This window comes from Lissotriton vulgaris, chromosome 12 (genome assembly GCF_964263255.1).
Source record: "Lissotriton vulgaris chromosome 12, aLisVul1.2, whole genome shotgun sequence".
NCBI classification, from domain to species: Eukaryota; Metazoa; Chordata; class Amphibia; order Caudata; family Salamandridae; genus Lissotriton; species Lissotriton vulgaris.
Genome location: NC_141700.1, coordinates 50131878 through 50276056, shown reverse-complemented (window position 1 = coordinate 50276056; position 144179 = coordinate 50131878). Strand labels below are relative to the sequence as shown.

Genomic DNA, 144179 nt, shown 5'->3' with positions numbered 1-144179 from the left:
AAACCTTCATCGTCGTCGGGACCTGCTGGCGTGGCCGCGGACCGTTTGTAACCACCACCTTCATCGGGACCTGCTGGCTCCGCCGCGGACCGTCGCTACCTTCAACCATCCCGGGACCTGCTGGCTCCGCCGCGGCCCGATCATCTAGAACGCAGAGCTCGAGGATTGTGAGCTATTTCATCTACCACCATATCCACCAGATTGGTAACGAGACTGTCCCACTACCCCCTTACCCATCCAAGAGACTAGAATAGAGGGGACCCCTGAGTCCAGACCTCCTTGTACCATTTCACCGTACTTAAAGAATTGCTTATAAAGTAATGTTGAACCTTATCCTTGTGTGGTGTACATCTGTGGGGGGGAAGTTACTTGTCTGTACGATCGCTGGAGACGGCTCTCCCCGGAGACCTCTCCCCTTGTCCTCGGCCGACCCTCCCGGTCCGTCTAACATTGGTGGCCAGCGGCGCGATCCGAATCAACGCGTAATCGTACAGAGAGTAGCTCACCCCACGACAAAACCACAATGTCGTCCAAAGAAAGCGGATCCACCGAAAAATTCCAGATGGAGAAATTGGAAGAATACAGCCATCGTGAGTTGAAACAATTCTGCATTGAACTAGGTATCGCTACCACCGGTCTGAGTACTAAAGACGATTTCAAGCACGCCATTGAGTCATGGGCAGAAACCGGGGCCGTCAGACCCCCGGACCAAAATGTCGCAGCAGCAGAGAAGGACACCACGGCTCCCGAGGAGCGAAGAACGGGTCTCTCGCAAGATGAGATCCAAGAACGAGAAAGAAACCGACTACATGAACTAGAAATGGCCCGGCTCAAAATGGATGGCGATCTCAAATTAGCCGAACAAAAACTGAACCTGGAACATCTGCGGCTCCGAGAAGAACGGGAAGAGAAACAGAGACAAAGAGAGCTTGAAGAGAAGAGATTGGCGTATGAACACGAGCGCAAACTAGCTGAGATAGACTTACGCAAGCAGAACAAAGAATTAGGGGTGCCCGAGCAACCGCGCACCCCGGGGGCAACAGAAAAGAAGGTACACATCCCCAAGGATGTCGTTCGAGAATATTTCCGAGATGACGACATACAGCAATGGTTCAAGGCCTACGAGATCGCTATGACCTCCCACCGGATCGATCGAAACGACTGGGGAGCCGGTCTATGGGGGAGGTTCGTCAATGAGGGCCGCGATGCCCTGCTACAGCTCCCAGACCATCTGATGACCTCCTATGACCACATGGAAGCTACCCTCCTCACCCGCTATGGGCTCACACCCGAAATGTACCGCCAGAGGTTCCGAGACTGCACCCGGATCCCGGGTACAACTTGGGTGGAATACGTGAACTATTTCAGCAGAGCCTTTGAGGGTTGGATCAAGGGAAGCAACGTAACGACCTACGAGCAACTCTTCAATCTCATGGTATGGGAGCATCTATCAAACAACTGCTTCGTCGAGCTCAGGCAGCACCTCCTCGACAGTAAATTGACTGATCCACGGCAGCTCGCCGCCGAGGCTGACCGGTGGGAAATTACCCGAGTGGGCCGGAATGGGTCACATGAACAGAACCGGAACAACCCAGGTCAGCACCGTCCCCGAGGAGGAGGAGGGGGCCAGGGACGAGGAAGAGACAACGCCCCGGCCGCTCCCGCTACCAGCACCCCACCCCCGGCCAACCGGGGCAACACCCCGGCGCGGCCGGATGTAATGGCTGCCCTTTTCTGGCTCCTTTAAGGGGGGAGAATGATGGAAAGTGACTCCAGCCTATCACCCCCATAGCATAGGGATTAGGACTATAGACAGGACCCCTGCCTTCCATATATTAGAGCATTTTCGTGTCACTTTCCTTAATGTAGGGCCTATGAATTTAAGTTAGGGGATAGATATATAAGTATTAGGCATGATTCGCCCATTTGCTAACGTGTTAGGATATTTTCCATGGAGTTACGCATATTGTGGGCCCCGTAGGCCTTAAACGAGACAGACTCCATTTTGCTTTCTGCCTGGTAGCTCGAGAAGGCTTTCTAGGTGAAGTGTAATGTTTTAGTTTCAAGCTGTTGTTCGCTTGGAGAGAACCGGCTCAGGCTGGCCCTTATCGAAGGAATGTATTTTTCTCCACTCCGAAGACACAACTTCAGGCCGGCCGTCTGGGAACGTGTCCTTGGTACGGGGAGGTACAAGAATTTGGTGGGCGGCAGGTTACTGGCCGTAGCTTTCCATGAAGGAACGGGCTTTGATATTAGCGAAGGTGTTAGTCAGTTTGTCAGTTAGTCCGTAGGCGGCATCTAGCCGTTAGCATCTCTGCCATTACTTATTTCATGGCGGACAGTCGCCATCTTTGAAGTCCGAGAAAGATTTAAGACCGAAACTCTCTGAGAAAGACTGAAGGAGACTTAGCGCGGAGCGCACTGGCGCAGAGAGAGAGAGAGAGAGACGGTAGCTAATAACCAACGAGGTTCCGGTGGCCTGGAGGGAAGCAGACGAGGTTGAGCCTAGCGGTGCAGACGTGTACTTGTGACGGCTGGGGTGTGACTGCGAGGCGAGCCAGGACACAGAGACGAGAAGGGAACCTAGATGACTGCCGAGCCCAGACTTCATATTAATAAGGTGACCTCTGCCCTTTTCCCAATTAGCGCGCATTCTAATCTTTACCTTTTCTTTGCAGAAATTATGTTGCATAGTAATGTGATATGTGTTTATTGTTAATAAATACCCTAGTTCTTATAGAACTAACATGTGCCTTGTGTTCCTGTTCAATCTTGGTAAATGCATCTCCTAGTCGAGAGTTGTTTATATGAACGGATGTGAAATCCCGATCAGGTAAATAGTGATCGAACAAAGAGGGAGTGAGTGGACCTTTGATGCCAAGAATAGGAGGTACATCATATAATTTGGAAACCGTATTAAAAGTCATTATTATAGTTTTATCCCAAGTAGATAACTGAGACATTGTCCCGATGACTGTTCATAGGAATGTGGTCGTCGTTGATATGCGGCGTTAGTGAGAACGTTGGGGGGGATCACCAACGTGTATACCCACAAGATTGTGGCTTGCATAAGTGAGAGCGTCAGGGAGGACACTGGCATGGAGATCTACCGGATTGTGGATTGTTTGGAAAAGGGAGCATTGGGTTCTGCAGGCCCATGTGTAGACGCACCGGATTGTGTGTCATATCTGCCCTAGGGTAGACCGGTCTGGGTCGGGGTGACCGCGAGACCAACTGATGTGAATAAGATATTGTAGAAAATCTATGCATGTGTATTGCTATTCCCCATCCTTAGGTGCGACCTATATATATCTGTATATCTATCCATTGTGAATACGTTCTAAGGAGGGAAGGTGAGTACGTTTTGGCTGGGTCATAGGGGCCCCTGGGGGCTGATCCCATCTAAGCGGAAAATCCGGCCATTACATCTGGCGTCACGAACTGTTTACGAAGCCTGTGTGCACTGTGTTGTTTTAATCTTGTTGGTTTGTGCTCGGCTCGTACGTATAATATTTTGTTTATAATTCTGTATATATCTTTTTTGTGTCAATATGTTTGCGAAAAAATCACCGTCGGTTTTCAAGTTACCGATTCAGATTCCCGGCTGGGAGTCTACGCCTTACGAGGCTTTGGCCCGTGAGTGGGCTGATTCTACTGGTTTGAGTGAAAATTGGTCTTCATGCTTGGAGCAGGCGGAGCCTGCCGATGTGGTATCGTGCTTACAGAAAGCGCCGGTAGTGAAGGGTGATGAGCTTCCTATTTTAGGACGCAGAGGTTGGATTGTTCTTAATGCCTACAGAATACTGCATGAGAGGTTTGTTCAGCTACAAAAGCAGTTTAAGGACATGGAAGGACAGTGTGTTGAGTTGCAAAATGCGCATACTCTTTTGCGTTGTCAAAATAAATTGCTTGCCGACAAACTTGAAACATATCAGACCATTGCTGAAAGAGCTGCGGTCCGCATTGCACGATATAAGTATAAACATCGTCGTGGTCGTGTATCTACACGCAAAGTGCGTATGGTTGTAGCAAAAGCCGGAATGGATTGGAGCCCCGATGAGTGGGATGGTAATATCTGGGATTCACATACTTCTGACTCCTCGGCGGAGGAGGGTGACAAGCGCGAGTCTTCTCGCTCCGGACGTGATTGTAAATCTGCTTCATGTACTGATATAGGTCCTCACAGCGACCGTGCTCGTTCTTCCCGTTCGGATGACGTAGCTTGCCCTGATTGTTCTGCTAAATCTAAGATGCGGGCTTCCTTGGAAGCTCTTCCTGAGGTTTCTGCTCACCCTGTGTTTCGACGCAAATTACAACAAGCCCCTGGTAATCCGGCTGGTATAGCTTTAGACTGTATTGAAGATTTTACTCAGCAGGAGGTTAGTGACATTTTACAACGATTTCGACAACGGCCTGGTGAGGCCTTGCTTACCTGGATGGTGCGCCTTTATGAACTTGGCGCTGCCGGTATTATGCTCGATGCTGTTGATTGCTTACGGTTTTGCTCTTTGAGTTCTGATTCTACGATTCAAGATCATTTTCGAAACTATAATGGTGCTGGTCAAATTACTTTACTCCAGCTTGCGTCTGATGGCTGTAATCATAAATATCCAACTGAATCTGATTGGCCCACTGATGACAAACCGTGGTACACTTTGCGCGATGCGTCGCAACGTTTAAAGGAGGAAGTCATGAAAACGGCTATCTTTCTTAGTACTGCTGATAGATTGCTGGATGGTCTTTTAACATCTTCCGTGCGCAATCGCATTATCCGTTCTTCGCCTGTTGCTTATAAGCAGGTCATGATGACTTTGTTGATCAATCAGACTGGCAATCCTTTGTCTGCTGTGATTGAGTCTGTTCGTCAGCTTGGTGAGCTGGGTGAGTGGTTTAAACCTGAGAGACAATCTCGACCTGAGGGTCGTACTGGTGGGGACTATAAGTTCTCTAGACGTGACATGTTTCTTGCTCTCATTGCTGATGGTGTCAAAAGGGAGGACATTGACGGTGAGCCTAATAATCGCTTATGGGACATGTTTCGTAAGCGTGGTTTGGATCGAAAGGAGGGTGCCCGTCGTGTGCGAAAGAATGAGTATGACCGTGGTTCGGATGACAGTGGTGATGAGAGGCGACGTGTGAATTCTGACCGCCGTGATGATCGGCGTTATGAACGTGATGGATCCCCTCATCGTAATGGCGGGAGGGGGAGAGAGGATGATCGTGAGAGGGGGAGCGATGATCGTGTTTCCAACCGACAAAGAGAGGGAAGGAGTTATTCCCCTGACATGAGAAAAAGAGAGGATCGTAACAGACTTTCTGACCGTAATTCACAATTTTTTGAACATGACAATAATCCGTTTCGTACTGGAGACGGATATGAACAAGACATTTTGATACCAAAGAAAACTGAGAACATTTACCCTGATTTGTCTTGGTTGACGGAACGCAGGAAAAATGACTAGGAAATAGGTCAAGCTCCGGTACACAAGTGGGCTCACAGAGACAACAGACCCTATGTAGATATTGAGATTTTTTGGAAACATCGTAATATCCAAAGGGCCCGAGCATTAGTTGATACTGGGGCGGAGGCCACTTTAATTCATGGTAAATCAAAGAAATTTAATGGACAGTCTTTCACGATTACCGGTTTGGGTGGTAAAGAAACACCCGCAGTTCAAACTGCACTTGAAATTAAAATTGGTAGGATTCCTCGTAGAGAATACTCTGTGTTAGTTGTACCACTTTTGGAATATATAATTGGAATTGACATTTTAAAAGGAATGACTTTGCATTTGGATGATGGTTGTTATCAATTTGGAACTAGACAGTACATTTCGACCAGCCCCGTACGGGTTGGCCGTTTGCGAATGCCACCTATTAAAATTCCTTTGGCTACGAAGGTAATTTCTCAAAAGCAATATCGTATCCCAGGTGGTCATGAAGAAATTACTGCTACGATTCAGGATTTGGTTGACGCGGGAGTCATAACTCCGGTCACGTCTGCTTGGAATAATCCCGTTTGGCCCGTGTGCAAAAGTGACGATTCTTGGCGCATGACTGTTGATTATCGAGAATTGAATAAACATACACCTAAATTGACTGTTGCAGTACCAGACATTGTCACGCTAATTCAGAGAATTCAAAAGCATCCAGGTACGTGGTATGCTTCTATTGATATTGCTAATGCTTTCTTTTCAATTCCGATTGCCCCCGAATGTCAGGAACAGTTCAGTTTTACATGGAATGGACGTCAAATGACGTTCCGGAGTCTTCCTCAAGGCTATGTACACAGTCCGACGATCTGTCACCGGCTGGTGGCAGAGCACTTGTCTGAAGTGCCCATGAATCCACGAGTTCAGGTCTGTCATTATATTGACGACATTTTGATTCAAGGTGAAACGCAAGACCCGGTACAGTCCCATTTAGATCAGATCCTTGACTGTTTGTGAGCAAAAGGTTGGGAAATTAATCCTGACAAATTACAAACTCCATCCCAGAATGTGAAATTTTTAGGAATTAATTGGCATGAAGGTCACAGAGAAGTGATCCCACAGGTGAAGCGAAAAATACTTGATTTTGCAGTTCCTAGGAACAGGAAAGAGGCTCAATGTTTCATTGGCTTGTTTGGCTTTTGGCGTCAGCATATTCCCCATCTGAGTCAGATTCTGGCTCCATTATATCGAGTCACTCGTAAAAAGAATGCGTTTGAATGGGGTGAGTCTCAACAGAATGCTTTTAATTTGGCTAAAGAAGCTATTCAGTATGCCTTGGATTTGTGGCCTGTGAGTGATGGTGATGTGGATTTGAATGTGTCCGTGGAAGGTCTGTATGCCAATTGGAGCCTGTGGCAAAAGCAGGGCAGACAAAAAGTGCCATTGGGTTTTTGGACCAAAAAGTTACCTGAGGCTGGTGAGTGTTACTCACCCTTTGAGAAACAATTGCTTGCTTGTTATTGGGCTCTGGTGGATACCGAGCAACTGACCCTAGGCCATGCTGTGATTTTGAGGCCTGAAATTCCCATTATGCAGTGGGTTTTGAGTTCACCGAAGTCCCATCGAATTGGACATGCTCAGGAGGCGAGTGTGATTAAACGGAAATGGTACATTCAGGACAGGGCACGTGTGGGTCCGAAAGGTGTGGCGGTTTTACATGAGCGAGTGGCGCAGGCGCCCTCCAATGAGACTGAAAGCGATTGTTCGGTACCCGTGGTGCAGGAGTCTCCCGTTAAGTGGGGTAAATCATTTGATGATCTGTCCGTGGAGGATAGAAAACATGTGTGGTTTACGGATGGTTCAGCGAAGTTCATCGGTGACAAAAGACATTGGAAAGCTGTTTCGTATAACCCGATCACGCAGAAATTATTGAGTACGACTGGAGATGGTAAGAGTAGTCAGTATGCTGAACTCTATGCTGTTTACCAAGTTTTGAAACAGGAATTGCCTGCCACATGTCATATTTTCACTGATTCCTGGTCCACTGCGAATGGACTGGCGGTATGGTTACCAACATGGCATTCTCATAATTGGGAATTGCATTCGAAAGAATTGTGGGGAAAGGAATTATGGCAAGAAATTTGGGAGTTGCTCCCGCAGAGTACTGTAACAATCTTTCACGTGGATGCTCACACTCCAATTGACTCCCTTGATAAATTCTTCCATAACATTGCAGATGAAAAATCTAAAATTGCTGAGGCAGTGGTGGACATGCAAGATTCTGATTTGGCGGGATTGGCGAAGTGGGCCCACCAGAAAGCAAGACATTTTGGAGAGAAAGCCACTAGCAGGTGGGCTGCCGATAGAGGAATTCATATTCCTTTTTCTTTGATTAAAGATGTCATTTTACATTGTCCCATTTGTCAGCATTCTAGAAAAAAGGAGGTGCCTCAAATTGTTCGAGGCCACTTGCATCGAGGTAAATTACCCGCTCAAATTTGGCAGATTGACTATATCGGTCCGCTCCCTATGAGCAGAAATTGTCAATATATTTGTACAGTTGTTGACACTTACAGTGGCCTTTTGGTCGCTTTCCCTTGTAAGAACGCTACCCAAGTGAATACCATTAAAACCCTGGAGCTGCTTATTTTGTACTATGGTGTCCCATTCCAAATTCAATCAGATAACGCATCCCACTTTCGTGGAAGGTTGGTGCAGGAATTCTGTGCGGAAAATAATATTGATTGGGTGTTTCATATTCCGTATTACCCACAAGCTTCAGGACTGATTGAGAGAATGAATGGTTTGTTGAAAGAACAGTTGCGTAAATTGACTGATGACCGATACAAAAACTGGAAGGATGTGTTGTTTCAAGCTTTATTGATTCTGAATAATCGCCCTTTGTTACATGCTGAATCCCCTCTGATGCGTTTGTTTCCTCCAAATGTTGATGTAAAGCCTAATTCTTTATCAAACACTGTCATGTATTGGGAAATTACCCCCGGTGCTTTAGCTCCATGTAGAGCGACCCCAGGTTCCGCAGGCCTCGACCTGCATGCTTTAAATGATGCAAAATTACCAGGAAAAGATCGAATCATTGTTGAAACTGGCATTGGTGTCTGTATACCTGCCGGTAGTTTTGGATTAATTGCCCCTAGATCTGGCCTAGCCCTGAAAGGCATACAAGTGCTCGGAGGAGTAATTGACAGTGACTATCAGGGAGAGATTAAGGTTCTCCTGCTTAATAGCAGTGAGACTGATTTAATGATTAAAAAGTCTGACCGCGTTGCTCAATTACTGATTATGCCTGTCTTCAGTGGTGAGATCAAAAAAGGCTCTGCCCCAACGTTGCTAACTGTGCGAGGACAAAAAGGATTCGGATCATCTGATCTTCCTGGAGCTAAGATATGGGTGCAATCGCCTAAAAATCCTCCTGAACAGGCTGATATTATTGCGACCGGTCATGACAACACCGTTTTGGTGATGAAGCCAGGGAAAGATGGCTGGGAAGCTGTCCCAGCTGATAAATGTTATTTACGAGAATGATTAAGGCCTGTGTTTGTATTCTTTCAGATCATTCTCTGGACTGCTGCTGCAGGATGTGTCGGCGTTGGACTCCTTTTGGCCTGCTACGCCGGGAGAGGAGAGGATCCACCGACGCCGGTTGATGGGATAATCCGAGCTCCACGGTCTGCGTGGAGCTCTTCATCTAACTTTTGGATTACACTCGCAAAGCGGGTGACGAACTGTCCACATTTCTGTCTTACCCCAATGAAGTCTGTCACTGACATTTTAGCGATCTGTCTGGTTGCCGTCCCTGCATCTACTGAGACTTTGCGACATATTTTTAATATCTCGAATGCCCGACCAAATGTTATTCTGGGCGACTTCGCGGCCCACGAGTTCTGTCCATCATGTACTGCTCTTCCAGACCTCGATATCCCTATTAATTCCCGAATTACTACTTTTAATATTACCCCTGGAGACCTATGTTTTATAATGACGTGTGATCCTAAAGCTATCACCGAATGTATTAAGATGAAGCTACAGGCTGCGACTTCTTTTTCAGCTCATCAACGATTACTGTGTTTGAAGAGACTTCCGAATTCATGTCTTTCTGTGAAAAATAATATGACATGTCAACGTTTATTAGTTGCCCCTAGTTATTATCGCTCAATGTTATTGCCAGCTGGATGGCTCTTTTCGTGCGGAAAATCATCTTGGCCCTATATTCCTGCAAATAGTTCTGGTGGCCCATGTGCCATCACTAGATTGAGTTTATTAATGTTTTCCTCACATCCTAATTCACATTCCCGTATTGTACGTGATTCAATGTCATTGCATGAGGACTGTGATTCCTCTGTCCACCTTTATTCTAAATCAGAATGTTAGACGGACCGGGAGGGTCGGCCGAGATTACGGGGAGAGGTCTCCAGGGAGAGCCGTCTCCAACGACTGTACAGACAAGTAACTTCCCCCCCACAGACGGACACCACACAAGATTGAAGGTTAACGAGACTTTATATGCAATTCTTAGGTTACGTTGGTATGATACAAGGAGGTCTGGACTCAGGGGTCCCCTCGATTCTAGTCTTTGGTTGAGGAAAGGGGTAGCGGGACAGTCTTAGTTACCAGTGAGTACAAAATAGCTCTCAATCCTCGAGCTCGGCGTTCTAGATGATCGGGCCGTGGAGGAGCCAAGCAGGTCCCGAGATGGATGAAGGGAGGACGACGGTCCGCGGCGGAGCCTGCAGGTCCCGGTGAAAGATGACGGTTACAACGGTCCGCGGCCACGCCAGCAGATCCCGACGACGATGAAGGATGAAGGTTACGACGGCTGTGGCAGCGCCAACAGGCAGGACGATGGTGCACAAGACAGAGCTACGGCAGCGCCAGTAGTCCGTCCAGGATGAGTTCCTCTTTACGTCTCTCGACTCCAAGATACAACTGCCTTCCTGCTCTGGAGCTGCCCCAGTTATAGGGCTGGTGTGCTTTGATGTCCGGACCCTCGCACTTGGAGGTCGGGAGGTCCGGGATGAGGGAGTCCAGACACCCAGCAGGGGGGTGGAGCCAGCGCCCGGGGAGGCGATGGGCGAGCGGCACTTGGTGGGGGAGAGCCATCGACACCTCCTTCTCCCATTGACTTGCCAAGTAGCCCGCTCACCTCCTGGGTGGATGGTGGTGCCGGGATGTCTGAGGCCTGGCCAGGCCCAGGGTTGAGGTCGGCCGGGGGCCAGGCGGCCACGTGGTGAAGTGTCCAAGATGGCGGCCCGGGCTGGGCGCGTGGGCCGGCAGTGGATCGGACCCACGAGGTCGACATGCTCGAGGGCAGGGGTCCCTGAGGGGACGGAGGACGTGCAATGGTGGTGTGTGGTACTCGTGGGACCGGGCTCGGGCCTGGTTGAGCCGGGGGAGAGCGGCCCTTCATGTGGCCTGTCCAACATGCGTCCCCCCCAGCTGAAGGCGGGGAGAGTTACCCATCCTCTTGGGGACTCTCTTCGTCGAGGCGGAAAAATCGGGACAGGCCATCCGCGTTGGCGTGGTCTGACCCAGGCCGGTGTTCGACTGTGAAGTCCATACCTTGCAAGGAGATGGACCAGCGTAGCAACTTGGGGTTTTCCCCCCGCATATGCATCAGCCACTGCAGGGGTCGGTGGTCGGTCTGCACCCGAAAGTGGGTGCCGAAAAGGTAGGGCCGGAGCTTCTTGAGGGCCCATACCACAGCGAAGGCTTCCCTCTCTATGGTGCTCCAGCGTTGCTCCCGTGGTAGGAGTCTCCGGCTGATGAAGGCCACCGGTTGATCAAGGCCCTCGGTGTTCACTTGAGACAGGACCGCCCCAATGCCCTGGTCGGAGGCGTCCGTCTGGACGACGAACTCCCGGCTGTAGTCTGGGGCCTGGAGCACAGGAGCGGAACACATGGCGGCCTTCAACTGTTCGAATGCCGCTTGACACTCTGGGGTCCAGTTCACCTTCTTGGGCTGATTTTTTGACGTGAGTTCGGTGAGAGGCCCCACTATGGTACCATAGTCTTTCACGAACCTTCGGTAATAGCCCGTGAGGCCCAGGAAGGCTCGTACCTCGGTTTGGGTGATAGGGGGCTGCCAGTCCTGGATGGCGGCAATTTTCAGCTGTAGAGGGGCCACTAGGCCGCTTCCCACCTGGTGTCCGAGGTAGGTCACAGACCCTTGTCCAATTTGACACTTGCTGGCCTTGATCGTGAGGCCAGCTCGCTGAAGGGCTTGCAGCACTGCTCGGAGGTGGTGGAGGTGCTCGGTCCAATGGTGGCTGTACACAGCGATGTCGTCTAGGTAGGCGGCGCTGAACCCTTCGAGCCCCGCCAGGACCTGATTGACGAGCCGTTGGAAAGTCGCTGGGGCATTCTTCATGCCGAAGGGCATGACCGTAAAATGGTAGTGGCCATCGGGGGTGGAGAAGGCAGAACGTTCTTGTGCTCGGGGTGTGAGGCCGATCTGCCAATAACCTGCTGTCAGGTCGAAGATGCTAAGGTAGCGGGCAGCTCCCATTCGGTCGACCAGTTCATCTGCCCGGGGGATGGGATGTGCGTCCGTTCTGGTGACTTCATTCAGGCCCCGGTAGTCGACGCAGAACCGGAGTTCTGGTGCGGTTCCGGGGGCGGCTGCTTTGGGGACCAGTACGACCGGGCTGGCCCATGGACTGTCTGAGGGCTCGATGACCCCGAGCGTGAGCATCTTAGCCACTTCCGCCTGGATGCAGGCCCGTACCCGATCAGGTACGCGGTAGGCCCGGTGGCGGATAGGAGGGCTGTCTCCGGTGTCCACATCGTGCACACACCAGGAAGTGACACCTGGGGTGAGGGAGAACAGACTGGCGAACCGTGACAGGAGGGCTTGGCACTCTTGGCGTTGTTCTCTGGTGAGGGTCTCCGAGAGTCGGACCCCATCCACGGAGCCGTCTTGCTCCTGGGTCCGCAGGAGGTCAGGGAGAGGCTCGGAGTCGTCTTCAACCCCATTGTCTGTGGCCATCAGTAGGCTGAGTTCTGTTCGTGCAAAGTGGGGTTTTAGTCTGTTGGTGTGGAGGACTCGGAGGGGGTTCCGGGAGGACTCCATATCGATCAGATAGGTGGCAGGACCCTTGCGCTCGATCACCTTGAAGGGTCCCGTCCATTTGTCTTGGAGAGCGCATGGCTCCGTGGGGGACATTACCCATACCTGTTGCCCCGGCTCGAATTCAATGGATGAGGCGTTCTGGTCATACCATTTTTTCATGTCCTCTTGACTGGCCTCTAGGTTGGCTTTTGCTAGGTCTCTGAACCGCCGGGACTGGTTGCGGAGGGTGAGGAGGTACCGGAAGACATCTGGAGGGCTCTTGGCCGGAGGCATCTCCCAGCCTTCTTTGATCAGGCTGAGCGGCCCCCGCACTGGGTGCCCATAGAGCAGTTCGAATGGGCTGAAGCCTAGGGATTTCTGTGGGACCTCTCGGTAGGCGAAGAGGAGGCACGGCAGCAGCACATCCCACTGGCGACGGAGGGGCTCTTCCAATCCCCCAATCATTCCTTTCAGCGTGCGGTTGAACCGCTCAACAAGTCCGTTCCCTTGGGGGTGATAGGGGGTCGTGAATCGGTAGGTGACCCCACACTGTTGCCAGAGGGATTTCATGTATTTAGAGATAAAGTTCGTGCCTCTGTCGCTGACGACTTCTCGGGGGAACCCCACACGGGAGAAGATCCCCAACAGGGCCCGGCCGACCACTGGGGCTGTCACAGTCCTGAGAGGAACAGCCTCAGGGTAGCGGGTGGCGTGGTCCACTAGCACCAGAATGAAGCGATGGCCTTGTTTCGTACGCGGGTCTAGGGGTCCCACAATGTCTATTCCGACCCTCTCAAATGGGGTCGTGACTACTGAAAAAGGTTGCAAGGGGGCCTTTAGTTTGCGGCCGCTCTTCCCACTGGCTTGGCACGTGGGGCAAGATCGGCAATGCTGGTGCACATCGTTTCTCATTTTGGGCCAGAAGAAGTGGGTCACTAGGCGACTGTAGGTTTTATCTTGTCCCAGGTGCCCTGCCAGGGGGACATCGTGGGCCAGGTTTAGCAGGAAGTCTCTAAAGCGGAGGGGCACTACTAGTACTCGGTTGGCCCCCAGCTCGGCGATTCGTTGCTCGCTGTACAACAGATCATTGTCCCAGTAGACCCAATGAGTTCCGGAGGTATCCCCTGCGCTTTGGGCGAGCGCTTGTTGGCGGAGTCCCTCAAGGGAGGGACAGGTCTTCTGTTCCTGGCGAAATTGTTCTTGTGTGGGTCCCCCTTCTTGGGCCCACTGGTCAAGGTTAGCGAGGTCGGAAGGTTGAGCAGGTTCGAGGGGGGTGTCATGGTCGGGGGTCTCGGCTGGGGCGACCGGAGGCGGTGGCGCCGGCCATTCTGGTTCTTCCGGGTGATGGTTGGCACGGGCGGTCATGGACCGGGTGGTGACGCACGCCCAGTCCGGGACGCCCAACATCCCCAAGTGTTCTTTTCGCTCCACAGCTGCCCACGGGGAGCTCTCCAGGTCATTACCGAGGAGGCAGTCCACGGGGGCGTCGTCTCGGACCGTCACCCTCAACATGCCGGCGACCCCTCCCCACTCAAAAGGGACGCAGGCCATCCGACACAGACTTTCCGAGTTGTCGGCTGATCGCACAGGGCAGAGAATGTTCGGTAGATATTGTTCTGGGGTCACCAGGTGACAGCGGACGGCTGTCACACTGGCCCCGGTGTCCCGAAGGGCTTCGGCCCGTTGTCCATTGATGCTCACCCATTGGCTGTACTTCTGGGTGTTAGCGGGTAGGGGGACCCGCGGGACCATGTCTCTTCCCCCTAAGCACGCGAGAGTCATGGCGGCTGGCTCCCACTCTGGATACTCTTGCTCGTCTGTTTCTTGTTCCTCGGAGATCTGTTCTTCCCCTAGTGCCGCGGCGGCCACATGGCGGGGTTTTGGACTCTGATACTGCGGGCAGCTTGGGTCGTTTGCATAGTGGCCGACTCGTTGGCATCGGTGACACGTGACATTGGCTCTGTACCCCGGTCGCGCCGGGGTGCTGCCCCGGTTGGCCGGGGGGGTGGTGCTGGTAACGGGGGCGGCCGGAGTGTTGTCTCTTCCTCGTCCTTGGCCCCCTCCTCCTCCTCTGGGTCGGTGGTGCCCATTGTTGTTCCTGTTCTGCTCGTAGGACCCATTCCGGCCCACTCTGGTGATCTCCCACCGGTCAGCTTCGGCTGCGAGCTGCCGGGGATCGGTTAACTTGCTGTCGAGGAGGTGTTGGCGTAGTTCAATGAAGCAATTGTTGGACAGATGCTCCCATACCATCAGATTGAACAGCTGCTCGTAGGTCGTGATGTTGTTCCCTTTGATCCAGCCTTCGAAAGCTCGGCTAAAGTACGTTACATAGTCCACCCAAGTTGTACCCGGGATGCGTGTGCAGTCTCGGAACCTCTGACGGTACATCTCGGGCGTGAGGCCATAGCGGGTGAGGAGGGCCGCTTTCATATGGTCGTAGGAGGTCATCTGGTGGTCTGGGAGCTGTAACAGGGTATCGCGGCCCTCATTGAGGAATCTGCCCCATAGGCCGGCCCCCCAATCGTTTCTATCGATCCGGTGCGCAGTCATAGCGATTTCATAGGCCTTAAACCATTGCTGGATGTCGTCCTCTCGAAAATATTCTCGGACAACATCCTTGGGGATGTGTACTTTTTTCTCCGTGGTCCCTGGGGTGTGTGGTCTCTCGGGCACCCCTAACTCTTTATTCTGCTTGCGCAGGTTGATCTCGGCTAGGTTCCGTTCGTGCTCGTACGCTAGTTTCTTTTCCTCGAGCTCCCTTTGTCTCTGTTTCTCCTCTCTTTCTTCTCGGAGACGTAGGTGCTCTAAGTTTATTTTTTGTTCGGCCAACTTGAGTTCTACGTCCATCTTGAGTCGGGCCATTTCCAGCTCGTGTAGTCGGGTTTTTTCTCTTTCTTGGATCTCGTCTTGCGAGAGACCGGTTCTTTGCTCTTCCGGGGCCGTGTTGGTTTTTTTCGCGGTGCTTTGCTCAGGGGCTTCGGTATCCCCGGTCTCTGCCCAAGATTCTAGGGCATGCTTAAAATCGTCCTTGGTGCTTAGTCCGGTGGTAGCGATACCTAGTTCGATGCAGAACTGCTTTAGTTCACGATGGCTGTACTCCTCTAGTTTTTCCATTTGGAACTTTTCAGTTGATCCGCTCTCTTTAGTTGTCATTGTGGTTCGTTGTGGGGTGAGCTACTCTCTGTACGTTATGCGGTGATTCGGATCGCGCCGCTGGCCACCAATGTTAGACGGACCGGGAGGGTCGGCCGAGATTACGGGGAGAGGTCTCCAGGGAGAGCCGTCTCCAACGACTGTACAGACAAGTAACTTCCCCCCCACAGACGGACACCACACAAGATTGAAGGTTAACGAGACTTTATATGCAATTCTTAGGTTACGTTGGTATGATACAAGGAGGTCTGGACTCAGGGGTCCCCTCGATTCTAGTCTTTGGTTGAGGAAAGGGGTAGCGGGACAGTCTTAGTTACCAGTGAGTACAAAATAGCTCTCAATCCTCGAGCTCGGCGTTCTAGATGATCGGGCCGTGGAGGAGCCAAGCAGGTCCCGAGATGGATGAAGGGAGGACGACGGTCCGCGGCGGAGCCTGCAGGTCCCGGTGAAAGATGACGGTTACAACGGTCCGCGGCCACGCCAGCAGATCCCGACGACGATGAAGGATGAAGGTTACGACGGCTGTGGCAGCGCCAACAGGCAGGACGATGGTGCACAAGACAGAGCTACGGCAGCGCCAGTAGTCCGTCCAGGATGAGTTCCTCTTTACGTCTCTCGACTCCAAGATACAACTGCCTTCCTGCTCTGGAGCTGCCCCAGTTATAGGGCTGGTGTGCTTTGATGTCCGGACCCTCGCACTTGGAGGTCGGGAGGTCCGGGATGAGGGAGTCCAGACACCCAGCAGGGGGGTGGAGCCAGCGCCCGGGGAGGCGATGGGCGAGCGGCACTTGGTGGGGGAGAGCCATCGACACCTCCTTCTCCCATTGACTTGCCAAGTAGCCCGCTCACCTCCTGGGTGGATGGTGGTGCCGGGATGTCTGAGGCCTGGCCAGGCCCAGGGTTGAGGTCGGCCGGGGGCCAGGCGGCCACGTGGTGAAGTGTCCAAGATGGCGGCCCGGGCTGGGCGCGTGGGCCGGCAGTGGATCGGACCCACGAGGTCGACATGCTCGAGGGCAGGGGTCCCTGAGGGGACGGAGGACGTGCAATGGTGGTGTGTGGTACTCGTGGGACCGGGCTCGGGCCTGGTTGAGCCGGGGGAGAGCGGCCCTTCATGTGGCCTGTCCAACACAGAATATCTTGGTTTAGCTTTTTCTATCATTGGAGTGCCTGCATTGGCCGTTTATAATGCCAAAACGATCGGCAAGATGGCCTGCTGGATGGTTAAGTCCATCAACCAAACGTCTACTGTTTTATCTGACCTTTTATTAGACGCCCAAGGCGAACGTAGAGCTATTTTACAGAATCGTGCTGCTATTGATTATCTTTTGTTGAAACATGGACATGAATGTTCTGATTTTGAGGGCCTATGCTGTTTTAATTTGTCTGACCATTCTAAATCAATCCAATCCCATATTGATAAACTCCACGACTTGACTGCAGAAATTAGACAACACATAGATCAGGGTTTCTTTGACTGGCTCTTTAATTGGTTACCTGACTTGCATTCTTTACGACAGATTTTAGGGGGAGTTATTGTTGCTATTTGTGTTCTGATAGCTATTTGTTGCTTTATTCAGTGCATCCCTTCCCTGCTCCAATTTTTTAGACTTAGTAAGAGACATAGGTCAGTTAATTTTGTTTCCTATTATTCTTCTACTGATGTTAGTTCTATTTAGTTTGTGGTTAATAGACTGGAGTCAAGGGGTGTAATGTAATGGCTGCCCTTTTCTGGCTCCTTTAAGGGGGGAGAATGATGGAGAGTGACTCCAGCCTATCACCCCCATAGCATAGGGATTAGGACTATAGACAGGACCCCTGCCTTCCATATATTAGAGCATTTTCGTGTCACTTTCCTTAATGTCGGGCCTATGAATTTAAGTTAGGGGATAGATATATAAGTATTAGTCATGATTCGCCCATTTGCTAACGTGTTAGGATATTTTCCATGGAGTTACGCATATTGTGGGCCCCGTAGGCCTTAAACGAGACAGACTCCATTTTGCTTTCTGCCTGGTAGCTCGAGAAGGCTTTCTAGGTGAAGTGTAATGTTTTAGTTTCAAGCTGTTGTTCGCTTGGAGAGAACCGGCTCAGGCTGGCCCTTATCGAAGGAATGTATTTTTCTCCACTCCGAAGACACAACTTCAGGCCGGCCGGCTGGGAACGTGTCCTTGGTACGGGGAGGTACAAGAATTTGGTGGGCGGCAGGTTACTGGCCGTAGCTTTCCATGAAGGAACGGGCTTTGATATTAGCGAAGGTGTTAGTCAGTTTGTCAGTTAGTCCGTAGGCGGCATCTAGCCGTTAGCATCTCTGCCATTAATTATTTCATGGCGGACAGTCGCCATCTTTGAAGTCCGAGAAAGATTTAAGACCGAAACTCTCTGAAAAAGACTGAAGGAGACTTAGCGCGGCGCGCACTGGCGCTGAGAGAGAGAGAGACGGTAGCTAATAACCAACGAGGTTCCGGTGGCCTGGAGGGAAGCAGACGAGGTTGAGCCTAGCGGTGCAGACGTGTACTTGTGACGGCTGGGGTGTGACTGCGAGGCGAGCCAGGACACAGAGACGAGAAGGGAACCTAGATGACTGCCGAGCCCAGACTTCATATTAATAAGGTGACCTCTGCCCTTTTCCCAATTAGCGCGCATTCTAATCTTTACCTTTTCTTTGCAGAAATTATGTTGCATAGTAATGTGATATGTGTTTATTGTTAATAAATACCCTAGTTCTTATAGAACTAACATGTGCCTTGTGTTCCTGTTCAATCTTGGTAAATGCATCTCCTAGTCGAGAGTTGTTTATATGAACGGATGTGAAATCCCGATCAGGTAAATAGTGATCGAACAAAGAGGGAGTGAGTGGACCTTTGATGCCAAGAATAGGAGGTACATCATATAATTTGGAAACCGTATTAAAAGTCATTATTATAGTTTTATCCCAAGTAGATAACTGAGACATTGTCCCGATGACTGTTCATAGGAATGTGGTCGTCGTTGATATGCGGCGTTAGTGAGAACGTTGGGGGGGATCACCAACGTGTATACCCACAAGATTGTGGCTTGCATAAGTGAGAGCGTCAGGGAGGACACTGGCGTGGAGATCTACCGGATTGTGGATCGTTTGGAAAAGGGAGCATTGGGTTCTGCAGGCCCATGTGTAGACGCACCGGATTGTGTGTCATATCTGCCCTAGGGTAGACCGGTCTGGGTCGGGGTGACCGCGAGACCAACTGATGTGAATAAGATATTGTAGAAAATCTATGCATGTGTATTGCTATTCCCCATCCTTAGGTGCGACCTATATATATCTGTATATCTATCCATTGTGAATACGTTCTAAGGAGGGAAGGTGAGTACGTTTTGGCTGGGTCATAGGGGCCCCTGGGGGCTGATCCCATCTAAGCGGAAAATCCGGCCATTAGACCGGGATACAGAGCCAATGTCACGTGTCACCGATGCCACCGAGTCGGCCACTACGCAAACGACCCGAATTGTCCACAGAGCCAGACTCCGAGACCCCGCCAGATGGCTGCCGCCGCCCTGGGGGAAGAACAAATCTCCGAAGAACAAGAGGAGTACGAGCAAGAACACCAAGAGTGGGAACCAGTCGCCATGGTTCTAGCGTGCCTAGGGGGAAAAGACATGGTCCCGCGGGTCCCCCTGCCCGCCAACACCCGGAAGTACAGTCAGTGGGTGAACATTAATGGACGCCGGGCCGAAGCCCTACGTGACACCGGGGCCAGTGTAACGGCCGTCCGCTGTCACCTGGTGACCCCAGAACAGATCCTGCCGAACGTTCTCTGCCCTGTCCGTTCAGCCGACAATTCGGAGAGTCTATGTCGGATGGCCTGCGTCCCCTTCGAGTGGGGAGGAGTCTCCGGCATGTTGAAGGTGACGGTCCGAGATGATGCCCCCGTAGACTGTCTCCTGGGAAATAATCTTGAGAGTTCCCCGTGGGCCGCCGTAGAGAGAAGAGAGCACCTGGGGATGTTGGGCATCCCGGACTGGGCGTGCGTAACCACCCGGTCCATGGCTGCCCGTGCCATCCCCCGACCCGAAGAACCTGAATGGCCGGCACCTCCTCCCCCGGTCGCCCCAGTGGAAGACACCGACCGGGCCGTCCCTCCAGAGCAAACTCCCGAGGGGCTCGTTCAGCCTCAGGACCTTCCCGGCCTGGCTCAGTGGCGTCAGGAGGGGGGGGCCCACCCAGGAACAGTTTCGCCACAAGCAGAAGACCTGTCCCTCCCTCGAGGGACTCCGCCAACAAGCCCTCGCCCAGAGTGCAGGGGATACCTCCGGAACCCATTGGGTCTATTGGGACAATGACCTGTTGTACAGCGAACAGAGAATCGCAGAGTTAGGGGCCAGTCGAGTGCTAGTGGTGCCCCTCCGCTTCAGAGACTTCTTGCTAAACCTGGCCCACGATGTCCCCCTGGCTGGCCACCTGGGTCAGGACAAAACCTACAGTCGCCTGGTGACCCACTTTTTCTGGCGCAAGATGAGGAACGATGTACTGCAGCACTGCCGATCTTGCCCCACGTGCCAGGCCAGCGGGAAGAGCGGCCGCAAGCTCAAAGCACCTCTGCAACCTTTTCCAGTGGTCACCACCCCGTTCGAGAGGGTGGGGATAGACATTGTGGGGCCCCTGGACCCCCGTACAGCACAAGGACATCGGTTCATCCTGGTCCTGGTGGACCACGCCACCCGCTACCCCGAGGCTGTTCCCCTGCGGACTGTGACAGCCCCGGTAGTCGGCCGGGCCTTGATGGGGATCTTCTCCCGGGTGGGCTTCCCCCGAGAAGTCGTCAGCGACCGGGGCACACACTTTATTTCAAAATACATGAAGTCCCTCTGGCAACAGTGTGGGGTCACCTACCGATTCACGACCCCCTATCACCCTCAAGGAAATGGACTAGTTGAGCGGTTCAACCGCACGCTCAAAGGGATGATTGGGGGGTTGGAAGAGCCCCTCCGTCGCCAGTGGGATGTGCTACTGCCGTGCCTCCTCTTTGCCTACCGAGAAGTCCCCCAGAAGTCCCTCGGCTTCAGCCCGTTCGAACTCTTGTATGGACACCCTGTGCGAGGGCCGCTCAGCCTAGTCAAAGAAGGCTGGGAAATGCCCCCTCTAAAGAACCCTCCAGATGTTTTCAAGTACCTCCTAACCCTCCGCAACCAGACCAGACGGTTCAGAGAGATGGCAAAAGCAAACTTGGAGGCCAGTCAGGAAGACATGAAAAGGTGGTACGATCAAAATGCCTCCTCCATCGAATTTGAACCCGGCCAACAAGTGTGGGTAATGTCTCCCACCGAACCGTGCGCCCTGCAAGACAAGTGGACGGGGCCCTTCAAAGTCGTCGAGCGCAAGAGCCCTGTCACCTATCTCATCGATATGGAATCTTCACGGAACCCTCTCCGGGTCCTCCACGCCAATAGACTGAAACCCCACTTTGTGCGCTCAGAGCTCAGCCTCCTGATGGCAACAGACAATGGAGCCGAGGAGGACTCCGAACCCCTCCCTGACCTCCTACGGACTCGGGAGAAGGACGGCTCCGTGGACAGGGTCCGACTCTCGGAGGCCCTCACCCTGGAACAGCGCGAAGGCTGCCGAGACCTCCTGCTGCAGTTCGCCACCCTGTTCTCCCTCACCCCAGGGGTCACCCCCTGGTGCTTACACGACGTGGACACTGGAGACAGTCCCCCTATCCGCCATCGGGCCTACCGCGTACCAGATCGGGTACGGGCCTGCATCCAAGAGGAGGTGGCCAAGATGCTCACGCTCGGGGTCATCGAGCCCTCAGACAGCCCCTGGGCCAGCCCAGTGGTACTGGTCCCCAAAGCGGCCGCCCCCGGCACCACGCCTGAGCTCCGGTTCTGCGTCGACTACCGGGGCTTGAATGCGGTCACCAGAACAGACGCACACCCCATTCCCCGAGCAGATGAACTAGTCGACCGCATGGGAGCTGCCCGCTACCTCAGCATCTTCGACCTGACAGCGGGCTACTGGCAGATCGGTCTCACACCCCGGGCCCAAGAACGATCTGCCTTCTCCACCCCTGATCGCCACTACCACTTCAAGGTCATGCCATTCGGCATGAAGAATGCCCCAGCAACATTTCAGCGGCTAGTAAACCAGGTCCTGGCGGGACTCGAAGAATTCAGCGCCGCCTACCTGGACGATATCGCTGTGTACAGCCGCCACTGGTCCGACCACCTCCACCACCTCCGAGAGGTGCTACAGGCCCTCCAACGAGCTGGCCTCACGATCAAGGCCAGCAAATGCCAAATTGGCCAGGGGTCCGTGACCTATCTCGGGCACCAGGTGGGAAGCGGTCTGGTGGCCCCTCTGCAACTCAAGATCGCTGCCATCCAGTCTTGGCAGCCCCCCATCACCCAGACCAAGGTCCGCGCCTTCTTGGGACTCACAGGCTACTACAGGCGGGTCGTGAGGGACTATGGCAGCATTGTGGGGCCCCTCACGGAACTCACATCCAAAAACCAACCAAAAAAGGTCAACTGGACCCCAGACTGTCAAGCGGCCTTCGAGAAGCTGAAGGCCGCCATGTGCTCCGCCCCGGTGCTCCAGGCCCCCGACTACAGTCGGGAATTTATCGTCCAAACGGATGCCTCCGACCATGGCATTGGGGCAGTCCTTTCCCAGCTGAACCCCGAAGGACTTGACCAGCCAGTGGCTTTCATCAGCAGACGGCTCCTGGCCCGAGAACAACGCTGGAGCACCATCGAGAGGGAGGCCTTCGCCGTGGTGTGGGCCCTCAAAAAGCTCCGGCCTTATCTCTTCGGCACCCACTTCCGGGTACAGACCGATCATCGGCCCCTGCAGTGGCTAATGCAGATGCGGGGGAAAACCCGAAACTACTGCGTTGGTCCATCTCCCTGCAGGGGATGGACTTCACTGTGGAACATCGACCCGGGCAAGACCACGCCAACGCAGATGGCCTGTCACGCTTTTTCCGCCTCGACGAAGAGAGTCCCCAAGAGGATGGGTGACTCTCCCCGCCTTCAGCTGGGGGGGACGCATGTTGGACAGGCCACGTGTAAGGCTTGCCCCCTCCCCGCACGACCAGGCCCGAGCCCGGCTCTTCAGGTGTTACACGCAACAACCACCCGTTTCCCGTCTCATATGGGACCCCTGCCCCTGAACATCTCCACATCATGGGCCCGATTCCCTACCGGCCCTCTCGCCCGGTCTGGGCGCCATCTTGGACACAGCACCACGAGGCCGCGTGGCCTCCGATCGACCCTAACCCTGGGCCTGGCCAGGCCCCGACATCCCGGCACCACCATCCACCCAGGAGGTGAGCGGACTACTTGGCAGGTCAATGGGAGAAAGAGGTGTCGATGGCTCTCCCCCGCCAGGTGCCGATCGCCCCCAGCTCCCCCAGGCGCTGGCTCCACCCCCCTGCTGGGTTTCTGGACTCCCTCATCCCGGACCTCCCGACCTCCAAGTGCGAGGGTCCGGACATCAAAGGGCGCCAGACCTATAACTGGGGCAGCTCCAGAGCAGGAAGGCAGTTGTATCCTGGAGTCGAGAGACGCAGTGAAGAACTCATCCTTGACGGACTACTGGCGCTGCCGTAGCCCTGCCTTGCGAACTATCGACCTGCCTGCTGGCGCTGCCGCAACCTTCTGAAACCTTCATCGTCGTCGGGACCTGCTGGCGTGGCCGCGGACCGTTTGTAACCACCACCTTCATCGGGACCTGCTGGCTCCGCCGCGGACCGTCGCTACCTTCAACCATCCCGGGACCTGCTGGCTCCGCCGCGGCCCGATCATCTAGAACGCCGTGCTCGAGGATTGTGAGCTATTTCATCTACCACCATATCCACCAGATTGGTAACGAGACTGTCCCGCTACCCCCTTACCCAACCAAGAGACTAGAATAGAGGGGACCCCTGAGTCCAGACCTCCTTGTACCATTTCACCGTACTTAAAGAATTGCTTATAAAGTAACGTTGAACCTTATCCTTGTGTGGTGTACATCTGTGGGGGGGAAGTTACTTGTCTGTACGATCGCTGGAGACGGCTCTCCCCGGAGACCTCTCCCCTTGTCCTCGGCCGACCCTCCCAGTCCGTCTAACAGCCCCTAAATCTGGTCCGGCATTGCCGGCACCTACCTTCCTGCTCGGGACGCGCTGCTTTTTTTTATGTTTCCTCGTGTCGGGTCTCCTCTTTTGTTCCTTGCTGCCCTCGATGTTAGTGCCCAGGTCTGGAGGTGAGTGACCTTTCCCCCCCCCCCCTTCCTGCTCGATCCCCGCCTGGGGGTTTCTTCGGGCCTTGTGGCTCGCTGTCTGGAGCGCTGTTGTGTTGCTTGGGGGCTGTGTACCAGAGTTATTTATATTTTGTCTTTTCCTTTGTTTGCCGAGGGATTCCATTTCTTTCTGTGACCTTCCCCCCCCCCTTTTTTCCTGCTTGCTCCCCGCCCAGGGGGTTCCTTCGGGCTTGGAGGCCTGCTGCTTTGACCGCTGTGAGTGACTTGGGGATGGGGTACAAGAATTATTCGTTTTCTATGTTGCTTTGTCTGCCGAAGGAGTTTAATTCTGTCGTGGGATTTATTGTTTGTTCGGGCGTGGTAGGTTTTTCTCTTAGGATTAGCTTGCGGGGCGGTTATAGGGGTCACGCAGTTTCCGTTTTTTGATCCTGGATCTGCTTTAGTTTACAGTCTCATTGTGACGCATTTTCTCTATTGGGGGGGGCGGGTGTGTGGGGTGGAGCGTTAGCTTGTGTATTTACTAGGGGACAGTATAGGGCTCTAAGGTGTCCTATTTTCTCCCTTTTGCGGGGCGGGTCTCTATGGGGGGATTTTCGTAATGTTGCTTAGGCCTGCCTTTTGTATGTTACTGTGGGGGTTGGGGTTCTGGGCACCGGGTTGGGGGGCGGTAATTATCAGTAATGTTGTTTGTCTCTGTTATCTAAGTGATGTATCCCATCCGTTGGGAATTTTGTTGTTGTGGCTAGAGTGGTATGTTTTCCTATTGGTTATCGATGATGCGGGGCGTGGGTTGGCAGCTGGATGTGTGGGATAACGGGTCTCGATTGTGGGGCGGGTCTCTTAGGGGAATGTAGGAATGTTTCTTCATTTCCATTATGGTTGCTCTTTTAATCCTGTTTTCCACGGTAGTTCATCTGCCTTTATCTGTAATTCGGGGGGAGGGGGCGCTGGCGCTGCTTCGGTTGACTTTGTTGTGGTAACCCGAACTGCCGTTCAGTGTCATGCCAACGCTATCTTTTGCTAACGAACATTTCGGGCTCCGGTGTAGTGAGGGCTGCTGCGCTGCAATTCCTACAGAAAGTGGGGGGCATGTAGGCTTGCTGGCAAGGCCTGGCGGATTTTATTTTGCGGGGGGACTTTCATGTTTCACGACCGGCACCCGTTTCAGAGGGCGGTCACCTTTCCCCCTCCTCTACCCTATCGGGTATGGACAGTTGTGCCAGGTAGGCGCCTGCCTGTCCTTCCCGGGGACCCTGTGCATCTCAGGCTGCTAGGGAGGTCCGCATGGGGTGCCCCGGTCCTTCCTCAGCGGATAGTGGCCATCTTGTGGGGCCGCCATTGCTGGCCACGAGGGTCATTTGCCTGTGCGGCCATTTTTGGGGGTCTCGACCTGCTCGGACAAGGGGGAGGGGCGGTGGGAGCGGCCATTTTGGTCACCTCCACCTCTGGCCTTCCAACTGTTTTTCAATCTAGTGAAGTCACTGTACAAGATTGTGCCTATGCATGCTTCTGTGTGTCATCCTCATGTGCCTTATTGATGTCTTACAACAATACTTGCACTAGCATTCTAGGACCTTGACCTCACTGTGTATGTTGTTTAAAGAAGTTTCTAAGCAGCTGCCTGCGTCCATCTGAGAGTGGCTTGTATGAGATATATTGTCCCCCATAACATTTGTAATATGAGCAATTCAAGTCACCAAGGAGCATTGTGACCTTCTAGAGGAAAGAGTCCGAAAGCGGGTTACTTAAAAAGGTCTTGGAACTGCAGGTATCTTGCAATATCATTTTAATGTATAGTTGGGAATAAATATATTCTTTATAATGAACAGTTGCAGAATAACTCTCTCCAAAGCTGTATAGAACTCTGAGGGCCTGATGTACATTGCCAGACAAGGGGGGGGGGGGGGCTCTCTGTCAAGTCAAGTCAAGTCAGAGAATTTATATAGCGCACTACATACCCAGAGGGTCTCAAGGCGCTTAGGAAGGGGAGGAGGATTACTTGTCAAAAATCCACGTTTTAAGTTGCTTTCTGAATGCTAGGTGGTTCTGGGTAAGGCGAAGGTAAGTGGGGAGTGAGTTCCATGTTTTAGCAGCCAGGTATGAGAAGGATCTGCCTCCCATGGTGGTCTTGTTGATGCGAGGTACGGTGGCGAGGGCTTGGCTGGAAGAACGTAGTTGGCGGGAGGGGGTGTAGAAGGACAGTCGTGAGTTGAGGCATTCTGGTCCGATGTCGTAGAGTGCCTTGTGTGCGTGGGTCAGAAGTCGGAAAGTGATTCTCTTGTTGACGGGTAGCCAGTGGAGGTCTTTCAGGTGACCAGAGATGTGTTCGTTGCGCGGGATGTCTAATATGATCCTGGCTGAGGCGTTTTGGATTCGTTGGAGTTTCTTCTGGAGTTTAGCGGTAGTACCTGCGTAGAGGGTGTTTCCGTAGTCCAGTCGGCTCGTGACCAAAGCATGGGTGACCGTTTTCCTGGTTTCGGTGGGGATCCAGCTAAATGTTTTTTTGAGCATGCGAAGAATGTTGAAGCTGGATGAGGATATGGCGCTGACTTGTCTGTTCATCGAAAGTGAGGAATCCAGGATGACGCCTAGGTTCCGTGCGTGGTCTGTCGGGATGGGTGCTTTTCCAAGGGCTTCCGGCCACCAAGAGTCGTCCCATGCAGAGGGGGATGTACCTAGGATGAGGACTTCTGTTTTATCTGAGTTCAGTTTCAGACGGCTGTGTTTCATCCATTCAGCAACTTCTTTCATTCCTTCGTGTAGGTTAGTTTTGGCGGTGCTGGGGTCCTTGGTGAGAGAAAGGATTAGTTGAGTGTCATCCGCGTAAGAGATGATGTTGAGGTTGTGTTGGCGGGCGATGGTCGCGAGGGGGCTCATGTATACGTTGAAGAGGGTGGGGCTGAGTGAAGATCCTTGTGGTACGCCACAGATGACTTCAGAGGCCTCGGACTTGAATGGTGGAAGGCGGACTCTCTGGGTTCTTCTGGTGAGGAACGAGGTGATCCATTCAAGTGCTTTTCCTTGTATTCCGATGTTACTGAGACGTTGTAAAAGGGTGCTGTGGCAGACTGTGTCGAATGCTGCTGAGAGGTCGAGAAGGATGAGGGCGACTGTATCTCCATTGTCCATTAGAGTTCGAATGTCGTCTGTTGCTGCGATGAGGGCGGTCTCAGTGCTGTGTTTTGCTCGGAAGCCAGATTGTGAGGAGTCGAGGGATTTGTTGGCTTCGAGGAAAGCGGCGAGCTGGTTGTTGACAGCTTTCTCGATTACTTTGGCCAGGAATGGAAGGAGCGAAATGGGGCGGTAATTTTTGAGTTCGGTGGGGTCCGCTGTGGGTTTTTTCAGAAGGGCGGTGAGTTCAGCGTGTTTCCAGTCTTCCGGGAAGGTGGCGGAATTGAAGGAGCAGTTGATGACGTCTCGGAGGTGCGGTGCTATGACGGAGTCTGCTTTGTTGAAGATGTGGTGAGGACATGGGTCTGTGGGGGATCCTGAGTGGATGGAGTTCATCAGGCGGATGGTGTCCTCAGTGGAGATTGGCTTCCAGTCGTTAAGGGTGTTCGCGGGGGGGAGTGTTCAGCATATGGTTGGGATGGTTGGTCTCCGGGTTGGTTGTCGAAGCTGTTGTGGATGTCTGCAATCTTGTTGTGGAAGAATGAGGCTAGGGAGTCGCAGAGGGCTCGAGAGGGGGTGATGTCGTTGGAGTTGGCCGAGGGATTGGAAAATTCCTTGACGATGTTGAAAAGTTCCTTGCTGTTGTGGGCGTTGTTGTCAAGTCGATCCTTGAATGCTGTTTTCTTGGCCTTTCTGATTAGTTGGTGGTGAGTGCGGGTGGCGTTTTTGAAGGCGTCCTTGGTGCTGGTGGTTGGGTCTTTTTTCCAGGCCTTTTCAAGGGAGCGGCAGAGTTTCTTGGACTTCTTAAGATCATCGTTGAACCATGAGGCCTTCTTGTTGCCAGGTTTGCTTTGACGTTTTTTCAGTGGTGCTAAGGTGTCGGCGGTGTTGGATACCCATAGGGTGAAGTTGGCGGCGGCTAGGTTTGGGTCCGAGGAGTGGGCTGGGGTGTTTAGAAGGAGCGATGAGGAGATCTGGTCGATGGTGATTTTGTTCCAGTTTCTTTGCAGAGTTGGTTGGGGGTGGTTGTTGGGTTTTGGCTTGTTGTAGGTGAAGTGAACACAGCTGTGGTCGGTCCAAAGGAGAGCCGAGGTGTGGCTGAAGGAGACGTGGTTGCTGGAGGTGAAGATAGGGTCGAGAGTTTGACCTGCTATGTGGGTGGGGGAAGTGACCAGTTGTTTAAGTCCGAGGTTGGCGAGGTTGTCCAAGAGGGTGGTGGTGTTGCGGTCGTTGTCCTTTTCAAGGTGAAAGTTGAGGTCTCCCAGAAGGATGTAATCTTTGGAGGGGAGCGCGTGTGGAGTGATGAAGTCCGTGATGTCTTCACTGAATTTAGCGCTGGGTCCTGGTGGTCTGTAGAGGAGGGTGCCTCTGAGTGTGGTCTTGGGGTCGATGTGGATTTGGAAGTGAAGGTGTTCGGAGTTGGCGAGGTTGGCGTCAGAGCTGGTTGAGATGCGGATTGATTTCTTATGGACGATAGCGATTCCTCCTCCTGTGTGGCCGGTACGGTCTTTGCGAGTGACCTTATAATCTTCAGGGATGGCAATGGTGATGTCTGGGGCGGAGGAAGCGTTCATCCATGTTTCCGTTAGGAAGGCGATGTCTGGAGAGATGGTGTCTAGTAGATTCCATAGGTCAATGGCGTGTCTGTGGACCGAGCGGGTGTTGAGAAGGATGCATTGTAAGTGGGTGGGGTCGGGAATTTGTGGTGTGGTCGTAGCGGAGATGTTGTCGGTGCCGCTGAATTTGCAGGAGTAGCAGGAGAAAGGTCCATGGGTGTGTCCAGGAGCTGCTTGGACGCAGTTGGGGGCGCGACCGGGGTTGAGGGCTAGGAGGGTGGTGGCATCGTAGGTGATGCGGGAGGGCTGGGCAGCGCGAGGGGCAGGGGGTCTGGCGCTGGGCGCGGTCCAGGCGCGGACGAGCGTAGACGGGCTTACCTTTGGCGCACCTTCGGCGCGACTGGGGCGCGATCGCTGCGCGTGAATGCTGCGCGCGGAAGGAGCTGTCATATATGGATAGTGGAGGGGGAGGGGCGAGGGCGTCTCAGCTGGGAGGCGGGGCGGGTTAAAGGGAACGGAGCACAACAACAACAGAGTTAAAATGGAGGGGAGGGCAGAGCAGGACGCTGGGGGAGAACACAACAACAATGCGCAGATCTAAAACAGAGCAAGCCAAGCAATGAAAGCGCTATTTTTATCCTGGCGCTATAGAAGTAAAACTTTGTCCCAGATCACTTTTCAAAAGCCAAACCACGTTACCGCTTTGCAGCACTGAGGCAGGGGAGCGACCACTCGAGGCAGGAGGTGGGCGGGGGCTCTCTGTGTGTGGGGGGGGCTTTCAGTGTGTGGGGGAGGGGCTCTGTGTGTTGGGGAGGCTCTCAGTGTGTGGGGGGCTCGCAGTGTGTGGAGGGAGCTCGCAGTGTGTGTGGGGGGGCTCGTAGTGTGTGGGGGGCTCGCAGTGTGTGGGGGGGCTCTGTGTGGGAGTGTGTTGGGGGGCTCTCTGTAGGTGTTTGTGGGTGTCATTTGCGAAAGATAAAGCTAGTGGCATTGCAAATGACAATGCCATTTATTTATGTTAAAAAAAAACATATATAAAAATAATGTCAAGAGCATTGCCAATAGCTCAAACTTTAACAAAGGCAAAACCATTGCATTGTAAATGCTTGTTTTGTGCCCCATAAAGCAGTGCACGGCCACTGCCCACCGATTCAAACATTCAGAATCTCTGACGTCTATGACAAGTACCTTGGAAATGGGAGGACCAAATTGGACGTCTTTGACAACTAGCATGGAAACAGAAGGGGGACTATTCAGCCCGAGCGTTGACGTCAGCTAAAGTATTAAGCAACCTAATCATCGGAAGTGCTTCCAAACGTACAGCATGTGTGTGGCAAGTTCACGGCTGCCGATACATTAATTCAAGGGGCTCTGTTAAATGAAAAACTACAATTTACAAGGTGGCTCAGACAAGATATTTAGTCACAGCAAAAGCAAAATACCATCTAGTGCGTAAAAAATGAATACATCTGGTATATTATCTGAATAAGTATCTGGAACTGTGTTTTATTTTTATTTATAACGATATTCTTATTCAAAACTAAAGTATTGTATGTGCCCTCTTTGAGGCAGTGTCTTAAGACTGCTTTTCTGACATGACCGCTCTACTCGACGGCTGGAACGGCGCGGCGTTCGGAGGGTTGATCGTCTGCTAAATAACCTCATCTAAAGATGGCTAAAGCCTGCTGTCCTTTCAATACCACTATTTCTTCCTGAAATTGATTAGAAAAGGGAGCTATCGTACCGCATGGAAAAAGTAGCAATTGATGACATCAAAATGACGCATTTGCAAACTTGCATTATTTGGCTCTTTGCTTCAGTAGTATAATATGAAATACTGAGGTCTAGAATATCACTTGCAAATCACATTTATATTTTATAAAATACATATTTAAACGTGGTTTAAGTTAAGTTCTTTTTTATTACATATTGAATATTTTGTAGCTTTCTGTATGTTCTCTATGCACCCTACCAGCGGTCCTGCCTTCCAAGATGGCTGCCGCGTTAGAGCTTCCACTTTGACAGTCGGGGGGATGTCCTTCTTCGCTGTCCGCAGCGCAGCGGTGCAGGATCCGAAGTAGCGGGTATGGCTGCGGCTGAGTGATAACGGGCACAGGGTACAGACCGAGCGAGGCCCAGGCCCTGCCAACGCCCGGGCACCATGTCTGCCAGCGCCGTGTACGTGCTGGACCTGAAGGGGAAGGTAAGAGCCCCCCGTGGACAGGTGTAGGAGCACAGCTGCTGCACTAACTAGTCTGCCGGGGCCTGAGGGCAGGGTCCGCAGGGCTCATGTATATTTAGTGGGGTCTGTGGAAGATGGACAGACGAAAGGGAGGGCTGTGGAAAGGGGCCAGAGCTGTCTCTGGCCTGTATTGAAGGGATATGCTTCCTCTGGGGTCTCTGTGTGTCATGGCATTTCCATGTTTTGGGTGTGGGCGAGCTAAGGCTATAAAGGGTACACCACCTTGCTGACACTTTCAAAACGGATCTGTAAGCCCTCTTCCTTCGATGTTATGTTAGCTGAGACACCACACCTAATCTTGGCATAGACAACTAAACTGCCTTCATTTAACCAGCCCCTGCAACCTTTTTTTTGCTGTATAAACTTGTTTTACAAGTGATTTTTCTGTAATGATTTAGCGTTTTGTAATTCTCAACCTTATGTAACTGTTGTTGATATTTGGTAATTTTGAATCCTCTGTAGTTATCAATGTAACATCATATGTCTACTGTAAAACGTTCTATCTCATTTGGGTATGTATGTATGTATGTGTCTTGTAAAGCGCACTGCTGCCCTGAGGCGTCGTGGCGCTGTAGACCGCTGGGAACCCGTCCTGGCTATCCCTGTGAGATGGTCCCTACTGGGTATCTCCAAGGTGAAACCAGGCATCCCCGGCGAATGGGGGTGGCCGTTGTAGAGATGAGGCAAGCTAATGCCGAGAAGTGCCGAGTGTGATCCCTGGTTAGAGTAGGCACCGAGGCGAGACTTATCGAGTCCGCTGACCTTGGTCCACGACCCTGCCGTGTCGGGAATTGAACCCTGGTCCCAGGCCGTTCTCTGCTTCTGGGTCTGCCGCCTCTAACCAGTGAGCCACTCCACGTCAGCGCTATATAAAAAGGCAAAAATAAACATGTTTGAGGGTCAGCTTAAGATATGGCACGCCTGGTGGCCCTTGGGCATGTAAGCCGAATATTCACCCATTATGTGACAGGTTGCCTAGATGGTGAAGTGGGGAGGAGGCAACAAGAATGCCTGTGTTCATCATGCTATCAGATTCCTTTTTTTGTAAATCTGTTTTTATTGACTTTTAGAATACATGTACAGAAAGGCAACATACACTTAGTACTGTCAGTCATTGGGTCACACATCAACTGTGGGAACTTACTACTGGTACATGGGTTCGAACATTTCAAGTTTTCGTGGGGTGTCTAGTGCACCTGAACGCATGGAATCCAGTGTTTATCACAGTCCATGAATAATAAAGATTACAGTGTCATGGTATCACGGTCCCATCTATCCAGTGTGTAAGTCTTTCAGAGGGGTCAATATGGACTTCCGAACAGATAACGTGTGATGAAACAGTTTAAAAACAACAACCGCAACATAGACTAGTACCAGTGCAAGTATCTCCCCTCCCGCCACCCCTCCACCCCCTCCCATCATGTTACATCATGTCAGTTTGTCTGCCACTCTCCCATGACGGCGTCTTTGTTGAACGCCTCTATGCAGGTGTTTGGGTAAGCAGGTGTACATGGAACACCACGGTCGCACACGGACACGGTCCTCATCTCCTACTCTGTGCCTTCGTCCCTCCTCTCAGGCTGTCCCCCTGCACATACCTCTGCAGTTTGCTGGAGTGCTTGGAGAAGTCCCTCCCATTGAGTAGCTATGGGCTCCTTCCTCAGTCCCAGGGTCTCTTCCCACCGGATGGCTGTCCCCTCCGCCCTGGCCCATGCAGTGAGCGAGTGTCTCCATGCCCCTTTGTGGGGGGGGGGTCTTGCGCCTTCCACTTCCTGGTGAGGAGTCGCTTAGCGACCATCATGCCATCAGATTCATACTAGCCTGGCTGATATGGGGTGATATCCCGAAACCGGTCCCAGGATACTTGTTACTGGTCCAAGGAACACCTGCCCTCGCATTTAAGGCTGGACTGTTCCCATGTGGAGCAGGGTCAAGACTGATTTGCGCATGGCTGGGTCTAAACTGTAATGGTGTGGCGTGCAAAAAGACAATGGATTTAACCCATATCTGTGACTAGGGGTGAACGTTTGATTTTTTTCAGCATTCCGTCCATCATATGTACTTTTTGCCCGTGTCAAGTGTATTGGTATAAAAATATAACATTCTTGAATTACAGGGACATGCATGAGTATAATAGTTTTTTCCGACACCTCTGCAACTTTGTTCTCTGAACGCAAATAACAAGCACTATCATTACTAGGATTTGTTATCATATGACAAATTGTCAAGCCTTAGAAATGGGGCCACAGAACATTATAACTATTGCAATCTGTTCTACTGCTAAGAAAGGGTGAAGTATGAGGGATAAACTTTAGAAGCTCTTTTAAGGCATGATTAGCAAATTCCTTGGTTAGTGTCTTAATAGTGCCTAGATAACCCTTTTGTACATTACACACATGCATGTGTAACGGACCATGTGTTTGCCTAACCAGTTTCATCCTTGTTTCTGTTACATTGCAACACACTTAATACATTCTAAATATCCACATTCTCTTGAGTTGGGGCTGATGCCCACCGTGACTTAGAATTGGGCTATGTAGTAATAATAACCCATGGAAAATTAAGCTTTGAGATGGATAGGGAGGCCCGTATTTCAAAGAAAGGTGTTTCTCTGGCCATTGACTCCTGCCTAATGAGAAAAGTAAAATTTTATGTTACTTGGAATCTCCCTCATGGTGTACGCCGTTTCTGGTTTTTATTGAGGCAGGATCTTCTCTCTCTGAATAATTTACTGTCTAGATGGTAGGGTTCTTCAGATGTGTGTAATCTTTGTAATATTTGCTTCTGGTCCAGGGAAGGCATGGCTTGGCAGTTCTGGCTGGACTGTTCCCATGAGGCACAGGGTCAGACTGATTTGCATATGGCATGTCTGAACTGGGGTGGCAGAGTGGGCTAAAGAACGGTGATGGATTAAACCCAGATTTGTTGACTGGGTGTGAGTGTTTGATTGGTTTAGATGCTCCGTCCAACACCACCCCCTTTTGTACCGCTTTGTTCACCATAAGTTGGCAGGGTATGCTCAGACGTGAGTCCATTGCTCACTTTGCCACTGGATTCAAGCAAGCCGGGCTGAAGACTGCTGAAATGCCAGAAACCGGTCCTCCGAAGCTTGTTTCCGGTTCAGGGAAGGCATGGCTTGGCAGTTCGGGTTGGACTGTTTCCATGAGTCACAGGGTCAGACTGATTTGCAAATGGCCATGTCTGAACTGGGGCGGCAGAGTGGGCTAAAGAACGGTGATGGATTAAACCCAGATCTGTTGACTGGGTGTGAGTGTTTGATTGGTTCAGATGCTCCGTCCATCACCACCCCCTTTGTACCGCTTTGTTCGCCATAAGTTGGTAGGGTATGCTCAGACGTGAGTCCCTTGCTCACTTTGCCACTGGATTCAAGCAAGCCGGGCTGAAGACGGCTGAAATGCTAGAAACCGGTCCTCGGAAGCTTGTTTCCGGTCCAGGGAAGGCATGGCTTGACAGTTCCGGCAGGACTGTTCCCATGAGGCACAGGGTCAGACTGATTTGCATATGGCCATGTCTGAACCGGGGTGGCAGAGTGGGCTAAAGAACGGTGATGGATTAAACCCAGATCTGTTGACTGGGTGTGAGTGTTTGATTGGTTCAGATGCTCCGTCCATCACCACCCCCTTTTATGGCAAGATATACAGCATAGGGAGCACTCCCAAGCCAGAAGCTACCTCGGCTAGCCTTAGAACACACCAAACTTACAGAACTTTGGGACGCGCAAATTGGCTACACCAATTAAAAAAAAAAACTGGTCTGGAAAACCTTAAAACAAATCTCTCTGGTGGAGGATAAAGCAAACGCCTCGCAAATAGATTGCACGCCTGGATGGCCCTTAATTCATACAAATCACTGGCCCCACAACCATTTTTAACCAGGGTTACTCGAAGTCCATAAAAAAGAACTTTTTGAGACATAGGATGGGAATCTTTCAGTGCGCTCAACATTTTCCACTATGGCTAAGGTCACAAGCATTAGAGCCGCGCAGGTTGTGCAAAACCAAGCAAGGCGACATAGTCCATCTAATCTGCTTATGCAAGGAAATGCACCAAGCACGGCAACAGTTTCTCAAATATCCATTCATACAGAAAGGCATCCGCACCAGGAGGCAAGCGGTGTTAGCCTGCTTAAACCCAGAAAATACACAACTAAACTGTAGACTGGTAACATTCCTTTTGCTGGCTGACCAAAATTGCCCAAACTTGCAAAAACTGAACCAGGCCTCGGCATTGCTGTACATCTTGACAGGAGCAAGCCCCAAGTCAGTCCATCGTAAGAAGATATTGCCATCTGCAAAGAGATAACCCTTGCTACAAGCGGAGATATTCTGAGATACACAAAGAAGACGACCGGCAGAAAAAAGTTTATGGCTGGTTGGAAGAAAAATGGAACTGCAATATACAGCTAGCTATACAAGGACATATACCATGACCAAAATACAAGCTTGTTTATATCTGCAAAGAGTCATTTAACAATTGGTTTTATCCGGTTTTATTTTGAAGATTGCTATCATATTAAAAAAAAATGCACCAAAATGGAGGTATTCGCTTATACCTTGTGGACATTTTATATATACAGATGTGTTTGTTCTATATTTGTATTCTGTGCACTAACACTGCAATGGTTTTAAGTAACTATGCAGGAAATAAAAAAACTTGAAACTTGTGCGCCTTAGTGGGTTCTAGGACTGCATTTTTTCTTATTGCACTGAAGTGTTTGGTTGAAATACATTACTTTATGTCTTTGGTGAGTGTTGTGTCATGTGGTGGTCTGGGAGTACAGTGTACTCTGCTTAGTGTATAACTTGGCATATGCCAGGAGTGTATTTTGCTTAGGTGTATTATTTTTGTCATTAATATGAATATAATGCTGTGTTGTGTGGATGGGATAGACTGTTGTCTTATGTTGCACTGTTTAGAGAGGCCTTGTTTTTCTAGCTATGTGGCTTTGGTGCTGTGGTGTTCTCGTGAGGGTGCAGAAATATTCTAGCATGAGACTTCTGAATATATTTGTCTGTTTGATTAGCAAACATGGTTTATTGGGACACAGTGCATTACGTTTGTTTATGTACATTTTCTGATCCACCATCGCATGTTCGGTGAGCAATAGATGTAGTCATTCATACTACCCAAAGTGGAAAAAAACATTGTTTGTTTTTTCATTTATCTTTCCTTTATTTTGTTTGGTAAGTCCACGTAGACAGCGACATTTTAGCATACTGGCAATTCAAGAATTTCAGTCTATTGTTCGAGCTTTTAAAAAAAAAAAAAATCTAAAAAAGAGAATACTATATGACGTGGGCTGTATGTCGTGTTTGTGTGTGTGTATATGTATATATATATATATATATTCACTGAAAAAACCATAGGTTATAGACCATATATAGTTAGGAATTAGCATTTACAAAACCTTGAAAATTCACTGAAAAAACCATAGGTTTTAGACCATATATAGTTAGGAATTCGCATTTACAAAACCTTATTTTACTCACACAAAACCATTGAAATTCCATATATAGTTAGTTGCACTAACTATATATCGCGCACCCGCAATCCACTGCTGATGATGTCACATATTACATCATTCATGACATGGTCAGTGACATCACTGATGACATCTCAAATGACATCACTGATGACATCTCAAATGACATCACTGATGACATCTCATTTGACATTACTGATCACATCACTGATGATATCATTCATGTGATAATACGATGAACCTCTTCAGACTCTAATATAACCTTAGATACAATCAGTGTAAACAGACACTCACAGACTGTCACTCATCCATGGAGTTACTCACACACCTAGTCAGTCATGCAAAGAATCAATCACACCTCCATTTCCTCAACTATACAGTTATACAAACTTTACTTATTCAAACATATACTAACACATATTTACTCTCTTATACAATCCCTGATACAAGTTCACAATGATCCATACAGCCACTCACACATTCACTGGCTCTTATGCACAGTTATTTATATATGTCAACTCTCACATGTACTGTGTTTTACATATGTACTTACTTTGACATGTAGCACTGAGATATCCATTCACTCACCAATACACTCATGCACACAGTCAACCGCCCATACAGCTGTTTCCACATGCACTTTTGAAACCATACATCTAGTGAATCAACTGCTCACACATCTATGCACAGTCATACACCTCCCAGCCACCCACACACACACACTCAGTCTCCCATACAAATACTTGGGCAACCAATCAATAACCCATATAGTTACTCATATAGCTACTTATCAACACATGCAACAGTTTACAGAACAACAGACATAATGATGCACAAATTAAGACATTTTAGTCACTAACCCATGCACTCAGTGAGACACATTTAATCACTCACTCATACAGTCAGTCATGCACCTACTAAATCCTTCATCCAGACACTTACACATCCACTCATTCTTCAATATGTAAGACATATTTTAACTTTACAGAAACATACAGTCACTGGATGTTGTCATCAGTGATGTCATCAGTGATGTCATTTGAGATGTCATCAGTGATGTCATCAGTGATGTCACTGACCATGTCATGAATGATGTAATATGTGACATCATCAGCAGTGGATTGCGGGTGCGCGATATATAGTTAGTGCAACTAACTATATATGGAATTTCAATGGTTTTGTGTGAGTAAAATAAGGTTTTGTAAATGCGAATTCCTAACTATATATGGTCTATAACCTATGGTTTTTTCAGTGAATTTTCAAGGTTTTGTAAATGCTAATTCCTAACTATATATGGTCTATAACCTATGGTTTTTTCAGTGAATTTTCAAGGTTTTGTAAATGCTAATTCCTAACTATATGTGGTCTATAGCCTATGGTTTTTTCAGTGAATATATATATATATACATACATATATAAACATATATCATCTGTATATCTATATAAATACAAACATAAATGCATGCATACATATACTTATATGCATACAGATGCATGTTATTTACATGAAAGTTGAAAAAACACTAATAAAAGCAAAGCTAAAAAGCCACCTCATTACAAACAGAATGGCTTTAACTTAAACGAGGGCGAGATCTATTGCATTTTCAATGCTTGTTTACTTTGGTTCCATCAAGAAGGCATTCAGATGTGTCACACATTTGCCATAAATTCTGAATGTTAGTACTCTAGTTGCACATTAGATCACTGTAGTAAAGCTACTGCTCACCAGGGACGTCTGCTGCTGGTATTCAAAGTGCATGTTTCAGTCTGCATGTCAGAATTTTTTTAATGAAATAGAAGAGGATTTGAGAAGTCACTCAAAATGATCCCTAATTTTTCTTTCTGAAGCACTAATCATACTTTCTATGGCAAAATTAACCCCCTCATGTTGTTCCTTTTTAAATTCAGTGTTTTCAGACTTACCACTTCATTCCAATCAAGATGGCTTCTGGTGTGCCATACTTTTGTCATAAGTAAGACTGTTAGCGCTCTAGTTGTTCTTTATAACACTCTGGGACATTCTGTCATTGGGCTACACTTGGGGTACATCTGGGTGATATTTGGGCTACATTTAGGCTCTTTTGTCTCTGGTGGCCATCTTGGGAGAGTGTATGTCAGAATTTTTTAATGAAATTGAAGAGGGTTTGAGAAGTCACTCAAAATGTGCCCTAATTTTTCTTTCTGCAGCACTAATCATAATTCATATGGCAAAATATACCCCCTCATTTTGTTCCTTTTTAAATTAAATGTTTTAAGAGTTACCACTTTATTCCAATCAAGATGGCTTCACGTGTGCCATACCTTTGTAATAAGTAGGACTGTTAGCACTCTAGTTGTTCTTTAGAACACTCTGGGACATTCTGTCATTGGGCTATACTTGGGCTACATTTGGGCTCTTTTGTCTCTGGTGGCCATTTTGGGAGACTGCATGTCAGAATTTTTTTAATGAAATAGAAGAGGATTTGAAAAGTCACTCAAAATGTGCCCTAATTTTTCTTTCTGCAGCACTAATAATACCTTCTATTGCATAATATACCCCCTCATTTTGTTCCTTTTTAAATTAAATGTTTTAAGAGTTACCACTTTATTCCCATCACGATGGCTCCAGGTGTGCTATACCTTTGTAATAAGTAGGACTGTTAGCGCTCTAGTTGTTCTTTAGAACACTCTGGGACATTCTGTCATTGGGCTATACTTGGGCTACATCTGGGTGATATTTGGGCTACATTTGGGCTCTTTTGTCTCTGGTGGCCATTTTGGGAGACTGCATGTCAGAATGTTTTAATGAAATAGAAAAGGATTTGAGAAGTCACTCAAAATGTGCCCTAATTTTTCATTCTGCAGCACTAATCATACTTTCTATGGCAAAATATACCCCCTCATGTTGTTTCTTTTTAAATTAAATGTTTTAAGAGTTACCACTTTATTCCAATCAAGATGGCTTCAGGTGTGCCATACCTTTGTAATAAGTAGGACTGTTAGCGCTCTAGTTGTTCTTTAGAACACTCTGGGACATTCTGTCATTGGGCTACATCTGGGTGATATTTGGGCTACATTTGGGCTCTTTTGTCTCTGGTGGCCATTTTGGGAGACTGCATGTCAGAATGTTTTAATGAAATAGAAAAGGATTTGAGAAGTCACTCAAAATGTGCCCTAATTTTTCATTCTGCAGCACTAATCATACTTTCTATGGCAAAATATACCCCCTCATGTTGTTTCTTTTTAAATTAAATGTTTTAAGAGTTACCACTTTATTCCAATCAAGATGGCTTCAGGTGTGCCATACCTTTGTAATAAGTAGGACTGTTAGCGCTCTAGTTGTTCTTTAGAACACTCTAGGAGGCTGCAGTAGAACACAAAGGAATCAACTGACAGTCTCTGTCCTTGTTGGATGTACATGTTTTACTGAGAATGTCAGACTTCATTTTCACATGACTGAGAAAGATAATGTGAATTTACAGAAAATTTGCTTTCAGTTTAGCTTATAGATCCCCTTCCAAACCACTGTGGGAAAATCATGAGATATTAGTTTTCTTTCAAACAATATTCATGATATCACAGCAGAAGGTTTTTTCACATGGTAAAATCACCTTAGAACCCACCACAATTCCTAAAACGAGTATGGTACCATCAACAAATGATTTATAATGTAACTAAAGTCCTAAAACCCTCTATTAACTACAATGCTTTTTAATGAGGTGCTATCATGTATATTGGTCCCAAGATGGCTGCCAACACTTCTTGGATGAAGTGCTGACAGCCAATCAGATCAGATGTGTGGTTAGGCTCCGCCCAGATATATATCTTTTTTTGAACCTAAATTACTCAAAATCCACTGGAGCACATATATTGAGACCTAGCAAAGGCACATCGGGCTAACAGTCCCTACAATTTTGCCAAGTTTCGTGCAAATCCATTCAGCCGTTCGAGCTAAAAGTGAGGCCAACCGCCCTATGGAAATTAACATGGGAAAAACGCGTTTTGGGACCCCCCTTTTTTCTCGGCCCCCCCTTGATGAAACCCCCCCAAATTGTCAGGGGCTGCTCAGAAACAAAATGTTCCATTTTCCTGAAAATTTCAGCCAATTCCGTCCACAAACGCCAAAGTTATTAGACATAGAATTTTCAAAAATCCCATAGAGAAAAAATCCTAACTATATATACCTACTGGCGACCGCCAGTAGGTAATATATATATATATATATATATATATGTGTATGTGTGTGTGTGTAAAAAAAAAAAAGAGAATATATAAAAAAGAGAATATAAAATATATAAAAATATATAAAAAGAGAATATGTATGTAAAAAAAGAGAATACTATCTGTCGTGTGTGTGTATATATATATATGTATGTCACTTGTTGGACATAATTAGTGAAATTCTCAAAATAAGATAAGTGAAACGAGAACCCAAAAAGACACAAAGGGTATCATTAAAAAATGTTAGGGGTAGAGTGCGTTATTTATAAAGCATGTGATATGGCAAGTTATTTGAAAAATATCTTGAAAGAAAATGTACTAATGACCATGGTCAGTAATGGAAATTAAAAACAACCTTAAGTTCATTATCGGTTCTGCAAGGCACTTAACACTGTTACAGCACCCAGGGCTGTTTATTTGCAGCTTTAGAGTACTCCAGTATAATAAGTTTACATCACACCTTGGGATTGGTCCATTTCTTAACAACATTATGGAACTAGGAACCATTTAATGAAGTTTGTTGCAAATGTGTTCAGCCATAACTTACATGGATCTCATCTCACCTCGGTGCAGTTCATATAGACACAGACCACATTTATTTATTTATTTTATTTAATTTCTTGTATAGCGCAGGAATCAATCCCGGGAAGGGTATCTCCGCGCTTTGCCAGCTAAAACAGTTTATTAGATAGAGCAGCATTTTAGGTGGTTTATGTGGGTGGGAATGCTTCTTGGAAAAGGAGGGTTTTTAATGCCTTTCTGAAGGACAGATGGTTTATGGTGGTTCTTAGGTCAGTGGGAAGGTTGTTCCAAAGGGCAGGGCCAACAGCGGAGAAAGCACGGTCACCCTGTCTGGTCTTCTTTGTAATGGGGGGTTTTAACAGGGCTTGGTTGCAGGAGCGCAGGGACCTGCAAGGCTGGTACAGTTCAAGAGACTGGGCTAGGTATTTAGGGCTTACTCCATACAGACATTTGTGTACCGTACAACAGATCTTAAAGTGGATGCGCTGTCGTATGGGAAGCCAATGCAGTTCTTTCAGCAAGGGCTTGGAAGGAGTCCTGGCAGGTGCACCCATGACCAGTCTGGCTGCCGTGTTCTGGACCACCTGCAAACGGCCAACTGCATCCGTACTGGCTAATGTCAGCAGGCCGTTACAGTAGTCCAGGCGGCTGGTAACCAAGGCCTGTACAAGTGTCTTTCTGCATGTAGCAGAAAGACATTGGATAGGTAAGTATAATTCTTCTACCAACCAACAATATTTTTCATGACTACTCTGCTCGCTACAGTGAGTATTCTTTTCCAATTATTTGGGAGACCATAGGCTGCAGTTTAACCTCTTAAGCGCTGCGCCTATACCAGCGGCCGACGGCACCACTACCTCGGGAGTGCTGCCGTCGGCCGTTGGACGTTCCAACTGCACCTGCGCAATGGAACGTTCAGCACTGGAGCTGGACGTTCCAAAGCAGCTACGGTGTTAAGGATGCAATTACAAGATTGCTATTAAAGCTGAAATAGGACTATCTTTATAACATTTCTTTTGGACGATTTCCATACTCAATTGAAGATTTTACGTATGATTTTACATTTCAAAAGCATTTGTATTTGGGAACCCTTCAATTCCACACAATGTTGGCATTTAGGGGAATCAGACAAACTTAGAAGTTCTGTAACTTGGAGGCTGCTACACAGGCTGCCCATCCCAACTGAGGCACACTTGTATAGAGAAGAGTGGATCATATCTTGAAAAGAAGGCCTTGCTGAAAAAAACATTTATTCTCCGGAGAAAGCTGGGAAGCCATCAAAGTAGAGGCGATTCCAATCTGGGCATATGGGAACACACAATGCTGAAAGGACATAAAGCTGCAAGACAATACAAACTGCAAATGGGTGCTACACAGATGCCACACACAGTATGACGTTTCGGTTTTGGGGTATGATTGACTTGCAGGTTTATTCTGGCAACAGTAGTAACACATCGACACATTGACACGGTCAGTCATGACACTCTACTGGACCGTTTGTCCTGCGCCGGGATCTAGGACAAAGCCTGGACATGGTTTAAATCCTTTCTGGAGAACAGATCCTTCAGGGTCTTTGAGGGTGAGTCCGTCTCTTTTAGCAGACCTCTAAAGTGCGGAGTTCCTCAGGGCTCCTCTCTGAGCCCCGCACTCTTCAACCTGTATATGAGGCCACTGGTTGATGTCGTCCGCCCATTCGGAGTTAAGATCATCTCCTATGCGGACGACACGCAGCTGGTGGTCTCACTGGCGCAGGAGACTACCCGGCCTGCGTCAGGTGGGCTTAGAGAATGCCTAGAGGAGGTGAAGACCTGGATGTCTTCATCATTACTCAAGTTGAATGGGGATAAAACAGAGCTGATGCTCTTAGGCCCCCCAGATCTTGCCCCCCCCCCTTGTGGCCTCCTTGTCTGTCCCCCCCCCCCCCCCCCGCCCCCCCCCCCCTTAGCCCCCAAGAACAATATTAAGAGCCTCGGAGTGTGGCTAGACAGATCTCTGTCCTTCAACGCTCAAGCCACAAAACTATCAGCCACCTGTTTTGGCATCATGAGGATGCTAAATAAAATCTTCCCCTCCTCCCCCTGGAAGCCAAACAGGTGGCCATACAAGGCCTCATACACTCACGCCTCGATTTCAACAATGTGCTCTATCTAGGCGCCCCAGATTACACTCTGCGCAGACTGCAGATAGTGCAGAACTGCGCAGCGCGCTTACTGCTCAAGATCCCTTGGAGACAATCAGTGAGGGCTGGTCTGGTCAGCCTTCACTGGCTACCGATTCGGCAGAGAGTCCTTTTTAAAGCTATGTGCATAGCCCACCAAGCATTCTGGGACACAGACCCCAGTATTTCACGTGACCTAGTTACTCACTACATTCCCAACCGAAGCCTTCGCTCCAGCCAGACCTTTTTAGCAGTGGCGCCAAGAATAAAAAAATCCAGGTCAGGCGGAAGGACGTTCGCCTACAATGCGTCCAGAACCTGGAACACTCTGCCACTACATCTCAGAGCCAATCCCAACCTCACTGTGTTTCGTAAACAATTAAAGACTTTCCAGTTTAATTCCCCCCACTAATCCCTAGCTTCCTCCTCATCTGCTCTTCTGTAGGTTCTGGTTACCCTAGCGCTTGGACGCCTCCGGGCAGCAATCGCGCTCTACAAGTCTACAGGTTTACAGGTTTACATCTAAACATCACTGCACACTCCCTTACACAATGAGGTCTTATTTTGATTGTGTGACATCCTTTGTAATTTTGTGAGCTGATTTGGATTAAAGTGCAAATTGTTGTTTCTTTTAATTGGTAACAGCTACTGTTTCAAGGCATACCTATACAATTTGATTGAACGTTTGAGTTACTGAGTTTCAAAGAGGAATGGCAAACAGAATTCGGGCCACATTACAAGTGGCTTGGGAAAATGTGTTTCTCAGCCAGGAATTTCTGTTATCGGGTCAGCTAATTCCAGGGGCAAGGAAAGACCATATAATAGAAACGTTTAGGGAACAGGAAGTGAAAATTAGTGTTAATGTGCCGAGTCCTGCATGTTTTCCCCCAGCTCTTTTACCTGGTTTCAGCATTCAAATGGTCTGTATAAAAATTTAAAACATTGAATTCCGAGGGACTCATTAACTCCGGTTGCTGGGTACTTGTACTCTAGTTTTGTTAAGCTCTAGAAAAGCCCCAGAGTAAATGTTAATTTAGTGTCCTATGAGTGAACTTCCACATAAAACCTACCGATGAAGAGACAAAAAAATTGGGAGGAAGGAGTGAGCTTCGTTGGATGATCGACGAGGGACGCACCTTGGAGTATGTGTGACTACAGGGGTTCCTCCATGGGGCACAGAGGCCCACAGGTAGGGTACCAAGGGACCTAGGAAAGTGCGGGATGGAAAGGTCAGCCCATGTTAAAAGTGGCATTAACAGGAGTGTATGCCACAATATGACCCTGTGTTCCGTGCTGACGAATGCCACAGACTCTTCTAAGCTAAGAGGCAGAAACAGTCTAAGTGGGGATGTGGTATTGGTTCCCCTAGTCTCAACACTGGTTTTTAATACCAAGCGATATCTCTTTCAAATTGAAAGGTAGTTTTGATATATCATATTGGATTTTATATATTCATATCACAGGTTCAATAGTTAGAAGTGCCTCCTTTACTATAAAGATTAGGCCTGCTCTTCACCAAACAGGGTATTTGCAGAGCAAAGTGAGTTCTTTGATGAAGCATGACAACTGGTGGTGTGTGAAGACATCCCGTCACAATTGTTTTTGTGATCATAGATCGGCTTGAGGTAGACAATCACTCTTAGAGGACTAAATGAACATTTACTTGAGGGGCTTTTTTAGTGCTTAACATTTGTAATTGAAGGCCAGCTCACCCTAGAGACCGCATTGCCTCCTTTTCCCTACCTTGGAGACTATCTGAGGTGTGTAAGGTTTGATTACTTGTACTCTAGGCCCTCTGTAGAAGGATCTGAGCTTGGCCATTATTGACTGTTACCTTTTGGTGACACAGATACGTGGGTGAGTGTGGCAATACGAGGAAGTGATAAACTGTTTTAACACAAAGACCACATGGCTCTTAACTTTTAAAAAGAAATTCTAAATATCTGACATATAATCGCAACCTACTCGTAACCTCAAGACCCGAATTAAGGCAGAGGTCAATCTGGTAATAACCATCTTTTATATAACACACTTGCTACCACGGGTGTTTAGGTCTCGCCTAGGCAGAACGCATGCGCTGCTCTAGGAGGGCCTTTAGCCATCGATCTTCAATTTTCAAGTACTGCACTTGTGCTTGTGGCGGCCTCCACCTTGCGGGAGCGAGCAGCGGCACGCCACACACACGAGGGCAGTGCTTGAAAAGTGAAGACCGATTGTTAGGTTGAGCCTAGCGCAGCGTGCATGTGCTGCTCAAGGAGAGGACCTCTTGGAGCTCACCAGGACTTTTCAGCGTGTGCGGGCTCTGGCACACCACTTGCAGGCTTGTTTTTCATCTCGGGAAGGATCTGCCTATGTGGATGGGGCCCCTCCCCCCACCTCTTACGTCATTAGAGCAGCTTCGGCCGCTGAGGCTGCAATCCCTTGATTTCCACCCTGTCTCCAACTATAATACCCCTGAAGGATTCCGGACTATCACGTTGTGTAATGTCTATGAGCGCCACTGCTTTCTGCCTATCTGCACATGTTTCAGTGTTCGAGTATGCCGAGTTTAAAGAAAAAGTGTCAATGTTTATGTCTTTATGAACATTTACTGAAACATACCGCACAGGTGCTTGTGGAGTGGACTCTGACAGACTCATCCAGTTGATGACGATTTTTCTGTGAGCTTTTAGTTCCCTGAAGATTTCTTGGTGTTCATAGAATTTAGGCATTTTCCTAATGTTGCTGTAGCCTCTCCCATCCATGCCCTGGTTTCCAGGCAGAGAACTCGTTAAATAGAAACATTAGAAAGCAGAGAGGTTTGGCTTGGACCAGGGAGGTGGATCTAGCAGGCTATCAACACAGCTGCTCGTTGATTTGAATGGCATCTTCTCTGCATTTCAGGCTGAGCTGAACAGTGGATTTCTGCTTGGTGAGACTTTTCAGGGAAGTCACTAGCGACCCATTGGCCTTAACCGCTATATCATTTTAGGTGAAGAGAGATTTGTGCAAGGACCCTTCCATATGTAGAATAGCTTGTTGTGTTTTGGGAGTGCGAGGGATTAAGTGTTTTGCCCAGAATCACAGGAAGTTAACCCAATGCTGGGATTGACCTGCCCGTGCTGTGGCAGCAGAATGGTATGCTTTTGTGTATAAGATGTGCTTCTCATGTAAAGCACTTTAATGCTTGCTGACTGTGTTGAGGAAGGAACACCAGCAGCACCAGAACTGCCTTTTATATGAAACGCTAGAAAACACGGCATGTTTTGAGTTAAGTAACTTCGAGCCAGGGTTACCATCTATCCTTCCTTTTACATGGACAGACCGTGGTAAGTTATTTCTAATAAAACAGCATTTGCTTTGATCGCATGGTTGTGAGACAGACATTTAAATCTGTATTTTCTTCGCAGCATATTAAGTCCATGCGCAATCACAAATTAAATGTTTTTTCATAGATGCATTATTGAAAAAAAAGAAAACTGTTTTCTCGCTGCTGCGGCTGCCTTAAAAAAAAAATTAGTGTAGACTCCATGCTAGCCACGCCTATTTGCTTTGTCATTTCTAGCTTTCTGTGTTTTTTTTTTTACTGATCACCGCAAAGAACAAATCTTCTGCAATGTAGAACTGCAGATGCCACAACATTGTTTGTGCTCTCTGTTTTATGTTTGGCACTAGTATCTGCTGCGCAGAGTAATCTTGTTTTAACATGATGTTGTCCAGTGTATTTTCTACACAGTGGTCATGGGCTGCTAAATCTGTTCATTTTGTGGGGATATTCACTAGGATTAAGGCACTTGTGCGTCAAAAAGCTTTGGAATGTGTCCATAACTGTTTCCTGGGGCAAGTATGTATTCCTGAATTTGACTGCAAGACCCAGTGTGTAATAATTGTATAGCTCTTCAATCCTTGGAGTCAGAGCACCCAGGGCAATTTGCTGCATTGCTAAACACTTATAAGGCCCAAAGGCGAGAACTATTGGCTATGCCAATGCTTGTTATTGTTTTTGACTACTGTACTTTTCAGGTGTTACTATTAGTCATTTGTATGTTATGCTTTGTTAACAGCATCTGCACAACTCATAATACCATAAGGAGGGCACCAGAGGACTTTCTTGATCTGGGTGCCCTTTTCACAGGATTCCAGAAAATCCCTTGATGGATATTAAATGGTTGCTTGGAAGTTTGTGGTCAGTAGATTTAATTACTTTAATATTAAATAAACAAAAAATAGTTAAGTGGTATTTATCCAATGAATAATAGTTTTAGTGTGGTATGTATAGGGGTGGGTCTGCTGAAGGACTTATTTGTTTAGCTAGGTGGTTGGTTATCCAGCGCACAAACATTTAACATTGTTTTCTAAGCAGACATTGTTGGCAAGATAAATATCTATGATTCCGTGCACGAGGGTTGGAAGGTTAAGATTTCCTTTATCTGTGAGGTTCTAAGATGGATGTTGAGTGGGCAGCACTATGGCAGCTATATGGATTTGGGTCTGTGTTGTATATTTGAGGGCGTGAGAGTTCTGTCTTGTTTTGTTTGGAAAAGACAAGCTATGAGTGCAGTTGAAAATGAGCTGCCTAAAGGGCCTTGTAAGGTTGAAAGTGTTATTGGGAGTCCAATGATAGTTGATTGTGACCTGCATGAACTGTATTGTAAGGTCTTTCTATTGTGTTCTGATGGAGTTGTCAGGTGTATTTGGAGTAATTTTGATGTAGGACAGTTTCCCTTTTTGACATGGTCACCCCCACTTTTTCCCTGGTAGTTGATGTAATTTCGACTGGAAGTGCACTAGGTTTCTGCTAACCATGTCGCCAGTGGCAGAGCTCTTTCCCCAAAACTGTACAATTGTGTCCCCAATTGGCGATACCTTTAGTCCCTACTAAATGGCACCCCTGGTACCTAGGGCTGAGACACTGAAGATGGTCCCCAAGGGCGCAGCACGAATTGTGCCACCCTAAGGGCCCCCTCACCAAACACATGCAGGGAGGCCATCGCAGGCTGCGTGTTTTGTTGCTCACAAAAGTGAAAACACAACATGTCACACATCCCGGTGTGCCATGTCCCATAACACTGCATGTAATATTTGTAAGTTACAGCCCTAAGGCAGGGTACCTTACATGTGAGCACATATCTGCATGAGTAGATATATCCCTGTGCTGGTCAGTTCCTTTGCTGCCAGTACAAGTGATCAGGGAAGCCATTTTAACCCATGTGCTGGAAATTGGTGAAAACGAGTTCCCCAGCTACATGATGGCTTCACTGAAAATGGGGATGCCTGATATCAAACATTTTTATGAACAAACCCACCCCGATTTCCTTACTGGATTTGGGAATACATGAACCCAGACAGCAACTTGGAGGTGCCTCCTGAAAATCTCTGGTGTGTTGGCTGACTGGTCTCTCCCACCCACAACATATTTCTGACTTACCAGGGTGAGGGCCTTTGCTCTCAGGTTGTCAGAAACAAAGCTTGCACGGAAGAGGGTGTTCACACACCCTGTTTCAGGATGACATGCTGATCAGCATTCCAAGGCAGGATAGCTTCAAATAAGCCACCGCCTTTGAAATGCGAATCTGGCTCCCCCACAGGAGAGGGAGCTTTCCCTCTTCCTCCAAAGCCCTTTGGCACCTGGACAGGCAGGAAAATGAGTCGGGTAGGCGTGGCCACCCCCAGGCTAGTTCCACCTCTTAGGTGGGATAACTAAAGTGGACACAACTTTTCAGAGTTGACCATCTTTGTGATGGCAAACTTAGGCATTCTGGGACAGAGTTAATGCCAATTTGCCACAGGAAGTGGTCATATAGGGGGCATAGTGACCCCAAGGGTAAGTAGCCCATTGGCTACTCCCCTAACACCCCATAATTCAATATTTAGGGGAGCCCCTGGCACCAGAGAAACTGACCCGGCTGACCTGAAAGAAGAAGAATGTGAAGAGTAGCAACTACAAGAACAGAAGACTCAGCAACTGACTTGGCGCAGGTCTGACTTTGACTATTGCCCCAAAAGACGACTTGTCCTGCAGCTGCTGAGTTCCCAAAGCCCAGGAGACCTGCCAATATTTCACCTAGGAACCAAGAACTCCTGAGAAGGGGGTGTGGCTTGGCCGCAAGCGAAGATGGCGGCGTCTTTTAATGAGCTCTGCTTGACTAGGCATCTAACCCCTTAATCTGTCCATTATTCGACCCCCTAAAAAGGAACACCGAGTGTGGCAACATAGGGGCGGACAACAGGCACCAAGGGCAGCTTAGTTCTGCAACTCGCGTAGTTAACAAAAGAGGCTGCCCCGGCCGGACCTAGCATCGGAGGAGTCCGAGTGGAGCTGGGCCGCGGCCCGATCCGGACGGTGAGGGAGCGTAGTCCAGACAGACCATGTGAGAGCTCAAGGACCGGGAAGTAGGTGGTTGTGGGATTTTCTCTAGGGGCCCCAAAGCATTGTACGGTGGAGTTGAGAGCAGCAGCGTGTGCCTGGGGCCACCCAAGCCCACCTCACGAGTTGGCCACTGCAGGCATCGGGACATCAAGGGGAGCTGTTCGCGTGTGGCAGGCAGACGGCGGCCCGGGTGTACGGCAACCAGACACCGGTGAGGAGCCACCCTGGGTGCGTTTTCATAATAATAATAATAATAATAAAAGAGCTTATAAAGCGCACAGTAACGCCATCACGGCGTGTCCCCGCGCTGGTGGAGCTAATAGCACACCCAGACCTCATTCATAACCCCCGTCCCTACAAAGTGTACAGAAGGGTTTTGAGCCTAGACCGAAACGCCGTCTCACTGCTTTCCAGTCTCATAGCAGGAGGAAGTTTGTTCCATTGCTGAGCGGCTTGAAGCGAGAAAGAACGCCCGCCCATTCTGGCCTTCCTTACCCTCGGAACTGTCAGCAGCCCAATGCCCTCTGAACGGAGGGCCCTTGGCGGCTCATAACGGCTGACTAAGTCCCGGAGATAAGCGGGAGACCTGCCCCAGACAATAAGGTGACAGAACAGAAGGCATTTGAACATGAGAGTAGGCCATCGAGATGGATGGTGGAGCCGGTGACCTGGCACAATATGAGACTGGGTTAAAGAAGCCAACAAAGGGGGCCCCTGGGTTGATGCATAGGCAGTGATTCAGGGGAAGAAGACAATATGGATCTATAGGAGCTACTCAACTGCCTGAAACTATTTCTTTACATTGGCGGAATATCTCGCCATATTTGGGGGATACTAACCCCCCATCCAAAAAAAGTCCAATTGAGCGTGTATGTCTAGATGCCTGGGACAATAAATGATCAGATGTCTGAACAGTGTTATTATATCAAAACATAATTAGTTAATTTATTCTGCATGTTGTCATATTAAAATACATACCCCCCCCCCCCCCCCCCCCCCCCGGACCTTTTGAATAGCCGAAAGATACCCTACGTTACATGGTAAGGGGCTTACCATCATCTAGTGTTTGTGCAGGGAGCTGGGGATATCCCAAGGGACAACCATTGGTGAAATGGAGAAACTCAAAGGCCTGGGAGTCCCCCAAACTAACAAGATGGACAACTACGCGGTCCCAAAACCCACTGCTGTGCCACAAGAAGAGGATGCAGCTAAGCCCTCACTGGGAGCGATTTTGGCAGCTATATAGGAGTTGAAAGAACACTGGAGACCAAAATGGATGTCGTGAATATCGAATCGAACCTGATTAGAGCGGACCTTCACAAACTCTCTGAAAAGTCACGACAACTAAGACGCACATAACCCAGCTCCAGTCCATAACAAAGCGACTGGAAGCTCAAGTCCAGATGCTAACTCAACAGGCCACATAAATGTCAGTGAAACTCGAAGATTAGAAAAGAAGGGCTAGAAGGAACAACATCGGGGGTGGGGGTCCCGAAAGGGTCGGAGGGTCCCAGTGTTGATCTCATTTTGCAGGACTTTATCATAAACATATTAAAACCCAAGAGGCTCTCTAAATTCTTCTCCATGAAAAAGCCCACTGTGCGCCGGTGCCGCCACCAAAACCCGGGGCCCCTCTTGCAACAATCATTGCAAAGGTTTTTAATTACTGGGACCGCAATGCAATCCTTCAAGCCGCCAGAACTACAGGGGACATACAGTTCGAAAATGCCCAGATTCGGTTCTTACCCGATTTCACACTACAAGTACAGCACAAAAAAAGAAGCTTTAAAGTGGTGAAGAGGGAGCTCGGAGATAAAGACTTCAATTACATGATGTTATTACTGGCATAGCTACGTTTAATAGCGGAGGGCAAGACGTGGCACTTTGCAACCCCCGAGGAGGCATGGGAGTGGCTGGCGATCAATAAACTGAGACAGAGGCAACTGCCTGGGACGAGGCTAAGGACGCCAAGGCCATGAATAGCGCATGGTGCAGCATGAACAGTGGGAAGCGGAGGAGACCCTAGAGGCTGTTCCCAGAGCGTGTGGGAATGGCACAGAGTAAGGTTCAGCGCCCTTTGGCAAGGAAAAAAGTGGTTCTGGGTCTAAATGAAGGGTGGTGGGACTAATGTAGTAAGAGATTACTTCAATACAGACATTGGAACTGTTGCAGAAACGACGAACACAAGGTTTTAGCTCAACCCAGAAGAATCAGCTAGGGGTCTTACAAATGTGAGTGTTCTAATTAGTGTTCAATCCCAATGCTGTATCTTTCTGTTTCTCTTTTAGTGGTATGGCCACACTGAGGCGGCCGAGACCCCCCCCCCCCCTTGTGGTTGTTCTATGCTGGTTTTGGGGCAACAAACGTTCTGAGGGTTGGGAAGTTGGGGTTGGCACAAACCTATTAGCATGGTAGCAGGTTGGGGGGAGAGGGATTGGGAACAGTTGTTTTGTCCTAATGTTATCCTATTTGTGAAGTTAAATGCTCAGGGAGAGTGCAGAGGGGACTATCGGCAGCCAATGTGTTGGAAATGCAACTTGGATATGCGAGAGCAAGGGTCACCGTTGATGCAATTAGCGAAGTCTCTTCGATCCATGGCCGGACATAAGTCGACAATGATCCCGTTGAGGGTGTGGTCCTGGAATGTAAATGGACTCAATGGTAAACTAAAATGATCAGTGGTCCTACAATACATTAAACGGCATGCGCCGGATATTGTTTTTTTACAGGAAACGCACCTAAAAGGTTACCGTTGTAAAGCTCTAGACTCATTTGGCTATACTTTGATGCCACATGCAGGGTACACGTCTGGATCCAGGGGGTGGGGTGCTCTATAGAAGGACACTCCCCTTCATTCAAGGGAATGTATGGGTCGACACATCGGAAAGATATGTAGCTGTTAATGGTACATGGGAAGGAAGTAGTCTAAACCTGTGTTCGGTTTATTCTCCACCGGGGTTGCAGACCTCCACACTGGAGGCACTTGATCCATTACTCCTGGAACTCCCAGAATGCGAATACTCCGCCTCCAGCAAGCAAGAGCATTGAAAATGCTCTTGCGTGCTGAAAGCAGAGAAGAATTGCTTTCAGGCACTGCCTTTCCAGCAGCTCCCTATCACTGAAAACCATGCCGGCTCCTGCAGGAACCGCGGGGCTTTCAGGTTCCCCAACTGATGTTAGTTGATGCCCTGGGTGGGACCAGGGCACCCAGAATGGAGGCCCTGGTCCCCTCCCGCTCCCCTATTTTCAAATGGCTGGGCCCCAGGGCCTAAATTGGCCCGGAGAGGGTGGCGACGCGGCCCATCTCCCCATTATAAATGAATGAAAAAGTCAGGTCCCAGGGCTCAACTCGGCTTGGGGAGGGGTCCGCATTACCCCCTTTCCAATAAGACCTGGCCCTGGGGAATGAGGTCGCCCGGGCCGAAATGGGAATGGGGGGCCCAGCAGCCCCCCTCCCCTAATAAAAATACATTAAAAAACGGTGGCCCCGGGAAAGCTGCACTAGGCCCGCCCTTTTTCTCAACCACTCTGTAAAGGGGCCTCCTGGTGCACATCTTTTAGGGGGATGAAGTCCAGTAGGTCCCACACAGCGGGATTGCTGTGAGCTGGTCGGAGGACCTGCCCCCTTTCTCCACCACTCTGCAAACGCTACTACTAGTAAAGAAAACATAGAAATTCACTTAAAACCAAAGGTTACAGGGAGGTTATACTTTGGAAATAGAATTAAAATGACATAGAAATTCACTGGAAAAAAACAAAGGTTACAGGGACATTGTAATTCGGCTCCGATTGCATTCATACATAACCATAGAAATTCAGCAGTTACAGTTACCTGAGCTTACTATAACTTACGCCCCCACAATGCACTGCTTATGACCTCACGTATTACATCACTTATAACATGGTCAGGGACATCACTGATGATCTCTCAAATGACATTACTGAGGACATCATCCACAGAACCGCTCACACACCCACTCAAACCCCTATACAATCTCTCATACGCTCACTCATACAGCCACTCACATACCCATTCACAGACCTATACCAGTACTCACACACCCACTCACTCCTCCATAGAGCCACTCAAATACCCACCCACCCACCCACTCACTCACACATCCACTCACTCAACCATTCACTCACCCATAGAGCCACTCTCCTATACAGCTACTCACACACATACTTATCTACCTATACAGCCACTCGCACACCCATACAGCCTCTCAAAAACAGCCACTCACTCGCCCATACAGCCACTTACACACCCAGTCACTCACACACTCCTAGAGCCACTCACACCCACATACATCCACTCAGATACCCACTCACACACCTATACAACCACTCACACACCTAAAGACCTAGTCAGAAATCCACTCACCCATAGTCACTAATAGTCACTCACACGCGCATACAGCCACTCACACACCCATACAGTCCCTCACACACCCACACAGCCCCTCACACACCCACTCTCACACTGATACAGACAATCACCCACCCACTCAGATCACAGATCACACGGTTAGTATATATGTTTAGCACCCATAAATTCTGAAAAACACTTTTTCACTTGGTCATCAGTGATGTCATCAGTTGTGTCACTGACCATGTCATGAGTGAGGTAATATGTGAGGTCATAAGCAGTGCATTGCGGGTTTCGAAGTTATAGTTAGCTCAGGTAAATGCTGAATTTCTATGGTTTTGTACGAGTGAAATCTGAGCCTAACTATTACTTCCCTGTAACCTTTGTGTGTGTGTCTCTTTCTCCCTCTCCCCTCCCTATGATGTAATTGTCAAGCGCTTTGGGCCGTAGTCGTGTCTAAAATCCCTATGGGAATTAACATGGGATAAACGCTTTGTTTTTCACTCCTCCTTTTTTCTCGGCCCCCACTTCACGGATCCATGTACAGCTAGAATTGGCTGCGCGCTTCTTTTTTGTTGAAAATTTCATAAAGATTGGTCAAACAGCGCCAAAGATATACACAAGTCAAAAAATGCTTTTCCTATGGAAACATAGTCGTACGTATAACTACCTACTGGCGAGCGCCAGTAGGTGGTATATATACACACACATATTTGAATGGGTCACCCATATCTTTCCTATAACTGCATGTTTCCCATTATAATTGTTAGCGGTGTACTTTCCTACATTTCCTCAAGAAACCATGTGAAGGTATTAATCCAGTGTAAAAGTTATGACACATCTCCACCTTAAGCCAACATAAACGTAAAGACCTCAGTGCATCTTTCCAATTGAAGGGCCTGAAACGGGCCCGTGAATAGGTGTGTGCTAACCACTACGGGCGGACACTCGTGTTACAAAGGTAGTCAGTGCCTGCTTGGAAATGGAATGTGGAGTGTAAAAGTTTTTATCGTGCTTTGAATAAAACTTGTTAAATGCGCCCAAAAGGCATTTTGTTTCGTGTCCCAAACTGCTCATTAATAAAGACAGCAGTTCAAATTGTGAAACACCGAAGTGGCTCTTGCGCCACAGCCTGAACATGCATGTTTCATTTCCTTATTTTGAGGTTGCAGCCCTCGATTCACTGTAGCATCTTTTTGAAAAATGTGCTTTCTTTGTTTTTTCAATAAACTAAATGTTGTTGCTGTCAACATTGTGGTTGTTTTGTGTAAACATCCATGAAACTCGAGAACTTACAGTTTGTTTGTAAAGGAAACTATTTGTTGCATCATGTGTTAATGATGATGTTGCGACAGGGAGGGTAAGGGGACTGCCTTGTCAATGTGCAGTTTTTCTTCAGAGTGTTTTTAATATGAAGCTGTCTCAGTTTAATTTCTGAAACACACAATGATTAATGAATTATAGTTTTGTAGGCAATAAAAAAGTTAAGAAAATATCTTACCCATATTGCACCATTTCTTTTCCCTTTCACTCAAAAAAATTACAATTGACTCTTAAATTCACAATGAAAGAACAGCATTGTGATAGTGTGAAATACATTGCATAGTGAGTGTTGACAACAAGAGGGTAAAGTACAGGACAGAATGTAAAGCACATGAAGCTTTGGGATTGAGTGTAGGTGTGGCAGTGGACGGTGTGCATGATTTATCAAGTAAGATTTCTTCATTTCGTCCTACATGTGTGATGGAAAGCCACTCTTTAATATAGTAGTTTACGCGTCATTCTTCTCAAGTGAGGCTTTACGTGAACTTGGGTGTTGGGGCAACAAAGCCTTTCCTTCTAGGCTTCCCAAGGAGCAGCTTTGAGTCCAGGGCGATCTATTCAGATCTACGTCGCCGCCATCTGTACACGTCCTCTGCGTTTGTTTCCGATAATCATCTGTGTCTAGAAGTAAGGCTTTCATGAACCAAATAATGTTTTCAGTTTTTACTTTTTTAATATAAATGTGTTTAGAAACTAGGACAATGTATTTGTAGATACTTTTATTTACGCATTCAATGAGGTCTGCAATAGTAAAACGTAGAATCCCATCAAGGTATTGTCTTTAACATTGTTTGCTGTTCCGAATTCCCATCATGTATTGTAGTAGCACATCCTTTTCTGGGGTCCCCCCAATGAAAGGATATGCATGTCTCACGGCTGAGACTTTAAGTGCTTTGCCCAGTCCATTTCGGGAAGCTTCCGAAGACTCATCTTATTTCCTCATCATAATTCACTACAGTCCTTACGTCATACACTTTAGTGCTCAGGACACCCAGTTCTTTGTGATAGTGTGCTCCAGGAGTATTGTATTGTATTGTAATTGCATTTATATAGCGCTTACTAACCCTGACCAGGCATTGAAGCACTTTTTCAGCAAGTAGCATGCTACTACGGAACCCATAAAAGCATTAGTGGTGAATTAGTATACTGAAAATATGAAAGTAATTTGAGTGGTGGATATGTTAGTCAGTTATTTGGATTGAGAAGGATGGTGGAGTGATAAAAGAGGGGAAAAGGTTTGCCTTTATATAGCGCTTGCTACCCTTTATGGGGTGTTTAAGCACTTTTTTTGCGAGTAGCGTGCTTCTTCGGCAATCAATCAAGGAAATAACAGAAAATTACCAAGTGGTCTAAAGTCGTGAAAGAAAGGTATCGGAGAATGTTGTGACTCCCGTTGTCTTAGAGAAAGAGTCCATTACAAGTAGGTTGTTTACTCAGTCACAAAATTGACATACCATATTCTGGGTGTCAATAAGAAAAGTTTGTAGGACTGCGGATTTCAGAAAACGGCAATATGTTTTGGTCTAACAGATGCTCGTTGAAGAACTACTGCTCCATACTTTTTAGCTCACACATTTTGAATTGTACTATGTGCAAACTTTCATTCCTAGAACTGTACATTGTCATCATTGTTCTGGTTTTGCAAATTGAGCACATTCTTAGAATTAGTAGCCTCTAGGTCACAGGTTTCTTAGTTAAATAATCGCTGTTCAGCTGATCTCAGCATCGTGTGAAAATGTGCTTGTGATGTGAGGTTTCCTTAGTAAATCTGCTTTACAGCCCATACATTAGAATGTATTCTAGAATCTCGTAAAATGCTCCTTTTGCCCTGCCATTGATGCATTTAAAAATTAACTAAAACGGTTCATTCTTGTGATCTGTTCTATGAAGGAACCTCTTTTGACATTAGTGTTTTTTGCTAAATGTGTGAAGGATCAACGAAACGTAAATTATGTGCTTTTAATATTTTCTGCTAATATGGAAATACGTGTTCGTATTTATTTTATAAATATTGTTGTCAAACAATAAGAAATGAACACAATTGAACTTTTGGAGACTGTCAACACTTTGCTGGTGATTTCTGCTGTTGTGCCCTGGCTTCCTTCTCAGTTGTTCAGGTTGCCCTAGCAAGGGGAGACACTTTTTATTGACCCCCCCCCACCTCCATTGTCTAATGAGTTCTCAAGTGTCTAGCTCTATGTCGCCTGCCGACACAGCCTTGGTCAGTTCTTTTGTCCTGGTTGGTGAGAGCGATACCACTTACTGCATTCACAGCACCACTTCACCTCTCATGAACCTTATTGGCCATACAGCTGCACATACATTAATGGCATCTGAATACTACCACTAATCCAGTTGATGGACACCTCGTAGTGACAACCTCCTCTTCTTCTTTCTTTTTTCTCTCGATAAGATCTTCATTTGTCCTCTGATTTTTGTGCCTACTGGATGGGTTGAGGTCCAACAGTATGTGGTATTCAGGATCTTGGGTTGCAGCAGTCTGCAGCTCCTGTAGTGCATAGGGATGAAGGCTGGGGGACCTACATTTCCTCAAGGACTTCTGTTTGCTCCTGCTGATCGATGGGAAGTTTCGTCTGTGTTTTAACTTTCATCTGCTAATGGCCACAGCTCCATCGCGCAGGGATTTGTAAAGCAGGAACCTGGTTCAATGTCTAGGGGAATGTGGCAATCTTAGAGCCTGAAAATTGGAGCCAGTCTGATAATGTGTTGATCCTGTACTTCTCTCGAGCTTTTGCTGAAAAGTAGTTCTCTGCTCTTAAAACCAAAGCCCTCATTTATAGATTCGGAATTACAGAGTGGAAGACTGTACTTGTACCTCTCTGCAGACACTTCAAACTAAACTTTCCAATTGAGATGGTGTAGAAAGGGTGAGAAAAAAGAAGAGGTAAGTGCCGGAAATGGAGATGTCCCTGCAAAATGTTTGGGAAGTCGCACATAGTTGGAACTTATCAGTTAGTTACCCACTGTGCAGATGCTTCTACGTGTACCCAAACACAAATGTGGCATAAGTGATGGTAAGGGAGTGAAAGAGCAAAGGATCTCGCCCGACCTGAATTTGAGTGAATTTGAGGCGGTTTCTCCACATAGAATTTCATTTTGTTTGTTGGGAAAGATATGCCGCGCACATTCACTATTCCAAGACTGAAAATCCACTACTTGCACATTTGAGATGCATTAATTTTAACTGCCTTCACCTGGAAGTAAAGTTTTATTATTGACAAGAAACATTTACACCCAAGACAAGATAACTTTAGGCCTTATGCATCAAACAATTGATGGTAAATCTTCTATTTTGATCCAGAGTATCATTATTTCTGATTTTTATGAACTACTACCATGTGGCGTTGTCCAAGCAAAACTGTGTGAATTGACCATATGGCTCAGTAAGTGTAGGTGTTTCTCTAGTATGGTAAGATGAAAGGATCAGGAATGGCAAACGCAATTTGCTTTGTTTCTTCCTGCCAGTCTTTGCTTTGAAATACAAGGTTATTGTATCTAGAAGTTGGTTGTGATGGTCTACGCACTGTGAGATCAGCACGGAGAATGCTATTAAACTCAAAAAATGTTCAGTAACCGTGAAAGTAACGGCATGCCTCCGGCTGGAACATTTAAGCGGTCCAACATCTCCCCGAACAGCACACAGAACAACCTGTTCCTGATATTTTCTTGGATATCGAATGTATGTGGAGTGCTAAATTGTTGTTGTTTTTTTCCAACATGTTCACTTAGATGTTATTTGTTTTGTTGGAGAAAACGGGACTACTGTTTGATTCTCAGTGTCCTGTTTTCGCTGCGGTAAAAGTGTATTTAGTGGGTGTAGGAACGTGCTCCTATTTTGACATGGTCACCCCTGCTTTTTGCCCGGTATCTGATGCAATTTTGACAGAAAGTGCACTTGGTACCTTCTAGCCAGGTCCCCAGTGCCAGATCTCTTTCCCTAAACCGTACAGTTGTTCCCCAATTGGCAATACCATTAGCACTCCCTGTAAGTCCCTAGTAAAAGGTACCCGTGGTACCTATGGCCTGAGATACTAAAGAGGGTATATTGCATGTTTTGAGCCACCATGAGAGACTCCTAAGCCCCAACATGCAAACTGCCATTGCAAGCTCATTCCAGGGTGTAGAGAAAAGTGAAAACATGACATTGCACACCTCCTGTGTGCCATGCTTGCAGACACTGCATGCAGTAGAGGTAAGACACCCCTACTGCAGGCCTCAGAGCCCTAAGGCAGGATGTGCTAAACTACATGTATGGACATATCTGCATGAGCAGAAATGCCCCTGTGATATCTGTATCTAAGTCGATTCTTAGATTTTACAAGTGGACAGGTAATCCCTTTTGAGTACACCTGCTGGACACTGCTAAATACAAGTTCCCCAGGTACATGATGGATTCACTGAAACCAGAGATGTTTGGTATCCAACATCTTGTAATAATAAACCCACATTGATTCCAGCGATGGGTTTATTAAAACTTTCACCCAGAGGGCACCTTAGAGGTGCCCCTGAAAACCTTCTGACTACTACTGTACTGGCTGACTAGTGTAGACCAGCCTGTCACCACAGACCAGATTCTGACCCTCTGCATTCGAGAGCCCACGCTCTCAGGGGGGCAGAAACCAGAGGTGTTGTCATCTCCCCCCGAACAGGATGACGCTAAGTGATCAGCATATCAAGGCAGGAAACTTCAAAGACCTCTGTCGCCTTTCATATGCAATCCAAGGCTTCCCAGACCTGGGAAATGCTACCCCAGGCCCATTGGCACCAGGACAGACTGGAAAGTGAGCTAGTCAGCAGGCAGTTCCACCGATAAGGTTGACTACCTGAAGTGGACACGACTTTTAGAATTCCACCATCTTCGTTTTGGTGGAATCGGGCTTTCTTGGTCTGGGTTATGCCCACTTCCTACTGGAAGTGGTCATATAGAGGGTGTAGACACCCCAAAGGTAAGTAGGCTATTGGCTGCTACCTGCCCCACCCATAACACCCCTAAATTTGGTATTTAGGTGGCAACCCTAACACCAGGAACTCCGATTCGAAGAATCAAGAAGAGAAGGACACTGAGGGCCACAAGGAAAAGCAAGAGCTGAAGACTGCTGTTGACTATTTGGCACTAAACCCAGCCTGACGCACTAAGTCTCAGCAATCACGACCCAGTGACTCGTCCTGCAGCTAAACACCTGCCAAGAACTCAGTTGGCTGCCAGCACTTCGTAAATTGCCAGCAATCTCCCTTGGAGCAGACGAGTTACTCCCCTGCAGTCTGTAGGCATTGAAAAACAAAGTCCGGTTGACCGAGTTACGGATCTCTGGCGAGCCCGATGCAGAAGCTCCCCAGGAAGAGGAATCTGTGCTCCTGAAGATCCATATCCATGTATAGCTTTATTTCGACATCAAGTGCCATTAAAACAATAAAAAGAAAACACTTCTAAAAAACAAATACAGGGTTTTATCGTTTCGACAATGCGCTAAATGGCGATTTGATACTAGACCCCCAAATATTTAGCTTCCCCCTCAGAATAGACTACAGTTACCTAATTGTTATGTTCTGTTAATTTCGATTTATATAGCGCCAAATCACCGACAGGTCTCTTAGCGCTTGCTTTGGGAACCCGTCCTGGCTTTCCCTGCGAGATAACCCCTACTGGGCATCCCCAAGGTGAAGACCAGGCATCCCATCGCGGTAGGGCCGTAGTGGAGATTAAGCAAGCTATTGTCCAGAGTTGCAGAGTGTGAACCCATGATTCAAGTAGGCACCGAGGCGAGAATTATCGAGTCCGTGGACATTTAGAGGTCAAAACCCTGCCGCGTCGGGAATTGAACCCTGGTCCCGGGTCTGACCTCTGCATCCGGGTCTGCCTCCTCTAACCAGTGAGCCACACTTCTCCACTATTTCCACCATTTGAAAAGTTAAAATGATCATAACAGTCAAAACAATACTATAAGAAGAATAAAGGAGGAACATTGTGGCGATTCATCTTAGGTGGAGTCAGCAACGGGATGACCATCCCCACCCCCGCCCCCTCCTTGGCCTTCTAAAACGATCCTTCCCCCACCGATAAAAACATATGAGATTAAAAAATGGGGAGGAGAAAAGTGCATGTGCATAGGCTATAATTGTATGGCTAATAGAGCAAGCCGTAGGACCCTATACTATTTTAGTATCAGCTTGTTCCAGAGACTGTAAATGCAATGTGCTAGAGAAGTAATATAATGTATGGCCCGTCCGGGTGCTCTCTTGTGTCCTCATTTAGGCTGCGATTACCCGGTTCCACCTTTCTTTAAAAAAAATATATATGCATGGTTGATAATAAAAACATACAAGTAATACAATAAAAACGGAAAGTAAAAGAACAACGTGACAGTTCATCTTAGGTGGAGTCTGGTACTAGGATACAGTGCATAATGTAAGGTATTGGGACAAGGAAAAGCAGCCGAAGAGACTTACAGTAATCGGATGTTGGCGTGCTTCAGCAAAATGCTATGCCAAACCAGGTCTATGCTTCTGTTTGATTCGGCAAGCGAAGCCTAGATTTTTTGCCAGGCAACACGCAAAGAAGGGTCTTGGGTCAGTCCTAAGAATGCGTAAGGCAACCTGATAATCCCATGTTCCCTGTTGCTGGCACAGTGGTTTTAGACATTTAGCCCTTTGGGTTGTTGAAAGCCGGGCAGGCAAACAGGACGTGGGCAACACTTTCAACTGTGGCCTCGCAACAAGGGCAGGTCTTTGGGGTTTGGTTAAGCGAGTGCCATTTCGCTGTGAACTCACAAACATCCTGTCCAGTGGAACCTGAATAACGTCTAAAAAAGGCTCATGGCATCTAGTTTGTTGTGGAGATAAAATTGACAAGTTAGTCTCCTTAGGTTCGAATTACATGATTCTTGGTGGTCCACCCATTCTCTGTAGCGGTGTTTTAGCTAGTCTTTCGTGGGTGGCTCCTGGCTATCCCAATGCGCTTTAAACCCTAAGGCTAAGATTGCTTTCCTGACATAGGAGATCCTACCTATTTTATGGCCAGTATCTAATCGTATCACCTCAGTAAGAGCCTTGGCCTATGGAAGGAGCTCTGGGGTTCGCCTAATGTGGGTCCAGAAGAGGAAAGGGCGCAGCCTCGCTATATCACCAATGGACCGCCTGCCCATGTCGAGCATTAGGGGGGTGAGGGGAATGGATTGGGGCAGCATCACCAAATCTCTGAAAAACATTTACTCAGATTTACAAAGATCATGAGCCTTATTCAGTCCCCATAGCTCTGCCCCTCTATCCTGAAGATCAGATCTGTTCCCTCATCAAGTGAGAGGACACCAGGACCAACTGAAGATGCGCAGCCCAATACCCTGGGTAACGGACACCTTGCGACAAGCAAAGACCGTGAAAGTCCAGTCGGGACTCTAACGACTCCCAAGACAAAGCAGCCATCGAGGGACCTCAGCTACCGGAGTGGCCTGGCTGCCCTGATTTCTGCACCCTGAACCGGCGACACTGATGACTGCAAGGCTGTAGGACTCACAGAGCCCAGCCAACCTTTTTGCTCTGCACCAGAGCCCGCCAGCCCTGATACTAACGAACCGACTATGCTTCCTTGTGACCCGAGCCCCCTGTTGGGAGCTCCCAGACTTGTCCCCAAGTCCCCCTCGGCAGCCTGTTTCTAGGTGCTCCCCTTCTCTTTACTGGCATAGCGCCACCAGCTGCCAACGCAACCAGCACTTCTGCACCCGGTCGACCCAGTGCAGGTAACTAGAATCTGCTGGTAATACTTTGGACCTAGGTTCCCTAAACCCTAAGAAACCTCCAGATTCCGAGTGCAAATAACTGTATGCTATGCATGCCTTTTCTCCCAAAGGAAAGTTTAAATTTAAAAAAAAAAATATTTTTATTTGCATTTTCAACCAATACAATAACTATAAGCATGTCACATTTGGTCGCAGTCGTGCATTGACAATTATATGTGAACCACACTCTGTATCAAAATTGACATAAAATATACAAGGTGTTTTTCTAAATTGGTCTCAGATTTATTCTGGAATGTGTCTCATTTATTGCCTCTGTGGGTGTCAACAAATGCTTAGCACTACCCTCTGCTATGCTTAACTGCTCGCGCTCGCTACCATAAAAGAGGGTATTTGGGATATCATTTGTGCCTCTGTAGACCAATCGGGGTTTGCCTGGACTCCTTCCTCACTGTACCTCATTTTGATACACTGTATAAAGAGCCAGCTTCCTACACTGGGGCAGCGGATTGGATTGTACTTCCTTTGGAACATTTCCATGACCTTCATGGACTCGTTGTGCTGCCTGAACTACTTTCTCTCTGAGCCACTGAATGCTTGTATTTGTGCATCCAGGTGCCAGACACTTTCCCCAGAATTAGCTTTGATCTTTGCAAACATGTTTGGGATGCCTCATATGCAATTTAACGAATACGTGTACACTCTACAGGATGTAGATTTCCCTCTTTTGTAGCAGTGACTGGGATAAATATGATCACTTTGTCCTGCACTTTTAAGATAACAAAATGTGTACAATTTAATTTAATTGTTTCATAAAATATATATTTTCTTTGAGCTTTTGTTACCTGCTTTGGCTGCAGAAAAATGCTTATTTAAAACATTGGAGATTTTGATCTGAACAGCGCCGGTTCTGCATTTTCTTTCAGGTCCTCATTTGTCGAAATTACCGTGGAGATGTTGACATGTCAGAAGTGGAGCATTTCATGCCAATTTTAATGGAGAAGGAAGAGGAAGGCGCACTTTCACCCATTTTAGGTCATGGCGGAGTTCGTTTTATGTGGATTAAACACAACAATTTATATCGTATCCTTTCAAGTTATGTATATAATTACTCTGGTCAGAAAGATGCCTGTTAAGGAAGAGCGCGATCTTTGCGAGGTAAAGAAACAAGGTGGGAAAAGCTCTCTTTTTGGAGAAACAGTTTGACACATTCTCCTCTGGACTCTGCTTTCAGTCCTGAACAAGGTACAGACGGCAAAGGAAAGAAATACTTTTCAATTAAACATTATTTTACCTAAAAGAAACAGCATTACGTCCATGTGAACGGAAAACAAAACCTAGCTCGTGGAAGTGCACCCCCTGTCTATTTCTACCACCACAAGAGGAGAAGCGAGCAGAAAATGGGGTGAGCGGAGTAGGTATATTATAGGAGGACGCAAGGAAGACAGGACAATGTCAAGAGAAAAGCCACGAGTACATAAATAAACCAAATGTACAAAGCAAAAGGAGAGTAGTGAGGGTAGAGTTTAGGACATAAGTTTCCCCCCCCCTCTCAAATACCTGCAAAACATACTCCTTCCTCCCCTCCCTCACACGAATCTTGAAACATTGTTTATGTGTACTCTATCTTACTGTGCTCTTGTATCTGATGTAAATTTTAACGCAACGATCCTAAATGTAAAGCGCTCTGATACCCTCGTGGGTCAAGTTCGCGCTATATAAAACTTCATCAATAAATAAATAAATAACCGAAGGGGGACATGGCAGTGGAAAGGGTAAAAGGGAAAGACCACTTCATGCATTGAAGCGCAGCTGTAGATCAGTTTCCAAACAGGTGTCAACATTGCCAGGTTTACACCATGAAGGTTAGGTGTATGTAATGATGCTTACTGCCAAAGCATTTATGGGTGTTTCAACAATGGAAAATGATGCACATTCCAAGGTGTAACCTTGACGCACCACTGCATGCTGGTTGAGGAGGTAGGAAAGTCTCTCGTTAACCCGAGCAGATAGCATGATGCGAATACATCCTCACACATCGAGTGTTGTATGTGGAGTGTGTGGTTATAGGTATGCTATATGTGTTGTATACAGCTAAGCACATTACTGCACTTTCTCTTCCTACTTATCCTAATCAGATGACATTGATAAAGGTTTTATTTAGAACAAAAGGCGATGGACTATGTGCATCCAACCCACATGAAAGCTGTTCCACAGCTAATAGTTTAGCATTTAAAGTCCATGAACCATTGATTATAATTATTTCTGAATGTTTACCTTTTTTGCAGATTAAATAGGTTCAGCTCCATCTATGTAGCCCATGCGATTTTGTATAGCTGTGTAGCAATTACATTCACTTACGCATTACAACTGCATTACTTTGAGGGCTTCGTAGATTGTCTCTCTCAAGACTCCATACTAACATTACATTGTTCAATTATTATTTTGTACCTCTAGGATCTTAAGTGGGGGGATCTGGGGTTGCAATCCGCCTATACATTCATTCCAGAAAAATAGGCTTCTTCTTACCATTAATCAATTGAAAACTGATAGTTTGCAGCTTGGACGTGCAAACCGTTCTTGCAGGTATTCCATTGGTCTCCCTTGTAAAAGGTGATCACACCACACTACATCTGTCTCAGCTCTGCTGAGAGAAAACCTGGACACATTTAGATAGTTCTGAAGGACTTCATTCTGATGTGCAACCTAGGCAAGAATCAAAGTTTTTGTGTTTTCACACGTAGGCTCTGTATTTAGGGGAAATACGTCTTATTGAGCAAATCTAATGACCATCTCAGACAGACGGAGAAGCCCCAGAAGAAAAAGCGCTACCCAAAAATTAAAAACATCCGGGTGCTGCAGCAAACCTTTGAGCTCCCTAATAGGAACCTGCTGCCCATCTGGACATTTCTCTTCTGCCTTCTGAGCCAAATGTACAGCTATGCAATACTTATCCTCCAATTTGGTGTATCTCACTGTTTTGGTTATTTTTATTTGAAAATCTCCACATTGTTTGGTTTTTGACCTCTAACCTCGACTGCTTCACGTAAAGCGCTCTTAAGCCTCCTCATCACAGTTGCACTTAAAAAAATGGTTGAATATTATAAATAAAATACAGTTTGTTTTAACAAGGGATTGTGCTTTAATGGTTTGCCAGTAATAGGCGATACGGACAAGTGTTATTGCAGTCACACCAGCGGGTCCAATATTTAGCAAGTGCTGTGTGTCAGATGGCTTTGAGTAGTCAAAGTCTACTTCTTCCTTTTTAAAATTTCTATAGTGCAATCTGGAGAAGATTTATGCCCCCACATCAATCTAGCGGTCATAGGCTGGAATCTACTACGAGCACCTGCAGCTGGGCCTGTGCACCTTTCAACATATAGTCAATGTGTAGCATTAACCCCAGAAACCTATTGTTCTACACAGTTGTGACTTTGACTGTGTTTAATTGGCGGCACTTGACCCAAGTATGAATAGGTGAACTCTGGAGGGAGGCTGAGAAAAGAGGGACTCTATTCTGAGGGCTCAGTTTTGGGTGGAGTTGCACAGTTCATGTCTTCTGCGTCAACGATACCCTCCTAGTCTTGGACAGCGTTCTGTTCTGTTGTAATTTGAGGTACACTTGTATGTCCTCTGCATGTCTGTGAACAAGATATCCAGGGTGTGCATCAGAATCCATGTAGATGTGGAAGGGCTCAAAAGAAAGTGTGGATTATTTGGAGACTGTAAGGGAGATACCACTGTTCTACTTTGAAGATTTGTGATTGGGCTTCGAAGTTGAAACACTTACATACTTTCTCAGGTAACAAAAGCATGACCCATATTTGAGGTACTGCCATTTGTTTACCACTAAACGTGGCGAGAAAGAGTTGAGATGTTCCTAAAAAGGAGGAGGAATGATAACTTTAAAGAAGCAACTTAAGTGCTCTTGTGCAACATGGTTACTTCGAATGGTGTGTTGCAACATAGGGCACATACAAATAAAACTTGGAAAAATTCCTGATTTTTGTTATGTGAGATGGACATGCTTTAAAATCAGTGCTCCCATATCTACCACCTTGTTAGTCCTGTGATTCAGTATTCTTAGATTGCAAACTAAGTTTATGATGCATTAATAAGAAAAATATGTACTCCGAGGAACTTGGGTACCATCTCCTCCACAGTGCCCCTATTTATGGATTCTTAACTCCTCTTTAGGCATGTTTGATGATAAGAGGGCAGTGATGTGAGTAACCCTATTCTATATAGGGATTCTTTTAAGTCTGAATTCTTTACATTAGATTCCGTGCTGTGAAATGTGCAGGATTGAGCGCACCATATAGCAAAGCTCTTTGTAAGTGCTGACTTCTACCACTGTCCTCCAGCAAACAGGAATACTGCGTAGGTGTGCAAGAGCTCGGGTCACATTCCATTACAAAACACCATAGAAGCCACCTCAGTATTTGACCTCCCTGCCGAGCTGCATCAGGCGTGGTTGTGTTTTTTGTGCCAAATGTGCCCTAATCCATATAGAAAAACCTTTAATTACCCACTTCTTTTACATGGGATGATTGACGACAGTGACGGATGATGCTGAGAGTTCATGGTACTCCTAAGATGGAGCCACACCAACCCCCAAGGGTCCCCTTTTTTGGTCTATAGGTGGTGACTCGTAGTTCTTGAGAGGTGATGGGGCAAATCCAGCATGTGTTGCTGTGAAGTCAGGTTGGATATTACGTATTCTCATTTCTGTATTTATGGGTCTTATCTTTGATGTGGTTGGCAGCAGCCTGCGGGGTTTAGAAGATTCAAAGTATGCATTATTACTGTGTTACACACCCGGCAGTGAGTGGAGAGCCTTAACGTTATTGTAAATGGGTTTTACTAAATAATATTCCTCCCCCAGACTTATGAGGAAAAGATTCTTCTTTGGAAACAGTTTCTCCTTAACTGGGTTCCAGTTGTTGCGACCTCCAAGAAGAACGCTTGTGTTTCCTTGGTGTTTTCATTTCTTTACAAGGTAGTTCAGGTGAGTAACCAACTTGGAACAAATGTGTCTTCATACCCTGAAAACCCTGTCTTAAAACACAAATGAAGAAAGCACGGTTACCTCTGTTCCGGCAGGTCATTAATTTTCAGAAAAAATGTTTCTAACAATAGTTGCTAATCTGTAATACAGTAAATGAAATCACAATATTAAGTGTCGGGGCTTCTAAATCATATTGTGATGAACAAGACTTTAGTATTTCACCTGTTTTTGCCCATTTGTTCTTAAAGTGAGCAGTTGATTGGCCCGGAATCCATGGCCAATGGACCACTGACGCCCTCAGATGCCTCACTAGAGAGTCTGTGGGTGTTCCCACATGCCAGACTGGAGGGGGGTACACCCATCCTGATTCCAATTTGTAATTCTGCCTTGCCAGATGTATCTGGGCTGCATGCAGTTGACTTTCAGACACCTTAACAGTCAGCCCCTCCAACCTCCACATTCATATCTAAGATGATGGAAGGGTGCAAAACTAAAGCCTTTATTCTTTTAACCTCATTGCACATTAGGTGTTTTCCGAGTACTTCAAAGAATTGGAAGAAGAGAGCATTCGGGATAACTTCGTCATAATCTACGAGCTGTTAGATGAACTCATGGATTTTGGGTACCCACAAACCACAGACAGCAAAATCTTGCAGGAGTAAGTATCACAGTTCCGTATCATTAGAACTGCAAGTGTACCAAGGACATCTGCAACAGACTTTATGTAATTTGTTTTCACATTACCTTCACTGTTTGGAGCTTTAAAAATCACCTCTACCTTTAATTTTGAACTATTGATTATTTGTATGGTATTTTTATATATAGTGCATGTTGTGTTTTGGTCACTTTTCATATGTGTGAGAAGCAAGGGAAGTTGGTGTCTGGTTTCTGGTGTAGTGGGTCCATTTCCGAAATTCTTAAATTGAGAACCCTATTTTGAGAAGAGATTAGCAGGACATGAGATTGTAGAGCCTATACATTGGTTTAACTCTGATGATATGTACTTTGTTTGTTATATGCTGTTCTACATTTGTATGATCTCTCCATCCCCTCAACTCTACATCGTTATGAACAATACAATCATGTTATTGTAGGTACATGTACAGCTCCATATACAGATCCAGCCAATGAAAGTGCTCAGTTTGTAGGGTTGGTTGAAATGGTGACCCCTGCCCTTCCAGGACGTCAAAGAGATTGTGTCCTGACCGATAGTGGTAAAGTGGCTGGTGAAAGCAACACTGCATTTCACGTTTCTCTAACCAGTACATACTGTATTCATGTTTACAAGACGTGATGTTTTCTTTACTACAGCCTTAAGTTTTTGTTTTAAGTTCTCTATCTGGGCACATAAAAACATTAACATCCTCACTAAGCTTAATAGTTTTTTTCCAGGTTTTTTTCTTCTCTAAGGAAGGCTCTGGTTTGCCCATTCATATAGTTTGTCAATGTTTACATTAACCCCTAAGCAGTTACAAGTTTACAGGGCAGAAATACCGTAAAAATACAAGTTCAAATGCAGTTGTCATATAAGTAATGCATCCATGTTTTTAGTTCTGCTCGACAAAGCTTGCTGTGCTCTTGTTAACAGTATGATAAATTGGATTTCTGAGTATTTTTCACAGTATTGTTATTGGCTGGTTGGTGTATCATGCTGTCTTTTAATGAGATTTTCATTGCAGTGCACGAGGGACTAGTTTACATCTGAAAACTACAGGCCTTGAAAAATCATTAAAATATTACTGGACCTGCAGGTCTAGTGACTTAAATAATCTACTCGGCATAATTATAATGCACTTGTTTCAAATTATGTGATGCTGGGCAAATATTTGAATTCACTGAGCCGCCATTTTCTTCATTATCACTTATGAGAGCACCTTGAAATACGCAAGTTGAGCAGGTCTGCTGTGCACAAAACACTTTAGTTTGATTTATTAGAATGAACTTTTGCTCCATATATAATACAAATCTAGCTACATATAGAATACACATGACGGCTGTTTTGCCTCTTACTTTATTAACAGCATTATCATCAAGGTGGGGGCAGGAATGTTTCTCAAAATATTGTTTACAAACTTTCAGGTTTAATAAATACATGACAAAAGCATGAAGTGGTTTCACACTCACTTGCAGTCAGCAGATTTTCCATTGAAATGGACACAATATTTCCCACTGACATGATGCTACCTACTGATACAACTGCATAAACAATGTTTAGAAATCGAGTTCCTGCAAATATTTGTCATTTGCACCTCACCAAGTGTTCTTGTAGGAAGCTGGCTTTCTATAGAGCGCACTAATAAGAAGTGCACTGTTTAGAGAGTTCAGTAGATACCCAATTGGCTTGCAGAGGCTAAAGTAGATAATACTAGTGCTTTCCTTTATGGTAGTGTGGGCGAGCAGTTAGGCTTATCAGAGGACAGTGCTAAGCATTTGTTGTACTCACAGAGGCAATAAGTGAAACACACACTCAAAGAATAATTCCGAGACCAAATAAAAACTCTTTTTGTATTTATTGTAAAACCGAGAATTTTGTTCAAAAATTAATACTGTTTTTGTTAGCAATTTTTACAAGTAAGTAAATCTTTCAAACTTGTGTGCTTTTACGCACAATGCAATCTGTTGGAAGGAAAATACATATATGCATAACAGTAAGTACAGTCTGTTTCAGGGGTTCACTTTCTGGGTTTCGAGTTGTAGTGGCCCAAGGTCCAAAGTACTACCAACAGTTCTTTGGGAACCGCCCGGGTTTAGCCAGGATCAGGTTACTGGTAAGGTTGTAGCTGGGCACGCTATGGTGAAGGGGGGGCCACCTGAAAACAGGCTTCACGGGGGACTTGGGGACAAGTCTGAGAGTTCTCAAACAATGGCCTGAGTTGCAAGGGGTGTTGGAGCAAAGGGACACAGCCGGTTCTTCGGTACCTGGGCCGGGTGTCTCAGGTGCAGAGTGGTTAGGTCGGCTAGGCTGGATGCGCAAAGATGCTCCTCTCATTTAGGGACACTTAGGGCATTTAGGGACACCCAGCTGGCAGGGGCAAATCAGGACAGGACAAAGTGGGTCTCAGTGATGCTGACGTACCTCGACGGCTGCTCGGTCAAGGTACATGGAGAATCCGGATTGTACTCTCGCTGTTGGTGCTTGGTGCAGGACATCCGGTATCCCAGGGGTTGGTGCTGAACGGCTGTAGTTGGTCCTGGTGTCTTCACACTTGGGGGTAGGCAGATCCGACCTTCCAGAGCACCAGTACCTGGTCGTCTGCGGCATCAGTCGGGCAGGGAAGCTGCAAGGCGGTGGACTGGACTCTGCTTGTCGTTCCCTGCAGACTGCAGGGGAGTAGCTCCTCTACCCCAAGGGAGGCTGTAGGCGGTTTGAAGTGTTCTGGCAAGTTTCCAAAGGCTGTGGTAGATCTCTAGCTTGCAGGAAGAGTCACTCTGTCACGATTGTCGAAAGAGTTTCGAGCAGGCAGTGTTTCGCACCAAAAGTAAACCGTTCTTGAGCAGTTCTCACCAAGCAGTGGCTCTTCTTCATCCTTCTCTTGATCTGTTGAATCTGAGTTTTGGGGTTTTGGGGTGCCACCTAAATACTCAATTTAGGGATGTTAAATGAGTCACAGGTGGTAGCTAGTAGGCTATTTACCTTTAGAGTGTCTACACCCTCGACGTGACCACTTCCTGTGGGAAGTGGGCATAACTCTGACCCTAGAAGGCTAACTCCATCCAAAACAAGATGGTGGCATTTGAAAAGGTGATGTCCACATCAGCTAGCCCACCTTAGGGGTATTGCTGGTTTGGTGTGGGCACACCTCCTAGTCTTAATAATGTTCCCGCCTGTTTTGCGTCCAGACGTGGGATCAGGACACCGGGGGTGGCATCCCTGCTATGTGGAGAGGCCTGGGCCTTTGAAGCATCTGGCCCTGAAATGCAGTTCCTGCATGGAGGATGTGTAAACACCTCTGCCCAGAGCAGGTTTTGTTCCCATCCTCTGAGAGCGATGGCTCTCACCTAAGGGGGTCAGAAACATGTCTTAGGTTTCTGGCTTGTCTAGACCAAGTAGTCAGTCATCACACTAGTGGTCAGTAGGTTTTCAGGGGCACCTCCAAGGTGCATTTCTTAATAAATCCAATAATGGCATTAGTATGGGTTTATTAAGATGAGATGTTTGCTACCAAACATCTGGGGGTGCAGTGAAGCCATTATGTACCTGGGGAAATCATAATCACAAGTATCCTGCCCATGTACTTAGTATGGCTTCCCTGCGCTTAGTATCTAAGGGTAAACTTGGATATCACAGGGACACATCCACTCATGCAGATATGCCCACACATGGGTATAGTTCACCCTGCCTTAGGGATGTAAAGCCTGCTGTATGGGTGATTTACCTATAACACATGCAGTGCTGTGTAGGCATGGCACACGGGGATGAGTGCCATTTCGACTTTTCACTTTTGTCTGCACCAAGACACGCAGGCTGCAATGGCAGTTTGCATGAGCTTGTTGAGGGTTCCCTTAGGGTGGGACAATTCGTGCTGCCGCCCTTGGGGGCCCTTTTTAGACCCAAGGCCCTAGGTGCCATTTACTAGGAACTTACATGGAGTCTAAAGTGGTGCCAATTGTGGAACAATGGTACACTTTAGGGAAAGAACACTGGTATTGGAGACCTGGTTAATAGGAACCCAGTACACTTTCAGTTGAAGTTGCATCAGATACAAAAAGTGGGGGCCTACTGCAACAAAACCCTGTTTCCTTCAGTTCTGATTTGTTTTGCTCCTATTTAACTGCAGGACATTTAGCGACCGACATGTCCAGGTTAAACACTGGACAGGAATTACCAAGTGAATCTGTTGCAGAATTTCCAATTCCCTTGGTAATGCCTCATTTCTGAGGGTATCTTTATGGTACGCCCCATAATACTTAGTTGTTCCGCCCCACAAATAGACTGAACCCCTTGTATCAGTAAAGGTATATGTCTCCCAGGCAAACCGTGATCCTTTGAGTTGGTGGCTTTAAGTGATTTTAAGGGTTTTTCAAAATAATAATGAATGCTATGCACTAAATATGAGGTGACCGCAAATTCCAGATTTTTCGGCATTTCTTGAAGACTCCTCCCCTACAAACTGCTTGTGCTGTAATTGATTGGCTCTAGAACCAACTCTCCTTTCTCTTCATGCACCTGAGGTAAGATCCTTCGGTCCTTTCTTTTCTGGTTTGTGCACTTGAGAGACTTGTTTCATATTTGGCAGGAAAAAAGCTCTAGAACTGAATTCAAACCCTTTTGTTATTGCTGGCGGCAACGTCATGTCTTGGTGCCAACTTGTAATAGTTTGTGCAACTATAGGTTGTTTACAGAGAGGATATGCACAAGTCAAATTGTGTAAATGTTTAGAGAAAAATGTACTAATCTAAATCAATTTTGAGTTTAATCAAGCTTTTCTAATCCCCAACACTGGTTCAGCATGCGAGCAGGGGCAGTGTAAACTTTTCTAACACATATAATAGGTGCACCGGTGTTTACAGTTCAAGATTCCTTCACCCAGAGCTAATACAAAACCGGACAGCAGCAGGGCACTCTTCCTCACAATGTCAATGCACACTTTCTTCACATTCTGCCCAGGAGTACACGTTTCCCTCATACACAGACTAGTGAATGCTTAGATAAGAGTAGTTCAGGCTTCCGTCGCTGAGTGTGAGTGGGTGGTTATGAGGGTGTGTTGGCATGTGCATTTGTGTGCCGGTGTGTAAAATTGTGAGTATGCAATGGGGCAAGTGTATTTGTAATGGTGTGCTTGTTCCTGTGAGTTTGTTGGTGTGATGAGTAGGCCAAGAATAGGCTAACTGTCCACACTTAATAAACCACTCATGACACGATGCGAAACCAAAACCCCATGGCTGGTGAAACACATTTCATCTCTGCTATACGAATTAACTAGCTTTGACCCTGCCAGTCCAAACTTTCTGAACTTTTAACTTTGTAAATGGTGCTTCTTTACAACAGTCTTCTGATTACCCTCTCCGCTGACACTCCGACTGGCAAGTATGAGGGACACTTGCTCTTGTAACTGTAGAAATGGATGGAGTACAGTGATTCTCAACAGCTATGAATGCTCTAAAGTTCTGTAGATTTCACTGTCATAATCTTAGCATTACGTTAAACCTGCTAATATACCAGAAAACAAAGAGTGTGCTGATCAGATGCTGCAATTTTGACTGACATAGACTCCCTTACCTTATGTCACAGTCCTTGTTATACTGTGAGCTGACACTCAAACATGGCTCCTTAACCTGATGTATGAGAGGAACACAGTGAATCCAAGATGGCAAGATGTATTGGCTAGAATACTTGTTAAATGTGTCCTTCTACAGGAAGTTGGTGCTATTGCACAGCCTGACTTTGTGTTTGAAAAGAAAAGAAAAACAGAACCGGATCAAGATACTTTCTCTACTTGAGGGGGAAAAAGAGACGCTCTCATCAAAAATGACCCCTAAATAAATTGGGGGAGAACACTGAGCACATCTGGCCACCAATTAAAGATGCATCCAAAGGTGGAGGAATGGAGTATCAGCACCTCGGATTTGTTCGAGATTAGCTATAACAGATTGAAATGCCATCCAGTCGGCTACTCCTTTCAGCCTTTCAGGAATTTGGTGCACACAGTATTGCCTTTTTCCTTTCAGTTACAAAATGTGTATGTCGTTTGCATGATTCATACGGCAAAGCTGCAAATCGTGAATCTGTTTCAACAAAGAGGGTACTGTAGAGACAGGAATGCCCCCGCATGGTGTATAGTCATGTACCTAGTGCTTAATTTGTGCTGGTGTTTTCAACTGCTTGGCCCTTCTCTTATTTCTTTACACATGCACATATTTATGTCAGACCACCACATGGTGGCACTGTCAGTCTAGTTTTAAAAGAGCACATAACGGAGAGTGTTAAACAGTCCTATTACAATTAAGATAATGATCATACCAGCGTGCCCAGGCCATTTCTACACCTTTAGGTCACGTGGTATAGTCCAGTTTGTCACATTTGTAGGAGTGTAATGGTAGTAGGTGGCGTTGATACTGGTATTTGGTAGTGTGGGCTGGGCCTTTAGGTGCTGCAAATCCCTAATGGCCTCCTGAGAAAAATCTTTTGCATCATGAATCCTTTTCTGGATTCACATGCTGAGCATCAATTCGCCCATCTAGCGGTCACTGCTTGTTCCCCTGTTACGAGTGCATGACTGCGGGTATCTATTATCCTGATGTTTGATTGTGGTCCCAGCTTCAGACTAATCTAGTCTGTGTGTGCAAAGGTGTAGGCATGTCCTGGCAGCGTTGTTTTAAAAATGTTAGGGGCCCCGGGCAAGACATACCTCAGTCGGCCCTTTTTGCAACAAGTTTGTCATTTATTGCCTATTTTCTGCTAATTCAAACCTCATGATGCCAAACTATATTGAATAATAGACTAAAGGCTGAGAAGGAGAAATTGTCAATGTGGAGTTAGAAAGGTAGTTCAGTTATTCAGGGACTCCTTGGAAGGTAGGGGCCTTGGACAGTTGCCACTTTACCTATGCCTTAAAACATCTCTGGTCCTTGGACATTAGGGAGGTCCTGGATCTGAAAGGATTTAGGGGGGCACCAATTGTGTCTCATTTGTTTGACCGTGCACTACCCTCCCTGTCACTGGGTCAGCTACCATCCCTGTCACTGGGTCAGCACGTAGAACGATGATGACAGCATACCATGTTTTGAGGATCAGTAGTTGTAACAGGACCTTTTTAGGTTTTGACTGGCCATGCGCTTTGCGCATGTGCCAAAAAAACCTCTTGAGTTGTGTGTGTGGCTTTGGGTCGGCCCTCGTCATTGATTGGCTGGCTCCGTAAACGGAGCCTTGCCATTGGACGAGGGGCCTGTCCGTCAATGCCGGACCAGACACGGGGGCGTTCCCGACATTCTTTGGCTTTTGCCAACGTCACGCGACGCCGGGAACGCCCCCGAGTCTGTCCCGGCATTGAGCCGGCACCCTTTCCTGCTTGCGTGAGTGCTTTCCCGTCCGTGTCCCCTCCCGCCCCCCCCGTGTCCCCTCCCGCCCCCGTGTCCTCTGCTTTCCCGTCCGTGTCCCCTCCCGCCCCCCCCCCCCGTGTCCCCTCCCGCCCCCCGTGTCCTCTCCCGTTGCAGGCTGCAGGAACACGGAGCACGGAGCTTCCCCCGCCGCCGAATACACGCAGGCAGGCAGCAGGAGTCTGGAGGCTAAAGGCTGGATGCTGAGTCGCTTCTCACTAAAAGCGAAGGTGAGTGAGATGGTGTCCTCCTCTCCCCACCTCTCCTCGGCTCCTCAGCTCCTTGTTTTAATGTATTATTTATTTGGTATTTTTGGAATTGCGAACAATTGTCACATTTCAAAGTTGCATTCATCCCACAATAATTACATCAGCGATGTGCAGAATTATACACCCCGTTCCCGCCCCCCTACCGCTGCCTCGGCTCCCAGTTCCCGCCCCCCTACCGCTGCCTCGCTCTCCGTGTCTCCCCGGCCCCGTTCCCGCCCCCCTACCTGCACAACCAGTCCTTGGCCTCTCTGCTGCGTGCACAGAACCGGGAGCCGAACCGTACGACCAGAACACATCACTAATGAGGCAGAATCACATCCTAAAAGCCACTCTGGATGCACAATGACAACCGAGCAAAAGTCGCCAGAAGGCTCGTATGAGGCAGTTCGAGTAGATGCAGAATCCGAGCGGGATAAGTCAGCAGAGCACCAGCGCAGTGTGTTTGCAGTGCGTGCTTTTAAAGGGAACTCATTCTAACAAGGACATTTTAATAAGGTAATGGGAGTTTTATTGCAGCGTGGTTTTTCTTGGGCTTCTTTGAAATGATCCAGCCTGCGCGTGATTCCCCTCCCATTTCCTTTTCCCCTGCCGTGTGGGCTTCACGAGGCTTCCCATATATCTGCCTTTGACAGCCGGCTCGTTTACACACTCTGTGGAGCCCCAGCTATCATGAAACAGCCCGGCATCATGTGCTGTGCAGATGCTCGTGTAATGTGCCCCAAGTGTGTCAGCCGGTGCCATCTGCAGCGCCCGCAGCAGCGTCTGGTGGTCCTGCGACAGCCCAGTCTCGGGCCAGACGATGTGTAAAGCGTCGGGTAATTGCAATCAGCTCCGCGCGGGGCTTCCCGGGTCAGCCCGCCGGCAGCCGCCTTCAAGGCGGCCCGGCCGCATCTGCGAGGCCTCCCTCCGTCTAATCAAGCTTGTGGCTAATAAATTGAGGGTGTGTAAGCCTTTTGTGGAGCTCCTTTCCGTCCTCGTCCAATAACCTTTAATCAAGCCACTCAGTGTCATTTTATATACCCGATTTCTGGCAGTGAGGCACATGGAGGGGGAATTGAAACAACAAAAACGTGCCTGGTAGTAATCTCTTCTGCATGTAAAAACCCTCCGTGAAGGAGCCCTCCTGGCAGGGTCTGTGCCATCCCTGTGCCAAAAAAAAAATACCAGCTGCCCAGAAAAATACGCAAAAACAAGCACTAGGACGTGTTGCTCTTCAGCAGTGGGGAGTGTTTGCCGAGTGTGTGGCCAGATTGTGTTTACAGGGCACTGTACTGTGTGCGTGTGGCTGTAATGCTTGGAGGCTGTGGTGTGTGCGTGTCGCTGTAATGCTTGGAGGCTGTGGTGTGTGCGTGTCGCTGTAATGCTTGGAGGCTGTGGTGTGTGCGTGTGGCTGCAATGTTTGGAGGCTTGGTGTGTGCGTGTGGCTGTAATGTTTGGAGGCTTGGTGTGTGCGTGTGGCTGTAATGCTTGGATGCTGTGGTGTGTGCGTGTGGCTGTAATGCTTGGAGGCTGTGGTGTGTGCGTGTGGCTGGGTTGCACACAGTAATGGTGGTGGCACAATTGCGCGTAGTCGTGCTCCTCCATCAGCTCCACGTGAAACCCACCTCTAACTTATGTGTTTGGTGTGATTGTTAAAGTGGATGTTCTGGCGAGGACGCGGCCCGCCCTGGTGCCGGCTGACGGGGGGGAGAACCTGCCCAGACATGGGTTGATAAGTGGGCCTCGGCTGTCCTCGTTTGCCCCTGAGTCTTGTTTGGAAGCTGTTTGCCTGAGAGCAGGACGTTGTGTCCCTAGCCTAGTGTGCGAGTAACGGGGTGTTGCGTATCACACCATTTCTGCGTGGAAAGACCTCTGGTGTTCTATGTTTGGGGGGAGACCTGCGTGTATGCAGTGTGCTGGTGTCTCTCGTGCACAACGTATGGTGGTTGTTTGTGATTTGCACACCAGGCCTGGTTCTGCATCTTGTGGGGGGCAGGGCACTATAAGGCATTTCAATATCTGTGTTCAGCGTCATATTTGGAAATCGTTGCACAACCTGGGATGCAATCTATTGACGTGTACCGTGTGAGGGGCCTGTGTGCACTCACTTACTGTGTTGCGCGCCATGGGTTGCACTCTCCACGCCCACCTGCTGCCACAGGGCCCTGTCGCCACTTCCTATTTCACACTTGCACACAGCAGCACTTGTGAGGGTGGCTCAGGCCACTAGGGTGTGTGTGTTTGTGCTCTGTGTGTCCCGGCACCTTGTACCGCGTCCCGTTCGGTTGTTTAGCGGTTGTGCTGAAGCTTTCTTAACATTTGAAGAGCTTTTGTATTTTGTTGGCTCACGATTGTCATTTGTGCTTCATTTAATGTAACGTTTGCTTTTATATTTTGTTCACTTGTAATGTTCTCATGTATCAGTTCTGTTCCTATTGTGAAGCGCTCTGACACCTTCGGGTAAAGTCCGCGCTATATAAAAACGCACAAATAAAAATAAAAAAATAAAACGGATCTTTCCATCCCACGTAGCAGTACTATGTCGATAGGAATCCTTCATGGGGGTGGGTGTGTGTGAGGGGGGAGGGCGGGGGCTGGAAGCGCTGCTTGCCAGAGGTTTCAACCTCAGCCGCTGACCTTGAGCGGTGTCTTTTCTTCCTGGGCCTCGGCTACACGGGACCAGTAACATGCAGAGACCCTGGGGCTGCCCCGGAGCAAGCACGGGAGCCCTTTTCATGGACTGGGAAGGAGGGGACGATATATATATATACACACCCACACACACCCTTATTACTTATAATGTGATTATTATTTACACATCTGTGTACATAGGCTGGCGTCATACCATCATATATGTGCTGGGGTCTGGCACAAGCGAGCTGCACTGCCTCGCAAAGCGTCAAGATATTGCAATTGGGGAGGGGCAGAAGTTAAGCCCATCAGTGCTGAAGCGGAGTCCACAGCTCGAATGATTGACTGGTCAGGTGTGGTTGTCAGTGAGATGATTGGAGGGGGAAGCAGATGTCTAGATATGCAGAGAGAGGACTTTGAATTCTTATTTCAGAAGATGTGGCTCTGCAACCCAGGGGGAAACGCGTGCTTTCTCACTAAAGTCGCCCCCTTTCATACTTTTTCTTACTATGTGAATCCTGTAGCATGGTGAACATGAGGTGTAGGCTTTTAATTGGCCAACAGGGAGTGCAGATAGACATGGAAAAAGAAACCAATTTAAAACAGGATGCACTTAGCGTAGTGACTGTTACATCAAACGGGGCCTGTGGTTGAAAACGGAAGTATCCTTGGGGTAGCCGTGTTTCATGGTCTTATAATGGCATCGAGGTTTCCCGAAGTCTGACTGATTTCACAAGAAAACCGAAATGCCGTTTCCCAGCCTGTCCACTTCCAGCCTGCCCTTTCCCAGCCTGTCCCCTCCATGCCCTTTCCCAGCCTTTCCTCTCCCATCCTGTCCACTTCCAGCCTGCCCTCTCCCAACCTGCCCTCTCCCAGCCTGTCCCCTCCCTGCCCTCTCCCAGCCTGCCCTCTCCCAGTCTGTCCCCTCCCTGCCCTCTCCCAGTCTGCCCTCTCCCAGCCTGTCCCCTCCCAGCCTGTCCCCTCCCAGCCTGTCCCCTCCCTGCCCTCTCCCAGCCTGTCCTCTCCCTGCCTGTTGTCGTGTCTCGGCGGCAGCAGGCAGGAGCGTGCACTGCGTCCTCGAAGTAACAGCCCTAAAGCAAGCAAGAAGTACGCCCCCCTCCCACCAATCCCTGTTAGGTAGTGGAAACTGTCCAAACTGGGGTGCAGACAGCCCCTCTCACCTTTCGGCCTGGTACCACTGCACCAGCCGCACTACTTCCCTACTGACCGTTCTCCACTTAAGCCCCGTCTAAATTACAATTCCTGCTTGTGACCCTTTTGCCTGCTTGTACTTGTTTTCATGACCCTGTTGCCTGCTTGTGCCTCGGTGTGCCCCTGTTGCCTGCTTGTGCCTCCGTGTGCCCCTGTTGCCTGCTTGTGCCTCCGTTTTTGTGCCCCTGTCGCCTGCTTGTGCCTCAGTTTTTGTGACCCTGTTGCCTGCTTGTGCCTCCGTAAGTGCCCCTGTTGCCTGCTTGTGCCTCCGTGTGCCCCTGTTGCCTGCTTGTGCCTCCGTGTGTCCCTGTTGCCTGCTTGTGCCGCTGTTGCCTGCTTGTGCCTCTGTGTGCTCCTGTTGCCTGCTTGTGCCTCCGTGTGCCCCTGTTGCCTGCTTGTGCCTCCGTGTGCCCCTGTTGCCTGCTTGTGCCTCTGTGTGCCCCTGTTGCCTGCTTGTGCCTCTGTGTGCCCCTGTTGCCTGCTTGTGCCTCTGTGTGCCCCTGTTGCCTGCTTGTGCCTCCGTGTGCCCCTGTTGCCTGCTTGTGCCTCCGTGTGCCCCTGTTGCCTGCTTGTGCCCCTGTTGCCTGCTTGTGCTGTGTGGGTGTGTGTGGAAGGCTCTGTGTGGGTGTGTGTGGAGGGCTCTGTGTGGCTGTGTGTGTGGGAAGCTTTGTGTGGCTGTGTGTGGGAAGCTTTGTGTGGCTGTGTGTGTGGGAAGCTTTGTGTGGCTGTGTGTGTGGGAAGCTTTGTGTGGCTGTTGTGGGAAGCTTTGTGTGGCTGTGTGTGTGGGAAGCTTTGTGTGGCTGTGTGTGGGGGGGGGCTCTGTGTGGCTGTGTGTGTGGGGCTCTGTGTGGGTGTGTGTGGGGGGGGCTCTGTGTGTGTTTGTGTGTCATTTGCGAGAGATAAAGCTAGTGGCATTGTAAATGACAATGCCATTTATTTATGTTAAAAAAAAACATAAATGAAAATGTCAAGAGCAATGCCAATAGCTCTAACTTTAACAAAGGCAAAACCATTGCATTGTAAATGCTTGTTATCTGTGTTACTGGAGGGGAGGAATCTTGGCCCACTCCTGTAAAGGTCTGTAGTGGATGTACGTTGTTACAACGCATGTTGTAACAACGCATGCCTTTACCACGCAAGTCGTTACAACGCAAGTCGTTACAACGACTTGCGTTGGAGGGCGTGGATTTAGGAATCTTATAATTTTATATTCCAACACGAGTCCCCGTAACAGTAGGGAAGGTGTTGAAATATAAAATTGCAAGATTCCTTATCCCACAGCGCTATCCAGCGCAAGTCGTAGTAACAACTTGCGTTGTAATAGCTGCGGGGTAAAGGCACTGCGGTGTAAAAACCGCGTCGTAAACAATGTTCCCCGTCTGTAGTCTGTATGCGAACCCAGATCCTAGTGCATGTTATTCGTGTGCATATGTATGTGTGCTTTTATGGTTGATCCGTTGTGTAGAGTGAACAAGAGTAAAGTAGGCATAGAATTCACATTCCTTGTCTGCATCGAGTGCTTAACAGTGGGAGCTGCTGGCCTACTTCTTGTTCCAATTTGAATTTCTATTTGACCAAGGATGACAGCGGTCCACAGAGTTCCTAGGAGGACTAATGTGGAACCAGTCTGCCTCACAGCTGTTACCCAGAGGTGAGGGGACATCACCTGGAGTCTTACCTGTAAGGAAGAGCGGTTTCCCTGCCCTAAAGCATCTGGAAACTAACCTGCCTGCTGAGATGGAGAAGGAGTGTGGTAGCCATGCATGAGGTGTGAAAATCTATGATGAGCCAGAACCCGCTGACCATGGAGTGAAGGGTCCATCCTCCCAGAGAGCTTGAGTGAGCTGAGTGCTACCAGATTAGCACAGTCTCTCCCGCCAGGTGGCTGCACTGTGGCACTGACCTAAAGTTGTGTCTGAGGGGCCTACACTGTGGCATTGCCCTGAAGCTTTGCTGCTGGAATCCTAAAGCGGTACCCGAGTGGACTGCGCTGCTTTTAGGTTCTGAAATTGAACTGAAGTGGACTGGGCTGCTGCGTCAGTTTGGAGTGTTTCTAAGTGGACCAGGCGGCTGTCATGTCTTACTGAACTGGAGTTGATTGTCCTGCTAACACAGCATTGTGGCCTAAGCTGGGGCCATTCTGCCAGCTTAGGCCACAATGCTGTGGCGCTGTGATCCTCTCACCCTGTGACTCACACACTCCGCTCACCCAAAGCTGGCTTGCAGCTTCTGGATCCTGCATGCACACGCAGACACTGAGTGGTGGCATCCACCGCTCCTCCCGGTGAACCTAACCTGAGTGCTATGGCACTCGCAGCCAGTGAGTCCCCTCCCAGACATGGAGAGATCCAGATGTGTGCTTGGAGTCCTTGGCTCGAATGGTACTTTAACAAAGCTCTGTTAGTAAAAAACACTGTTGGGACTAACTGAACGCACAAACTCTAGAGCAGAGTAGTTTTTTACCTGTGCTTGACAGACCTCCCCATAGATCGACTCAAACCAAGGAATAGGGGAAAAAGTGAGGGGAGGGTAAAGTGGCACCGTGCCAGTAAAATGCCTGTACCTGTATGCTGTAGTGTGTGGTGTTCTGGTTTTTGTTTGCGTTTATTGAAGCATTCTCTTTTTAACAAGAGAGACAGTGGTTTAGATATTCAAATTATTGAGTTGCTTGGTGATTGAATCCTCAGCTTGAAGCACCCCTACACGAACTCCCTGAAAAGCCTTGACTGTCCCCATCACTGCTACTGGGAGGCAAGTGCAGGTGTTGCTCTTAGCCCAGTTTGCAGAGCCACATTACGGCAGACCCTGGTCATCAGAGGCAAACGACCGTCCCCCGCTGGGTGACGCCCAGGAGTCCCCGTGTTCTGACTCGTACTCGTAGGTAACTCCTCCAGGACTCCTCGCAATGAGGATTTTGATGAGGACTTGAATGTTGGAATTATGACTGCCTGGCTCCGAGCTGTAAGGAAAGAGCAGAACCATTCCAAAGCAAACCCTGTCTCTCCTGCTCTCATAAGCCTGCCTGTCAGGATGGGGAGGCATAGAGAAGTGTGGCTCACTGGTTAGAGCAGGCAGACCCTGAAGCAGAGGTCAGACCCGGGACCAGGGTTCGATTCCCGACGCGGCAGGGTGTTAAGCTCAAATGTCCACGGACTCGATAATTCTCGCTTCGGTGCCTGACCTAATCATGGGTTCACACTCTGCAACTCTGGGCATTAAGCTTGCTTAATCTCCACAACGGCCCCCCGCGGCGGGATGCCTGGCTTTCACCTTGGGGATGCCCTGTAGGGGCTATCTCACAGGGAAAAACCAGGAGCCAAGGCGAGCGCGGAGATACCCCTTCGGGGGTCGATTCTGGCGCTATATAAGAAATATAATAATAATAATAATAATAATAATACTGCATCAAAGACAGTGGAGGGTTTCACAGAGGATGAGCAATGCCTCACCGCCCTGATCCAGTGTAAATGGCACCTTGCTGTGTACATCAATAAGCGCAATATTCTTACCCAGGATGGGTTCAAAACCTGCCTTGGCTGAGTTTAGAGGAAATGAACTCAAATAGTTGCATGCGCTACAGAAGCAATATCTTCTAAGCACAATACTATCCATGCATTAAAATTATCTTTGTTTACTTGAATGCTTTCACAAAGAGTACAACATGAGGTCAGCAATTAAGGTTCTAGATTTGAGGCCATGCTAATTTACATTTAGCGATATAAGACCGGTGGGTTACAGTAAATGAGAGGCCAGTAATCTCATGTCTGATCGAGAATAAAAGTGCCGGATATAGATGACCCGGCCAGAACACTGATCTACCAGTTATGTCTGAGATGACCTCATCAGAGGCCAGAGAAATACCTACACCTCCTGCAGAAGACTGCACTCGGTAGGTAACCAGTGGCATGAGTCCCTGCAATGATATACTAGAGAATGTTGTTATTATACTAAGGGCCTGATTACGATATTGGCAGATGGAATACTCAGTCGCTAACGTAACTGATACTCCATCTACCGTATTACCAGTTCCATAGGAAATAATGAAATTGCAGTTTGGTGGACGGGTTATCTGACACGTTTGTGACGGAGTAACCCTGTCCACCATGATCGTAATCAGGCCCTTAGTATTATTCGCAAATCAGAGTTGCAACTCGAACCAGAAATAAATTCCTTTTTTTCTACTTTCAGTGGCTGACATGCATCACATCATCTGATTTCTTTTTAGTTTGGCCATAATCAATCTGCTTGTGTACTGCTAATACATTGGGACATGCTTATATTTTGTTGATAGCCTCATGATTTGAAGTGAGTCCTGTTTTTTGGTTTTAGATATATCACTCAAGAAGGGCACAAATTAGAAACGGGAGCCCCTCGCCCTCCTGCTACAGTGACCAATGCAGTGTCTTGGAGATCCGAAGGAATTAAATATCGGAAAAATGAAGTGTTCTTAGACGTTATTGAATCCGTCAATCTTCTGGTAAGTATTTGTTTTTTACTTTTGTTTGTTTTGATGCACCCTTTCACTTGAAGTTTCCATTCTTACTAAATAATGTTTTTTTACTTGATTTAAAAATGTTGGAACACTTTTGTCACTTTTTTTTTAACTGTTTTTATGGGTGGCATGCTTGTGATCTATATTTCCGTGCATTCATTTTCTATTCATACACAACTGTCTTAAGAGGAAACGGGTATTAGTGTGTGAAACTGCTATTTATCGGTGTAGTATTGATGGAGAGTTATTTTATTACATTTACAATTTATTCTTTTCTTAGCTACTATTCTTTTAATTTGCAGAAAGATTTCCTCTTCATACACTATGAACCATATACTCTTACTCTTCCACTAATCTTATAATTTTTTTGTCAGTAAGTGCTCTCGTTAAAACCAGAAGGGGATTTGGACATTCCTACTTGATTTACTCAGTCTAGTAATACCAGCTGGGTTATTGTCCCTGTTATGACACGTAGCGAGCATTCCTGAAGATTTCTACATGCTCCAGTGGTTTGTAAAACACACGTGTTGCCCATTAGTCCTATTGTTCAAAGACCTAGTAAACCAAATGGACTTCATCAAATGAAATACATGTTATTACAGTTCTTTATATTACATTTTATTTATAAACATGAACACATGAAATGTGGGATGCATCCCAGTCCTTGATATATTTCCTGCTTTTATCAATCAACAGAGTTTATCTCCAGGCATTTTCATAACATTTGAAATACATTTATTTTTTCTGATTCCTGATAAAATATGACAAGATGCTGTGTATGCTACATATTTGTGTTTGTTGCAAATGAGGGCTTGTTAGAAATGAGTTTTTGGTTGACTAGGGTTTGCACCTAAGCCAGTCAGAATCCACCACTCAAGTCAGGATAAGGGGATTACACGTATAGAATAACCCTTGCTCACCCCCTGTGTAGCTTGGCACGAACAGTCAGGCTTATCCCAGAGGCAGTGTGAGAAGCATTTGCACATAACCAACAGTAATACTGTGAAAACACTACAAAAGGACACCACACCAGTTTTGGAACAATATCCAATATTTATCTGGGTAAAACAAGACCAAAATGATAAAAATCCACCATCCAGTAATCCGCAATACCAATAAAGCAAACATAGGCTTTCTATACAGTTCCTTGAAGTCTATAGCTCCGTCTGGGGCTATCACGGCATCATGAACAACAAATCCAACAGTTCTGGTCGACTGCGGCGCCGCAGGACATCTACGGTGTCGGAAAGACCCATAAAACTGTACCGTTGGAGATGCAGGGCGTCGAACCTTGCGGGTATCTCTGGAGAAGCGGCGTCTGCAGGCATCGGTTCTGGAAGTCGGTGCAGGAGTAATCAGGTCCCCGAAGTCAGCCAACACTGAAACACAGGACAGGATCGCTGGGGGGACCTCGCTGGGGTGTTGGGCCACTCAAACTCCGGCCCTGGATGTTGGTTGCAGAGTGGTGAGGGCTCCCGGATCCAGCTAAGATCTGCAGTACTCGCTTGGGTTGCTGTTAGACAAATCCGGTGCCCATGGGGGATCTCTGTTCTTTGGGAAGGCGGAGCAGGTCCCGGGGGTTCTTGGAGTTTTGCTTTTAGGGGTTTTTTCCCTTGTCTTCTACATCATGGCTCTTCGGTCCTTCTTCTTGTCACGTCATATCTAGTTCCTGGGTTCAGAGCAACCCCTAAATACTGTATTTAGGAGACAGTTTAGGGGTCTTAAGCAAGTAGCCAATGGGCTACTGTCCTTAGGGTGACTACACCCTTAGGTTGCTAACCCCATGTGGGGGGGTGGGCACCAACCCTATCTTTAATTGGAGGTTGCCTGCCTTCTGCATGATGGCGGACACTGAAGAGTGGGCTTCACCTCGCCTCCATCACCTGAGGGGTGAGGTTGGCACAGGTAGCCAAGCCGTCTGGGCTGGTCTACTTTTTTCTGCCTGTCTTCCCGCTGAAAATGGGATGAGACGGAAGGGGGCTTGCTTCTGATAGCAGGAGAGGCTGAGGGTATCTTTGTAAAGGCGGCAAGGCCTTTGAAGCTGCCGTACCACACATGGCTCTGCTTGACCTGGGGGACGTGTGAACACCTCTACCCAGGAAAGGCTTTGTTTCTGGGCTGAAGGAGCGAAGGCTCCCACCCTTGGCGTCCAGAAATGTGTCTTGTGGGGGCAGGCTGATGGTCACCAGTCAGAACCCCACCAGAGGCTGGTTTGGTTCAGAGGTCCCCTCTAGAAGGGACCCCTAAGTGCAGGGACTAATAAATTGGACACTGGAGTCAGTGCAGGTTAAATATTCTGAGATGTTTGACACCAAACATCCCAGGTTTCAGTAAAGCCATTATGGTGCTAGAAAATTCCTAATAATCCGTTTCTGTAGTAGGGGATCTCTGTGTATAGTCATAATCTAGTGAATAGTCCCGCCCATGTGCGTGGACCCCGGCAATCAAAAAATAATCTCTTAAGTTGTCAAAATAATGCAGAAACTGCAAAGACACTTAAGAGAGAATTTAAAGACAAATAATGCAGCCTATATCCACAGGCTACACTGTCCAGTACTTCAACTAGAAATTCCACCAAAAATCACCACACACAGCACAGCCTGCTAGTTTCTACCATAGAGAAACTTGCCTACCCCAGTCAAAGACCCAGGAATGATAGAGAGGAAGGTAGGGACAGACAAGCCCCATAGGCTGCCATTATGTGGCTTAAATAGGATACTGTGCCTTTAAGAGAACTTTCCAGAACTTCTCCCAGTATCCCAGAATGCATAGCAGGTCCCTCTACTTTCAGTTCTTTTTTCCGGCTCCTGCTTACAGGACCCTGGCATTGAGCTCTCCCTTTTTCAAGGGTTTATTGAATTCGTTTTTGCACTTTTAACTTTTAAAAGTGTTGCAGTTACTGCTTGGTGTTCTCTTCTCACTTTTGTGCTGTTTTTTAGGCGTTTTGGGGCTCCGAAATGCCTGGCCTTTTTGTTAAGTGCCCAGCATGTGAGAGGAAGAAGGCCAAAAGCGACCCCCATGATGTCTGCATCGTGTGCCTTCCAGAAGATCATGGCCCTGAGGAGTGTGTTATCTGCCAGCAACTTTCTGCTAGGACCCTCAGGGACAGATTGAAGATCAGGCTGGCTGGCCTGGAGGATAGGAATTCCTAATAATCCGTTTCCAGACCATATACTCAGGACGGCTTGAGGATGGGGCATGATGCATGTTGCAGCCCTCGGAGGCCTTCCCCTGGCTAGCATGCACTTGGTACCATAGGTACCTTTTACAAGGGGCTTACAGGTAGGCCAGAGTTGTGCCTGATGTGGAAAGATTGGTACAGTTTAGGGAAAACCCGGCCCTGGGAACCTGATTGGCAGGTCCCAATTGCATCAGGTATCTTAGCAAAAGAGTTAGGGGCAACCATGCAGAAAGGACACTTTCCTACAGTATTCCTCTCTTTAAAATGTTGTTGAAATTACTGTACAGCTTGCATATAGCATCGCACCTAGTTCATGTGATATCAAACCCTACAGTAAACCAAATTTGAAAGACTCTAAGAATGAGAACTTTCATCAACAGCAGGCAGTCTTTCAAACATACGAGGGACAAGAGTGTGTCTTCTCATTTAGTTACCAGCGACTAGGAATGGGTGACTTCAAGGGACAAGGGAAATGTGTATTATCCTAGCAATATTGCACAAACTTGCAAGTTATTTACTTAAGAGTTTCTAAGAATTCTTGTTCATGAAATCTGTCTTTCCGCATTCTGTCTGGTCCTCTTACAACATTCAGGAAGTGGCTGCTGGCTCAGTTTGTCAGAGCCACCTTCCAGATGTCTGCCATTTTGGATTGCGGTCCTTTTCATATATCTGAAGAATAAAACAAAAAACTGCTTTGAACAAGTGGGCACATTGTTCCATGAATTTATTTGATGTATTCTATGCTTCTTTTCTTTTAGGTTAGTGCCAATGGAAACGTGTTACGGAGTGAGATAGTGGGGTCCATCAAAATGAGGGTGTTTCTCTCAGGGATGCCAGAACTTCGTCTTGGCTTAAATGATAAAGTGCTTTTTGAGAACACTGGAAGTAAGTATGTTTCATTGAGGATTGGTTTTGCAAAATGTGCATTTACGACGCTGTGAAAAGTTAGCTACAACCTCTCATGAGCCAGCCAGTCCTAACCATAACATTTTATTTGTCCCTCATTGCACTTCCCTTTATTTAAAATACAATTTTTATTTATTTATTCATTTATAAAGTTTTATATAGAGCGAACTTGACCCACGAGGGTATCAGAGCGCTTTACATTTAGGATTGTTGCGTTAAAATTTACATCAGATACAAGAGCATAGTAAGATACAGTACACATAAACAATATTTCAAGATTCGTAGGAGGGAGGGGAGGAAGGAGTAATAGCGGGGAGATGAGGAGGAACTGTGCCCAATGTCCGGCTGGGTAGGTGACGGTCAAGAGGGAAACCAAGGCCAATCTCCTCATTAGCTGTCTAGCAGCTCCATCGGTCATCAGCCATGTTGCTCAGGTCTCAGTGTTAAGGGAAACCAGTTTTTTGTTAATTTGATTTGCGAAAGTTATATAGCGCTGTCTAGACCCGGAGGTATCAGAGCGCTGAACCAGAGGATCGTTGCATTACAAGGTACATCAAAAAGGAATTATATAGCGCTGGCTAGACCCGGAGGTATCAGAGCGCTACAACAGAGGAACGTTGCGTTACAAGTTACATCAGTTACAATAGTGTAGTAAGGTACAGAAAATAATGAGGTTGAGAAAATGTGTAGGAAAGAAGGGAAGAAGGAGCCATAACAGGGAGACGAGAAAGAACTGACACCCAAAACATGGTAATGCCTTGATCTACAGAGACCCCAGAGGGAGCCTATCCCCCCAATACAGGCCACAGTCCGCTCTGGCCCCTTTCGACAGCCCTTTCCTTTCGTCTGGCCATCTTCCACAGACCCCACTAAATATACATGAGGCCCCCCCCCCCTCAGGCCTGTCAGACTACTGCAGCAACTGTGCTGCCTACACCTGTCCCCGGGGGGCTCTTACCTTCCCCTTCAGGTCCAGCACGTACACGGCGCTGGCAGACATGGTGCCCGGGCGGTGGCAGGGCCTGGGCCTCGCTCGGTCTGTGTTTTATTTGCAACATATATTGTGCAGTTTTGAATATTTGTCTCCTGCATCTCTCGCCAGGTGTGGAATTTAAAATTATAATATTATTAGCCTGGGATTTGCTCCAGAGCATAAAGTCAGTTTTATTGATTCTGTCGTTATGCAGTAAGCCTGGCCGTGGCAGGTGGGAAAAGAACACAGTTATTTCTTGTCTACTTTATTTGGAGCTGAACCAGAATATGCCATGCCATCTTGATGTTATGAGACATTGTGTGCCCATGAGAACTTAAATGCTATTTGTTATGAAAATTGTTGAATGCTTTCCAGCTTTCCTGATACAAAAAACTAAATCAATGTGAAAACCATATTAACGCTCAAGATTTTGTTAAATTATGATGTGACGGCCACTAAAGCTGGTCCATTCCAACAAGCTGACACTTCCGGAATGTATTTGTTGACAGAAGTGTTTAGTAAGTTGGCACAAACAGTTCTTGCAGCTTGTATCTTGCCATTGGTCCATTAGCCCGATCTGTTATCTTTGTCTTTAGCTGCAAGAATCAGCGGAATATAAAAAGAACCATGAAAAAAACATGTTACCTGTGTTTGTCAATAACCAACTTTTGACTCATGACCACATCCTGCATCAGGGGTATTGCGACCACTGCTAGCCGGTATGAAATGGAAGGCCTGGTGGGCAGTAGCCTACAGGGATGTCTGGACAAAGCCTAGTTGATAGTTGTCTGTTGATGTGCATCACAGGCACTGACCAACATTAAAAACCTGGGAAGCACTGGTCTTGCTTAGTTGCCTGGTGGACATTGCTCGACATTGGGCGTCATATGCTTATATGTAACGAGGAGTCCAAAACTCCTCATTGTTTTTAAAAAAGGTCAGTCGATACCCTGGAATGGCTGGGGGCCTTCCCATATGTAGTGCTCCTGACGGCTTTGGTGACTGAAGCTAGGTCTATGAGGTCAGCTAGCAAATTCTCGTTTATAGGATGGTGGTCGGGCCTGTTTTCCTTAACCCCCTTCCCTTTTTTGTTGTGTGGGTTAAAAATGAGAGAAAAATGGCCTGCCCATTCTTGTTCAGGGATGTTTGCTGTATTCTTTCATTTATTAATTTGCATGGTTAAGTAAAACCTTTGCATCTATAAAAGCATAATGTTACACTGACATTTAAATGGTTCCACGGAACAAAGTACAAAGGATAAAATTCAGGAGTGTCACTAGCAATAGTTCAGAAAAAAGGATTCTTATATACACAGTAGTGGCATGTCCACAGTAGAGTGACCCAAGCACACATTAAACAACATTGTCACTACAGAAAGGGTTAAAAGTGCTTATATGCAGAGCAGTAGATTTTTCAGATTAAAAGAAGATTGGATCAAGGAGGTGACTCGCCACTTTAGATAGCTTTTTTTGCAGTATAATTAGTTGTTTAGCAAGTTCCAAGTATGCAGGGTGTTCCCTGTTTCGAGTCTTATATGTACGTTCAGGCATGTGGCACTCAATATTGGTAGCTTGGTTGTCCGTAAAAGGGTTGATTGACTATATCCAAGAAAAGTCTAGTGTCTTTCAAGTGGGTCGCTTTGTTTAAGTCCACCCATGCTTTCGCTCTGATTTCTTATTTCCTCTGCTATAGAGCTTGCTTGTATTTATTTCTTGCTTCCCTAATATCAGTAATGTTTCCTGGAATTTTGTTGATAGACACCTTTAGGGCATCGAGTGCTACAGTGCACTCAGGGCTAAACCATGATTACTAGGACAAAATCTATTATACTGCTCTTACCCCTTCCTACAAAAGTAGGTGGGTTGACTTTACCATTACCCCAAGCGTCAGACGAGAAGGTTAAATTCTGTAATAATATCAACTGATTTAGGGCTTTAACATAGGTTGAATGTTCAAAGTGGCTAGGTTCATCCCCTTGAGCATTAGCGAAACCACATATGTGATCCCCTCTGTGCAAACATTTGGAGATGTTAAAATCACCCACCCAAATAATTGATGTGTGGTTTTTCTGCCTATGTATCGATTCTGAGTCTAGCTTTACCAGCTCTTCAATAATACCTATTGGGTGTGCAGAGAAAATATATAAATAGAAATTTATTAAAAGAATATTAAACTGTTTTGGTGAATAAAGACTTCAAATTTGATAGCATGGCTCTGATGCTAGGACTTTGACCTTCAACGGTCTGATGGTGCATGCTACAAAAATACCTAAAAACCCCTTCCCTCTCCCAGGATTGGCCTGAGTCGCCTCAGAACAATAAGATTTGAACCCTAGAGGATTAAATGCCCAAGTCTCCTGGCAACCTAATGTATTAAATTGTTCAATCAAAGATGGCCAGTCCTCATTATGAAGTTAACAGTGGATCCCTGCAATGTTCCAAGATAAAAGCTGCATGCCCTGTCCGCCCACAGAAGTTCTTAATGGATGAATGTTGACCCCAAAGTCCAATAGAGTAGATCTGAAAGAAACAGTTAGTTATAGATTCCTTACCTTAGAACTACCCCCATGCGTCAGACTGGATCCGGAAAGTTTTTCGTCAAAACTACCCCTGCACGTCGGAAGGTGGCGCCGGTCGACTCTGCGTTCGACGTCGTGGTGGCCGGGATGACGTTGTGGTAGCTACATAGATGCCGCCCTCGCGCTCTTATGTCAGTTCTTTCCTTCTCCGCACCAGCAAGGGCTGATCTGGAGAGAGCGATACCTCCAGTCACTTTTTGACTGACTTTTTTGCAGCTTTTGTCGACTTCGTTTTTGAGTCCATCGACTCCTGGTGCATGAGGGATGCCCAGCTTCAAGGCATGTGGTTCCTGTAACCGACTGATATCGGTGACGGATTCGCACCGCATGTGCCTCTACTGGCTGGAGCGCAACCATGACCCCAAGTTGTGATCCGAATGCCGAACCATGGCCCGAATAAGTCTTTGCGGGAGCGGTCCTGAAAGCTCCTCGAGGCCCGGCAGTCGGCTCCTCGTCGCTCAAGGTCCTGGTTGCGTGGGAGGTCACAGGACCGATCGCGGAGTCATCACCATTCCTCTTCTAAGCCTTCACACTCAGGTAAGTCGAAGCATAAGAATAAGTCGAAGAAGCATTGTCGCTCTTCGACTTCCCCTCGTTCATCAGCCGATGTGACGAAGGGTGCGGGTGGTGCCCCTCCTGTGGCCCCGCGTGCAGAGCCTTCAGGTTCGACTCTGGCCTTCCCGGGACCGAGAGCGAACCCAGCCCAGCTTCGTCAATTTAACGAAGCGATGCACACCATCTTTGGGAAGCCCGACTACGCCGGCACACCTTCGGTCCCCGCCGACTCGACTGGGGGTCCTAGGCCTTCGACGCCGGTTGTTTCGGCCTCGGCACCGCAGGCCCCCCTTGGATCCAGGCCTGGATATACATCGACGCCGGTCGACCTTGTTACACCTCTACCGGTGCCATTCGACCGGCACCACATCTGCAGCCGATGCCGGCTGGACCCCCAGACGATTTCGACCCCGGCTTCTGCCCCGATGTGGACACAGCCAGAGAAGGGTGAGGAAGACTGGGAGGGGTCTGGTGACCCTTTAACAGACCAGCTAAATTATGATCCGGACTAGAGAGCGGAACTGGGGGATGCCAGTGGTCTGGATACCTCCCCAGACCTAGGCATGTTGTCTCCTCCTACCGTGGCTATTGAGGAGGTAGCATCATACGCAGTGGTGTTGCGTAGGGCAGCCGAGGCTCTCCACCTTGAGCTACCTACGGTGGCAGTCTGCACTAACCTCCTGACAGAGGTGCTTTCGCCAGCAGCAAGCACTTCGGAGCTCCTGCTGTCGTTCAATGAAGCCCTAACGGATATCCTTCTGGGCACATAGTCTAGGCCCAACACGGGGGCTCCTGTGGATAGGATGATTGCCTGACGCCACCACCCGGCCCAGGGCGACCCCACTTTCCTCTCCCAACACCCCACCCCTGAGAGCTTGGTGGTCCAAGCCTCTACTTCCAAAGGCACCTTCTGTGAGAAAATGCCATCTTTCTTGCATTGGTATGCCCTCACTTTTTTTCTGAACTGCTGATGTGCTTTGACTGAGTGTGCCCTGGGATCCTGCCAACCAGGTACCCAGGGCCTGTGTTCCTTCCCTAAAACTGTATTGAAACTAAAAGCCAGTTGGCACCTCTGGCCACCTAGCAGCCCCTAGTAAATGGTACCCTAGGTACCCAGGGCATGGTAACCAGAGAATACCCCTAAGGGCTGCACACTTATTGTGCCACCCTTGGGGGCACTGTACCCTGACACCCACACACTACCTTTGCAGGCTGAATGTCTAGGTGCAGAACTAAACAGAGAGTCGACATGGCCCACATCTCTGTGTGCCATGCCCACACCCCCACTGTCTAGCTGGGTGCCCTATGCCAGCGATGTGGGCATAGTTGCATGAGCCCTGTGCCTCTACAGTACCCAGGGCCATTCCTGGGCACTGTAAGTGAAGTGCTGCCATTAAGAGTATATGGTGCTGGGAGGTCGTCCTCCGCAGCACCATAATGGCTGCACTGAAAACTGAGAAGTTTGGTATCAAACTTCTCAGCACATTAAACCTGCACTGATGCCAGTGCAAGGTTTAATGTAAAATACACCATAGGGTATCTTAGAGATGCCCCCTAAAACCAAAACCTGCAGCCCACGTCTGGACTGAGAGGCTGCCTAGGCTGCCACACAGCAGACATGCTGCTGGACCCCTGGGTGGAGAGCCCCCGCTCTCCTGGGCCGGCATCTATGGACATCCTGGGCAAGGTGCTAGGTCTCCTCCCCCAGGATAGGCTGACTAACATTCAAAGGCCTGCCGCCTCTGTGAGCTTCTCCAGACCATTTGCTGTACCCAGCAACTGGCCCCCACCAGTCCTGACCCCCACTCTGGCGGGAAGACTGGCGGGAAAACCTACGTTAGGAAGGGCGATGTGCCAGCTTGTGCCAACCCCAGCCCTCAGGTGGGGGAGACGAGGTGAAGCACGATCCTGGGCTCTGGCCATCTTGAAGATGGAGAGCGCTGCCTAATCACAGCTAGGCTCCTGCCCCCCTCCCATAGGAGAGGAGCAGGCTAGGGGGTGTGCCCACCCAAGGACAGGGACCTATTGGTCCCTGCCCTTGTCCTACCTGTAATGCCTCTAAATTCAGTATTTTGGGGCTCCCTGAACCTTCCTTCCTCAGATCCTGATAAGAAAAGAAGGAAGAAGATCAAGAAGAAGAAGACCCGCCGGGCAGCTGCTAACAGGTCGACCCCAACTGACGTGGCCCCAGCCCTACCGGCCTGTCGAACCTGGAACCTGCTCCTGCCTAAACCCGGCGAATCCTGCGGATAGCAACCTTTGGACTCCCGGAGGACCTGCCTGCCTTGAATCTCTTAAGACCGGGACTCCCATAGCAGAGGCTCTGCTCAAACAACCCTACCTCTGGTGCCAACCAGGAAGCTCCAGATCAACCCACTCTGCACCCGCCGAGCCTGGCCCTTGCCCGAGTGATCCAAGGCCACGAGGACGTCCCCCCGGCGACTGGGACCCGACGCCAAGTGCCCAAAGACCCTCCTCGACGAACCAGACGCCTGCAGCCTCAGAACCAGGGACCCACCACCCCCCCAACCGCGACCAGCCGAGGGTACGATTTCCCGGCGCCCTGCGACTCCCTGTGCCTTCCTTTGGGGTACCTACCTCTGCTCCAAGATCCCAACTTACCTCTCGAAGTGGTAGTCGCACCTGAAGAGTCACCGTCCCTGCACCTGCAGCCTTTGTTCTCCTTTCACCATTCCCATTGAATAATAATGGGCGCCCGAAGGCTCAAAAGCACCCTGCAGCCGAGTGCCTCTGACCGTGCACCCTGTGTCCTAACCTACTTACCCATTTGCCCTGAGCAAGTGACCCGGAGCCCAGCTCCCACAGCTGCGTGGCCTGCTAGCCAGCAGCCACCATCCGAAGGCCCCCTGCCTCTCATTGGATAACATTAGGCCTAACTACCTCTGTACCCAGCTGCCACTGTGCCGCTGAGGGTGTACCAACTGTACCTACCTGACCCTGGGGGACCCCAGAGTCTATGCCCAAAACCTTAACTTCACCAGTCGAGCACTCACCTGGAAACTGATACCTCACTTTCCTGCCATAGGATAACATTGACTGGTTTGACTCGAAAAATCTTCTAAGTGTGAAGTTTTGAAACTCTGAAATATTCCTATAAAATCAACCGAGTAACGAATTTTGAAATACTCACCTGGAATCAGGAGAGGAGCCAGTGCTGTACCTTTCAGCCCAGTACTGAACTGCAAAAGTAATTTTAACTGTACTTACCCATAACTGAATGTTCTACCATAGGAACCCATTGACTGCTTTCCTCTGAAAATTCTTCTAAGTGCCTACTTTTGAAAATTACAAATATTCCTTAAAAATCGTACCAACTACTGAAACGTAATTGCTTACCTGTCTAGGGTAGAGTTCCCACGGCTGGACCTAGGAGCCCAGCACTGGATTACAAAAGTAAAGCGAACCTTCTTTACCTGTGACTTGAATTTCCTGCCGTAGGATAACATTGCCAGTTTTTCATTGAAAAATTTCTATGTGCCAACTTTTAAAATACCTTTTTATTCCTTTAAAATCCTTCCAATAACCAAAACGTTTTTACTAAACTGTTTTCAGCTTAGACCCCAAGACTGAATCTAGGATCCAGTTCTGGATAACAAAAGTAATCTATGGAGTAATCAACTGCATTTATGTAGAAAAACCCATTGAGCTCAATGTTAAATTGTGTTTAGAATTGTGTTGCCTACTGCAACGCCTATACCTATTGTGTTTACAAAGTGTATTGCCTTTCTGCAAAGTATTCATCTGATATCACTCATATTGAGAAAAGTATACTTTGATACCTGTTGGTTCTAGAAATTAAACAACAATATATTTTGATATAAAAACAATTGGCTTGGAGTTCAGTCCTTGAGTGTGTGAAACCTTTTGCTGACTGAGTGTGTAGAACAAATGCTTTACACTGTCCTCTGGTACTGCCTTACTGCCCGACCAAGCTAACACTTTAGAGCAGGGGTCTTCAAACTGTGGGGCGCGACCCCCAGGGGGGCCGTGGAGTGGTGTGAAGGGGGTCACGCATTCACAGTCAGTCTGCCCTGGCCTCCAGGGCTTCAGCCCCCCTCTACCGCCATCCTTGATCTCAGCCCGGGCTGCTGCAGTGAAACTCGAGCTGCAGGGGGCTCGGCTGGGCAGTGTCTGGAGTTTTATCTCTGACACGCCCAAGTTTTTCACAGGTCTTTAAAGACCATTAGCATATTTACATGCTTTTTGTAAACTGGTTTCAGAGGCTTAATGTTTTTTATGGTTCCAGTACACCCTGGGCCCCCACTCTGCCTATTCCTTTCATTTGTATTTTTACACTTCTTGCTGTAGTGTGAGAATGCATTTAATGAAAAGGAATATAAAGTTGGGTTGCCAAAAGAAAAATGCCTGCTCTTGACACTAAATAGAGTTATAAATAAAAAAGTATGTATTAATTAGTTATGTGACTTTTCTGTCTTTGTTCTCTTTAATTTTCAGTTATGGATCATTGAGGCAGCCCTAGAACACAATTAAAAGTGCTTTCTATTTATATTTGCTGTTCTAAGTATTCCCAGATAAGTGCTAAAAATACAGCTTTTGGTGACTGCTTATTTCTGGGCCATCAAAATAATGAGCTGGTAACCCTAATCATAAGACTGAAAGTTTGTTGCAGGATCAGCACATTATTTATTTCCTCCACCCTCAATCCCTAATTAATGCCATTATAGCAATAGTTTAACTTATATCTGAAACCCTACACTTCAAGTTACTGGGAATGCACCCTGCTTTCAGACAACTCACTTCTCATTCTCGCCTTCTCTTTCACGCTCACCCTGCACTCGCAGCGATCACAATGCACTCGCACTGATCACCATGCACTCACACTGATCGCCATGCACTCACACTATTCACCCGCTCACCCTGCACTCACACTGATCACCCTGATCACCCTGCACTCACACTGATCACCCTGCACTCACACTGATCACCCTGCACTCACACGGATCACCGTGCACTCACACGGATCACCGTGCACTCACACTGATCACCGTGCACTCACACTGATCACCGTGCACTCACCCTGATCACCATGCACTCACCCTGATCACCATGCACTCACCCTGATCACCATGCACTCACCCTGATCACCATGCACTCACCCTGATCACCATGCACTCACCCTGATCACCATGCACTCACCCTGATCACCATGCACTCACCCTGATCACCATGCACTCACCCTGATCACCATGCACTCACCCTGATCACCATGCACTCACCCTGATCACCGTGCACTCACCCTGATCACCGTGCACTCACCCTGATCACCGTGCACTCACCCTGATCACCGTGCACTCACCCTGATCACCGTGCACTCACATGGATCACCGTGCACTCACACTGATCACCGTGCACTCACACTGATCACCATGCACTCACACTGATCACCATGCACTCACACTGATCACCATGCACTCACACTGATCACCATGCACTCACACTGATCACCATGCACTCACACTGATCACCATGCACTCACACTGATCACCATGCACTCACACTGATCACCATGCACTCACACTGATCACCATGCACTCACACTGATCACCATGCACTCACACTGATCACCATGCACTCACACCGATCACCATGCACTCACAACATTCACCCACTCACCCTGCACTCACAGTGATCACAATGCACTAACACTGATCACTATGCACTCGCAACATTCACCCGCTCACCCTGCACTCAGTGATCATAATGCACTCACAGTAATCACAATGCACTCACACTGATCACCATGCACTCACAACATTCACCCGCTCACCCTGCACTCACAGTGATCATAATGCACTCACAGTGATCACAATGCACTCACACTGATCACCATGCATTCACAATATTCACCCGCTCACCCTGCTCTCACAGTGATCACTCTGCACTAAAAATGTGCTTGCATTGTTCACTCTGTACCTCACCCGGCAGTCACTAACCATGCACTAATTTGTCCCACTCTGCACTTACAGCTGAACCCAAATTCATATGGTCACCTCACTCAACCTGTAGTCACTCCTTTTACCCTACTCTCACACTGTTGCATTGCTCTCCGTGCAGTCACATAGGCACTCTTGTCACCCACACAGTGCAGAAGGTTAAAGTACCTGGTACACAGAAGATGTACCATTCACATCACAGAAGTGAGTAAACTATGAGTATTTTGTCAGACAGGTGATATAGAGAGATGAGGTGTATTGTTGGTGAGTGGTAGTGAGGGAATTCATGGAGAAGGTGGAAAGACTGTTGCACCATGTGCGACTAGTGCTAGGGCCAGCCCTGGCTGGGAGTGTTAAACCCCCCCCGAAGTTCGGGTCTAGTGGATCCCCTGCTTCTGCCTATTATTATTTACATTTGTAGTGCGCTACTGTTACCAAAAGGTGTCCTGGGGCTAATAACCATCTGCCTGCAATGTGAGAGAGGGATCCGGGGTTGGGGGAGAAGAGAGGGATGGAAGGAAGGGGGTGAGAGGAAAGGGGCATGGGTAAACTGCTTAACTCTGCACAAGACCGCTAGGGTTTGAAGGGACACTTGCTGCTCCCGGCCATGGCCAGGTGAGCTTCTAATGTGGCAGCGCGTATTCCTGCGGAGTGGGAGGCCCTTCAGAGGTTGACTAGACATCTTTCTGATGTTAATTGCTGTATTTTGGTTATAAACTGGCACTGATGGGGTGAAATCTTTCCTCAGTGTTACTGTGTTTAAAAAATTTCAAAATAATAAAGCAATGCTATCCCAAAATACGCAGCATCACAGAACATTATTTAAATTTTCTACTCACACAATTTAGTCAAGCCTGCCGCATAATTTGGTACTCACCTGCCTCATAATTCTAGTAGCCCTGCCTAGTGGTTTAGAAATTTTCGTCAGGAGGGGGTCCTTATGCCTGTGAATGTTGACAGGGGGGTCTCGGTATCCAAAAGTTTGAAGACCTCTGCTTTAGAGAGTAAGGTCACACGTGGCTTTAACCTCTGTTATACCTCTGGGGTTTGTGGACTCTATACACACTGTACCTTATCTTGGTCCAGTATATATAGAGCCACTTTCTCACACCTTCCCTAACGCTCCACTGATAGGGAATCCAAAAAGAAGCTAGACCAACTTGGGAAGATGTTTTCTTCCTCCAGCTTGGCACTCCAGTCGGTAAACACCGAATGCCTGTTGGTCCGTTATTCCCACTGTGCGGGATACGGTGGCGCAAGTGCTGCCTCAGTGCCCGGAGGAGGGCCGGGCCGTGCTCTCCCATGCACTTGCCGAGGGGAGAGAAGCAGCAAAGTTTACCATCCACTGTGGGATGGACACTGCCGACTCGCTGAGTAGGACGATTTCAAAATCTGTAGCCCTTTGCAGCTACGCCTGGCTGAGGTCCACTGGTTTTTCTGGGGATGTCCAGAACACTCTGATGGATCTGCCTTTGCCTGTTCGGCGACAAAGCAGATAGTGCGCTAGAGCGATTCAAGGATGCTCGGGCTACGGCCAAGTCCTTGGGCCTCTCCACTACACGCCCTGCATTGTCTGCTTTTCTGCCCTTTCGTGGCTACGGAAGGGGTGCCCCACCACATTCCTTCCAGAGCCACTGGCCGGTGCAAGCTGTTTAGCCCCAGTGTGGCCAGAGACTTGGGAACCACCACCAACATGGTTCTGGGGGCTAGCGGGCGGGTTAGTCCACCACCGCCCCCTCTTCAGCAGCCTCCAAACCCTCCTGGTCTGACCTTTCAGGCCCATCCCATGCAAGCGGGTGGCAGAATTCGCCATCATCTCCCCCACTGGCGAACCATCACGTCAGACAGGTGGGTTTTGCAGATAGTCTGAAGGGGCTACTCCCTCCCCTTCGAGTCTACCCCCTGCCATGCCACCTCAGTACCATTGAATGTGGTGGACCATGTCAGATGGCATATGCGGGCTCTGCAGTGGGACCTGAAGTTCCAGTGGGCACAGCATCTGGGGAACCTGTACGATTGCGTCCAGATCTCGGAGGGCACTGCACGCCAACTGCAGTGGTGGCTCACGAACCAGGATTGGGTCAACAGCAGATCCCTCTCCCTTCCTCAATTAGAGTTCACGGTGGTGACCGATGCATCACTTCTGCGATGGGGCAGCCACATGAGGGAGATTAATAAAATTACTCAAAGCGACCACTGGTGACTGGCTGCAGCTATACCCTCCATATAGAAGGATCTGCCATCAGCGTGCATCTCCTCACAGTTAAGTAAAGGGAAAATTGAGAAAAAGATTATTAGAATAGAAATGAGAATTGTCAAAGCCACTAGGTCTGGCTTTACTGTGCTAGCACATGGAAACACAGGCATGCACAACTATTTGTTCTGTTGCATCTCTTCTTATTGTAGTGGTGAATGGTTCGAGAGGTTGTGAATAGTTTTGTTGTTTGTTATCTTCTCAGCAGGTGTCTGTATTTTCATTGCAACTTGGTCCCTGCTGTGAAGATCGCTGTTTTTTTTTATTTCTGTTTGCTGATGGCTCCATAATTCTGATCCCTGCTGTGGTTGTATATCTTGCTATTGTGGCCGGTGCTGTTCTGGCTTCTGTGGTGGCCACTATGGTAGCGGTGCTGGTGACTTTGGTTGCTGCTGTTAAAGAAGTTGTCAGTCTTGTAATCCCTGCCATAGCTGCATCTCTGGTCACTGCTGTGGTTCCTGTTGTGGTTTGAGCTGTACTGGCTGCTGTTGGGAGGGTGAAATGGGTTGATCCACTGCCCCACCTCTCTGGATATATATTTGTTAATCACATGAGCTCTTGAGGACCGCTATAGGGGCCTCTTGCTAGATGTAAAAACATTGTGCATTTAGCAAATAATTTGTCTTAAACCCTAGAAATTGATTTGAGCACTCTGAAATCATAGAAAGGAAATGCAGAGTAACTTATAAAACTTCAAAATTAAAAACAATGGAAGGTGCCAAAATTGCCTAATAGTGTAGATCATCGGTATTTATTTGATTTATAATTGATATTTGATGTAGCATGGACATGACTCATTTAGAAAAGAAGTGTTTTACAGAGAGAATTTTTGCCATATCAAGAACCTGTCGGTGACTCGCGGTACATAGAATAGCATTATGTTTGGCCCATTTGAGACCGGATTAGAGAAATAAATGCATGTGAACTAATAGATGGGCCTGGACAGCACATTGGGCAGCTGTTTATTTGCAATACAGATATTTATAGTATCTGGCTCAGGTGACTTCTCATGATCCCATCATTTTTCAGGAAATGCTGACTGATTTGAACGCAGGTTTCAGGATTCCACTAAATCGCACTGCTTCCTTCACAAACCTGTTATCTGCTGAATGTAGAATGCAGAAGAACTGTTGAACTTTATGCTAACAATGAAAGTATACAATACCTGCTGTCTGCTTCCTTTGAAGGGGGAAAAAGCAAGTCTGTGGAATTGGAAGATGTCAAATTTCACCAATGTGTTCGGCTTTCTCGATTTGAAAATGACAGGACAATATCATTCATCCCTCCTGATGGAGAGTTTGAGCTCATGTCTTATCGCTTGAACACACATGTAAGTCCAAAAAAACCTCCTAGTTTTATCTGTTTACATCTTACAAGGTCTTACCATAAACAGTATATTGTTTTGTTTTTTAAATTGTCATTTCATTTACCTCTTTATTTTAACTCTTTTATGACATTAGTCTGAGGGTCAACGAAAGGATGGCGGTGGTAAGGACATGACTTCAGGATATTGACATTTATTTTGATGCAAGCCTTGGGTTAACTCGTAGGTATGGCTCAAAATGTGCTGTTGCTATTTAGTGACCCAACATGTGACATGGGTCTATTGGAGGCTGGCGTTAATCTGGTGTTTGCAACCAGTTGGTTTAGCCCTCATATGCTTTGATTATTATGATACGTTCATTGCACCTAAAATTCATGCTGCTGCTGATTTCTTCTTGACGTTCATACTGCACATTGGTGTGATTGTGCCAAAATGTTTTTAAGATGATGGAGTACAGCACAAGCTACTACTTGTGTAACAATATATCTATAAGAGACATTAGTTAGTGATAGATTCCTTACCTTAGAATATCCCCAGGCGTCAGACTGGAAGTTTTGCTAGCAGTACCCTTGCCCGTCAGTAGGTGGCGTTGTGCAGCTCCGCTTCCGGCGCTGGTGTTATATGCGCCGAGATGACGTCACGGAGAATACTTAGGCTCCACCCATGCACGCTGACGTCAGTTCTGTGCACGACTTTCCGCGCCAGGAATGCAGAGCCATGCAAGAAACCGACTACTGGTGCCTTGAAACTAGGGCCCTGAAAGGGATGTCCTTAACCCTAGTAATCAGTTTGCAGATCGGGCAGGATGGGTGGGGATATAAGGAATCTATCACTAACTAATGTCTCTTACAGATATTTCGTACACAAGTAATAACTTGTGCATCTGAAAGAGACACGTTAGTGATAGATTCCTTACCTTAGAATAGATACCCCAGCAATACCAACCCCGGTGGTGGGTCTGCGAATAAGATTACACCAGAAAGCCACAGAGAACAGAACGACCAAAGAAGCCGTCTCTCCGGACTTGACTGTCCTGGCAGTAGTGCTTGGTAAAAGTGTGCAGCGAGGCCCTTGTAGCTGCCTGACAAATGTCCTGCAAAGGAACGCCGCATCCCAAGGCAGTAGTGGCTGCTGTTGCCCTGGTGGAATGGGCATGCAGCCCCACAGGAGGGTCCCTCTCAGCCAAAGAGTAACAGGCCTTGATGCAGAGAACGACCCAAAGAAATGGTCTGTTTGTGCACGGCCCAACCTTTTTTGGCACCCACGTAGCCAACAAAGAGCTGATCATCTACCCGGAACTGTCGTGGGCGTTTCAGATAAAACGAGAGCGCATGTTTTGGGTCCAGACGGTGGAGCCTCTCTTCCTCTTTTGAAGGATGCGGAGGCGGAAAGAAGGTGGGCAAAATGATGGTCTGCCCGATGTGGAAGCACGTGACAACCTTTGGCAAGAAAGAAGGACGGGTCCTCAGAACCACCTTGTACGGATGAACAGAAAGGAAAGGAGGTTTAGAAGAAAGAGCCTGGGGCTCACTCACTCTTCTGGCAGAGGTGATAGCTACCAGGAAAGCCGTCTTGAGAGTGAGAAGACTCAAAGGACATTTATGAAGGGGCTCAAAGGGAGCGCACATCAGAACCGTCAAGACCAGGTTCAAGTCCCATTGAGGCATGATGAACTGCACGGGAGGGAACGTATGCGTAATGCCTTTCAGAAAATGGTTAACAACCAGGGACTTAAAAAGACAAGGCTGATCAGGAAGCCGTAGAAAGGCAGAAATGGCCGAAAGATAACCTTTAATAGTGCCCAGAGCAGAGCTCTGCTGGGTCAAAGAAAGAAGGAACAACAGAACCTCAGAAAGAGGGGTAGAAAGGGGATCCACGGCCTTCGTTGTGCACCATGCCACAAACTTGTTCCACCTGCAGGCGTATACTGTTTTTGTGGCGGGACGCCTGGCTGCCGGAATGACATCACAGACTTCAGGAGGAAGATCGAAAGCTGTCAACTGTCCCCGCTCAATCTCCATGCATGGAGGTGGAGGCTAGACAGGTTCGGGTGGAGGACCTTCCCCTCCTGCTGCGACAGAAGATCCTCCCGAAGAGGCAGTCTGATCGGGGATCGAACTTGTTCCAGCCATGTCCAGAGGAGCAGAGCCTGATGCTGTGCCCACTGGAACTTCCGGTCCCACTGCAGAGCCTGCATATGCCATCTGGCATGTTGCACTAGCAGGATGCAGGAGGCCATCAGGCCCAGGAGCCGGAGGGTCATCCTGACTGAAACCCGGGATAGAGGCTGAAAGATCGGAATCATAGCCTGAATATCCCGGACTCGCTGCTCAGGGGATTAACCCGAAACTGCTTCAAATCTAGAACCGCTCCGATGAAGGGGAGCTTCTGAGAGGGACTCAGGTGCGACTTCGGCACATTGATGGAGAAACCCAGCAAGTGCAGGAAGTCGGCCATAGTCTGAAGGTGGGTGACGACAGTCGTCGAGGTAGGGGAAGGCTGACACCCCTGACCTGCGCAGGTGAGCTGCGACCACCGCCATCACTTTCGTGCACACCCGAGGGGCGCTGGTAAGGCCAAAGGGGAGCACGGCAATCTGAAAATGCTCCTGGCCTACCGTGAACCGCAGGTAACACAGGTGGGACGGCAGGACGGGGATGTGAAAATATGCGTCCTGCAAGTACAACGCTACCATACAGTCTCAAGGGTCGAGGGCATCCAAGACCTGAGCCAGAGTCAACATCTTGAATTTCTCCTTCAGGAGGAGGCGATCACAACCTACCTCTGGCCCAAGAACGCGCTCGATGGCCCCCTTGGCCAAGAGGGCCATAACTTCCTGTTGGAGAAGCACGAAGTGATCCCCCGACATGCGGTGGAACTGAGTTGGCATGGCTGGGGGGGTAGACTCAAAGGGGAGGGAGTAACCCCTCTGGACGAGTTGCAGCACCCACTTGTAGGAAGGACAGAACGCCAGTGGGGAAGGTGATGTCGAATCCTGCCACCCACAGGTATGGTGTGCGCCCTGAAGCTCAGACTAGGAAGGTTTTGAGGTGGACTTAGCGGGCAGAAGTTGACTGACTCTCACGCCAGCCCCCGGAGCCACCCCTGCAGCCTCCACGCGCACGGCTGCGCTGAGTTTGGTTCTGCGCAAGCTTTTGGCTGAACGAACGGGCAGGGGCGCCTCTGCCATGGCCACGAAAGGAATGAAAGGTAGACGTGGCCGGGCACGTGTTGGAAAGTCCCAAGGACTTGGCCGTAACTTGAGAGTCCTTAAAACGCTCCAGTGCAGTGTCATCCTCCTCACTAAACAGGCGGGTGCTGTCAAAAGGCATGTCCAATTGCGAGCTCTGGACGCCCAGGGAGAAACCGATGTACCTCAACCAGGCGTGGTGACGAATCGCAACGCTCGTGGAAATTACCCTACTGAGGGAGTCCGCGGTGTCCAAGGCACAACGAATGGTGAACCGAGCCGCGTCCTTATCCTAAGCCGCAGCCTGAGACAGCATAATCTGGACCTCCTACGGGCACTGAGGCAACACCTCAGCAACACTATCCCACACCACGTGGGAATAGCGGCCCAAAAGGCAATCGATATTCACCGACCGCAGCCCCAAGCTGGCCGAAGGGAACAACCTCTTGCCAAACTGTTTCAAATTCTTAGAGCCCTTACCTGGCGGAGCCGTGGGAAAAGCACTCTGGGACATTGAAGCCTGAATGACTAGACTCTCAGGTGTAGGGTGGGTGGTCAGAAAGGCAGGGTCATCCGGCGCCGGGCGATGATGCCTTGCAACGTTTTTATCCACAGGAGCCCCTGATGCCGGCCGCGACCAAGTGCCCAACGAGACTTCAGTGAGGGCATTGTTAAAGGGCAGCAGTGGCTCGGATGAAGTGGGCGCCGACTGGAGCACCTCAGTAAGGGTCACCGTGGGGAGATCTAGGTTAAGGACCTCAGCTGCCCGACTGAGCACCACAGTATACGAGGCACCTTCCTCCACAAACCCCGGATCAGAGGAAACGTCAAGGCCTCCGGCCTCCTCCAAATCATCCACCCAGTCTTGCTCAGAATCACACTGACGAGCATGAGGGTCCTCCGATCCCTCCCAATTGTCCTCCGCTGCCGGTGCAGTCGGCACAGGCCTCGGGGGCGGGGCAGGAATCGAGGAGGGAAGATACGGCGCCGGCCGTGGCCGAGCTGGGGCCGTGTCCCAATTCGGATCCCAGGTGGGGACAAAACCATCTGGGAACCGGGGCAGTGGCGGAACCAGCGGTATCCACTGTGGCGCCGGAGCATAGCATGGGACCTCTTGGCGTCGTGGCTGGAGCCAGCGGCGCAGGATCTTGCGGCTCCGGGGCCACTGGAGGCGCCGGGGCTGGACCTGCCTGAGGAGTCGACGGACCAGCAGGATCCCGATACGGGACCGCGGGGCCCGAAGGCCTAAACAACCGGTCCATGGCAGCAAGGAATTCTTGCATTTGTTCGAGAGTTGCCGATGGACCCGGGTAAGGCGGGTAGGCCGCAGGACTCCCAGGCTCCAGAGGAGCCGCAGGGGTGGAGCCCCATGTCCTCCTCGTCCGCATCAGAGGACAGACGGGGGGACGCCGGAGGGCGAACACGCTTCTTCAACTTCTTTTTGTGTCGTCTCTTACTCTAATCCATCCGAGGGTGAAGACTTGGATCCCGAAGAGGGGTGATGACGGCTCTGCGAGCAGTCACATGAACGGACCTCGAGCGGGGCGGGGACGAGTGCCAAACTTCAAGCAACTTCCGGCGCCGCTCCCTCAAGGACTTCGCGGCCATAGCCCTACAGTCCAGACAGGACCGGGAGTCATGGTCACGCTCCAGGCAGTAGAGACAGACGTCGTGAGGGTCCGCCACCGACATATTGCGACGGCAGGTCCAGCAGGACTTAAAACCAGGCATCCCTACTTGCACCAGAGAAAACCAACACGAGACAAAAAGTCACAGAAAGATAGTAAAAAAATGACTGATGTTCGTGCTCTAACCGGATCTGCGCTTACTGTCGCGGAAAAAGAAAGAACTGAAGTCAGTGCGCATGGGTGGCGCCTAAGTAGTCTCTGTGACGCCATCTCGGCGCATATGACAACAGCGACGGACGCGGAGACGCACGACGCCACCTACTGACGTGTAGGGGTACTGCTAGCAAAACTTTCCGGATCCAGTCTGACGCCTGGGGATATTCTAAGGTAAGGAATCTATCACTAAAGTGTCACTTTCAGATCTATATTTTGCTCTTAACCAGGTCCGTTAATAGTAATACATTTGGCAAGGTACTTTCAAAATACAATGCTCTTTAAAAGTCACCCTGTCAATAATTGTTGTGGCCACAACTATTTATTCCTGCTGCAACAAAAGGTAAAATGTTCTTCTCCAGAACTGGATGCATCTGTTATTTGTCCCCTCTGCTGCATTATTGTCTGCTGACAGGCACCCAACACCTTCCGTGGCTTAATTCTGTGGCTTTAAGCCACTTATGGTAGGAGTTACTGGAATTCTGGGGCTTACCTCTGGCCTTTAAAAACACTTGTGTTGTTGTTCCCCTCAAATTATTCTTAGCTGAAACAAAGCCCACAATATTTTCATAACACATGCTCTCTTCTGTAAGAAGGTAAGAAGGCAAGACAGGGCGGCAAAGCTCTGTCAGTGGTCGGCCCTACATTATGGAACAAGCTCCCCCTGTCTCTCAGGCAATGCCCAGAACATCTGATCTTCAGAAAAAAAACTGAAAACCTTCGTGTTTCAGAAATAGCTCATCTCTAAAATGATTGCTCCTTTAAATTGTGCTTCTGGTGTTTTGGGCACCGGAGATACTCCTTCGGGAGTCGATTCTAGTGCGGTATAAACCCATAAATCAATAAATATGTGAGCGGTGGTAATTCTCTCGTGCCTCGCAGATTAGAACTTACATTAATTCTCTGAGGGAGGCTGCATTATTTTTAGAAATTCATAGTTCCAAAATAAGGTGAGGTTGCTGTGTAAAGCTGGAAACTCCCATTCAACATGTAATATCATAACAGTATCCAACAAAGATCTGGGAAGGCACAAAGCATTTCAGGCTAGCCGATAAAATTCCCCATTAGATTTACTACAGATTATTTTTGTTGTCATACTGGAACTCTGGCATGGGTCTGGTTCTCTTGACTTTTCATTGGAAACTCCTGTTGCAACAGAAAACATATCTAGGTGTGGGTACTTGGCTGCAAGCTTTTACAAGTGAACCACCCACACAAACCTGCTCACATGGTCCAACCACTACATCATACATTTCAAGATACTCGCCCACCAAGCCACCCAGTCAGAAAACCCAAAGCACCATCAAGACACTGGCTCAAAATATCCGAATAAAAATTGGACATAAACTCTACAGTAATGCCCACACAACAACACCGGGAACCTCAATGTTGACACCCAGCTCTTCAATAAATGGCTCGCCTACTGCGCCATCCGCGCTGCTCCCACCACAAACAAGACCTGCAAAAACAAATAACAACCCAGGTGGTTCATGAACGACCTCAAGGAGTGCAAGCGCCAGTGTAAACAACTCGAGAGAAATAGGTGACCACAAAAAAACCACCGCAAGACCCACATACAAAGCTGCCCTCACCGTTTGCCACCACCAACTACGAAATGCAAAGAAAAAGGACCTAACTTTCATACTCTAACCCAGCTCCAATAGCAGCAAAGAAATGTTCACCACGTCATGGTGTTCTCCAATCTTCTTTGGCCCACAGAATACCAGTATAAACTCCCTCGACCAGCCGAACACCTCCTTGATCGCCAAACAGCAGCTAAGCAACTGGTTGCCCCTCTTGAAATAAAGAAACCACCGCCCATATGATTACTTTAAACTAGGAGCTCTATCATACCCATGCCTACACTTCATATACATTCTTGAAAGAACCATCATCTCCCCTGCGCTCACCGTTATCATTAACACCTCCGTAACCTTGCCCCCCTCCCGTCTTGCTGGAAAAATGCAGAAGTCCATGTCCTATTGAAGAAATCAACAGTGGACCCCTAACACCCTCAGCAACTACAGACCCATCTCCCTCCTGCCTTTTGCAGCTTAAGTAATGGAGAAAGCCATCAATACGCAACTCGCAGACACCCTAGAACTCCATCAACTAGTAGACTGCTGTGACCAACCGCAGCACCAAAACAGTCCTCATTGCGGCCACCGATGACAGAAGCATCATCGACCAAGGAGATACAGCCACACTCAACCTCCTCGACCTCTCCGCAGCTTTAGATACGGTCTCCCACAAGACACTCAGAAAGCTTCAGCATTTGGGTATCTGTAGACTGATCCTCACCACGTGGATATCCTCCTTGCTCATGGACAGAACTCAACGAGTTAAACTTTCCCCCTACACCTCAGAATCAAAGAAATCCATCTGCAGAGTCCCTCAAAGATCGTCTGTCAGCCTGACACTCTTCAACGTCTACATGACGCCCCTCGCGGACATAGTCCAAGCTGATGGCATCAAGATAGTATCCTACACCGACGACCCACTGCTTATCCTCTTTCTTACCGACTCAGCCAGCACCGCCAAAGCAATCTTCACCAACTACATGAGCACCGTCGCTGCTTGGATGGAAAACCGCTGTCTCCAGCTCAACACAGACAAAACCAAAGTCCTAATCATAGACAACAATCATTTCCCCTGGGACACAACTTGGTGGCCCTCTGAACTTGGACCTGTCACCTAAACTTTCTGGTTCCTTGTTAAGATGTATTCTTCCAAAGTGTACCATGCTTTCAGAACATGGTCCTTGGTGTCGGATTGAGCGTATCATGTACTGCCCAACTGTGTACATTTAAAAACTAAATCGTTAGGCTGACAGCAGTCAAGGCCGTGGGAATCATGGCTGCATCTTCTGTTCCTCATCTAACGTCCCATTCCGGGGTGTCATTTGTGTGCTTATTTCTTGTCGTAATTATGAACAATTCTTGACCAGATAGGGTTTTTTGTTTTCATCACTTGCTTGACAAGTGAAAAACTCAGGTCAAACCCCTTTGTGGTGTGGGCTGTTTGCATAGTATATTATTAGCAAGGCTCCTTGTTTTCCGTTTGTACTGACTTTTACAGATAAATACAGACCGAAAACCATTTATTTTCATGTCTGTATTTATTTATAATTGTGGATAAAATCGGAATTGGGTGCTTTTTGAGTGTTTCTAAATACACTTTGGCATGACTGCCAGGCCAATAACTGTGTGGATTGATAGGTAAGGCAGTCAAAAAAGAAAGACATTTTAGTAAAGCGGTTTAAACAGCAATTGATGTGCACAAGGCTGATACTGAAATGTGCATATTTACATATAAGTACATTGATTTATCTTCTGCGGTTGTTCGTATCACTGAAACCCGGCAGGCATTCAAGCATGACTGCATATTTATTGGTTAAATAAATGTGGAAATATACCAGTTTCAGCTTTATTTTTTTACAAAACCCATAATAAATATGGTTAAATACCGATAAAGTTGACAAAAAATAAATATAAATAAATACAAAAGGGAATGTCAAAAAATAAATACCATAAAACGGGATACCTAATTACTAGGAATTTGATGCAGAATGCCTCTTTCTACTTGTGTGTTGTCATCCTGCTCCACTTTCCTGCTAACATTCACACTGAAGTGTGTGCATGACCACATAGCAACAGTGCTGATTATTAGCATTGACTAATGCCGCGTTTCTGTCCTGCAGGTGAAACCTCTCATCTGGATCGAGTCAGTAATTGAAAAACATTCCCACAGCCGCATTGAGTACATGATCAAGGTTAGTTGCTTTTATATTTATTTACATTAATTCTGCAGTTTTCCTTCTTTTTCTACAGAGAATTTCAAACACAAATTTAATTTATAATTGGACCGATTTATCGAGAGAGGGGCTGATCTGTTTGGTTATGTTTTTCTTGCTTCAACTGGTCTGGGTTTGTATATCTGTTTCAGTAGCCTCCATTTACTGCCTGGTCCAACGAACCCTTTCTCTTTCTATGGCCAGGATTTCAGCCTCGGGGGGGGGGGGGCAATCTGCTGGCTATTCTCTCCAGCTCCTGCTCTGGATTTTCTAGTTCTTCTATGTGCCTGGAGGGGCCTGGCCTACCTCCAGGTACAGGTTTAGGGAAGAGGTTCCTAGTGTTTTCCTCTTCTTCTGTGGTATTGGAACTGGAGCTGTCCAGCCACGTGGACTGAAGGTGAGGTGACCTACAAGTTTACCACCCCCTGTCACCTACAAATAAATGATTTGGTTGAGAGAAGCAGTGTGCTTAGCATCCATTCAGAAAGCTCCAAATTATACCAATCAGTTCATAATACAGACTGATGCCTCTGAACATGGGATCAGAGCGGTCCTATCCCAGACCATTGATGATGGCCTAGACCAATATGTTGCTTTCATTAGCAGGAGGTTACGACCCAGAGAACAGTGTTGGAGTGCCATTGAGAGGGAAGCCTTTTCTGTGGTTTGGTCCCTGAAGAAGCTGAACTCATACTTGTTTGACACCCACCTCCTTGTTCTAACTGACCGTAGGAAAGTGCCCCTTTTTGCATGGATGTCCCACTACGTTTTGCCAGATACATGGTGCCAACTTGACTGAGTGTGCCCTGGGTCTCTACCAATCAGGCTCACAGGACCTGTGTTCTTTCCAAAAAACTGTACCTTTGTCTCCACAATAGGCACCTCTCTGGGCCACCTATAAGTCCCTTGTAAAAGGTACCCCTGGTACCAAGGGCCCGGTGACCAGAGAGGACCTCTAAGGGCTGCGGCATGTATTATGCCACCCTCGGAGACCCCTCACCTTAATACCCACACACTGCCATTGCAGGCTGCCTGTTTTGGTGCAGACCAAACTGAAGAGTTGACATGGCACGCATCCCTGTGTGCCATGCCCACCAACACTGCCTGTGGCATAAGTAAGTCACTCCTCTAGCAGGCCTTACAGCCCTAAAGGCTGGATACACCTTACCATCGGTGAGGATATAGCTGAAAGAGCATTATGCCTCTAGAGTGTCTGTGCCAATCACAGACCCTGTAAGTGCAGTGAAGCCATTTTGAGTACATGGGCTGGGAGTTTGTTTGCAAGAACTCCAGAGCACCACAATGGCTTTACTGAAGACTGAGAAGTTTCGTACCAAACTTCTCAGCACATTAAGCCCACATTGATGCCAGTATTGAATTTAATATAAAATGCACTCAGAGGGCATCTTAGTGATGCCCCCTGAACAACGACAAACCCTAGTGTGGTTCCTGAATGGCTACCCGCCATCTGCCACCACCAGCCAGGTTTCTGGACCCCTGGGTAGAGAGCCCTCCACTCTCTGAGCCCTGAAACAAAGCACATCCTGGGCAGAGGTCTCATGCCTCCTGCACCAGGTGCCCTGGGTCCTTGAAGGGGAGACTTCAAAGGCTTGCTGCCTTTGTTAGCTACCCCCAGCCTCTCCTGCTACTAGCAGCCGGCTCCCACTGGTTCTGTCCCCCACTTTGGGCAGGAGAAGCGGCAGGAAACCCAGGAAGGAAGGGAGGTGTGTCCACCTTTGCCAACTCCACCACTCAGTTGGGGAGGCAATGTGAAGCACACATCTCCGTCCCCTCCATCTTGAAGATGAGGGACCTCCCCCAAACAGGACGATGCACATGCCCCCTCCCACTGGAGGGTGGTATAAGGGATGGTGTAGATACCTCAGGGAAGGGACCCATTGGTCCCAACCTACACACCCCTCTAACACCCCCAAGTCCTGAAATTTAGGGGCACCCCTAAACCTTGCTCTTCAGATTCGACAAGGCAAGAAGAAGGACCGAAGAGCCATGCTGCAGAGAAGAGGATGACAACTGCTTTGGTCCCAGCTCTACTGGCCTGTCTCCTGCTTTGGAACCCCTGCAAGCTGAAGGCTCCAAGAACTCTGGGGACTTGCCCTGCCTTCAAGGAAAGACTGTTTTCCCTTTAACACCAGATTTGTCCATCAGTCGAATCCAGTTCAAACACCGGATCTGGGCGGAACCGCACGTCTGCAGCAGATGTCAGAGTGGCCCAACACCACAGCGAGGTCCCCCGGTGATCCTGACCTGAGATCCAGAGTTGGATGACCTCCTCCGATCTCCACTGTGACAGGTGCAGCCTCATCTTGAAGGGTCCCCCCTACCGATCTGACAAGCACACCCGACAAAAAAAAACAACTATGCACCCGCAGCCCCCTGGCCTTGGGGTGCCCAACCAACAGTGTACCCATGTCCAGCAACACTCCAACTTTGCCTTCTAGTCGCTGGGTCCCTTGTCCAAGGCTCCTATTCCGAGCCTGCAGCATTTCTTTACAACCAATGTCCTCCATTGAGTCTGACACCTATTTTGCACCCTGACGCCGGAGTCCGCCTAGAAGTGTGCTTTTGGTGCCAGCTTTTGGCCCCCCTAGTGCCTACCCTTGACCCCTGGGCCCTGACCCAGAAACCGCAGGTACCTAACTGATCAGTGCTCTTCAGAGTACCCCCTATCTACGTTGGGCCCTCACCTCCCCTTTGACCTCTGCACCCGGCCGCCCCTGTGCCGCTGAGGGTGCACTCTCCTTACCTATTTGACCCTCTGTAAGTGCTACCAGCCCTAAACTGAACTATAAAGCTGAATACTTACCTGGAAGTCACTAACCTTTTCTCCATAGCAATACATTGAACTGTATCATTACATTGCCTATCTGTTCTATTGCAAAGTCTAAGCCTGTATTTAATTGATAATTACAGAAAGCTTTCTTAAAACGGTATTACTGCATTTACAAAACAATACTGTATTCTTGCAAAGTCATACCGCGTTAAATACTTCATGAATTACCTGCACTAAGTGATACTTGGTTCTAAAAATAACAAAATAACTTTTTGTACAACCATTTGGTCTGGAGTCATTCTTTGAGTGTGTGACATCACTTCTTGCCTGAGTATGTCAATAAATGCTTAACACTACCCTCTGATAAGCCTAACTATTCAGCCCAGCTACCACGAACTTGAGAGTAAGGTGTTATCTACTTTAACCTCTGCTATACTTTTGGGTACACTGTACCTCTTGTTGGAATAGTATATACAGAGCCAGCTTCCTACACTGACCACTGACCTCTCAGAAGGCTGATGCAAATGAAAGGTGGAAACCCCAAACTGTTGAGGTGGTCCATCTCCCTACAGGTTATGGGTTTTACAGAAGCACACAGATCTGGGACCGACCGTGCCAATGCAGATGTCCTTTCCACTTAGAAGATGAAGACTGTCTTGGGAAAGGTTAGCCTCATTTGCTTCCTTTTGGTGGGGGAGGGGTAGTGTAGGTAAGAGCCTTTTTGTAAGATAGTTACCCCCACTTTTTGCCTAGTATTGATGCAGTTTTTGGACTGAAAGTGCATTGGGTTCCTGGTAACCAGGTCCCCTGTGCCAGTGCTCATTCCCTAAAATAAGGTCAAATGTTCAATTGTCCACCAGTTGGCAAGGACTTCAGCACTACTGTAAGTAACTAGTAAGTGATACCCCTGGTACCTAGAGCATGAGTACTAAAGAGGGTCACTGAAGGCTGCAACATGTATTGTGCCTTATCAGAGACCCACACACAAACACATGCAGACTGCCATTGCAGGATGCGTGAAATGGTGCAACCCCTTTTGAAAACATGACATGGCTCACAACCATTGTGCCATGCCCACAGACACTGCGTGCAATATATGTAACTCTCCACTACAGCAGCCCTTACAGCCCTAAGGCAGGGCGCATTACATGTGAGGACATATCTGCATGAGCAGGTATGCCCCTATGATGTCTAGGTTGATTCCTCGACATTGCAAGTGAAAAGGGAAGCCATCTTAAGTGCATGTACTGGGCACAGGTCATTACGAGTTACCCAGCTACATGATGGCTTCCCTGAAACCTATGGTGCTTGTATCACACATCTTGTCTTAACAAATCCAATACTGGAATCAGTACGGTTTATTATGACATGCACCCAGTGGGCATCTTAGAGGTGCCCCCTAAAACCTACTACTCCTTTAATGTGCTGGCTGACTGGCATTATCCAGCCTGCCACCACAGACAAGTTTTTGACCCCCCGTAGGATAGAGCCTGCTGCTCTCTGAGGTCAAGAAACAAAGCCTGCTCTGGAGAAGGTGTTCTCACCTTCTGCAACTGGATTGCTAGTGAATCTGCATACCGAGTCCAGAGGCTTCAAAGCCTCTACTGCTTTTGATATACAACCCTGACTTCCTCCAGACCTGGAGACTGTCTGTCACCCCCTGCCCTGAGGCCCATTTGGTACCAGGACTGGCAGGAAATTAGCTATTCAAGTTGGCATGTTGCACATCCAAGCTAGTCACACTCCTAAGGTGGGCTGCCTGATGTGCCCCACGAAAGACTAATTCCACCATCTTTGTTTAGATTGAATTATGAACTCTGGGACAGGGTTATGCCCACTTCCCACAGGAAGTAGTCATGTAAGGGGTGCAGTGACCCCAAGGGTAAGTGGCCCATTGGCTACTACCCTTCACGCCCCTAAATTGAGTATTTAGGTGACCCCCTGACACCAGGAACTTAGATTCGTCTGAGTAAAGAAGAAGGACAGAAAAGAGCCAAAGAACGTGAGAACTGTGGACTTGGCGCCAAACTCTGCCTGCGTTTGGCCTGACAATTGTAAAGACTCTACTTGTCCTGCCAGCTCTTCGCCAACCAGCCAGATTCTCCCTCGAAGTGGAGGATCCACTTGCCTGCAGGCAACGACCAAATTGTCCAGTTCTCTCTTCTACTGACCACAAGGTCCACTGATGCAGCAGCAGCACTGGAGGAGGTCACTGAGTGTCCAGGAGGTCAGCCTCATATTTATCCAGTCTTTGAGACGCTGATCCAACCCAGATGTTCCCTGCACCGATACCCAGGGTACCATAGCCTGTTGCAAGCACCAAGGCTTGTTTATGTTCAGTCCGAACACCACCGCCGCCAAAACATACCTGCATGACGAGGGACTTAATCAGAGGCCAGCTCCACGCCAGAAGTCATATTGCTGTCTTTCTTTTCCCTCTTCTGCTGGTGCACCAAGAACTGGTGGAGCCTCAATGTTGCCGACCCACCTGACAAAACATCTACGCACCAGAGCCCCCCAGCCGATCTTCATTAAAACCATTGGTGGCCCTTGGGTTCTTGCCGACTGGTCTCCCAGTCCCCACTTGCAGCCTTTTTCTTACAGGTGCGTTTCTCATTGACTTTCGCTTGTAGCGTTCGAGGTGTAAAGCACCCCTGCACCCGGACGCACCAGGGCAGGTAAAAGTGAACTAATGGTGCCTGCTTGATCCCCGGCCCTTGCTTACCTCAAGTGTAGAAGAGCATTGTTTTAAGTCAGTTGCAAGTATACCTACAAGTTGTATGTTTCTCCCATGCCTCAAAACCGTTGTTTGACTGTATTTTTGGAAATTCTGTAAAACAATCTATAACCCCGAAAATACTTACCTGATCTCGAGGATCTTGGTGTTTAAAAGTATATAAATATCGATGTTATTTTTACAAATTGGTGTCGGATTTCCTTATTCAATGTGTGCATTGTTTATTCACTCTGTGTGTGTAATAAATGCCTAACACTCCCCTCTGAACAGCCTAAGGCTGCTTGACCACACTACCGCAAACAGAGCACCTTGGTATTGTTGAAGCAAGCCCCTTTTCACTAGTAAGGAACACCTGGACTCTCTGCACAGTATACCTCATTTTGGTATACTATATAGAGAGGCAGCTTTTGAAATAATCGAAATGCACACAGCTCCGTGCACCCCTCTGAAGATAGGCACCCTGGGCCCAGCTCACCCGAGCCAACATCCGCCCTTGCTTCACTTGGCAAATTTGACAATCCAGCATAGTTTTCAAATCCCACAATGCTGGATTTAGCACTCGCATGATTTTTTTTCTTGGCTACGGATCGCTGCTCGGGTTGTTGATGCCTATGCTGGTATAGGGCTCTTAATTGTTTTGGAATTGAACAGTGCATTGACCTAGAGTCAGGATAGATGGGAACGTGCCAGCTTGTACAGGCTGAGAGGAATATGTCCGGCCCAACGAAGGGTGAAGTAAGGACATTTCCCAGGCAATAGCATCGGTCTCCCTTTCTACGAGGGCTCTTGGTGTGTTGCTGCACTCTGATAAACCTGCCTCTGTTCCCTGGTGGGTAGCTCAGCATGAGGTTTGTGGTTCTGTCACAGAAATCCCAACACATCTTCTCTGTGCTTCTCCAAGTCCATGCTCCCAGGGATCCAATGGCACAGAGTAGATGCTCAGATGGCAGCCAGGAATAGGGCTGACAGGAGCACCTGTTTTGGTGCTGCAAGTGGCATTTTGCTAACAATCTGCCTATCGGGGCCTACTGCTCTACGTTGACCAACCCAGAGAGCTCAGTTTTCCTTCCAGATTCTCTTACTTGGGTATTATAGTTGGTACGCAATGTTGTCAGGTTGTCATTTTGTCCTGGTCTGTGATGCACGTGACTGTATCCTATTTAAAAAGCGAATCTTTACGATGGAGTGTGGCCAATCTCCTCAAAGGCTGAACTATTGCTTTTCTGATAACATTGTCCTATAATGAAAACCTTGGGGACAAAATACAGACTTACCCATGTGCTATGTCTAAAGTGTGCACTGAATATGCAAGTGTAAAATTTGTGTACTTGCTCTCTTTTTCAATTCCTGCGTATCCCTCCACTGATTGACTTATCTAATTGGCTGAAATGCTGAGCTGTGAATCTGTCACATAAGATGTTGGCCAATCAGATTTGTCCGAACATACATATGTCTGGAGTACTTCCTTGCTGCAATTGGTTTGCACATTTTGTGGGCTTATTGACTGAGTACGAAATACCGTAGGGAGTTCACAAAAATGGTGGAACTTCCCTCCCCATTGAGGAGTTGCCCTATGCTACATGCAAAAAGGGGTCTTCAGCCTGTCCCTAGAATTTTAAGTTCGAGCTGATCTTACGTTTTCCCCTATGGTCGGATTGAAGTGAGAGTTGACATTGTGCTTTCACTGTCCCACCTCCCATGTACAACCTATTCTGATTACCTGGCCATAGTGAGGCTGCAAACGTAATAGTACTAAAGCAAGACCTGTCAGTGTTAAGCCCTGTACTCCTTGTTTGAAGTCCGTTTTGTGTCACTAGGTCCCTCCTCCAGCCCACGAATAGGCGACTGGCTATTATAACTTTCTTCGTCCTTGCTTTGAAAATTAAGGTAAACTGCTTGGCGGTTGCTACTATTCACTTGAGAAGGTACTCTAAAAAATTATACTTGTTCATGGTCATGAAGCAGAAAGAAACCTAATTTCAGTCAAATATCAGTTGTAGGTCCATTGAACTGTAATCTTAAAACACGACTGCCAGTTCATTGAAAAATTAACAGTTTTTTTTTGTTCTTAAAGATCTGTTTAGGAGCTCTGCCTGGCTGCATGTGACAACAACTTTCACTATTATAGTTCTGATGGTTTCTCTAGAGAATATTTTCTGGTGTAGGAGAACCTGGAAATTATCTTTTGGTTCTGCTTGCCTTGTGTGTACTTGTAATTTGTCATGTGAGCTATTGAAATATGTATGATGCTCTTTTGTTTAAATCACAGGCGCAAAAGAATGTCTTTCCTTTCAGCTACATGATATGAAATTACTTTTGCATTTTTTTCTTTTTTTTAAATCTCTTCGCCACAGGCCAAGAGCCAGTTCAAAAGAAGATCCACTGCCAACAATGTAGAAATTCACATTCCAGTACCAAATGATGCCGACTCGCCCAAGTTTAAGACTACTGTAGGAAGTGTCAAATGGATTCCGGAAAACAGTGAAATTGTTTGGTCCATGAAATCATTTCCTGTAAGTTGTTGTTTTTCTGCCCTTGTCCTATTTATGCATTTGTATGGTCTTTTATGCCAAATGATATTGACACCTTTTTGTTCATTTTGTCTTTTTTTTCGGTTTGTGTGCAGTTCTGTTCCTTTTTCTAGGTCTCAATAAGTTATTGGATGTTTTGTCTATTGATTTTCACTCAAATTTGTTTCACAAGCTTATTTTTCGTCTTTGGTTTTCTGGATTGGTAGACAAATTGGGACTGTTTCATAGTTTACATGCTTTGACTGAAAGTGTTCACATTTATTGTGATTTTAATGTAGACCGATGTATGGGTACTGTTACAGCATAGCTGTCCCGTTCATTGCCAACGGACTCATTCATGTATATTTAGGATATAGGCTGTTTAGTAGGTATTGTGCATTTTTAAATGTAAAACTTGCCTCCTCCTTCAGTCACTTTCACTTTTGAGTTTCACATAGTCATATACATTTATGATTGGTGTTAGAACTTTGGCACCTGTGTTTTGCAGCTTTTGTCATCTGTATTTATTTTTTGTGTCGGTTGTGCTCTTGCGATAGTTGTGGCTTTTGGTAGTAGTGTCACCTAGAGAGTATTCATTGAATTAGTGTGCTTTTGAATATCCTTACAATGTCTTATTTAATCCATTTTTGTTCACAATCCAGATTTTGTTGTGGTGTTTTTCTTGACTTTCCAATTTAGCTCATTGAAGAAACAGCACACGTGTGGTTGGAAGATAACTTTAGGGATTTATTGTAGAACTGAGGTACTTGACCAAAAACGTCTTAGCCCAACAACCACCAGAGGACCTCTGGCTAAAATGTTTCAGTGGAGTACATAATAAGCAATGGTTCTGTGCATAAGACTCTGTAGAAATAAAGAACATACCAAGGACAAATCAATAGAGATTATAACGCTATCCCTGGAGATGACTTCCCTTTCATTTACTTTGTTTTTTAAACCCATAATATGAGTTTTTAGGGGTGAATTTGCAGGCATTGCTTTAGAGACACTAGCAAGAGATTCGAATTTGTACTGTCGAGGCTGAGCCAGTCATCTATAATCCAATGTTGTTTTTTTGATCAGTTGAGGGTGGTTGAGTCTATGGATTTATTCCTGAAGATTTGAAAGAAGAGTTTGGCATTTGGTTCAGGAAGTTATGTGAATGCCGCGTATGCCGTTGAGGCATCTCTTTTACTCCCTGACCGGGTTTGCTGATCTTGCCAGTCATACATTTCTGCAGGTGGTTACTGCATTTAGGCAGCTGAAGCATTATTTGCATGGCTGAGTTAATGTTTCGGAGGAAGAATTGAAAACGTATTTGATGCCAGATACTCTTGGTAGGTTTTATTCGTTAATATTGTTTGATGGTTAACCATCTTCTAGACCGCGGATAACAACAAAAGTGGTTGGATGGCGGTACTTTTCCCGCATGGTTGCACAGCTATGCTCACCACTGACTTTGAAGTTAATGTTTTCTCCTGTCATGGGCATTTAGGCAGTAGTTCTGGAGTGCAATGGGGGAGATAGCTAGCATTTATATATTTTGTTATGGCATGGTTGAGTCCTTTTAGTTCTGAAGAGAATCGGCTGGATAACTGTTGTGACAGAGGATTTAAAATTCCATTAAAAAAAAATAGCTAGTTCTTCAGCATTACTGGGAATGTTTTGTCTGTGATGTTATAAATAAAATGTAGTGCACAGTGGATGTTTCACTTTTAATGTAGTAATTTCACTGTATTCATGCCTCATTTAATCCACAAGGACCTGTAATGTTTCTCCTGCAATCCAATTTCGATCCTTTAAACCAAAATCTGAAATGCCAGAATTTCTGAAGTGCGTGCCCAGAACCTTGGGATATAGAGTGCTGAGCTAGAAATGTTTGAAATATTGAAGAATGGAAGTAGAAAAATTGAAATTTTTACAAATAAGCACGCTCTAATTATGTAGAATTTCATGTGATGTATATATTCTCATCAATTTTTTCATAATTTTTTGGTTTGTTAGGGTGGCAAGGAGTATCTAATGCGTGCCCACTTTGGACTGCCTAGTGTGGAGGCAGAAGATAAAGAAGGAAAGCCTCCAATAAGCGTGAAGTTTGAGATCCCATACTTCACGACTTCAGGAATCCAGGTTAGTGTTTCAAAACAACTTTTTCTTGCTATAATGTAATGTATTAGCTGTGTTGCTTTAAGTGCTATTGCAGCAGTCCGCTTTGAAGTGTATTTGTGAACTACTCATGAAGATTGTAATAAAGTTAATACATGACAGTGCTGTGCCTCTAACTCGTATAGTAGCATCTGTTCATCATTTTAATTTCCTTCCTTACTCCACCTTTAATGGCGTGGCTTCCTTACCTAACAAAGTGGGTAGAGCTGGAGGTCTGCACTTAAAACATGTGAAAATAAATAAATGTATTCCTGTTTTGCAAGTGTTGTTTGCACGGCCTATGCAATATGCATCTTAATAGTGTATTTCTAAACCGAGAAGTGTTAAGATTAAAATATTTTGTTATGTGCTGTTTGACTCCAGGGAACCCACACACCTCCCTCAAGCAATGCATAAAAATGTTAATAGCTGATCACTTGAACTTTTTTAGATAGTGTTTTTTCCTTTTTTTTAAATTTTGTTCAACACATCTGTAATTGATTTGACTCGTAAATCTTTTTTTAAAGATTGTGGGCTTTATAAAATACCTATTTGTCCAAGTGATAAGATAATTCCAATACCTACTTGTTCTTATTAAAAGACAAAAACAAATTACTTGTCCAGTGAATTCTAGGTGGCCTCCTATTTTGACAGCTTTCTGCATATTCATTAAGGTTGGCTGGAACAAAAAGGGACGTGAAGGAAGTGAATTTGCAATTGCTCAGCAGATTGTCGCGTTAGCAAACATTTTCTTTTTTCAACTTTATTAATGCTGATTCCATTTAATAAAGCGGAGTGCAGAGTACAGATCATGACCATCAACACCACGTACTCCAGGAATTCTTAGATCCAAACATTTTAACAGTAACAGTATTTGATCCATGTTGAGCGCTGTCATCACTGTCACATGAGCAAAAATACATATTTGCGCAAATGAAAATTAAATTCAGACCTTTGCTACGAGTAGAGTATAGAGGTCTACTTCTTTAAGCGCTTATGAATTTCTGAAAGTCTTAAATCTGCAGCAGTGCAAGGACCTGTACAATGGCCTCCTATTTACTTTCATGTGGCCATAATAGTTCTTCATTATTAATCTATTTTATAAAAGGTATTCCGTACTCTTGACAGTGAGAAATTTACAACATTCAAGAACCTATGGATGCTAGTCCCAAGCTTGGTGCCAGAATGCACAAGGATAAGGCAAAATACTTGAGTCCATGTCACACGATATTGAATCTGAATGTGGTTAATATGTGAAAGCTAGATTAATCCGCGCAGTAGGGGCCAATGCTCTTAATCTGCAAAGTAGTGAAAGAGCTGTGCTATCATACTATGAACTTAAAATTCAATCCCGGAAAAGTTATGTTCTTTTTAAACATATCTATTGATAATAATAGGAAGATCTAAGTACCTTTTCTTTTCAATGTCTGATATTTCCACCTTTTTTATGTAATCCCCCTTCCTTCCATTTCTTTGGTTGTCTAACAGGTTTTCCCGCTTCTCCTGTCGGAGCTGTACCCAATATGGTTGACGGTTCAATTTCACTTTCCCCAAAGTTATTAAAGTACCAAATAATTGCAGTGGTCCTTTTTGTTTTTTTAGGTCCGCTACTTGAAGATCATTGAAAAGAGTGGCTACCAGGCCTTGCCATGGGTTCGTTACATCACGCAGAACGGAGGTAAAGTTACACTGAATAACCTTTGATGGTCTCAATTATGCTGCATTTTAGGGTGAGCACATTATACAGTTGCATGATACAGACCACTAAAGTTGATGTTTAAGCATACTTTTTGACTTCTACTCATTTTGATATGGCCATTGATCACCTATTTAATACCCTTAACTTTTCCCAGTCGGTGAATCAGGTCCACTTCAAGACTGAGATGAAAGGTGTGATCTGAACTAGTACGAAAGAGTCCAAATGCTTGTTGGCAAATGCAACCAGATTTCCATTCTTTTCCTGCATTTTCTCTTTGTGTCTGAAGGCACCCTTTTTAAATCTATGCACATCTTACAGTGGACCTCCCACACACCGGGACTCCCGCTCCATATTTCACCACTACGTCCATGCCTGTGTTCCATTTCATGAAGTCTAGTCCAATGTTCTTCACACCACAGAGCTTGACACGGGTATCATTTATGTGTGTCCTCGCTGCAATCCCTGGAGAGATCTCTCCACTAATACCTGGTAGATTATTGGTCTTCCAAAAGGAGAGACGTTTTTTAAAACCCGTTTAACACTAATTCTTGAAGCCCTCATACCCCCCAGTCCTAGTTTGCTAGAGCAAAAGAACTAATTTAATTGGTGATAAATTCAATGTATAACTCCTCTTATAACACAATTCCTTCTTTATAGATAATATAAGATGAACTTCTGCATTTCCCCTTAGCAATGACTGTAACTATTAAAAGAATGTCATTGGATTCTGAACTTCTGCTGTACATTTCTCTAGTTTACCTTTTATTACTTTTCGCATTAGTTATGCTCATTATTTTGCATTCTGTTCTGCACATCACTTTGGCTAGTCCCTGGGGAGCACACATTCATATATGTGGGTCAGCTTCTACCTCTTACCCAGAATGCAAAGGTCGTCAAATCAGAATTCCATCCTACAATAGTTCATCAAAATATTTACAAAATTGCTTTTTTTATTCGGTACATCATCATAGTCTTTCCTACAGCTGTAGATGATTGTTGTGTCTGCATGCAATACACCACAATGTGCCAATAATGTTGAGCGTCTTCAGCCAGTTACAGCCTTGAAGCCTTCATTATAACTTAAAAACGATCATTCCAACGATCCACTCATTCCTTTCAACAAAGTTGAGATTTGTACTTACGCATATTGTTGAAATATGAAGCCGCCCTTGATCATGTCAGCTATCATTAAGTAGTTTTTCTTTGTTCTTGTTGAGAGAATACTTGTAAATTAATTCCTTGTTCAGTACTTTAAATAGCTTTTATTAATGATGCAACTTTTTTAAATTCTAGAGTATTTACTTGAAGACCATAATGTTTATTATAAATGCCGCTTGTAAATAGATGATATTCATTTCTCCTAGACTATCAGCTTCGAACACAGTAAGAAGATGTTGTCCTCTGACTGGCGTTGATTGCAAATCTCTTCAGGTACAGAGATCATTTGATATATGTTCTCAAAATCTAAATTATTTATGTTATGAGTTGGAGTCAATTTGAAAAATTACAATGTTTTTTTGGCTTTTAACATTTAGTAGCATTTGCATGATTCATGATCTAAAATGTATTTTTATTTAAAATATAAGCATTTAGATTCAAGATTAATGTAACAGTGTTGTATTTTGATGCATAATACTGTGATTATTTCACGTTTGCATTCTGAGAAAAAAAGTGTTTTGTTGTGGTCGAAACAAACCACCTTAGGGAAAAAAGAGGTTAATGGCTCCTTTTGAAACTACGTGATTGGCTGAGCCTTTTGTAGCAATCCATTAAATAGAGATGTCCAGTTACAGACAAGAGCTAGGCCAGGTTTTGTAAGGTATCCAAGTAAAATAAGTTTATATGCAATATATCTGGATGCAGCTCAGGTATGTGGTCTGTGGTTATCCTGAAAATGTGGCATTGATTACAAGTTACTTACTTCTGATAATGCCTTATCTGATTGACACTGTTAGTTTTAGATTCCTTACTGTAGATTCCTTACTTTAGAATTTACCCCAGGTGTCAGTCTGTATTCAGAGATTTTTTCTTCAGCAGTACCCCGGGGCATTGTTAGGTGGCGGCGTTCGGCTCTGCATTAGTCGGCAGCATCGTGGGAGCCTGGATGATGTCGCAGGACCTACATAGATGCCACCCATGCATGCTGACATCTGTTCTTTCTTTTCACGCTCCATCCTACCACAGATCCTGAGAGAGCTACCCCTAGCCACTTTTGGGCTAACGTTTTAAAAAAAACTTTTTGTCGACAACTTTTTCAAGTCGTAGACTCCTGGTGCATCGAGGATGTCCTAGTAAAGGACCAACTTCAAGCCCTTTGGTCCCTGCCACTGGATGATGTCCATGACGGATCTTCATTTCTCGTGTGCCTCTGGTGTTTGGTGCGCGACCACGACCCGAAGCCGTGCCTTGAATACCAGGCCATGAACCGCAAGGCTTTGCAGGAGTGGTAACGAGCTGCAAGAGGCTCGGCTCTGCATCCCTCCCGTTCGAGGGGTAGATCTCCTGCCCAAATACAAAAGTTCTATGAGGCCTTGTACCTCCTGTTTGGCCAGGCCGACTCTGTCGGGGCGCCTTCGGGCCCCTTGGAGTCGGTCGGGGGTCCTGGGACTTCTACGGCGCCAGTTCTGACCCGGCTCCATAGGCTCCCCGTGGATCCAGGCATAGATCCGGATCGACACTAGTTGATCTCACTCAATCTTCCCTAACGTCGACGGTCCCAGCGTCGACCGTGCCCCTGGTCAGGGCCGACCCCAACCTCATCCTCGAAGTGGACACGGAGCCAGACCGACATCGATTCCAACGCTGGAAGGGACTTTCGTCCCTGTGTTCATTCCAGGCATTCCTTTTTGGCTAGAAGGTGAGGTTGAGGACTGGGAGGGGCCGCTGGACCCTCAACTGACCAGCTTGAAGAACCGGACTGGAGAATGGACCTGGGTGATGACCGTGGTCTGAACACTTACACTGGCTGCTTTCTCCCCCTACCGTGGCAACGAAGGAGGGAGCTTCCTATGCTGTATTTATTTATTTATTTATTTATGCGATTTTATATAGCGCGAACTTTACCCGAAGGTGTCAGAGCGCTTTACATAGGACCCAGTTTCAAACAGAAGGACTGACGGTACAAAAAGAATTAGCAAATTTTTGACTTATATAAGAACCAGTTGAAAACATACGGACTTAGGATTACATGCGTTATAAAAAAGGTACAAACAGAAAAAAATTGCAAATGTACAAGAGATAAAGTCACACAAGGAGGAGATACAAATGGATAAACTCTAGGCATATACTAGTGAAATCTCTATCTACTTAGGAAGGGGATACACATGGATATACTGTAAGAGTCACATAGGAAAGGTAGAGAGCAGAGCGGACTCCTGCATAAACTAGTGATTAGAGTTATCTCTATATACATAGGGAAGGGGTAAGACTGGATATACTCTAAGAGTCACCTAGCAATGGAAGAGAGCACAACGGTCTACTGCATATACTAGTGATTAAAGTTATCTCTATATACATAGGGAGGGGATACACATGGATATACTCTAAGAGTCACATAGAAATGGAAGAGAGCACAACGGTCTACTGCATATACTAGTGATTAGAGTTATCTCTAGATACATAGGGAGGGGATAAGGCTGGAAAAACAGTCACAGCACCAAGGGAGGTACAGAGAAGGGCAGGAAAGTGAGACAACCCAGAGAGGGAAGCAGATAGTAACAAGTAAGAGAGCGAGGACTGTGTCAGAGGCATCAGGAGAGACAATAGAGAGGTCACTAGGACAGAGGGGGGAGGTCAGAGATCGCTAAAAAGGCAGAGGAGAAAGGTAGAAGAAGAAGTGAGTCATAAAAAGAAAATGACGGGGAACACAGAGGACCAGGTCTGAAAGTCCAGGAAGAGGGCTGCCATAGCCAGCAAGTCCGGGGGGAGAAAGGCAGTCCGCAGCAACGGCCGTGTGTCCACCATCGCGTGTCCACCATGTCCTTGCTGCAGAGAGAGAAACTCCAGCCCGGTTTGTCCCCGGAAGCGCGTGGTCCGCTGCTCACCTCTGTCCCGACAGTGCTGCACGCCCCCAGGAGTCCCCAGACACTCAGGATCGGCTCTGTCGGCCGCCTTCAACAATGGACGCCACCCTGGAGCCAGGCGACTGTTGCCGATCGGGGGCCACCTCGTGCCTCGATGTGGTGTTGGGGGCAGCAACCGACTCCCCAGCTCCCAGATCGCCGCCGATGGATGGGCGGCGCCACGACCACGCTCGGTGTGATCGCGGGCTGTGGAGCGACGAGGCAGAGACCAGGACAGCCAAAATGGCGGGCCGTCACCGATCGCCGCCACCCGCCTCTGCGTGTGCCTTCCAGAACTCGCCAGGGAATGGCACTGCCGGAGCGCCGCCACTCCTCCGCTGCGGCCGCAAACAAGTGCCCCCGTGCTGCTCCTGGTGCACAACTCGAGGCATCGGTCCGGACTCCCAGAGCCCCGGCGGGCGCCATCTTGCCACCGGGAGCATGCAGTCCAACTCTCCCCGTTCTGCTGTAGGGAGCGCACCCAGGCATGGCCTCGCGGCATCTCCCAGCGCTGCATGCGCTCCGACACCCGGCCGATGCCAGTACAGGTCGGGGCGACGCCAGGAAGCGGGCAGCATGAGAGCCCGATCGCGGAGCCCCAGCAGGACACGTCTGCCTGCGAGCCGAGGTCCTCAGCCCGACCTCCCTATGGTGGCAGTCAGGACTAACCTCCTGACAGAGGTGCTACAACCTGCGGCTTCCTCTTCTGAACCCCTTTTGCCGTTCAATGAAGCCTTCACAGACATTTTCCTCAGCACCAGGTCCAAGCCCAGCACAGGGGCTGATGTGGATAAGAAGATTGCCTGCCACCACCGCCGGGCTCTGGACATGAGTGGTATGAGCGAAAAGGTGTACAGGAGGCCTGAGCGCCACTTGAGCCGAAAAGTGTCTTCAAGGGAGAGCTGCCTTGGAAACTCCAGCATGTAGAACTGTCGATGTTGCACATTCTAATCTGTGGTGAACAGAGCTAAACCACGCTCTCTCCAATACTGAAAGAGACCTTAAGCCACCTCCAGATATGTACGCCATTCGGGATCCGGCAGGCATCTACAGCTGAGTTTGTTAACTGTGGCGTTAAGAGAAACCTCTAGATGTTGAAGCACCAGGGATATGCCCTTCTGTTCCAGCCCTTGCAGAGGCGCAGGATTTCTTGACAACGAGTCCATGATCGGTCGGAGCTCCAACAGGTTGATGTGGAGTCCGGATTCCGCCAGAGATCAGATTCCTCTGATCTCCACCCCTTCCAGATGGCCGCCTGTAGGAAGCTGGCACTCTATATCGTGGACCAAAATGAGGTACACTGTTTAGAAAGTCAAGGCAAACACCGATTGGTTTAGAAGCAAAAATAACAGCACCAAATGCTCTCTTGTGGTAATGTGGGTGAGCAGTTTAGGCTTATCAGAGGGTAGTGCTAAGCATATGCTGTATTCACAAAGGCAATAAATGACTGATCTGCAAGACGAATCACTGTGTCGCAATTGTTAAGACTGGTGCAGGCAAGGTTTGGCTCACAAAAGTCCTCAGCAAGTCTTCTGTTTTCACTTTCTCCTTCGCTTGATCCATGAAGTTTAAGTTCCTGGTGTTCGGGGGGCCACCTAAATACTCAATTTAGGGGCTTTAAGGGGAGTGACAAGTAGTAGCCAATGGGCTCCCTATCTTTAGTCTGACTACACCCTCTATATGACCACTTTCTGTGGGAAATGGGCATAACCCAGTCCGAGAGAACTGAATTCCACCAAAACCAAGACCGTGGAGTTCTAAAACCTGTGTTCACATCAGGTAGCCCACCTTAGGGGTGGAACTGGCTTGATAGTGGACAATCCTCCTGACTATAATTTTCCCACCTGTCCTGGTGCTAAATGGGCCCAGGGCGTGGGGGATGGCCTCTCCACTAAATGGAGAAGCCGTGGTCGCATAACAAAGGTGGCAGAAGCCTTTGGACCCTGCTTCCTTGCTATGCAGATCACTGGCCATCCTTCTTCGAGGAGGTGTCTGTGGTGGCAGGCTCAATCAGTCAGCGCACTAAGGTGTTCTATGGGTTTGTGTATAAATAAATCAGTCACTGGAATCAGTGTGGGTTTATTAATACGAGATGTTTGATAACAAACATCTTTGGCTTCAGTAAAGCCATCGTGTAGCTGGGGTCCTCGTAAGTACCAGGGTCCATTTCATGTTCTTAACAAGCATTTGCAATGCAATGGTCTCGGCATCATTAAAGGTAGAGCTATTGGCATTGCTCATGACATTTCTTTTTTTTTCTTTAAATCATAAATAAATGGCATTGTCATTTACATTGCCAATACACAGCACTCTGCACTCAACAGCACACACCACTCTGCACCTGCACTCACTGCTCTGCACAGTCTCTCTGCACTCACTACTGTGCACTCACTACTCTGCACTCACTACTGTGCACTCACTACTGTGCACTCACTACTCTGCACTCACTACTCTGCACTCACTATTCTGCATTCTGCACACTCACTCTGCACTCACTACTCTGCACTCACTACTCTGCATTCTGCACACTCACTACTCTGCACTCACTACTCTGCACTCACTACTCTGCACTCACTACTCTGCACTCACTACTCTGCACTCACTACTCTGCACTCACTACTCTGCACTTTGTACTCACTACTCTGCACTCACTACTCTGCACTTTGTACTCACTACTCTGCACTCTGCACTCACTACTCTGCACTCACTACTCTGCACTCACTACTCTGCACTCACTACTCTGCACTTTGCACACTCACTCTGCACTCACTACTCTGCACTCTGAACTCACTACTCTGCACTCTGAACTCACTACTCTGCACTCTGAACTCACTACTCTGCACTCTGAACTCACTACTCTGCACTTTGCACACTCACTCTGCACTTTGCACACTCACTCTGCACTCACTACTCTGCACTCACTACTCTGCACTCACTACTCACTACTCTGCACTCACTACTCACTACTCTGCACTCACTACTCTGCACTCACTACTCTGCACTCACTACTCTGCACTCACTACTCTGCACTCTGCACTCACTATTCTGCACTTTGCACACTCTGCACTCACTACTCTGCACTGTAAGTTTACGTTTTAGGAGAGAAATATTCTGTCCTGCAATTTCTTGGAAAACAGCAGTGTTTACAAAAGCCGCAGCGTCAACTATCCCTGCCCGTGTGGAGGGCGGAGTCCCCCAGATTGCCACAGTAAGTTAAAGGGGAGGGGGAAGAGGGGGGGGGGGGGGGGAGCAGTGCACGTGTGTGTGCTTGTGTGTGTATATGAGTGGGGGGGTTCTGTATGTATGTGCGTGCGTGTGCGCTTCTGTGTGTGTTTCTATGTATGCGCATGCGTGTGTTGTGTGGGAGCTTCGCGCAGCGCTCGTACTTATGCGCGTGCCAGTGTAGAAACGCCTGCGCGCGGCCAGGAGTGTCTCCTGGGAAGCAAACTCGCTGACAAAATATCTCGGCGGAGACGCAGTTAAATTACTAGCCACACAAACTCCAGGTGCAGTGCCAACCGCACACAGGATCGTTGCCTTACTTGGCGCACACACGTCACAGGTGCAGTGCCAACCGCACACGTCACAGGTGCAGTGCCAACCGCACACGTCACAGGTGCAGTGCCAACCACACACGTCACGAATGGGGAGCCAATTACACACGTCACAGGCAATGTTCCCTCTAATTTTTTTCCTCTGTGTGCGGCAGTGCAAGGTCTATGTGCGCTGCTTCCAAGGCTGTGTGCGCCAGTAACCAGGTGTGCATGTGGGTGCAGAGCTAAATATCACTCCAAACTTTTGCTTAAAAAAGTAAAAAGACAGTGCATTTCCTCACATACAGATCCACGTGAACGGTGTTAAGGCAGGTTTGAAACCGTCCCACATAGCAAGTTGAAACCTTAGCAGCTATGTTGCTGCATTTCTTTTCTTAATAGAGCTGGGTTACGGGGTGATTGTGTGCAATTGTTCAAGTTTTCATGTTGATTTCAGCTCATGGTGGGCACTGCAATTAACATGAAAACTTTAACAAATTCTCTCTTTGAGCAGGAAAAATTAAATTATAATAACGCTTATATAATTTTACTTTTCGCAGTTTCAGGGCTGGATTACGGTAGAACCCCATCAGGCTTCTGACTAACACATTTTTAATGCTAGTATCCGTATCACCGCATTAAAATGCATTAGTCACGTATTCTAGCGCCCCTCTAACAATACTGCAATTGAGGCACACTGCCAATGAGGCAGCACCAGCATGCTAAAATTGTCTAACATATGAGAGCATGCAACTGTGACTTCAAATTTAAAAGGCTATGCGTCAGAGATATAATATTCATGAACAGCGCTGAGCAGGCAGGCCAGAATTTAACAAATCAATTAGCCATGCCCCAACCAGCCTTCCTGTGAGTCTACTTCTTTAATTTGATAGCTTCCATTCCCCTGCTTTTTTATTTTAAACATGTGTCCCAGGATGGCAGAAATAGCCACAGCCCACAGATAAGGCTCGCCTTCGTGGCAGTTCGGGGCAGGGCGGGTAGAGAAGGAAAAGGACTCGCCCAGAGAAGACAAGGACAGTGTCCACTTCTGCTCTGCCGCTGGCAAAAGCACTCATTGATCTCTAAATAATTAATGTAAAAGCGAAAAGGTAACCATGTTAGTCCTGCTTACATTTCACATGCTTTACTTAAACTTGCATTTCCTATGAGTGTTCGGTTTCTCCATGATTTTGTAACTTTTTTTTTAGGCAGCATATTACTCTCGTCTAATGCGTAATTTGAATTGTGTTGCATCCAGGAGTTTATAGCGGGTCACAATTGGGGTGTAGCTGAAGGCAGTGCAAGTTTCTATCAACTGGGCAGTATGGTGTTCAGTGGAGGAGAGGATGTGGCACTATGGTCAGAGCTGGCGAGTTTGGAACTGGGGAACCAGGTTCAGCCTTCATGACCAGTCCACCAGACCACTCTCCTGAGGGAGCACATTCCCTTGCTATACTTTAGACGCCCTGGTGTCTTTGCACCATCATGTGTACCCTAACGGTGGCAACTGTGGGTTCATCCTAAAGGCCTGTCAACCACAAACCATACCGAAGTTGACTCCAGACTTGCAGGCAGGCCTATGAAGCAGCACACCCTAGCGCGACAGTCACTGAGGTCACAGGACCCTTGAGCAAGGTGGCTCTAGGGCAGTGCGATCGCACCGGACGCTGACTATTATTAAACAAAACTCCCAACTATGCTGGTTCTTTTTTTATCGACTCAGAGTTTGTGCTTCTCCACACCAACCCTCCTAAACTATATGGCCTACCAGTATGGATGACATATCTGGCTGCTACACTTTTAGTCCTTTAGCTTATGTAGCATTTCCTATACGCTGATTTACACACGTATGTTTGATTGTCTATGTGTAATGTGTGTGTGATGCAAAGTACCTCTGACATCCTTTAATGGTATGAGTGGCGCTATACAACTAATTCAATGTATCTGAGAGAGAGTGGTTAAAGGGACTTGGTCACTGTTAAAGGGTGCTCCTGAGAGAATCCATGGTGGAGGTGGTCATGGGGGGGGGACACCAACTAACATTGTCGCACTGGGAGCCATCAGCGCTAAAGCCGGCCCTGGTCTTGCTGTATTGTTTTATTAGTAAAGCGAGGCTGCGGGGAAGATTGTGCACTTTTATTTAAGTATCCATATTAATTGCAGCCCCTTCACGAGCTGCGATTAACATGGATAACACATGGGTGTATAAAAGAAAATAGGACATAGGGGTTGAGGTTAGAGGAAGCTTCACAAATCATTGCTCTGCCAAAGAGTGCTTCCCTTTTTAGGCATACATGGTGCAGTGTGCACAGATGTAAACATGGTGCATTGATCCGTTTTATTCAATTGAGGTTGGCAGCCTATTGAAGTCCTATTCCTTGCAATTTGCATGACGTGCCACCCCATGCCTCCCAATCCTTTCACAAGCCCCTTGCTACGCCCTCGCCCTGATATGAGCTGCCACAGCAGGCTAACAAATGAAGCCCTTGCCAGCAGGTAGACTGGACTTTAGATACCCCTGTGTCTGTGAAAAGGTTCCCTCAGACTACCAAGCTTTATTTTCAGTGGGACAGACGCACCAGTAAGAAATGCTAGTACACTTAAGAGGCAGCTCCTACTTGTCATATGCAAGAGGCCTGCCTAATCCTTTTGGGGACCCGCGACTCTCAATCATGCCAGGCGTCAACCTTGCAGAGGGCGGGGTCTTAGTTGGTTTGTGGAGGCCGGTCAGCACCAGTCCGGCTCCCGACACAGGAAGTGCCCAGTGGTGGCTGGTGACATTTCAAAGTGGTGGGGGGTAACAGTTCGGGATGAGTGCCCGCTAGCGAGTGAACATAGCGAGTCCAACCATCAAAGGGCGCTTGCGTGGGTTCTCCCCCAAGAAAAAATTTAAAATACTGTTAGACACATTTTCACTGTGGTTTGCATATCTGCCCAAACACACACTTTTAATTAGTTAATTAAAGAGCTCATATGTACACATTCAATTAACTAGAACAATCTTAAACCGAAGTCCATGAAAAACATTTAATGATGTCCACTTTTATCTCACCCACAAGCACATAAAAACAGTTGGTCGTGGGTCACGTGAATATGTGCACTGTTCTATTTTCAAGTGGCCTGCCTCTCTTCTGCTCTAAAGCCGGCATACCTGAAGCTTAGTCATGTGCATTGCACTGGCGTTATGCAGGAGGGCCGTGCACGTGCAGGATGCTGTGCCGAAGACTAATCTGCCCAGTTCACAACCATTTGTTAGCAGGTACCCAATACATGAGAATTGGTCTAAACTGCCCCAAAGAGTTAGAGTGTTCTGACTAGCTGTTCAATCGATGCAGCGATAATCAGAAAGCCTTTTGCTATGTGTTATATATCACGTTAAAAAGTGCAAGTTCTGCGGCTGTGACAGGAAGCACCAGACATTGTAAACTCTGAAGATCTGCTGCCTCAGGAGTTAGCCGAAACATTGTCAAACTCGGGCCCAATCAAATTCAAAGTCCATGTGACTGAAACAATGGACGACTACTGCACGTAGGCCCTTTTTGTCCAGAAGCACAACCAAACAGCAGTTGCGGCTCGCGGGGGGGGGGGGAGGTTGGGGAGAGGGATGTCGCACAGGAGGGGGGTAAATTAAATATAAAACAAAAGCAAGCAAAACTTACCTCACCACGCCACAGTCATATGCAGGAACATTCACCTACTACTGCAATCTGATTGGTGGTGAACATCAGTGTCTGTGTAGCGAAAAAAGTAAAGGAATCCTCATTGTGCTTCTTTCAGTTAGACTCCTGAGTGCGGTATGGAGTTCCCTACTAATGACGGCCCTCAGACTTAGAGTAGACTGAGAGCGTGGCAGCAATTTCTAGCCCTTAATTTAATGAATACAATAAAAAAAATAAACTCACCGGGCATCTCCATTCTCCTCCGATCCTGTGCGTCTCCTCTGCTCTGCTCTGCAACGTGGTGGAACTAACTTCTCCCCGCTCTTTCCTTTTGCAAATTCGAAACTGCCAAATCAGGAGACTGGATGCGATGGGAGGCGGCTGACCCTTGTTTACTTCTTTGCACCCTGGCATTTGATAGGGCATGGCACCAACCATGAGTGCGGCACCCAATAATGGATTGCTGCCCGGTTGACCATTGGGACTAACCAATTCTGGCGCTGCATGCAACGCCAGGATTGGCAAGGGGGGCACAGATACCATTGGCCCCTATCAACCCTGGGGACTGTGGCCCTGGGGGTGTTGTATGAAACAGCACCCCCCTTGGGTCCCTCGCTAAGGGGGAAGAGTAAGCGCATGCGCGGGCTGAATAATGCCCATAAATACACATGCACAGTTTGTGCACTACTGGCTGCTGCAGCTGAGTGATTGAACTGTCACTCAAGCTGCAGCAGCTCAGCCCAGCCCCACCTCCTGGCGCCGCGCACTCCGATATTCGGGCGTGAGGTGAGAACAGGAGAACAGCAATGCCCTGTTGGTGCTGCTTTGCAGGCGCGGTGTGTGCACGCCACGAGGCTTAGTGGGGCTACGTCCCTGCGCACCAATGGACGCACCGCGCCTGGAAGTGCCCAATGTAGCCCCTGAGGTACCTTTATTTTAATATCCTAATGACTTGATGTGCTTCCACGCACAGCCCGTGCGGTTATACATTCCTCTTTAATTATGGTCACGTTTCACAGCTGACTATTATATAGGCACACATCGCGCACCTGCTTGTTTGCAAAGAATGCAGTTGATTATGAGTGCAGCAAATTGCAGTTTCTTGTGTCCATTTTGCACTTCTATGTTTTGCTGTTGTGTGTTCTGTTAATGTGACGCTTTGGAGAAGGCACACGAAGGCACTGCCTGATAGGAGTCTGGGAAAAAGGTCTACAGGCCTCATTCAAGGCCTCTCAGCTGGAAAAGTGTTGTATTTTAGGCAAAACATGGGTTTTCTAACACCCTGGACATATTTCTTTGACAAAGAGAAACGTACAAAGTATAGCCTTTCACAGTATTGGTCAAGCGACATGACCCACGCAGGTTCAAAACACTGCATTTATTTCATTAGGATTAGCTGGAACTGTTTTTAATAGTTTAGTGCCCTTACATTTCTGTTGCTTTACAACAGTTTAAAGATATTAGAGTTTCTCATTCCTCAAGCAAGTTTCTGATTTTTAAATGTTTCCTTAATCTTCATTCTTTGATATTTTTCGTATAAAAATGCCACTCATATTTGTTGAAATGTCACTCATAATTACCACGAAATTATGGAAATGTCATGTCACACATGGCAATCTGAAACCTTGCCAGCTATGCAATGGAACTAGTGGTCCCTAAATTACAAACGTATTTTGTGAACAGTGAAACATTGCAGCGAGCAGCTTTCAAATCCAAAGTTTACTTTTAGCATGTTCCTGCATTTATTGATGTACCTTAACGGCCAAACCCAAATTGCTCACAATAAACATCTACTCCTCGCAGCCGCGCAGTTAACCTCTTCCATGCCACACAGGTTTATGCAACAACCTGAAATTGATCTGCTAAGTACCGGGCGGCCCCAAGCCTGTGGGCGTTTAGAAGCCTGAGCTAACTTGCACACTTACAGGAACATAATTACACGCAAATACGAGGGACACCGATTGAAAAGAAATACAATGTATTCCCCAAACGAGGTAGGCTAGTGACAAGGTAGCTCCGTATTTTGACGTTTCTCTCACCTTCAGCAAGAGCCAGGACAGCACTCCTCAGCCCAACACCTCTTATCCCTTGCCTCAGAAACGTGGTCTCAGTCAGTGTGTCCTCGCAAAAAAAACCTTCCTGGCTTCTTTACCTGGCCATTGTGCCTGACCTTCACCGTAATCTACAGAGCAACTTCTACCCCTAAATGCCTCTTTCTCCTGTCTGCTGAAAGAGGTGCAAAGGGGAGGGGTCTTCCCTTACCGGGAACTTTCACCTAATTAGGAGGGCACTCAAATCCAGCAAAGCGAGGCTGCGGGGGGCGGACGGGGGGATTGAGTGCTTTCATTTAAGTATCCATGTTAATCGCCGCTCGTGAAGAGGCTGCAATTAACATGGAAACTTAAAGAAAAGCACTCAATCTCCCCCGCAGCCTCACGTTACTAATAAAACATTACAGCAAACAAATGGGCAATAGAAAAAGCACACACTCCTTTCGCGGCAATCTGGAAATGCCCGTTTTTCGCGCCACGCGCCTTTTAAAAGCGGCGGTGCGAATACTCTCGGCAGATGTGCCTTCTGTGCGCGCTCCACACATGGGACTGCGCGCTCGGAGGTAGAGAAGTGCGCGCGCGCCCAGGCGCGCGGCCTCTTGGGAACAGTGGTCACAGGTGCCTTGCTGGCCTCTCACGTCACAGGTGCAGTGCCAACCACACACGTCACAGGTGCAGTGCCAACCACACACGTCACAGATGCAGTGCCAACCACACACGTCACAGGTGCAGTGCCAACCACACACGTCACAGATGCAGTGTCAACCACAAACGTCACAGGTGCAGTGCCAACCACACACGTCACAAATGCACAGCCAATCATACACGTCACAGGTGCCTTGCTGGACTCACTCACAGCAGATGCAGTGCCAACCGCACACAGGATCGTTGCCTTACTTGGCGCACACACACCGCAGGTGCAGTGCCAACCACACACGTCACAGGTGCCTTGCTGTACTCACTCACAGCAGGTGCGGTGTCAACCACACACGTCACAGATGTAGTGCCAACCACACACGTCACAGATGCCTTGCTGGCCTCACACACAACAGGTGCAGTGACAACCACACACGTCACAAATACAGAGCCAATCACACACGTCACAGATGCCTTGCTGGGCTCACACACAGCAGGTGCAGTGACAACCACACACGTCACAGATGTTGTGCTAGCCACACACATACACGTACCACAAGTGCAGTGCCGCAACACGCACAAAAAATAGGCATTTCTGCCTACAAACATACCACATGGCTGTTCCTAACAACACATAAAACAGTATCGCGCATACGCTGCTTAGCACCCACATGCTACAGGCGTGTTGCTAACCTTACTTATACCACAGGAGCACTGCTGCTCACACAGATACCCAGGTGCACTTCTAACAGGACACACGCGGAGGGGGGGGGGCACTACTAAACAAACACCTATCACAGGTTCAACACAAACTACACACATGATTCTAAATAGTGGTGCTAACTGCGCACCTTTCACAGGTGAAATACAAACTACACGAAGGGTGCACTGCTAACCACCCCGCCACCACGAGGGCCCTGCCAGCTGCACGGCACCGGTGACCTGTTCACCACCCCGGCACGACAAGAGCGCCAAGACACACACGTGCCACATACACTGTTCTTACCACACTGTTATCACAAAAACCACAGGTGCACTGCAAACCACACACACATTCCACAGGTGCACTGCTAATCACATACACGCCACAAGTGCACTGCTACTCACACACATGCCACAGATGCAGTGCGGGGCACACCGTTACCACAGCTACACTGCAAACAGTGCCAAATGCATACCGCAGTCCCAAGACTAACCACATACATGCCGCATGTCTAGGGCTAACTACATAGAAAGCACAGACGTGTTGCTAACAACGCACACACAGCACGTGCAGTGCCAACCACACTGGGAGGACAGGTGCAGCTACCCAAACGCACCCTCCCGGGGCACTGTCCCCGGGCTGGCACCCCCTCCGCGTGCCCTGCGCGCGCCACGGCGGCCGCGCTGCCCTTACCTCAGGGGGTGTGCCAGGGTGAACCGCCGCTGCACCCGGCTGCTCCGATTCAACAGCAGCTTCCGAAACAGCAGAGGCGAGTTGCGGGGCGAGTTCAGCGGCGAGTTGCGGGGCGAGTGGCGGAGGGAGTTGAGGGGAGAGTGGCGGGGGGAGCTGAGCGGGGAGGTCCGCAGAGAGATCCGCGGTGACATGACCAGCGCCACCGGGGTCGGGACCTTCTTGGAATTCAGCATCTTTGGCGTCCGGGGGCCACAAATCCTCTCGAGAGTCAAAAGCCACCAATTGGGGGGTATCTTCTATTGGGCTAGCAAAGAATCATCGTGGCTAGCTGCCCGGGCTGCTCCTTGGCACAGAGCGGGCTGGCAGAGGATGACACAGAGCATCAGTTGCAAAGTCTAACAGAGTCCTGGAGAGAAGCAACAGGCAAAAGTCCGCCTGCAACTCCGAGTCCCATCAGCCTCTTCTCTCTGTTTCTATTAGTTTTATTGTTGTTATAATTATTAATGATCCAACAAGGCGCCCGCTCCACAGCCAGGTGGAGTAACTCCCACTGCCCCCGGAATTCCGCCGCGGCCGCACCGGAAGTCAGGCAAGGTCGCCCGTGACGGGGGCGGAGCCGCGTCCGGACCGGAAGAGGAGGCAGGCGAAGGAAATGCGTCGAGCGGCCCGGGGCTCCTGCGAGCGTGGAGAGCCCCGGGGCCGACAACAGGACGTTGTTGCGGGGCTCCCTTGACCAAGAGGGAGTCCCGGTAAAGGAGCTACCAAGAGCCGCAGCGTCAACTATCCCTGCCCGTGCGGAGAGCGGAGTCCCCCAGATTGCCACAGTAAGTTTAAGGGGAGGGGAGGGAGAGGGGGAGGGGGGGTTGGGGGGGGCGGTGCACGTGTGTGTGTGTGTGTGTGTGTGTGTGTGTGTGCGCGCGTGTGTGTATATGAGTGGGGGGGTTATGTATGTGCGTGCGTGTGCGCTTCTGTGTGTGTTTCTATGTATGCGCATGCGTGTGTTGTGTGGGAGCTTCGCGCAGCGCTCGTACTTATGCGCGTGCCAGTGTAGAATCGCCTGCGCGTTGCCAGGAGTGTCTCCTGGGAAGCACACTCGCCGACAAAAGATCTCGGCGGAGACGCGCTTCCGCGCGTCTTTAGCCGAGACCTAAAAAGGCTTCCCTGGTCAGATCTAAGAATTGGCTTAGTTATCACAGTGGCATATCTCCTTGTGTAGGCATACACATGGAATATAGTGCACCCTGCCTTAGAGTTGTAAGGCTTGCTGTAGGGGTGCTTACCTATACTCAGTGGAGTGTCTGCAAACATAGCCCACACCTGGATGTGTGCTATGTTGTGTTTTCACTTTTGTCCGCACCGAGACATGCAGGCTGCAATGGCAGTTTGCATGAGATTGGTGAGAGGTCCCTTAGGGTGGCACAATACATGCTGCAGCCCTTAGGGACCCTCTTTAGTACCAATGCCCCAGGTACCAGGATTCCATTTACTAGGGACTTACAGGGGTGCTAAATGTATTGCCAGTTGGGGAACAATTGTACAGTTTTAGGGAAAGAACACTGGCACTGGGAACTTGCTTAGCAGGAACCCAGTGCACTTCATAGTTGCATCAAATACCAGGCAAAAAATGGGGATGGCCATGTCATATGGGGGCACTTTCTACATGTATCAAACACAGTTGCACGTTTGGTTTTAATTTAGGCCATAGATGTTTCTGAAATGTCTCTCAGAGGAGTTTATAGGGTACTCCTAAAAAAAAAAAGGTAAAAATGCACAATGTCGTAACTGAGGTTTTTGGTGTGTTTCCAACCTAAAACTGCATTTTTTTTTTTTTTTTTTAAGTTTTTGAAAACCTTTATTAGTGCATCCACAAAAGTACAAATACGGGCCCACAACCCTCAGGCCGGCCACGAAAACTGTTTAAGCACAGAAGCATGCAGTACGGTGACGCAACAGCACATCAATATCAATAAGCGAGCATTCAGCGGTTACACTGTAGATCACTGGCTATCACGCCTCCGGAGCAGTGAAGGTTAATTTTAAAGTTTTCAATAGCAGCTATTAGGTCCAACTGTTCGTTTTAATAGGAAATAAAAATTTAAACCAAAAGAGCAGGGTCCGCGTAAACTTGACATTACAGTATCGACAGAGTCACACACAGCCCAGCAACCCAATTGTCAATCCCCCCAGGCGGTATGGCGGCCCATAAGGTGCGCAACAAGGTTATCAGAGCCAAGATCCTAACAATTGTCTGCCGCCACCCGCCCATCAGCAACATCGACGCGGACTAAAGATGGAAAGAAGGAAGAAATAAATTAAAGAGAGAAAAACAAGGCACCATAGAAACAGAAAAGAAATTAAAAACCCATCCCCCAACCCCCACCCTACACGCATGCGAAGGCTACGGCCTACCCCCCCCCAGCAGTGTGTCTGTCGCCCAATAAACCCGAAATATAGAATAAGAGAGTAAGAGAAAGAAGGAAGAAAAAGGTCCTAACACCCAAGATTTCACATAAGATATAGGGAGTAAGAAAAGAAGGACTAATCTAACTCCCATAAAAGGGAAAGGTGGGGAGGAGCCACCAAATACCAGAACTCCCGGACCCCTCAGCTTATAGTACCCCCTACACCATATGCAGCAATAGATTTGGAAGACAGAAAATCAGAGGAGGGCCAAAATCATTCACACCCAGACTTCCCAACCCGCACACAGCCGCAACCCCGTCAGCAATAATAAAATATCGGCAAGCACATGTCAGGAAGTCTCTAATGTACAGTGTAGACCCAGTAGCATGTCTCCCGAATTCAATGCTTTAAAGTACCCCCCATCCCCAACATAGCCCCTTGGCGAATCCCTTACTGGACAGTGGAAATGCGTTTCGCAGCGTAACTCGGGTCAGCCACCGGCGGGCGATAATCCACAGGAGTCCCCCTCGTGCGGGCTCCGACAGGAAGAAGCGCAAAAGCAAGCCAATGCAGCCAAGTCCGTGCTGGCCAGGAGAGGAGAAGCGCGACTCACCTCGGCACCGCACTGAGAAGGGACATCAAGTTAGACCCACAATCGGTCGACGCACACTGTCCATTGGGGGGGGCTAATGCAGGCGCCGTCACAGCCACCAGGTTGGCGGGGAAGAGATATCAGAGCTGCTCCTCGGTCGGCCCTCAGGAGATCAAGCCGTCTCCGGCAGGACAAAGCAATATGGGGTCCGGTCCAGGGCTCGGCAATGGCGATCGTGCCAGCACCTCGATTTTGCCATCTAGCGGGCAGGCAGGGACACCGGCGGAACACCCCCGGCAACAGCGCGCTCCCCTCGTCCTCCCGCAGTAGCTCTGTAGCAGGATTAAGGTCAGGATAGTAATGCAGGAATCACAGGCTCAGGGAACCGGGCGACTACACGTCCGTCTCCGCCGCCATCTTGGCTCCTACCCCCTAAAACTGCATTTCTAACTTCATCATATTGGACCAATGGTTCGTGTTGCCAAATGTATGAGACTGTAGATCAGAATTTCCACTTCGACAGGATGTATGAAGGAGAGTCTCAAGCAAAAGTTTGTGCTGAATGTAATAAATAAAAATAAAAAATCCATCCACAGAATCAGTATGATTGCAGTCATTTTCCAACTTTGCGCATGACAAATGTATGCACATAAAACTGTTATGAGATGTGCAAATTTACATATGCTTTGTATCCTGAAGTTTCGTCAGTAGGACAAGCATTCATCATTTATGACCACATTGTCTTAGAAGGGGAAAACAATATTTGTCCACAAATTAGTTTTTAGTTTCAACTTTGACATAAGTTCCCGATAATAATGATTTTGACATGTAAACTGTGTCATGGGTCATGCATATTAGAGTCTAAACCACTGATCTGATGTTTATTTACTACACAATGTAAATTGCCAATATCATAATATACAGGTGCATGATATGGCGTAGTGTGTGGACTTGGCAGAGTTTTTGTTATGGATTGGGAAATAAAATTGAATTTCCTCTTTAAAGTACAACTTTTTTGGTGAAACAACATTTTCCACAAAAGATAGAGACAGTGGTAATGTCCTTCATATTTTCTCCCACTTTGCTCCACTTATGGCGTTGTTCACATCATTGCATGTTCTCAGCCACTTGACCGATTTCTTCTAAGTACTCCGAGTTGTGCATGGGAATTGCAAAGCAGAGATAACACCAGCTATTAATATCGTTAGTTGGCATGCATCGCTTTGTAGCAGTGTTCGATTTCATTACTTGTAAAATTGTGTAATGATTGATAAGGCAATTTGTTTAAAAAAAACAAAAACTGTTGCATTTCTCAAAGATTGTAGTTAAGAGATAATGTGAGTGCCTTAATTTTTTTCAAATATTTCATACTAGTTATTTTTGTTTTGTCTGATTTCTTGCCCATCAGGATGAGGTCGCATCTGGAAGAGCTCTTTTCAAGTTGATCGGTGTCAAAAAGGAAATCGAATGTGGTCATTTTCCTGTTACACATTTCAGTTGGTCATTAAATGAATTCTCTTGAAAGAGTCCTCAAAGCTGAATGGCAGCAGACTGAATGCATAGCTCAACATACGGTTACAAGGACTGAAGCCCATCTTGTCTCTACTGGAGTTACTTGAATTGGTCTACCAGTTTCAGTAAATATAGGGTCAACACTGCTACATATATTGCTGTATTATTTTAAAAGATATATCATTCTTAAGTAAATTCAGTGTTCTGGTGAAATATGGACATGCATTAAATCTGTTTTATAAATGTAAAACAATCTCATTTTGTTAACATTGTTACATTTGTTGATGTATCTATTCCAGAACAAATATTTAGAAACAAATAGCATTCATTTTCATTCGTCATTTTTGTTGTTGCAGTATTTCCCTTCCTAAGATAATGGAGGCTTGCTAGCTAATCATATGCGTTTCTCTATCTTAAAATGGTGTTCCAATTTTGTACTCATTTTCATCCTCTGTCAAATTTCCATATTCAAACTCAGTGCATGGTCATATTAGAAAACAATCATAACCCATCCCTATATTCATATTTTATGAACATATATAGACATTTACCACAGATTTATTGTTGAAATCTGTGAATGTTCCTTGATATTTTTGGTTAACCTACATTGTTGGATGTTTGTATCTGTCTGCTGCTGAAAACTCTTAGGAAACAAAAATAAAAGCCTTTTATTGTACTTCATAAACCCATAGTGTTATTTGACAATTGGATTGAGTACCTTTAAGTGGCGTAGTCTTCATGCCCATTTTACACCAGCCTCTTGTTTAGCAGGTATTTGAGCTAAATTATTCCACCATATAAGCTGAAATAGGCATCACTTGTGAACTGCTCCACTTGAAGAGTCTCCCTAGGCTCCAAGTGCAAATCAGGAAATAAATTCTCAAGACCTTGTTTTGAAAGCATCAAGGCTCCGGGTGGTACAACAGTTATAGGACTGAGCTCATGAGAACCCCATGGATGCATGTCCATCTGAGACCATAGGAATGCAGGGGCTTAGACCAGCAAGAGCCATGAGCAGAAACTACTAAGTCACAGGAAGTTGTTTTTTTAACAAACTTACTCCACCCACATTGAAAGGTGGGGTCATGAAACATTAAAGAGGTAGTCGTGCAAACCAGTTGGTGGTGTGTGTCTCCGTGTTGTTCCAATCCAGAGGTGATGAGCAGAGCCGCATAAAAGCAGCACCCATGCACACTAGCATCAGTCTCATTACTCACCCGCATTCAGACAAGGGTTCTGGAGCTTCTCTTTGGTCTTAAAGATCAACAAATGTTATCATTTCACCAGTGTGCAATGTCACA

General features: G+C 47.5%; 1 protein-coding gene across 1 annotated transcript; it reads left to right on the top strand.

Annotated features, from left to right (window-relative positions):
- The first annotated feature begins 30581 nt into the window (after positions 1-30581).
- On the top strand, positions 30582-143554 carry LOC147673237 (AP-1 complex subunit mu-1). Its single transcript, XM_086947038.1, has 13 exons — positions 30582-30742; positions 63882-64038; positions 67896-67963; positions 68491-68621; positions 84421-84568; positions 88523-88649; positions 102193-102335; positions 111061-111132; positions 119036-119194; positions 121196-121321; positions 122939-123014; positions 124400-124466; positions 142775-143554. The coding sequence occupies exons 1-12, from the start codon at positions 30701-30703 to the stop codon at positions 124420-124422; spliced, it is 1272 nt and encodes a 423-aa protein (XP_086803164.1). The 5' UTR covers positions 30582-30700; the 3' UTR covers positions 124423-124466; positions 142775-143554.
- Positions 143555-144179: the final 625 nt, after the last annotated feature.

What these genes read in the sequence shown, in the direction of transcription:
- LOC147673237 (XM_086947038.1), top strand. Translation starts at nt 30,701, where the DNA reads ATGTCTGCCAGCGCCGTGTACGTGCTGGACCTGAAGGGGAAG. An exon ending in TGCTGGACCTGAAGGGGAAG is followed by an intron (nt 30,743 to 63,881) that starts GTAAGAGCCCCC and finishes ATTTTCTTTCAG; the next exon opens with GTCCTCATTTGTCGAAATTA. An exon ending in GACAGCAAAATCTTGCAGGA is followed by an intron (nt 68,622 to 84,420) that starts GTAAGTATCACA and finishes TTTTGGTTTTAG; the next exon opens with ATATATCACTCAAGAAGGGC.